The 102,993-nt window shown below is 34.6% G+C and overlaps 3 protein-coding genes across 4 annotated transcripts; 2 read left to right on the plus strand and 1 right to left on the minus strand.

Moving 5' to 3' along the window:
- Positions 1–2,492: 2,492 nt before the first annotated feature.
- On the minus strand, positions 2,493–4,693 carry LOC128557231 (NF-kappa-B inhibitor cactus-like). Its single transcript, XM_053544397.1, has one exon. The coding sequence runs from the start codon at positions 4,653–4,655 to the stop codon at positions 3,765–3,767; it is 891 nt and encodes a 296-aa protein (XP_053400372.1). The 5' UTR covers positions 4,656–4,693; the 3' UTR covers positions 2,493–3,764.
- Positions 4,694–19,223: 14,530 nt separating this feature from the next.
- Positions 19,224–39,990, plus strand: LOC128557232 (uncharacterized). 2 transcript variants are annotated; one of them, XM_053544399.1, is made up of 17 exons: positions 19,224–19,462; positions 21,797–21,949; positions 22,211–22,330; positions 23,137–23,340; positions 24,783–24,931; positions 26,505–26,694; positions 31,254–31,469; positions 32,048–32,203; positions 32,631–32,756; positions 33,969–34,139; positions 34,461–34,603; positions 35,026–35,221; positions 35,878–36,038; positions 36,300–36,444; positions 38,645–38,776; positions 39,163–39,345; positions 39,852–39,990. In XM_053544399.1, exons 2-17 carry the CDS (start codon positions 21,820–21,822, stop codon positions 39,854–39,856), a joined length of 2,427 nt encoding a protein of 808 aa, XP_053400374.1. In that variant the 5' UTR covers positions 19,224–19,462; positions 21,797–21,819; the 3' UTR covers positions 39,857–39,990. The 2 variants fall into 2 exon arrangements, with proteins under 2 accessions (XP_053400374.1, XP_053400375.1); XM_053544400.1 differs by lacking the exons at positions 38,645–38,776; positions 39,163–39,345; positions 39,852–39,990 and adding an exon at positions 36,956–38,145.
- Positions 39,905–98,600, plus strand: LOC123558015 (uncharacterized). Its single transcript, XM_053544797.1, has 27 exons — positions 39,905–40,039; positions 40,671–41,419; positions 48,386–48,442; positions 49,130–49,555; positions 49,919–49,959; positions 54,796–55,005; positions 55,378–55,599; positions 56,733–56,885; positions 58,348–58,467; positions 59,719–59,922; positions 61,763–61,911; positions 62,912–63,101; positions 68,318–68,533; positions 69,325–69,480; positions 69,954–70,079; positions 74,277–74,447; positions 76,410–76,552; positions 81,166–81,361; positions 81,685–81,846; positions 82,099–82,242; positions 84,660–84,791; positions 85,187–85,369; positions 85,887–86,074; positions 86,355–87,103; positions 90,061–90,117; positions 90,894–91,301; positions 95,024–98,600. The coding sequence occupies exons 2-27, from the start codon at positions 40,761–40,763 to the stop codon at positions 95,079–95,081; spliced, it is 5,520 nt and encodes a 1,839-aa protein (XP_053400772.1). The 5' UTR covers positions 39,905–40,039; positions 40,671–40,760; the 3' UTR covers positions 95,082–98,600.
- Positions 98,601–102,993: the final 4,393 nt, after the last annotated feature.

Below are 102,993 nucleotides of genomic sequence, written 5' to 3' on the forward strand. Positions count from 1 at the left end.
GCACAAAAGCTATCGTTCTTCGACATAGCTGTCCGTGGTTTACAGACGAACTTCATGATGCTAAAAGAATTAAAACGCACTTTTGAGCGGAAATGGCATAAATCTAAACTAACAATCGACCATCAACTTTAAAGGGACCAATGTGCTACCGTGAATAAACTCCTAATTTAAGTCTGAACCGACTACTTCTTCTGATAAGGTGAAGTCATGTGGCACTGACCACAAAAGTTTGGCCAAGATAACCAAACATCTACTAGGAGACAGCCATGATGCTTCCCGTCCCTCTAACTCATCATCAAAGGAACTTGCGCAGATGTTTAGTGACTTTTTCATCGAGACAATTGAAAAAATTAGGAATGACATTATTTCGCATAGCCAAACTGACTGTGATTCAGTAGACTTGCATTGTTCAGAACCCCAGGAAGTACCAAAATGTCTAACTGATTTGGCTCCTGCAACGATAGAAGAGGTAAAACAAATCATACAAAAATCTCCAAATAAATCCTGTGAACTTGACCCTTTACCAACATTGTTTTTTTGAAGAAATATCTTGATGAGCTCTTGTCGTTGATAACAAAAATCAAAAACACATCAATGGAATAAGGTTATGTACCAAAAAGAGTTTAAAAGTGCTAGGATAAGACCTATGCTTAGGTCTTGAACCAAACACACACAATACCTACAGGCCTGTATCTAACCTCCCTTTCATTTCAGAAATCTAATACAAGGTAGTAGATGCGCGTCTTGAGCGGCACCTGAGTCGGCTTTGATAAAGGTACAGAATGACATCTTCACATCTACCGACCAAAATTATGTAACAGTCCTCATGCTACTCGATCTGTCTGCAGCTTTCGACACACGATTGACCGCCCAACAACGTTACACCGACTCGAACATCATTTTGGTGTCACAGACAAAGCATTTGCATGGATGCCATCATATCTTAGTGACCGCTATCAAACTGTGTGCGTTGATGGTGGGTTGTCGACGCCTATGTTGATGAAATACAGTGTGCCCCAGGAATCAGTGCTTGGTCCAAAGAACTACATATCATGTATATCATGTACTCTTGACCCGTGGGTATCATATGCTGACGTCATGGACTTCTTCATCATTTCTACGCCGATGACTCTCAATTATACCTATCTTTTAAGCCGAAAGAGGCTGCGGCTAGAAGTGAGGCTTTGCGCCGCATTGAGAGCTGTCTGGTTGAAGTTGTCTCGTGGATGCATTGCAATGTGCTGAAGCTTAATGCTGATAAAACGGAGTTTCAAAGCGTAACTCCAAGTACATTGTGACGTCTCTTGTAAAGTCGGTACTACTTGATAAATCCACAAAGTGTGTTAAGAATTTGGTTGCAGTATTGACAGTTATGATATTGTAACAAACAAGTAACTCTGTGTGCCGGCGTATATCAAATCTTCCAGAATAGTTTATCTGACTGCGTATCTTTACATGATCCACAAAGACCCTTATCAACAGCCTGGTTACTTCACGGTTAGACAACTGTAATGTCTTGTAAAGTGTTATTCCAAGCAGCACACGTAACAAGTTGCAACATGTCCAGAACACGGCAGCTCGCGTCATCACTAAGACGCCCAGTCGCAATCATATAACACCTGTTCTGAAGGAGCTTCATTGGTTGCAAGTAAAATACAGGGTGCAGTACAAGATTCAGACCCACACCTTTAAGGCTTTACACAATTAGTCCCCTGCCTATATTAGGGATATGATACAAGTGTATAAACCGGTCAGGAACCCAAAGTCACAAGACACGCTGTCACTGGTTATGCCAACAACTAACACAATGATGTATGGCAATCGTAGCTTTTCGGTCACTGCTCCAAAGCTTTGGAACTCCCTTTCCGTCAAGATCAGGGAAGCTCCCACACTAGCTTCTAAAAACCCACTTCTTTGTACAATATTTTGTTAACTGACCGATACATTGATGCTTTTGTCTTCTTCATAAAACAACGTAGAACAGTATTTAATTCTAGGGTTACTTAAATACTTTTAAATATGTATGTATGTTTGTCTTGTTTTATCAATATCTTTTGCATTCATGATTTTTGCTAATGTAGAATGCATTATTTTTGCATGCGTATTTGTTTGTATTGTTTTGAAGTTTATTCTGCAAAGCACTTTTGAACGTGTACATGTGCATAAAAAGGATGCTGTATAATTGTGGTATAATAAATGAATAAATTATTCAGACATCATTTGTAATTAATCGTTTAATTTGAATGATAATTTTATCGGATTTGATGATCCTCGAAAGAATGAGTGCTTATTTCTCGATTTTTTTGTATTGAATCACATTTCGTTTGTTTGATAAAGTAAAGATGAAAATGTATCGAGAGTCAATATAACGTTAACGCTACAACAGTCAGTAATGCGGTGTCATAAGTAATAACATCACATATAAGACGGTGCATACCTTTCTTGACAGAAAGATGAGAGATCACGGTCTAATAACAAACAGCTAAAAGGTCTCAAGATTTCACTTATATTTACTCAAATTTTTATTAACATAAAACATTTTAATAAAACTATTCATACTACAGTACAAAGTAACTATTAGTATATTCTACGTATATATTTAAACATGTACTCAACTTTAAATGAAAATGGACAAAAATACTTCAGACACCTTTTTCTTCCGCCAAATCGTCATGAAGTTACAACGCACTGCTCAGTTCATAAACTCGTTACGTCTCGAATGATATGATTGTTTTCTAGTTACTGAGTTACCCGAATGTGCAGTAGTCATGAGTATGTGAATACAAATGAAAATATACAGACATAGAACTCGAAGAACGTGCAAACAGGAATTCGATCGGCTAAACAAATCTAATTTAAGTCCTTGTACCCTGCAACATAGACCTAATTATTTTACCGGCAAAAGTTTACTCCCTTAAAATTGTTACAAAATATGATTTTGATAACTTTAGAATTATAATATATGAAGAAGTTCTCTAAATTTTAGTTCCAAATGTTATGCTAGTTACATTTCAAGTTCAAACATTTCGTATACAGATAGATATATATCATACTTAATCTTAAATTAATCAGCGAAATAAGGCAAAAACATTCAGTGTTAATATAAATTACGGCAAATATTACCAGACAAAAATGAATGTCAAGTCCATCAACACGAATATTTTTTGAATCAATCTTTAATGGTTCAGGTAATCAATTTGGCAATAACCTACTAAAATTATTTACTTTGAACTTAAGGATGTGCAAATATGCCTTTCATGTTATCTACAATGTACCACCGCTTTTTTCATTCTTATTCTAATGCTTAGAGGTAAACTGTATACGTATATAAAACTTGCATATTTATCAAACGAATGATTTCTTATATATATCATTTCCAAAGAGAAAATGTATACATTATTCTAACATGGCTCGATTTGATTTCCAGTTAAACAAAGAAGAAAGTCAAGCTCTTTATATTCTGCGATAAACAACGGAAGACGCGCGGACCGGTAAGAGAGCATTGTGATGTCAATTGTGACGTCAAATTACCACATGACGCCCGATACATTACTCCTTGGGTAAATGAAGTCCAGCATAATATTTGTTAATGAGCATGTCAGAATGAAAACAATCAAGGCCTTCTTGTGATTAATCATCTAATTTACCAAGGTTCATCGTTCAGATGCTTCAGTATTTTACAATTTTCAATTACTACGCATCTGAACTTTGAGCCGTGGTAAATTAGACGATAAACAACTCGGCGGCCTTGATTATTTGTTAAATTAATCTGAAATATATTCCACATCTGATAGCATTTCCTCTGCACCAGCTAACCTTAGTAAGTACACTATCTGATCATTACATCTATAATTAGCAATCTGTAATGCTGTATGACCTGAATACGTTTTAGCATTGACATTTACTCTCGGCTTGGATAACAGATATTTCATCAAGACAGCATCACCATATTCTGCCAATATATGCAAACATATTTTCCCGGATTTCATATCAAAAGAATTTATGTCGGCATCTTTGTCAATAAGTAAGTCGATCATATCTCTATCCCTATTTATAGTTGCTAGAAGAAAACAAGTTAAACCATCAACATTTCTTATCTCTAGATTCTGAGGTATCGGTTGATATGGAATTTCATACGTGTTCAGTTTAGTCTCAGAATATGTTACTGGAGTAAGCAATGTTTCGGCAATATCTCGGAAACCTTTCAGACAAGCGATATGCAAAGCGGTATTTCCTCTCCAATCTTGTTTGTGCACGTCTATTCCTGCAACAACAAGTCTTCTTACTAGTTCACTGTTGTTTGCCAGGGTCGCTAGATGTAGTGATGTCTGAAACATTCTGTTTTGCCTCGATAACCATCTGTAATCCGGAATTAAATCTATCAACATCATGGCTATATTAACTTTTCCGAGAATAATGGCTACCATTAATATGTTATCGCCGTCCCTATCCGGTTTTATTATCTGGAAATACCAGGTGTTAGAAATTCTGTCTTTTGTCTCATGTCTATGTGGTTCATTTGCTGACAAATTACATTTCCCATTTCTGTCTCCTATATAATAAGCACTATCTAACTCGAAATCCAGATATAATTCATCTAACGTATCACATAAACTCTCCGATGAGTTATTCGTTTTAATTGTCATAACAGTCATTTAGTATATTCGCAAAATGTTGAAAAGAAATAATTACGTATGATCTATAAATAACAACACGTTGAATGGATTCAAAAATAGTAACATGTAGGGTTTCCAAGTATGCTAAATATACTTTATTGGTCTTTATCGATAAAATAGGTTAGTTATCTTTATCTGTTGTGATAAGTGAACAAACAAATAATATGGCCCCGATTTCACAAAAAATACTAAATTAAGTTTGTTAATTGATTTAAGTACGTTATTTTGCTTAAGGTTTTACTTTTTTATACAAATTGGCAGAGATTTTTGCTTTAACAATATATTTATATTCTGTACATTATACTGTTTATCAGTCATGTTTATCTAATTGAATACATATGGTATTGTTAGGCTATTTATAGAACAGAAAAATGATAACTACATACTATAGTCTCATCAAACAATTTGGTTTCGGTGAAGCCTATATATATTCTTATAATATTTTTTTTTCATTTTCTGGTATCGGACGCTATCTAATAGGAAGAATGTTAATTAATATCTCTCACTTTGTGTGTATGTAACGTGGTAATTTCTTACAATGAAAGCATAGCAGTGTGTGACCAGGAAAAGATTCAAACGTTGTGAAGCTTAGATTAATATCTTGGCATGTATACAGTTTAAAACTTTTCAAACTGATCATTTTATAAAATTATCAACCGGCACGAATTTCCTCAATGGCCATTTAATAGATCCCTTACTACTTAAGGTTCAATATGAAAATGCATGATTATGTTTATTAGTATTTCATTTTTGTTGTGTATTAAGAACAAAAACGTTTTTACATTGTAGTGGATAAATGTTTTAAGAAGAAATTGCGGTACATTGATTTGTTTTATAAACGCATCACGTAAATATTTATACACAGTCATGATATGTTACAAAGAAAGTCAGGTTGGTTCGGTGAAAGTGACAATATTGGTCTCGTAAATTGAGTAATTGAGTTTTCAATAAGTATATTTAAGAAATGATCGAGAATACCTTGCAGAAAAAACAAAACAAAACAATAAAAGAAACGGAAGAGTATGACCCCCATTTTAGCAAAAAGAATAATCTAATTTCCACGTAACTTTTAGTCCAGCGTTATTTGATCAAACTTTCAAGCAAAGTACAAATGTAATACAGGTTTTGTTTTAACTGTTGCTTAAGGTATATGTTCAACGTAACATAAACATACTTAAAATATTTAGGAAAGAATAAAGCACAAGATTTGTAATGTTTCCAAAATAGATTACTCAATCAAAATTTACAATTAGTAAAACAAAATTAAGCATGGGTAAATATTTTATAAAGAGTCATAGTAAAAGAAAAAAGTTAAGGGTAGATTTCCTGGACGCACAGAGAACCCAAAGCACAGCCATATAGAGCCATGCATGGCTAAGTAGGCCCACAACAAAAAGAGGCTGTAAGGGAATTTTTTTGTAGTCTTGTTGCTTCAAACATCCAGCCACAAGTACATTTAAATTATTTTGCAAAATACAGAAAAGGAGGTGGGGGTGGTAAGAGGTGGAGAACAGGGTCGTGTGGCGCAGGAAAATGGAGCAAGGATGAATATTCAACTAGAAAAGCCACGTTCATAAAATGAAGTCTAAAGCATTAAAACAATTATACCGGCATTGAAAGAGATTGCTAATCAGAAAATTGAAAATTTGTATAATTGAATAGTTCAGAACAAAATATATTTCTCAAATTACTCCCTTTGACAAGATCGTTGATTCATTTGAATGATGTCCATTTAAGCGCTCACTAATATCTTGCAGATAATATATATACATGCAATTTCAAAGGCTTATCCCCTTATATCATTTTTGATCAATGAATAGATTTTTAAGATTGAACAGATTTTCAAAGCCGATACACGCCTGGTAAACTAAAGAGCTACCTCTTTATGTGGTATAAGCAACTTCCGAGTTGTCGCGATAAAAGAACAACAATAAAGGCGTGTGTCATCATATATTTTGCATTTTTACAGTGTATCGAATATCAAAACTCGGGGAATGGTATGCGATGTAGATATGATACGATGGTAAAATTCAACAACAACACGTGAATATTCATCTTTTATCAACGTTTCGGCGTTTACGCCTTCATCAGGATAAATACATAATAAAACAACGGACGTGACGTCATGAAGTAAACGTTACGTTGAATGGCGGAAACAACATATACTGTTTTCTTTAAAATGTTACATAAATTAATGTGAATAACAGATAGCAAGTTTAGTACATTACGGATCTAAGAATACAGGATTTCCTATAGTAGTATATATAAAAAAAACATAAATAGGAAAAAACGCAATAGTAGTAAACAAACACATATACATGTAAAATTCATTATACATTAAACAATGTTTTTGAATTAAGTCTATCAGGATTGAGTGTTTTTAACTTATGAATCCAGAATGTTTCCTTGCATAACCGGTTAATTTGATTATTTACCACATCAATAGGCATAAATGTGAAGTCGTCAATACTATGGTCATCTTGATTAAAATGACCAACAACCAATGTGGAATATGCAGGATCTGTAAAATTAGATATGTCAAATTTATGGCTATTCATACGCCGTGAAACCGGTTGCATAGTCTGCCCAACATATTGCATATTGCATCTTTTACACGTTATTAAGTATACAACATCTTTAGATTGACAGTTTGTATCATATCGTAAAGAAAATGTTTCTCCTGTAACTGTACTGCTAAATGATTTTTTTATGTAGATAAGATCAAACTTTACAGACAACTTTAAGTTTGCTAATTCATTCTTAATTTGTGGTCGTGTTGATGTTTACCAACAAGCTGATTTTGTAGTAAATTTGGCCATTGCGTCATGAAAGCACTTTAATTGTCAAATATTTACAATTTAACTAATATTTAGAAGTAAACCGAGTAGGCGTGAGATAGCTGTAAAATAAACAATGCATTTGGAAATAAAATATGTACCAAAAATGGTTCGGGAGTACAATAATTCACTTTTTATTGTGAGAGATAGCTTTGTCGTGAAGGAGATAGTCATGTCACTAAGGAGACAGCTCTGTGTTGCATGAACAGAGCTCTGTATAAATAATCTAAAAGTTCCAATATTTACTTTGGGTTGTCCTCATTTGAAATAATATAAAGTTACTGGTCCATTTGATATATATGTACATATGTATGATTTTTCCAAATATTGTATTGATAAAGGTTTTTCATGAGGTTATAATTATAGGTTATTAGCTTTGTATGGGGAAATACTTCAGTGGAAATATTGCGCGACTTTAGGAGAGCAATATTCTTCCGCTGAAGAACGAGTGCATATTTCCAGATGCAAAGATGATAACCTTTTTATTACATACGCATCTACACGCATAAATATTATGTAAATATCATAAATATGTTCAACAGCCTGAATAGGATTGACAATACTGAACTAAATAGGAAAAATAGTGCAACAACACACACTGAATTACGTCACGCACCCGATATGAATTTCAGGTGTCAGTGTATAGGAAAATATTGACGTTTCCGGTACCAGTGTAACTTAACAGGGAATAGAATCGAGTATGTAATAATTTTTCATTGTGAATAGTTGTACATTCTGTTTATTTTTTGCTCAGGTGAGTTACTGTGATCAGTCCATGTCCGTCGTCGGTCGTCTGTCTGTCTCGCTGTCAACATTTAGCTTGTGTATGCCTTTTTGTTTCCATTATGTGCGTAATAGATTCACCTGGAGGGGATACTTTTATTTACACTGTCACGTGTCTGTGGAACATGGTAGGGGTAAGAGTGAGGTTGGGTGCGCACCATAAACCGGTTTAAGCTCCCCGTGGTGTTTTTGCCATTGACCGTTTCAAGGCGGTGCCCCACTGTGTTCCTTTGTTTGTCCTAATGTGTTGGCTTTGTGTGTGTGCGCGTGTATGCGTGTGTGTGTGTGTGTGTGTGTGTGTGTGTGTGTGTTGCGTGTTTGTGGTGCACGCATCTGCGTGCTGTGGGTATCGTTTTGGGAAGTACTGGCATTCCCTGTTTGATATTTGTCTTTGTTTTCTTTGGCCTGCATACAGTTACAATGAAACCATTCAATAAGAAATTTGCTTTCGTCTTGTGAAACTTTACTAGTTCGTCAAACTTAGTGGAGTGGAAAGGCAGTGTGTTATCGTCTGTATAGTTGTATAAAGTTCCTCTCTGAATAAAATAGAAAATGTCGTTTATGAATACATTAATCAAAAAGGCTCTGAAAGAGCCTCGAGGAACTCCCTTTTGTAAATCAGCCTAAGTACTTACAATTTAACCTATTTTAATTTGTTGCTTTCTGTTTGAAAATAAGATTTAAACAATTGCACAGATTGGTCAAAAACCCCATAACAGGACAACTTATGTAGCAAAATATCATGAGAAAGGCAGTCAAATTATTTAGATAAATCCATAAGAATGGCTGCTACAAATTCATTTCGGTCCAGAGCAAATTTCCAGTCTTCCAGCAAACTAATTACATGTAATGTAGTTTGACATCCATGAATATTTTTAAAAGCACATAAAAAATTATCAAAAATATTTTCAAAATAAGAAGACATTTGATCACTAAGTACTTTTTCAAAATTTGGATGGCATGGGAAGTATGCTTACTGGCCTGTAATTAGACTTTTCCAAGGGGTACTTTTCTTAAATATAGGATTGACTTGGGCCTTTTTCAGCTGATAGGGAAAGACACCTGTTTCTATAGATTTGTTAACTAACACAGTGATAGGCTGAACAACAGCATCTTTTCCAGTTTTTATCAGTTTCACATATTTTTCCAACGCCAGTGGCCTTTTAAAAAAAATCAAACCTATTTATAATTCTGCTAATCATGTTTTCATCTGTGGGTTGGAAATTAAATTCAGGGTTAGAAATTTTGTTCATTTTATCCTCAGTTTTAGACGGGCTAGGATGATCATTACAATCAAAAATATAATCCTTTCCAATATCCTTAGCAACAGTTGTGTTGTAAAAATCATTGAAAAACTCAGCAACTTCACTATTTTCAGTTACTATTTTATCTTTCTTATTTAAAGTAATTTTACTATGGTTATTATTTCTTTTTCAAGATAAATATGACTTAATAGTTTCCCCAAAATAACACATCTCTCTTGGAAATATTTAAGGATTTTCTTCTTAAGATTTGTAACAAGATTTCTTGAGATTCTTTATTTCTCCCAGGTTTTAGATGTTTTATTCTTCAAGTATTTGTGATACAGCATTTTTCTGATAAATAGTCTGTGCTTCCGAGAAATCTACCCTTACTCATTATTTTTTACAGGAACATGCTTGCCAATAACTGATACTACTTCATTCTCAAAAGCACTATACACAGTATATATATTTTCTGATTCTACAATTTTAATATTTGTCAGGTCTGATACAAATAGAATTACATTTTACTTTCTAAAACTTCTGTAATTAAACATGGGTTTTTCAGATTTGGGCACTTTGTTGTTTATAACAGTACTAATAAAGTTATGACAGTCACTAACACAGTTGAGAAATTTAGGGTTTTCTTGCACAAATGCTTTTTATTTGTTAATATCACTACTGACGGTTGCATATTCCGTCGTTATTCATGCTTCGGGGTCTGTAGATACACGATATTAATAAATATTACCTCAAAAGTCATAGATTCAAGATCTTCTGCTTCTAAATCCTTCCTTCTTCTAGCAGGGATGTCAGACCTGATGAAGCATGCAGTAACTCCTCCGTGACAGTTCCTGTCTCTGCGCTCAAGCTTGTACCCCGGAACAACAAACAAACTGTCCAAGAAAGATGCATCTAATTTAGTCTCTGAAAAATATAACATATCCACTACTTTGTCAGACAATATTTCATATATTTCTGAAAATTTGTAACGTAAGCTGTTTATGTTAAGATGCAAAACAATAAATTTCAAGGAATGTTTTTTCCGAAGTTCACGCAGTTCATCAAAAGGTGACCTGATTTTATTATCACTATCACAACTATAGTCTAAAATATCTGGCTCGTGATCTTCTTCATCTGGTTCGAAATAAGAGTATGAAAAATGGAAGTTGCTGCAGTCATTACATATCCATGGTGGGCTATTTGTACTTAGATGATCATAGTCAGCTGGGGTCAGGTTTGCACATTTCATATGCCATCACAGGTAACAAGTTTCACAGTAAATGCCACGGTGATTTTTAGCAACTGCACTGTTGCAGTGTCCGCACTGATACCTTACAGGACCAGGATTTAACGAAATGTTCCCACATAGAATGGAGGACGAATGATTTCAGACACAATGTCTTTTATCAAATCGACACGGAGAACATCCGGTCTGCCCGGGAATCGAACTCACGATCCCCAGATCCGTAAATCTGCGCTCTCCCTATTGAACTAAACTTGCGGGTCTCAGTAAAAATGAATATATATGTTGAGTCAACTTAGAAGTAAACTAGGAATGCCTTTTCATTGCAATTGTTTTCCAATGACATCAATGGTTTAGTGCACTTACGTTTAGTTGCTATATAAGAATAATATCATAGATAGGGAGAAAGAACTTTCATAGAACAGGTCATACCAAAACACCTCATCGTCAGTAATCAACGCAAAAATATTTGTTTCTTAAGACTTCTTTAATTGGGATATGATCTTGGAGTGAAGTATAATGAAATAATTATGTTACATCATAACACTAAGCAACTATAGAAAAAGATCAGTAGAATCTCTAAAGTAAAAACAACAAAAAAAAAAAAAAAATAAAAAAATAAAAAACAGATTTTGTATTTCAAAATGTGAAAAACGCTATCAATGTAAATTATTTCATTCACAATTTACATTTTACAACATTTGCTTAATATGGGAACACATTAATAAATTATGGAAGACCGACTTTCTGATTGATTGACACCTCACGTTAACTGGTCACGCTGACCTAGTAGTATCCCGTCAATGGATACAAACATAACACGTGTGGTTCTGTTAGAACGAGTTGAATTCGGTTAATTGCAAGGTCTAACAAAAGTTTGGTGTTGGATTTCTAAGTGTATAGATAAAAACAAAAAACATATTTCTCAAATTATGCCCTTTGACAGAATCGTTGATTCGTTTGAATGATTTCCATTTAAAGCTCAGTGATATATTGCAGATAAAGTATAAATAATTTCAAGGGCTAATTTTTTTTTTATAAATGAATTGATTTAAAATTTGAATTAAAAATCAAACAGATTTTGAGATATTTCTTAAATTAAACACCGTGACAGGATCGTTGATTCGTTTGAAAGATTTCCATTTATGTGCGCAATAGTATATTGCCGATAATATATATATAATTTCAAAGGTTATAAATGTCACTCCCCATATATCTTTCTTTTTTAAATTAACTGAATTAAAGATCGAACAGATCTTGAGAAATGATGAGGAAACCAGTAGTATTGCCAATCCTAGTGTTATGGATATTAATTCGACCAACAGATATCTTCAAAACCTATTTTGTCTGAAATGATACTGTGTGTGTGTGTGTGTGTGTGTGTGTGTGTGTGTGCGTGCGTGCGTGCGTGCGTGCGTGTGTGTGTGTGTGTGTGTGTTTTGCAGCCTCGTTTATATATATATAATACATAAATACAACTGGTGAAAATTTCACAGAAACACGATACACATAACCTGAACGTATTTGATAAATAATATTTCATTGTTTATCTTTACATAGACGATTTAATTGATAGTATCCATAAAAATTTGAAAAGATCTTATGACTTCCTTTATTTCCCACTGCATACAAACCCTTAACGCCGAGTAGCTGTAGTAACATCATTAAATTTAACTAGTAGTTGCTGTAACATTGTAGCTATCTAAACTTTGTCATGTGCAGTTTTTTTAGGCTGGTATTGATTTCACCTTTACTTACGATAAATATCTGGGGTAAAAGTCATTTAAGAGCTGATTAAAACTGAACACTTTGGTTGATGGATGAAAAATTCCATAGGTTTTCGAATGGAATAGAAAATATTTTCTTAAGAGGTGTGCAGGTACTGTGAGCAGTATTATGTTACAGCATAATCCGTTGCAAGACTCCTGTAGAAATAGCTTACGTCATAAACCTGAATTCCCTTGGTGGTGACACTGCAGCAGAGTTCAACTACAAACCCGACTTAGATTCAGTTTTTTTATATTTAATGGTCCTTTTGGATCATGGAGTCCATTCAACATAAGTATGATAGAGTACCGCTTAAGCCGGTGCTAGGGGGCGTGAGAGGTAAAACCGAGCCTGCAACATTTTCGTTTTTGTCGTGTTGAGCGACCTGTGAAGTTTCCGCTTTTCTCTATTTTATTACTTTGTGCTGATGATTGTTAATAAGGATATTAGTTTTTCGCTGCCAATCGATAGACCCTTTTATGGTAATTTCAGCGCGTGCATTATTTTACCGGCATGATCTTTAATGACCAGGCTTTACGAGAATCATCCAAATTTTACTTGTTCTGCATGGCATATTAAAGATTTTTCTCTTTTAACGGTGCCGCCGCACATGACAATAAGTGGAGACATGAATTCTAAAGCAGGTCTCGACTGGTTTAAGTATAGGGATATCTGAAATATTCAATAGTTGATTGAATAAAAAACGTATTGTTATCAATCAGGAAAAAATGTCAAAATCATGCAAAACAAAACTTCTGTGAATGCACATGCAGTAAGGCGGAGATATGTATTCTAAAGTAGCTTAAAGTATAGGGAAATCCGTAAGATTCAATCCTCGCAGATAATAGTTGATTGGATAAAACCTTATTGTTTAAAATCATGAAAAAGTGTCAAAATTATGCAAAATAAAACTTCTGTGAACAGAAATATTATATAAATGCTTGTTTTAAACTGACACATTAGCATAATGGGTGAGATGCAATATACCTATAAATTTCCTGATACAAAGCGGATGGGGTAAAGTTGTAGAAAATTGCAAACAATTTGATCGGTGAAATATATATACATACTTATAATTTTTGGTATCTGACAAACTGTTCAGTTGTAAGAATTTTAATGGTTATTTGTCACTTTGTGTGTATTTGACATAGTCATAGCCAGTGCTAGGGGGCGTTAGAAATTTTTCACATCTCATTACCACTCGTGTAGACTCAATCAAACCGAGTCTGCTATTATTCTGCTTGGTTGCAGTCTATATGCTACCAAAAGATCTTTTAACAAATTTTATTTACAATGGAATCGTACGAAAAAATCAATGTGTCTGACCAGGAAGAATGCAAATACTGTGCAGCTGAGCATGTAAAACTATTCAGTTCTAAATGTTTCAAATGATCATTTAAAAAATGCCAATCAGCACCAGTATTTTCTAAATGGCACTATAACAGACCTCCGACATTCGACAGATTAAACAGATTGTTGCGGCGAAAGTGAAAATTTTGGTCTTCTTAATTGAGTACTTGACTATTCAATAAGTGTATTTGTAAACGATCAAGAATACTTAATAAAAGAATGAACAGTAGAACAACTGTCCTTTTTGAAGACTAATAATCTAATTTTCACCAAACATCTTCACTTCAAAGTTATTTGATCAAATTTTCAAGGGAAGTTATACAGGTTTTGTTTTAACTATTGCATAATGTATAATTATGTTCAACGTAACATAAACATACTTATTAACAAGAAAAGATATGGCACAATCTTTGTTAAGTTTCAAAAAATAGATTACACATAAGCACGGGTAAAATATGTGTAATGAAAAAAGTTTTCAAAACATAGATTACACATAAGCACTTTTATAGTATCAAAGTAAAAAATAAAACAATTATCCCGCCATCGAAGAAGATTACTAATAAGATATCTAATGGAAATTTGCTCTCGGATTTCTAAGTGTATAATTAAAAACAGAAAAAGTTTCTCAAATTACGCCCCGTGACAGGATCGTTGATTCGTTTGAATGATTTCAATTTAAGTGTGCAATAGTATATTGCAGATAAAATATATAATGTGAAAGGTTATAAATGTCAAACCCCATATATCCTTTTTATGAATGAATTGATTTAAAGATCGAACAGATCTTGAGAAATGATGAGGAAAACAGAAATATTGCCAGTAATAATAATAATAATAATAATAATAATAATAATAAAGACTTTATTTATAGAGGCAACACAGTTAGGTCTAGCCCAATCTTCCCAGTCCTAGTGTTATGGATATCAATTCGACCAATAGGTTTCTTTATTACTTGTTTTGTCTCAATTGTTACTTTTCTATTATTTTGTGTTTATTTTTACTCAGCCTGTTATATATAATACATAAATAAAACCGGCGAAAAATGCACTGAAGAAATAAAATGATTTTTTTTGGTGTTCTTGCGTGCTCATAGTTGGACCGGTGGTCTAGTGGTAACACGCTTGATTGTCAATCCAGAAGCCAGAGGTCCGGGGTTCGAATCCCGGTCAAGGCACTGGAAATTTCTGAGATGCTCGCGAGTGTCTCCCACCTAACTAAGAGGCCTGTACTGGTTCTTCCCAGGAAAGACGGCTTCGCATGTATCGGTGCTATATATCGGGCCAGTTAAAAACCAGACTGTCTATTCGCAAAGAGCTAGGCTAAGATAGCCGGACAGGCCTGTATCTAAATCTGTTCTCTCTATCTGTTCTGGCGGCTTTATCTCACTCTGTCCCTCTGGTCAGATCGCTCTGAGTCTACTTGTGGAGGATGAATTTCGCGCCATGTTTGGCTGCGTTTCTATATGTAAAGCGCCTTTGAACGTGTTTATCATGAAAAGGGCGCTATATAGATCTGGTATAATAATAATAATAATAATAATAATAATAATGCGAAATGAATGACAGAATAGGATCGGCAAATCCATGAATCCTATTTTGTCGTTCATTTCGCATGAACACCGAAAACAATAGTTTCATTTCTTATATTTACATTATATTTCCTTTCCATTTGTAAGAAGATAATATTATTTATCCTACCCTCATACAAGATATAGCGCAATATCGGCCTGCCTAATAAACTTTGCTTTATCTAGTCAGTGTCAAGATATCTCTTTTGCGGGAACTTTTGAAATCACCTATTTTATCAAAATTTTGCATTTAAATCATCACCATTGTATTGGAACTTGTAAAATGAGTGGTCAAATCAAAGGTTTTTATCCTGAAACAAAAAAGTTATTGCTATTTTTCACTTTTACAGCGCTTCAGCCGGAAATTTTGAAAACAATTTTTTTCCGAATTTTTCATTGAAACTGTTATCATTGTAATTTAAATGTTCTAACTAAGAAAATAAGTGGTAAAATCAAAATGTTTTATCCAGAAACAAAAAAGTTATTGCATTTTTTCAATTTTCCACAAACTGAATTACACTAGCAAACGTCATATTATATGACGTCAAGTCTGCACGTTGTTGTTCTTTCCAACGACTTTTTCCTAATTTTCTGAACAGGTAGGATAAATAGAATGTTAGATTACTGTCTGAATAAATTTAAATTTATTAGGCTCGTCTACGAAAATATATAAGGCTCGGCAGAGCCTCGCCTAATATATTTTCTTCAACTCGCCTAATAAATTTAAATTTATCAGACAGTAACCTAATATTCTCCATATATTGCAAATATTTTGTGACATTTAACATTATAATCAGCTTCCCGACCATTCTGTTCACCGGACGGAACAAATGCGATGTCATCTGAGGGACGTTCTCCGTGACTATACGCGGACGTCGCCAAAACAGCGGTCGGTTATCACTAAGCAGCGGTGACATAACTTTCGCGCCTTTCCTTTTGCTGTTTATACGAAATGAACATCACACTTTTAAATGGAAAAGAATAGGGCGAATGTAAATATATAAGTATGACACATAACTTGAATGTATTTGATATAATCAAATTTGTTTGTTATTTACTATATAGAACACAATACAATAATATTAGTGGTGTACATCTTGGGTTTGGGTTTTGAGCATGGCTAACGGCGAGTATAGACAACTTTAAATATATATGAAATAATAGACATTTATTATGATTTTGACAGGCTTTTAATGTCCAGGCTTTACCAGAATTATCCAAATCGCACTAGTTTCACATGGTATATTACAGATTTTGCTCTTATTAAATATTATCGGGGCCGCCGCACATGTCAGTAAGTCGTAGACCTGTATTCTAAAGCAGCTTCCGATTGGTTTAAAAGATCCGTAAGATTCAATTTTCGCAGATATTAATTGATTGGATAAAAACGTATAGTTTAAAACCAGGAAAAACAAATGTCAAAATCGTGCAAAAGTAAACCTTTTTGAACAGGGATATTATTATTATTATTATTATTATTATACCAGATTTATATAGCGCCCTTTTCTTGATAAACACGTTCAAAGGCGCTTTACAGCAACTGCAGCCACACAGGGCGCGAAATCATCCTCCACTAGTACAGACACAGAGCGATCTGACCAGAGGGACAGAGTGAGACAAAGCCCCCACAGAGAGATCAGAAATCAGATACAGGCTTGTCCGGCTAACTTAGCCTAGCTCGTTGCGAATAGACAGCATGGTCTTTAACGTGCCCAGTATATAGCACTGATACACGCAAGGATTGCCTGGGTTCCTGACCAGTACACCTCTAGTTATACAAATGTTTGTTTTAAACTGACACATAGCATAGTAGGTAAGCCGCAATTTACCTCGAAATTTCCTAATACAAAGGGAGGGGGTGACTTTGGAAAAAAAACAACTTAAGAAATGAAATGATATTTTTTCCAAATGAACGACAAAATAGGATCGGCAAATCCATGAATCGCGCTAGCGATTCATTCTTAATTTGGCGACCCTATTCTGTCGTTCATTTCGCATGAACACCGAACAAATAGTTTTATTTCTTATATTTACATTTAATTTCCTTACTATTTTTAAACAAAATGATATAAATTGCACATATTTTGTGGCATTTAACATTAAAATCAGCTTCCCGGTCATTCTGTTCACCAGACGGAACAACTGCGACGTCATCTGAGGAACGTCCTTCCTCACTATACGCGGATGTCGTCAAAACAGTGGTCGGTTATCACTAAGCAGCGGTGACGTAACTTTCGCGCCTTTCCTTTTGCTGTTCGTACGAAATGAACGTCACACTTTTCAATGTAAAAGAATAGGGCGAATTTAAATATAAAGAATTAAATCGGTGAAACCTATATACTTTTTACATACATTTTGTAATAACATGTGAACAAATATACAAACATACATACATGCAAAGGTGGACTTGGATTAATGTGGATGCGGGGAAGGTGATCACACATTATAATTAGTAAAAATCAATATATATGCTCAGTCAACTTAGAAATAAACTAGGAATGACTTTTCATTGTCTTCTAGTGTTATCTATCAATGAGTCAGTGCACTTACTTTTGAGTTGTATATATAATTAATATCATAGACAGGCGAAAAGAGAACTTTCGTTGAAACAGTTCATACCAAAACGAATTAAAATGTGTTACACCTCATCGTCAGTAATCAACTCAAAAATATTTTTGTTTCTGAAGACATCTTTAAATGAGATATGATGTTGGAGTGAAATATAATTGAAATACAGATGGTACATCATAACACTAAGCAATTTATTAAAATTCAGTAGAATATCTAAAATAAAAAAAAAACAACAACCACAACAACAACAAAAAAAAAAAGGATTTCGTGTGACAAACACTGTCAATGTAAATTATTTTATTCATAATTTACAAATTACAACATTTGCTTAATATAGGGACACATCATTGAAAAGACCGCCTTTCTGATTGATTGACACCTCACGTTTCAGTTGACTGGTTACTTTGACCTAGTACTAATAAACTTTGATAATGTGGCAGTTGACCTCAATACAACTGACACTGCTTATTTCCCAATAAAGGTAAATCCAATAACTGCTTAGCAATAGATCTATGACAGAGTATCTTTGAACATCCCTGTACGTATTGGACTCAACTGCCACATTATCAAAGTTTATTAGTAACTAGTATCCCGTCAATGGATACAAACATAAAATGCATGGCCCTGTTAGAACGAGTTTAATTCGGTTAATTGTAAGGTCTATTAAAAGTTTGGTGTTGGATTTCAAAGTGTTTAGTTAAAAACTACAACAAAAATATTTTAAATTACTCCCTTTGACAGGATCGTTGATTCGTTTGAATGATTTCCATTTCAAGTATTATGCAATTAAATTTTTGAATTGAAGTACACTTCTGTTATTTAAGATCATGATAATCTACAAGATTTTGTATAGTACTGTAAAAGCACATATTTCGCTGTGTCAAAATTTGAATTTGAAATATTGAGTATGTTTGCGAGGTTGTGAAATGGTAACCCAGCTTGTTCCGACATTTTTGTAAGTCGGATGTACGTACAATGTACCGTTTCTATTTGATATGTTGACGAACGTTTGTGTTATGACGAGATTTTCTCGATTTCTCCATGAATTTCACCAAGCATCATATATTACACAGATTGCTTTTGAAAACTCTTTGTTTTACACACTGATGTACTTATCAAAATAACGAATATCTATTTTGTTTAATGGACTTGGTGATATTAATTTTGTAGTTTTATAACATGAAGCTGTTTATTTTGTCTTTAAGGGAACACGGTATACAAGTCGTCTTGTTCAGCAACAAGTTGTGGTGCCTGTCCTTCTTGCACGGCTTGTTCCACTTCTAACGGATGTCTTACAGGACCAGCAACATACAATATTGTTGTTCGTTGTTATACAACTTCCTATGACAATGATGACGATGGAACGTCTACCCTGACTGTCAGTGTGGCTGAAGAAACACCAGCATTGACCATTAGCCTTCCAGGTATTGACAACTGAAAAAGCAAAAATTTTCTTTCAATTAACAAAATTGAAGTATTTCTAATATTTCATTATCAAGAAATCGTGTTGAACTTTGCAGAAGATGAAAATAAAATATTTCTAATTTGTAGAACCGTCATTTTAATTCCTTACTTTGTTGGATGCCATACCAGTATGCAAGTGTAAAGTAACTTCCCAATCTATAAATTTCACGTTGAGTACCTTCTCTCAAGCGAAAAAGTAAAATTTATAGTACCTCTAGATGGAAAAACCGTGAGTTTTCTGACACTTTTTGTGTACTTACTATGGTTCATGATTTCTGCCAACGACGTTATAAATTTGTTTTGAGCGGCGGCATTTTTTGGCGCTAGTAGATGATAACCGTTGCTACGTGACGATAAGGCCGTCCACAATAATCGAGGATAGAACAAAAAGACGTTGGCAGACGCAACTGCAGAGATAAAATTTAAAAAAAAACATGAAATGAAACTAACTTATTAATTTCTTTATCCTTATCCTTTAGATAAACATAAAAGATATATAAAGATATTGCCTTCATTTTGAATTCTAATACGCTTTTCTCTGTTAAAACACTCTTACATTAGAATGACACCACGCTAATGTGCGGTGACGTCAATGTTTTTGTTGCGACCAAGAAAGAGCGCTACTGTATTTTATCTACTTTTTTAGACTAAGGGCATATTGGAATCGAAATAATTTATAGCAAAACCATATTTTAACACTATTTATACACTCGGGCGGTAATACAATACAAATAATTTCACACGGGCGCTTAATTTCACTCGGGCTGTGCCCTCGTGAAATTATTACGCCCGACGTATAACCGCCAATCGTGCGTAAATAGTGTTAAAGCACTCTTTTGCTGTGAATTATTTCTTAATCCTAATATGTTTATCGCTGTTAAAATACCCCTACGATAGAATGACGTCACGTTAACGTGTGGTGACGTCCATGTTTTTGTTGCGACCAAGAGAGAGCGCTTCTATATTTTATCTACTGTTTTACATTAAGGGCATATTATAATTGAAGTAATTTATATTGAAACCGAATTTTTACACTAATTATGCACTCGGGCGGTAATACGTCGTACAAATAATTTGTAAATTATTACGCCCGACGTATAACCACCCATCATGCATAAATAAGTGTTAAGACAGTCTTTTGCTATAAATAATTTCTTTAAAAAATCGTTTACACATGATTGTGAATAACTCCAATCTGACTGAAGTATATCTCCTATTACGCTACGCATAGGATCTGAGAACGACCTATTCATAGCCTCGTTCTGACGACCCTTTAGCAAGCCAATCAGAGCCTAACTTACAACATCTTGCAAATCTACCTGTAGCCTTGACTTTTGATAGTTACAATTCTTATGTCGTAAAGTATCAGATAGCCGGCTAGCTCAGTCGATAGGCCACTTGCTTTGTAAGCGAGGGGTCCCGGGTTCGAGCCCTAGAATGACTGCACATTTTTCTTACTCTTTGACATTCGAACAAGTCGTCCGATTGGATAAAATAAAAATAGCAATACTGGAAATCCAAAATATACAGAAGACGAATGTGAATGGGTCGTTCTCAGATCTTCGTTCAGAAGATCAAGTACTTTAGTCAGATTGGAATAACTCTGGCCTCTGGTAGATACATATCTGATACTTACAGACTTACCGGTATATAATAATTTATTTTCCTTATGTCTGTGTATGAGATACTTAAATTTGGTTCACTGCATCAAATGTTTTGAAAAGTACCTTTTAACAGTTAGGAAAAATAGTGACCTATCACGCGGTATTTCATTGGAGATACTAGTACTGGTTTGTGCTTATATGATTGGCTAGCTCTGAAATGCACGGCGTTCAAGCCTAAAATGCATCGCGTTAAGTCAGGAAATTTACGGCGTTCAAGCCTAAAATGCATCGCGTTAAGTCAGGAAATTTACGGCGTTCAAGCCTGAATTGTATCGCGTTAAGTCAGGAAATTTACAGCGTTCAAGCCTGAATTGTATCGCGTTAAGTCAGGACATTTACGGAGTTCAAGCCTGAAATGCATCGCGTTAAGTCAATAGTGTAATCAATAGAAAATAAAAAAAAATGTATGCCTTTGTCTAAAAATATTGTTACACTTCATTTCATTATTTAGAACAGATAATACGGTATTGTACAGCTGACGTTATCCCTAAAGCTGCTGTATTTCGATTTCAATAATTTAAACATATCAAAGGAAAAACTTCAAAGTTACAAGTTATTGATATGATTATTAATGATATCATACTTGAGATGTATAAGATTCCAACTAATGAATAATTCTATATTGTTTAGGTTCGGTGGATGCGGATAACTCAATGAACGTTGGCACTGTGTTAACGACAGCGAGTAAATCAAGTGGACCTGTCATTGTGCAGTATACGAAGTCATCTGCTGTTTCAAACACATACCTGCTCAATACAGCCAACATGTTTGAACTGAACACAGGTAAAACCCATTTTTTGATGAAACACTATTGTTTAACGAACGACAAAGATACAGTCAATAGATTAACTGCCATTAAGTTCAATGACCGCAAACCTTTGTTACACGTTTTCAGTTCCATAATTTGCATAACTTTGACCTGATAATTATACTTTTCAAGCTGGACAGGTCGGTATATGACCTACATTGTGTTGTGTGAGACTCAAAACCCAACAAAAACAAGAAAGGAAATAAATATTGATATCAAAATAATGTTGTTTTCAGCCAACGGACAAGTTTATGTGGCCACTGACCCTTCAGTAGAGTATGACTACACTTACAGTATGGGAATATGCATATACAGTCGCCGGCAGGAGTCCTGTGGAACTCTTCCTATAAACTTTGGTATGTTTGTGTATATAACGACTAAACATTTGATAGTTTACACAACAAAAACTATTAAATGGAAACATCTTCAAGAAAAGAGCTTTCTTATATTTAGGAGTATAGTTTTTATCACATACTGGTTTTATACTTCGTTGAATTACCGATGACCCGGAAACTATAAAATAGGTTTCCGTCTGGACGTCTGAATATTTCATATCGGTTAAGTGAAGTTCTTTTCATGTGTGTTGTTGTGTATCAGAAATGATGTCAAATTTATTCAGGCTGCGGAATACATGTATGTGTAGATAAGTTTGTTGCTCTGTATTTAAAAAAAAATGCGCTCGTTCTTCGGCGCAATATTTGTGCTGCAACACTAGTGTATATTTCGCGACACAAAGTTAATATCCTACACTAATGGGATGGTGTGTTATAGTCATAGAAACATTTTGTTTATATTATATGCATTCATAAAACAGCTGTCTTATTTAGATAAAAAACTTACCTGCAATTATCTGCATACACGCAGGAGTATGACATGTAAAATTATTGTTCTGAAATAATAGACTCGGTTGTCTAAACAGACAAGATAGCTGTGATAATAACACTTTCTGGGAACAATAATCAAAAACTTCACGTACGTGTGATGTTTAAAATGTGTACTTGTGACGATATACGTAATATTATCCAAAGGGAATTACTTCGATATCCTTACAGGTTGAGGATATCGTCCCGTAGACCGTCCAAGACCGTACTCAGGCACTACAGTAACAGGAAAACAATATCAAAACAACTATATTATAGTAATAACTAAGAATCTTTTACAGACGGGTGCTTCCAGACCCCAAACTGTAACGATCAGACAGACACCACCAGTTTCAGTGACCAGATTGCAGTCGGAGCAACATTGTTTACCATGACATATACTAACCCTTCGGCTCATTTCACCGCAATCAGTTCCACATGGCAGAATTTGAATTTTGTAAAAGTTTCTTCAACACTAGCAGAAGCTTCCATACACTTAACGACAGGTACACAGTTTTAACTTGTATTTTGTGTTAAAGTATCAGCACACTAATAGTCAATATTGAAAGTCTGCACAAACTCTATATTTCTAGTATCTATACCCAAAAGTAAGTTGAATTCAAACATTTAATAAACTTTACCGTCAATTATGAAAATTAATACAATATTCATTATTTCGGCTAATTATCGGATTTTGATCCATCAGTCGACAAGGATCGTCATTGTAAAAAGAGCTACATAACTTTTTTTAATCTATTCTCTGATTAAAACCAAAATTTATTCAGTTTCAAAGTAAACCGACTGAAAAATATTAACATATTTATCTGCACCCCTTATCCAGAATGGCCGCCTTTTCTAGAAGATTTTTTTACCAGACTTTTCTTAGACATTTTTAAAAGTATGTCATGTACATGGGTAATGAGCACATCAAAATTATCTTGATTCTTATAGAAAATAAATATTAAAGAAAAAGAACAAGTAAATCCTGCAAATAACTTTGTATATTCGTGTAAATGGGATTGTGTATTCGTTTTAAGAAGGCTGTACATCTGTTTGAGGAGTCTGTATATTCGTTTAAAGATATTCACATATTCGTGTAAAGAAGCTCGTACATTCGTGAAAAGAAGTTCGTGTGTTATGTAAAGTAGCTCTTATAAATATTCGTGAAAAGAAGTTCCTATATTACGTTAGGAAGTTTGTAAATTCGTGTTAAGAAGCTCGATTTTTCAGGTAAACAGGCTGAAATCGGTGCAAAATAGCACATATAATTATTCGTGTGAAGAAGCAGCTTGTATACATGTACTCGAGTAAAGAATTCTGTGTAAAAATTCGTGTTATGGAGTTCTTATATTCGTGTTAAGAAGTGTGTATATTCATGTAAAGCAGTTTGTATATACGTTTAAAGAAGTTTGTATATTCATTTAAAGATGCTCGTATATTCGTGTAAAGAAGCTGGTATATTCATGTTAAGAGGCATTAAAATTCGTGAAATTAAGCTGTATATTCATATAAGGGAGTTCGTATATTCGTGTAAAGAAGCTCGTACATTCATGTAAAGAAGTTTGTATATTCGTGTTTGGAAGTTCGTATTTAAGGATAAACAGTCTTTTGTTCGTGTATAGGAACTCACATATTCGAGTAAAACGTTTGTATATTCGTGTAAAGAAGCTCATATATTATTTGTGTAATTTAAAATTTTTTATGTATTCGTGTTAGGAAGCTTGTATATTCGAGTAAAAAAAGGTCGTATATACTTGTAAAGAAGCTTGTATATTCAAGTAAAGAAGCTAGCAAATTCGTGTAAAGATGCTTGAATATTCAAGTAAAGAAGTTTGTGTATTGTATATTTGCATTTGCATTTTGCGGTTACCGTAATGTAAGAAAGGCCTGCGCAATTGCAGAAGGTAACTGGGATTTATATTCCTGCATATTTATCCTTGTTATTAAGGTGTTCTGTCTACAACTGGGAACGTAACAGTATGGCCAGACTATCCCCATTCGACACACACCTTTGTTGTAAGAGTTAGCAACCCGGGACATTCGTGCTCATATTCCGCCACGTGCACTATGACCATGCAGTTCTCCTTTACAAACTGGGTAAGATATTGATTAACATATATATACCTTAAAGACATAGTATATATCATTCCGAAGTTGGGGATTCGATAATATTGCAATCTGACAAAAGTACATCTCCTATTACGCTACGCATAGGATCTGAGAACGACCTATTCATTGCCTTGTTCTGACGACCCTTTCGCTAGCCAATCAGAGCCTAACTTGCAACATCTTGCAAATCTACCTGTAGCCTTGACTTTTGATATTTACAATTCTTATGTAGTAATGTATCCGATAGCTGGTTAGCTCAGTCGGTAGGCCACTTGCTTTGTAAGCGTGGGGTCCCGGGTTCGAGCCCTGGATCGACTGTACATTTTTCTTACTCTTTGACATTCGAACAAGTCGTCTGATTGGATAAAATAAAATTAACATACTGGAAATCCAAAATATACAGACGACGAATGTGAATGGGTCGTTCTCAGATCTTCGTTTAGAAGATCAAGTACTTAAGTCCGAATGATAATATTGCTATTAATCAATTTAAAAGTGTAAATTTCTTGAAGTCTATTTCTTATTTCTTGAAAGTTTATATGAAATTGTTGAGTTTGGTGAAGATCGGATTGTCGAGTACAGCTGATGCTGCTTGATGCATTTTGATATAAAAAACTCTGACAAGTCCACTGCAAGTTTTAAATTCTAGCCCAATACTGAAAAATCAGCCTTATTTGGAAAACGTAATCTTAATGGATTTAAGGGTAGGCTTATCTCAGTGTTGTTATATTTTCTGGTCCTTCGGGATCATTGATTTCAACTCATTTAGATTTGAAGATTGAATACTGCTTAAGCCGGTGCTTGGGGGCGTGGGCAGTGGGTTAGGGTTAGGGTTAGGGTTAGTGTTGCATTTTCCATTACTGCTCATGAACAGACTCAATCAAACCGAGTTTGCATTTTTCACTGTTTGCATTGTTCTTGGTGTTTCCGAGGGATCTGTTTTTCAGATTATATTTACTTCACAACAGCGGGTGTTAAGTGCTGTGTGGCGGCCGTAAAGTCGCCCCGACTTCATCTCAGTGTTGTTATATTTTCTGGTCCTTCGGGATCATTGATTTCAAATCATTTAGATTTGAACATTGAATACTGCTTAAGCCGGTGCTAGGGGGCGTGGGCAGTGTTGCATTTCCCATTACTACTCATGAACAGACTCAATCAAACCGAGTCTGCAATTTTCACTGTTTGCATTGTTCTCGGTGCTTCCGAGGGACCTGCTTTTCAAATTATATTTACTTCACAACAGCGGGTGTTAAGTGCTGTGTGGCGGCCGTAAAAAGTCGCCCCGACTTCATCTCAGTGTTGTTATATTTTCTGGACCTTCAGAAATCCTCAACCTCAGGCTGCAGTGTCGTGACCACACCAAAGGCTGAAATCCTAAACATCAGGCTGCAGCGTCGTGACCACACCAAGGCTGAAATTCTCAACCTCAGGCGCCCGAAACATCAAACAATTAAACTCTAGACTACATCTTCTATATCAAGTTGATGTTAAAGGCTTTTATGTCTGTATCATAAATGCATTTTATTTGTGTATCACAAATACATTTTATTGTGCATTGTAGGCTATACGTTTCATCAGTTTGCCCACCACATACAATATTCACGAGGACACGGACTCACGAAGACTGGTACACAGTATTATTACGTACGATTACAACAACCCGGATCATGATAATGTCACGTGTGTAGTGACAGCCAATGAGGACACAGCTCTTCTTGAACTTACCCACAACGGAAACTATTCTTATGACTGTAAGTATTTATTTTGAGTTTTCAGCTGCAGTAATGCACTTTGCTAATTTCATTGAATGCATTTATAATAATTACAGGCTATCTAATTATTCGCACTAAGCTAATGGTAGTCATTCCAGTCATACGGTATACGTCATCATTCATGATAAAAATTACAATCTACAGATCAGCTTCGTTCGCTCGTCCTGGTAGTATTTTTGCGCCTTCTATAGCTTCGAGCCAGCGGAAGTCCCTGTACTATATACTTCTACATATATATCTAGGTCCGACCTGTCACATAAACATGGTCTTTATGATGTAATGCATATCGTTTTATATATAGCAGTACAAACTCGCTATACCAATTTCTGTTCCGTACTAATTCAAAACAATCATTCTGCGTTCCTAATAGCACGATATGAAACGTAATCCCCTGCAAAAAATTAATATCGACCAAACACGTATTAAGGGTCAAAATTGTTCTTTGAAAATCAACAGGATTGGTTAAATCAGTTTATTAATTTTTAAAAGGTAGAATATTAGCATAAACATTCTGCCAATAAAAGTAAGTCTCCTTGTCTGGTAATGACTAGAGATCATCTTTAAAAGTATGACGAGAAACAGACAAAAATAACATCACATACGCAGAAAATAAAATGTGTGCCTTTACGCATAAGATACCAGATTAATGAAAATTATCTCTCCCACCACACAGTGGTGTGGGAGACATATGGATTTACTCCAGTGTGTGTGTGTGTGTGTGTGTGTGTGTGTGTGTCTGTCTGTCTGTCACAAAGCTTGTCCGCACTCTAAGTCAAACATTTCTCATCCGATCTTCACCAAACTTCAACAAAATGTGTCTGTCAATAAGTGCTCGGCCAAGTCCGATAACTAGCCAAATCGGCCTAGGCACTTCGGAATTATGGCCCTTGATTTACAGAAAACACTCAAATTTCTTGCGTAGTTTTACCCCTAAACCGGCGCCTATACTACTAGTAGGCGTCCTTTTGGTATCAGGAAAGCGCTTGCACATGTGGATTAAGTAAACAGTATAGGTCAAAGGGAAGTAACAGTTTTCCCATAGACTTACATTGTAATGTTTTGGGTTATAGCCCTTTCCTAACATTTAAACTTTTGATGCCACCTACCCAGGGTGAAAGAACTATTCAAGGCCTAAAAGAAAACAGCCAGAAATATACATGTTGACCGTCATTTTTGTGCACTTTTTTCACCCGCATGTCTGTAAGCCCCAGTCCGGCAGTGAATTTTTGTTTACATTTCATGAATATACCAAATCACTAAAACAAGCAAAATTTTCAAACAAAATACACTTCAAATATTTTTTCCTCCATTAATCATGGCTTAGAACTTCAATTTAAGAAATAAAACAGTTTTCAAACATATTCAACAGATATTTCACCAATGAGAGACCACTTTACATCTTAAATATTTGTCTCCAAATAGTTATTTCCCTTTGACCTAAAGAGATACTTTTTTCTTTTTATATGAACAAAATATTGCTCAGAATGATAAAATAAACATTTACGAACTGAGATATGATTACCTTTTTACTCGGATACCCATATGCTGAAAATCGCTGACGAAATTTTGGTGGCGGGATCTGCCTGCATTTTGAGATAGAGATAATGTTTCACTTGAATCAAGAAATCCATGATATTTCAGTCACCGTACTCCTATTATTTTACCCATATGGTTCAAATGAGGAATGCGTACTAATAAATGTCCCGTCTAATTGCTTGCGTGTATATTTCATGAATACGCTGATATTTATGTCGACGTTGGGTCTATTTCTTACCCCACCCACCACCAAAATCGCGTGTTTTCATAGATTTTGCACCTTATGCGCCTATCAGACAACTTTAGGATGCAAGAGTGTAATCAAAACTGAACGAATATATAGCAATAAGTGGTACAGTCAAGAAAATTAATAAATTGAAATCTATATATACGTTAAACGGACCCCGGGGAGCAGTCAAAATAAGCACCTGACGTCCAGAAATTGTTGGAATTTGACTGCTGATGCTACATTCTACAGCTTGTATTAGAAAATATGACGTGCAGAACTTGTTAAAAGTGTAATGTCACTGTTAGATATTTACGTTTTACCAGACTGGCAAAAACAAAAATGACATAAATCTTCATGTAGTCCCGAAGATTAAGGATAAAAGTAGGAACATTCTCAAATGAACACTATTTTTAATGCCTTTTTCAGTTTCTGTAAAAGAAAAAATGCATTACAGGGGAAGCACCATGCATTTTTGCCAATGTGTTAACACAATCTAACGAAAAATGTCATTTAAGTTACTCAAAATAAACGGGACATCATAAAAATAGGCAAAAAATAAGTATTTTGCTATTAAAGGGAGGTAATTCAGATTAGTATTATCATATATTGTCAATCGCGATTGATAAATTGTTTCCCTTTATGGTGAAATACCGTTCATTCCGTATTTCTCACATAATTAGCTATCTGCTAACGCAATTACGTGACTATATTTCAATAAATCAGCAGTTATTTTAACTATAAAGCCCCCTATTTACCGTTCAAATAAACCTTTGAAAGAGATACTTTTTTCATTTTTCGAAAATAGTACAGAAAATAAAGTAAAATTGACACCAGCGACTGTTTCAAATACAGATTTGTCTAAATTTTATGCAAATTAACACAAAATGTATGAGAATGATCAAGATCAAGGTCCAGCTGTATCATTTCAGACATTCACTGGGCATATACTTTTTTTTATAAAAAAGAACGCTATCTTTATTCTTTTTGCCAAATAATATTCATTTCTCGGATTTCCGATTTACACAGAGCTATCTGGTTCCAGTTATTGCTTACTGTATTCACAATTGTGCATATATAAGCTTGAAATTCAGTCGAAATCATATAAATATGCATAGAACAGCATATACGCTGCAATATAGCTTTCTGAGGCAGAAAAGTACCTCTCCGTCACACCAAAACCAGTAGTAATCCCATTTTTATGATAAATTTTCATGAAAAATCTATGTGAAGACACGTTTTATGTTTTAAAAGTTTTAAACCAGACACTATCATGCAAATAAAACACATTCATCGTGTATTTCTCTGTTTACAGCCACCCACATGGCATGGCAATATAGCAATTCAGGGTGCTCTTTAGGTCAAAGGGAAGTAACAGTTTTCCCACAGACTTACATTGTAATGTTTTGGGTTATAGCCCTTTCCTAACATTTAAACTTTTGATGCCACCTACCCAGGGTGAAAGAACTATTCAAGGCCTAAAAGAAAACAGCCAGAAATATACATGTTGACCGTCATTTTTGTGCACTTTTTTCACCCGCAAGTCTGTAACCCCCAGTCCGGCAGTGAATTTTTGTTTACATTTCATGAAAATACCAAATCACTAAAACAAGCAAAATTTTCAAACAAAATACACTTCAAATATTTTTTCCTCCATTAATCATGGCTTAGAACTTCAATTTAAGAAATAAAACAGTTTTCAAACATATTCAACAGATATTTCACCAATGAGAGACCACTTTACATCTTAAATATTTGTCTCGAAATACCATATACTTTTTCAACCAATCAAAGGCCCTGTTAGTTATTTCCCTTTGACCATATAAAGACTGACTTACTATTTAGATGATTAGGCAGTTGCGGGAGACATGCGCTTTTCTCAAAAGCATCTCTAGTTTTACAAGCGCAGAAAACAAAGAAGTAACAGAAAAAACAGCTCTTCAGTGCATGAATATGACGAAATATTCACAATAGACAAATGGAAATCTATTAAAGGAATGATAATTTTATTAATTACCTAACTTCTTATATAAACCACTTGTCAACAATTTGTGATGTTGTAGTTTAACTTCAATTTACTTGCCTAAAATCATTGTTAAGAACGAAATGAGTTTTTTCCCTTACTGAATGACTTGCCGGTCATTAGATGAATATTATTACAAACTCATTGTTAAACACTGTTTAGCTACAATAGAACCTTACGTTTAAATTTCATATAAGGTGCGTGATGTCACTTTTTACGTTAGTTTCTTTCATTTAAATGTTCTTGAACGACGCTAATTTTAATTTTGCAAAGGCTAAAGAACAGATTTATACCATTTATGTAATAATTATGAGTGTAGAATGTGTATGTAATAAAAGAGTTATTAGATTTACATCGAGAAATATGTACCCGTTCTTTCACGGAATGGTATTGCGCTCCTAAAGTCGCGCAGTATTCCCGCCGCAGAACTCATGCATATATCTAACCTATAATTTTCATGAAACTCCTCCCCATATAACTCTACGTTGAATAGTTTATGCTATTGATGGGTCTATAGTTCAACACCTGATTGCTAGACTAACGTCAAAACGTGTAAAAAAACTTTTGAAATATATTACTGATGTGATGTGATAAAACACTTGTTGAAAGACTCGCAGATAACAAACTCTAGCAAGCCTAAAAATGGTTAAAAAGATTTATATGGCTAAATAGGAAATGATAATAAACGTTACAGAAACGTATGTTGCATAACATAATGAGACACTTAACATGAGCTTTATATAACTCTTTCAGCATGGTTTATTTATAAGAAAGTATGCCAGGATCCTGACTGTGGGTACATTGGTGCTGCCTTCCTCTGTACTGTGGGTATTGGATGTTTGAACTACGACTTAGATGACGAATATACGATCACCATACAATGCAGTGACGCTTATGGTTCAAGTGACACGGAAACCTTCACTCTGCAAGTTACAGAAAATCAACCGCCATCTTTCACAAATACACCAAGTACGTCGTTGCCTATTGGCACTAAAATACGTGAAGTGTTTGCAAGGCTATTCATGTTATGTTTAGAGTTGTAATGCACTAGACATTGCACGTCTAACAGGCTACGGCTTCCACATACTTGGAACGCCCATTTGCTCTGTTTAAAGTAAAATATGCATGTATGGCTTTGACGGCCACACACTTCAAGAACATATTTCACATTTCAGAAGTTTTATACAATTTATTTACATGGCCCACATCATATGCGTTCACAAATACCAAACATTATTACATTCCTTATTAAAATAGTAACAAAACTGCATTGCAGAAAGTCTTGTATACCAGACCAGATAACAGGAAGCGGGATATAAAATCGGAAGCGGGCACTATAACCGGTTACTGGTCCGCCATGGATGAGTCTCGTAATTTGTGGCGTCATTTTACCATCTGTCGTCGCGATAAAAACACTTTAACATCGATATTTTACATCATTTTCTGATTCAAGCAGTCCAGTAATCGTTATTGTGCTTAGTTATACAATAAACAATGTGGTTTTAGCACTCTTAAACCCATATCGGATATGTTTCTTTACTTTTCAGCTACAATCACAGTAAACACTGACAATATAGCACATTTAGATAAAGTGTTTTCCATCTACTACTCGGATTCAGAAGGTGAAACATTAGACTACAATTTCACCATTACACCGTCTACACCTTCTTTGTTTGCGTTTGATACTCGGGGCAACTATTACGGTGAGTACCGTAAAGAAAATTGTATAAAAGGAATATATTTCAGACGAGGCCGTAATCTGAATCGTCACTGACACACAACACAATGGCTGAAAAAATATAGAAATATTTTATTTATCACGATAGTAACAAACGTTTATTTTTCTTTTTAATGTAAACAGTATACGAATACATAGCACTTCATCACATGCTGTATGATGCAAAACAAATTCTACGTCAGTCATAGGTTAAAGGGCTGTATCGACTTGCACCTTGAAATAGCGTATTTTATTGCTGCATCGTTTCCACCAAAAGATATCTGCAGCTTACGTTCCAGTTTTAAAATTAAGATTACAATATATGACGTTCAAAACTTTTCATAAAAGAAACCGTATAAGGCTCATTACTTTTAAAGCAGTGTATGGTTAATTTTATTATTTGTATTGTTTAGATGATCCGGCTAATGTTACAGCCACTATATTCCAATGGGACCTAGTTAATAGTTCCTTTGCTGTTACCTTTTGTGGCCGAGAAAGAAGAAATATAGTCTGCTCTTCGTTTGATATTGACATCCGAGGTAAGGTGAATTATATATATATACTTGGAATTAAAGAGCCATCAATAACATCTCAAAAAGTATAGCAGACATGTGCTTCAAAGTCCAATGACAATTACATTTTACTAACTTTCAATATACAAAAATGGATATGGGGTAGAAAAAGGGGAATAGAGGTTTGAAGAAGGGGAAAACAAGGGTGAAAATTCTAAAGGAAAATCTTCTGTAACAAAATCTCCCAAGAACACAAACCACATCAGTGCAAGCATGGACGCGCCGAAAGCCAAAGACGCGCATGTACAGATAAACACAAGAAAATGAACCAGACACATTGGATAAAAGGGGGAAACACAGTGGGGCATCACTAAAAATGAAGTTGAGCGTAACGGTTCTGGCGGTTGGGACTTGCGAAAAGTAACACAACCGACAAACAATACAATATAAATAAGATAACATATAATATGAAACGAACAAAAACCAGTTAAATATAACAGCACCGCCTTTGAATGTTCAAGGAAACTAGTGACAAGGTAAACGCGTTTTGAGCATGCCAACTGCTAACTTTCCCGATTAAAAACAAATTTCAACGAGTTAGACAAATCAGTAGAAATAAAATAATTCTCCGCTGAGAAAGACTAAAATATAAGTGACAAAATACAAGATTATATTTGGTACAACATATAAGTACTGTCAGTCTAAGGTATAAGTACAACAATGTACTCCAGAACTTGTCTGAAGTCATAGCACAAAAAGCCTACCCTTTAAAGGCAGTACTAAGCACGACACAAACTTTTCTTTATTTCATGTAACATTATTTTTCAAGTGCTTAAATTCTGCTATTTCACGTAAGGGCGAAAAGTAAAATTTGCTTTTGGAAATGACATTGTGTTGATTTTACATATATAACAGTGCGATTTTTTATATGAGCCGTGCCATGTGAAAACCATCATAGTGGGTTTGCGACCAGCATGGATCCAGACCAGCTGCGTATCCGCGCAGTCTAGTCAGGATCCATTCTTTCTCTAACAGTTCTCTAATTGCAATAGGCTTTAAGCGAACAGCTGAATTCCTGACCAGACTGAGCTGTTAATTGCATGCTGTTTTATCATGCTGTCCAAATACTCTATGTATACGATTTTCACATCACGCTCACGTTTATAACCTTTATTCGCTAAATCAATTACTTCTTTCACTGTTTATACCTTTATATATTCGCTAAACAATTTATTTCAGAGTATTGTGGACCTACACCGGTATGTAGCGATGACTCAACGACAGTTACCGATCAGTTTGTCACAGGTGCCGAGCTGTTCCAAATAGATGTAACCGGAAGTGGATACACGTCACTCTCTTACGTCACAATATCCGAATATTCTAATCTGTTTTCTGTGAATTCGGTCACAGGTATATTTACAAAAATAGAAAGTTAAACGTTTGCATAAGGCGTCGCTTGACACTGAACGTAAACAGGTCGTAATAGCGGGTTGATCTTATCCAACACATAAGACGAAAAATTTACATGCTTTCAAAAATAAGGCAGCTATTAGAACAGTGTATTCTAAAAACTTCATATAATTAATACGTGTCTGTGTACAAGTCGAGGCCAAAAAGAAACTAAAACTAATATCAGTAATAGTTCATAATTATCAACATTTAATAAACTAAATGTCATATCCTTGAATTACCATTTAAAAATGATTATACCACAGTGTAGCTGTTTTGTAGGCAGTGTAACATCAGCAGCAGCCTTAGAAGCAAGGAGTCCTCCTGGCTCAACCACTTACTCTATAGTTGCGAATGTTTACGACACCGCTGCTTGTGCTGTCGCAGCTTGTGCTCTCAGTGTTGAAGTCACATTTACCAACTTTGTATGTATAATCGTACAACATTATTGCAAAACTAGCATTAATCTATCGTGATTAATTTTGAACTATGTATAAGTTAAAACAGTCTGACGTAAGGTGGTCCAAAACATGATTTCACCGACGGAACCAGTCAGTCATTGTAGGAAAAGCAATAAACAAAACAAGCAATCAACTGGTGCTTTTGAGCATATATATATCACGGTTAGCGTATTTTATTTAATATTATTGTATCCAGAAAGTGCACAGATAAATACTCAAATCCTAACACAGTCCTCCTTATTCTCTTTATTGGTATGGTGGATTAACAATATACCCGGATATATACGTTTATTGTAATGTAAAGTCAATGTCTATCGATTTATATCAAAACACACTAAATTTGATACGTTATGTAACAGACAAACCATTTTTGTATTATGTTTCAGGATATATCTATCGACAACATGGGAAGTGTTAATGTTGATATTCATGAGGACGAGCAAGCGTCTGTGACACTTGTCACCATAGCAACATCAGATGACAACACTATCGACGGGGTCACTTGTGAGGTAGACAACGCCGCATCAACACCAGCAAATAACAACATATTCTTCGCTGTGGAAACAGACACTGGTTCGAATGGTTAGTATATCTATTCCCTGATGACTGCTTTTATAAAACATACGCAATAAAGACTAATACATCCATCAGCGGTAGTGCCTTTCACGTAGAAAATGCAAACATAAACGACTTGAATGAAACACTGAATTTATATCTGAAAATTATATTTTCATTAAGCGTATACATTTTTTCCATTCTAGTCCAAACAAAAATCCGCCATTTAGTTTAATCAAACATTAATTTGAAAGCCAAGGACGGACCGATTTCTAATGTTGGCAAAACTTGTGGTTCAACCCTTTTATATTTTCGCACCTTTGCAAAGTTACCGAATATTTCTTAACGTACAATAGTATTATATATGTCTTGATGTATTGATAGTTTGCTGTTGTATATATATTTACATATGTATCAGTAAATTATTGTCTTGATGTGCATTTACCATAATGTCTTGTGTGATTATTACAATAAAATATGATTAAACTAAACTGTTCTATTATTTATTTCTTTGGTTTCGATGTCATATTTATCTATTTTACTTGATCTATTTTCATTATGTACAAATACATGCATACACTGCCATGGTAGTGCGTATGTCGAAAACGTATATTTTTTATTTTCCATCTATTTTGAACTAGTCAGATATGAATGAATTTTATAGATCTATAACACACTTACAGTTTATGAGTTAGTGAGCAAAGAGGGACCAGGATTTGATTATGACGTAGCAGACACGTATACAGTAGTGGTTGTTTGTGAAGATAATTATGGTTCCTCTGACACAGCTACTGCTACGGTGAGCATACTTGAGAACCAGGTACCAACAATGGATAATCTAAATGGAAAATATATAATCCAATAATCGATATTATCTCGATGTTTGTACTGTTAGAATAAAAACATTTACAAAGGTCTGTCTGTTTCTTAGACAGTCTTTGCACAAGGTCCAAAATAATTCTGGAGAAAATATAATGATCTGTTTGGAATATGATTCATATACAATTCTGAAAATCTTACAGAAATTTTAAACCATGCATTCTTTAGTACACCAAACAAAATGTAGAAAGTTCACAAACATTCTGATACATTTCATAAAACGCTAGCTGGAGACGTCATCAATGTAGATCCGATGACGGTAGGAGCTGGTGACGTCATATTTACTCTACAAATATCAGACGACGAAGGTGATCAACTGAAGTATTCGTGTAGTGTAACGAACAATTTCGTCCCTCTACAGTGTTTATCAGGTATCAATGTTTTACTATGTCTTAATCAACTTATTTACTTCACAACAGCGGGTGTTAAGTGTTGTGTGACGTCCGTAAACAGTCGCCCCGACTTCATCTCAGTGTTGTTATATTTTCTGGTCCATCGGGATCATTGATTTCATTTCATTCAGATCTGAAGATTGAATACTGCTGAAGTCGGTGCTAGGGGACATGGGCAGTGTTGCATTTACCATTACTGCTCATGAACAGAGTCAATCAAACCGAGTCTGCGATTTTCACTGTTTGCCTTGTTCTCGGTGCTTCCGAGGGAGCTACTTTTCAAATTTTATTTAAGTATTTATGTTTAGTTTGTAGTTTCTTGTTCTGTGCCGATACGTTTAGTTATTCATACCCCCTAAAACCTTAATATAAAATACATATCTCGGCCATTTTCAGCGGGTACTGAATTTAGCGAAATAATAAAAATTTAAATGATCATATGCTGTATATTAAAATAAAAAATCATTGGAATGCTTTTTTAAAATAACAGTAAAGTCTAATATCCTCTGGGGACGAATCAAGAAATGTGGTTTAAGGCAAAGCACGTAGATTTAGATGGTCCTGGGTATGACCTACTAGGAAGAGATTTGGCAAGTACAATTTACATCTCAACTGGTGTCATCTGATGTTTATTTGAGATAGTTTGAGCATGACATTTTGATACAATGTCATCTTTTAAAGTTGTAAAATACCTAAATTAAAATATGCATCCATATTTTAAAATACATTTACATTTTGCAATGAACACGTTGTCACTACATTGTTAATGATCACATGGCAATGAAAGATTTTCTGATACGTTTACCTTAAAGTTGTAATAGGGGCCTCTGTGGCCGAGTGGTTAAGGTCGTTGACTTGCGATCAATTGCCCCTTACAGATGCGGGTTTAAACGTCACTTTAGGTGTAGAATTTATCATGTGAGGAAGCAATTCAGCTGGCTACTGGAAGGTCGTTTTTTGCCCAGGTGCACGCCAAGGCCTCAGACAATGTCTTGAGGGTCACCTGGGATCTTCCGCAACTTGCCATATGATCTAAATTATGTCAGCATGACAGTCACTATAAACACAATAAAATAGCTATAAATGGGTTCCCCGGACTAAATATTCAGCCTGTAATACGACTCATGTTTTCTTGTTTTAAAAAATCAAATCACACAAAGATTTCATATACTTTTACTACCACACGCCATTTTGAAACATTTTAACATTGATAAGTATCATGTAAATATAATATAAAACTTTTACGATGAGGTAAGACAGTGACGTAACTTGTTGTTTTTTGTTCATGTTCGTCTCTCACAGCGTTTTCAGCTAGTTGTATATTTGAGAAATTTTAACGAATTTTTGTGACTCGTAAAATAAGTAAATGTTGATGTTGTCATTGTTTTGATGTTGTTGAACATTTGAAATGTTATCGATTACATATTATGCTAAGGGTGAGTTGAATTTACAGGAAGACTTTTCAGTAAGTTTTCCTCTTTCTCCTCACTACCCTTATCGCCTCCTCTCATCATTTGCTCTTGCATTTGCGCTTGCTTGCATTTGCACCCGCGCCCCTCCTTTTACTATGAGCAAGTCTTGCCCACCATAATTTTGGCAGCCGGTCGTCCGTAGGCGGTGCCCGACTGTTGGTTTTCCTGCTTGTTTGTGTGTGAGTGCGTGTGTGTGTGTCTTAGGCGGTACCCCACATTGTTATTACGACTTACGTGTGTATGTGTGTGTGTGTGTGTGTGTGTGTGTGTGTGTGTGTGTCTTTTGTACGTGGATGTGTGTGCTACTGTGGTTTACGTTGTAAGGTTACTTTCACTTTTGAATATTCATACTTGCTCCACTTTCCCCCAAACATCAGACCTTTTAATCTACCCGTTACCCCCTCCTTCACACTCCCCTTGCCCCCATATCGCCTTCGCTTTTTCTGTATTTTCATGTAATTAAAATGTACTTGTTGGATTTTAGAAGCAACCCGTCTATAATATTTAGTTATGACCTTGTTATGTTCCATGTTGTAAAACTATTTGCCATTTGCCGACCGTACAGCCAAACGTATAAATACAAGTGCACAATTTTCGTTTCGCCATTGTCTATGTATTTTGGAATATGCAAATACTATTTTAACATGTTTTAAACTTAGCACTCCCCACTACTACCCACTACTACCTTGTTAAACATATATCTGTAGATGGTGTTGTGTCACTAAGAAGGAATGTTAGGATTCCAGACGAAGAAGGGGAAATGTACAATGTGACATTATGTATAGAAGAAAGTGCTCACAATCATACAGTCTGTGAAACCCTCAATGTCAATATTTCATGTAAGTACTGGAGTTTGAATTGTAACATTACAATGAATTTCAGACATTTTATTTGCAGTGTATGAAACAGTGACTGTTGTCATATTGGTTATCAAAATTATGTTTCTCTTCACCTGTCCTGTCATTTAATGCATGTACCTTATATTATACTAGAACTATATTTTGAGCTCTTGTATTTATTCAGGTCATACTGATATTTTACCAGAAAGAATAACCAAGATTAATGAATGTAACCAAACGCATCAATAAAGATATCAAGTCGACATTTTATTATTAATGAAAACATTTTCTTTATTTCATCCAAGCTTTTGTAGACCGAAAAAAGAAAACATGTGTAATATATAACAAAAACAAGATTATTTTCTTTGCATTGCTTAATATTGTAGCGTCCAAAACAAACCCAATACTGAACAACCTACCTTATAGCGTAAGTTTTGATGAGGATTCTGCCGTTGATGTCACGCTGTTTACCGCGACTGTAGAAGATCCGGACGCACTGGATGTTCACACATTCTCCATGACTGTGTATCCCAAAACATCCAGTTCAGCATTCGCCCTTGATGCAAATAGTAATGTATTATTTCAGGGATATTTGAATGTATACAAGATAAGAAAGCTGTATTTCTATCACAATTATTCTAGTATTATAGTGTAGTCCTAATTAAATAACTCTAAACAATACTGTAAATAATTAAGACGGTAGCATCCAAGGTAATATTAACGGAAATTTATTCATTTTTCAAGTAATAATATTCAAGTAATATGCATCCTTTTTGCTATAAAGCATACATCATAAAATCAAGATAAAATCAATGATAAGGTATCCATTGTTTTAATCGAAAACTATACAGCAATATTTCAAGATAATATTGATGGTAAAAATATCAATCACATTCATTTGATAAAATTTCGTACACTATTATTTGAAAACATTATCGATGGCAGTCTTTTTGCTAGAATATAATATATCATTATTACAAGAAAATATCGATGGTAAAAGCTATGCTGTCCTTTTTGCTAGAGAATCGTGCATCATCATTATCTACCTGATATATTTCTTCTATGTAATTTTCAGCTTGAGTTTTAACTTTGCAAGAATCACTTGACTATGAGACGCTAAACCATTACGAGTTTTTATTCAGCGTTAGAGATGCCTATTTACCTGGTATAGAGGATAAATATCTCAACCTGTCCGTGCTGGATGTTAACGAAGCTCCTTCACTAACATTGGCTGAGACAACTTATGCTACCATAGAAGAAGATGTAAGTGAAACCATCTCTAGTATTTTTGTTTCTCCCCAATAGTTTTTAATATATTTGTGTGTGTTATAGCTGTTACTGCTGTCACAGCTGGCTCTATCTCACTTACGCAGGAACTTTAACGTCTTCCCCAATCAATATAAGTGTATGTTTTTCCGGTGACCATATTACCAACAAACGCTTTCGAACAATTTCAGTTGAAAATAAGAAACAAGCTATTCCAGACCTGGAAAGCTGTGCATTCACCATTGATAACTGGAGGAAACAAAACAAACTTAGAATGAACAGGTTTAAAATCTGAATTCATCTTATTCGATAGAATTTTACAGGGTTTTAAACCATGTTTAATGGTATGTGCATCCAGTAGTGATAGTCATATTTAATTTTTCAATCGGCCAAACTCCATCTAACTTGACTGAATTAGTATCGGACCAAGCACCAAGAAGTAGTTTAAGGTCTTCAAGCTCTGTTACAGGTGTAACGAGGTATCATTTAGGAAGCGTAAAATATTTGGTGATAGAGGTTTTCAAACTGTAGAGCCGAGAAAAAATGCAAGATGAAAATGCTAAAAAATGAAATGAAAAGGAAGCCATGTCTAAAGATTTATAAAACCATGTGACCTGTCGTTTTTCAGTCTGGATACACTGTAGCAACATTGAATTTCACTTGCACTGATGTTGACCTCAGGCAAACTACGAGTTTAACAATAACGTCTGGAACACACATGAGCTACTTTTCACTTGACTCATCTACAGGTGTCATGACGTTTGCTCAAAATTGGGATTTCGAAAATGGCATTATTCCTCCGCAGACGACTTCTTTAGGGATAACATGTGATGATGGGAACGGATTAAGTGATGCTGGAACTATTGTTATCAACATTGCAACAGTGAATGAATTTTCGCCTGTTCTAAGTACAACTGCAGAAGACATTACTATATACAGTAATCAAACACTTCTAGATCCGTTGTTCACAGTCACAGCCACTGATAACGATTATGGTGACGACGGTTTGTTCGACTTTTCAATAATTGGGGAAGGAAAGGGGTCAAAATATTTTACTATTAGCAGCACAGGACAACTTTTTATATCCGACTACATTGACTGGAATTATAATCATACATTTGAATTCACAATACAAGTGTCAGATGGGGAACCTAATCCACGTACATCGCATGTTAACGTGATTGTAACGTACATAACGTCGTACAAGCCAACGATCCCAAAAAAAGAAAGTGCGCGATGCATTTTATGTACTAACATTGGGAAAGCCGTGGTTTCTTCTCTGTGTGTTGAAGCAGCTCTAATCGTGTTCTTGTTTGTTCATATGTGCTGCCGTATGAAAGCCTATCAAATTTGTCAGCTTAAACCTAAACCAAGTCTGTAAGTATACCTTAAATAAACAGCAAGTACATGAATATAGAACACTAAAATTTGTCTGTTGGCCAGGTGGTCTGCCCGTCGTTCCAAAATCTACCAAACATACTAGTATCTTAAAACCCTTAAATGGATTTTCACATAACTAAATCTTAAGGTCCATAATATTTTAAATTTTTATCTTAAAAACAGATCAAACAGCTTTCTAAATATATATGTTATGCGTACTTACATGGTTAGAAAAGCACCACTTTTAATATTGCACATGGTTTGTTTACTTATAGTTAGAGCCATAAAGGATAACAATAAAAATACAATAGCTTCTATAAAACATTCTAGTATTTTCAATAATATTCAAACCTTTGACAAATCTTAAAAAAAAGTAATTATCAGATATAGGATTTAACAAGAAATTAATATATTATAATTATGTTCATAACGGAAAATGTGCCAGATACATCTTAAACAAAGGAATTATTAGCCTTTAAATATTCATAATAAATAGATTCACGCATATTCAATGTCGTACTTATAGGTAAAAGTAAAGAAGTTATGTTTCATGCACACATTATATAGTCTAAACCATATGTTTGATAAAAGTAGCAATATTTGCACTTCTATGGAGAGCCGGGTCAAAGTTTATTTTATGCCTACAATCTGTAAAATATTTTCATTAAACTATCGTCTTCTAAGGTCAATGTCACTGTTCGTGGCCAAATGTCAATAATGTTATTTCATGTCCATTCCTTATCTTCTTAATGTCTGAACGAATTTTCAAGTAACTATAACCAATTGTCAATCGCATCAAATCAACTAATATAACAAATATGAAGACATGAATAGAACACTGTAAAAGTCTTTAGGTAGTTGCTGCATCAGTATCTAAAACCTTAAAGGGATTGCCATAACGTATTTATCCGGAAATATTAAATTGGTATCCGTACGAAAATGGAAAATCAGTTTTATGATATTTATCGTAACATGGTTAGAAAAGCCTTTTAATGGCACTGTTGTTATATATAACCTAAAGGGTCAAAAAATAAAGTTTAAAACATTCTAGTATTTCAATAAATTCAAACTTAAATTCTTAAAATAATACGTAAATTCAGATTTCATTTAATTATGGTCTACAAATTGCCAGAAAATAAACAACGGAATATTAGCCTTTAATATTCAACAAATGATCAGGCCATGTGTTTATTGTCAAATGTAAGAAGTGTTCATCAACAATCTACATGTAAAAATAATTTGATGAAAAGTTAGAATATTTGATTTCATAGACTCCATTTGATATTTTTGCCGTAGATCTAAATATTTTCATACATCGCCTAGCAATGTCATGTCGTGGCCAAATCTATTTATTTCTGCATTTTTCTCTTAATTCTGAAGATTTATAAATCAATTGAGTGCAATCAAATCAACATTAGAAAAGTATGAGTCAAAGTGCAGATACTAAACTTTAATTCAAATTCCTTATATTAAAATTGTGTCAAGGGTTATTGCTCACCTTGTGTGATAGCGCTCGGTTTTCATATATGTATATTTAGAAGTAGTAAGTTCCTATATGATTGATGATATACTTTTTGTGCGCCTGCCTTGATTTCACTCATGTCTGCAAAGTCCTTATAACATCTCCATGCAAGACAATGCTTACGCTGCAAATGGCGTCTGTCGAACAAAATTAATAAAGCAGATTCGTGAATTGATTAGACTTTGTATGTAGACCAATTAATCAAACAGAATAATTATATCTGTAAAAAGGATCCTTTGGGAGCAAAGAATGCAACCAAGAAGAATAACAGCAAACGCTGTTTGATCGAATATGTTCATGAGAAGTAAGGAAAAGTCTGTTTTTGGTTGTCGAAACATCTTTCTCTGACGTCATTTTCGTTATTTTTTAAATGTGCGGTTACGTCTGATTCGGACATCTATACTACATTTGTTTGTAAATATCTTTTACGTCTTTGTTTGGTTTATTTTGGACGTTTGTTTTCACGTATTTTTAGAGAAATGACGTTTTTAAGATTAGTTTACGTGTACTTTAGTAATGTCCTAAAAAAATATTTATTTTTTTAAATATGGATTTGAACACATTTTCACGGTTAACCAACAAGTATTCCAGGCATATATTTGCTCTTGGTCAAATTTGTAATGATGTAATCAGCATGTTTTTTTTACCTTTATTCATTTTTCTGTGATTTTAAGCTTAGTTAGTGAGTCTGAATTTAAGACTTGCTTTTTCCGTTCATTCTCAAAAAAATCTTCAGCACAGTACAGGTAAAACATTGGTCCAAGTATCATTTGAAATGTCTGTGCGATTGTATATTGTTTTTATCATTTCCCGTAAATGAAATATAGGTAGAAATCAAACAGTGTTTGATAAATTACAAATAAAATAATTAATTGATGCACTTAACAAATATACTAGATTGTACTCTATTACCATTTCTGATTAAAATATCTGACATTGTTATATTAGATATTTTCAAGAAAAATGCAGAATGTTGTTGTAAAAAGACATTTTTTAAATGAATCACTTTCTGAAGTTTAATCTATGTGAATATTATTATTGAGGTGTGTCGGCTGTAAAGTGTCTCCCTGTACTTGGTCTTTGTGTTTTTATTTCTTCAGGTCCTTTGGGATTGTGGAGTACATTTATTTTTACTATAACACATAATAATAAAATTCCGCTTAATCCTGTGCAAGTGGGCGTGAGGGGTGTTGCACATTTCCTTACCTCTCATGATGAACTCAATCAAAGCGGATCTGCTATTATGTTGCATTATTGTGTTCTGTGCGTTCAAAAGATCTTTTTAGGTATTTTACGCACTGCTTTGCAGAACCTTTCTGTATATAATTTATATAAATGTTCTATCTTATATACTACTTGAATATTGCGCCTACAAATACCAGAAAAAGCCACCAGAATACAGACGTGACTAATAGCTATGGCAGTTTATAGAGGCAGATCATACAAAGAAAAGTTATAAAATGCTCCATTTTAATTGCAATATTACAATGACATTGCTTTCCTTGCCAAAGACGTCTTTATTTGGTAGGAAAAACGACACAAAACACTTCTGTATCTGGTCACAGAAATCGCGACCATAAACAACCCGATAAAAACGTCGTCAAGACATCATTTGTTTGCTAGGGAATACCTTGATGTTTTTCTTTGGTCTTCATAGTATATTTCTTGATTCAGAAGAAGTGTTTGTTACGACAAATAAATAACTTTACGTGACAAGTTGTTGTACGTGCGTCTTTGAGACGGCATGATGCAACTCGGAAATCACCATATCCTAAACAGATACCGTATCCTGGATATTCAAAACTGTACCTACAATCATGTTATATTATGTTATCTTGTAACTTTCCGGAAATGTTCAAGTTTAATGTACAACCAGTTACAGATGACTTTTATGTTATGTTATACATGTATTACCTTGTTACCTTCCAGAGATTCTGGTCCTTATAATTTAGTTTTCGATTCAGAAGACATATTCTGTTCGGAGTGTTTTATCGTCCTCCAAATTCTGATACTATTTACAACAATCTTGTTGAGGATTCTATCGGTCTTGCAATTGATACAAATATATCTGATGTCATAATAACCGGTGACTTCAACTACAATGTATTCAGTCCGATAACAAATCGCAAAATTACTTCAATCACACAACAATTTAATCTTGAGCAATTAATTGATCAGCCAACTCAGTTTACCGAACACTCCGAATCTTTGATTGATCTTATTTTTGCTTCCAACAAGAACAACGTTCTCTATTCTGGTGTTGGTGAACACTTTCTTGACCAAGAACAAAGATATCACACTCCTGTATTTGGACTTCTTAAATTTCAAAAACCAAAACGCCACTGCTTTGATAGACTTATTTGGGAATACGACCGCGGTGATTATGATAGTTTGAGAGATGCTGTCAAAAATCATCCATGGGATAACTACATTGATGTAGATATCAACACATATGCCAATAAAGTAATAACAACTGTATCTGACCTTGCAAAACAAAACATTCCTAACAAGACTATTAAAGTAAGACCCCTTGATGTACCTTGGATGACAAATGACATTCGAAGAAATATACGTAAACGCAAACGTTTATACAGAAAGGCCAGAATAACATCAACACAACATTACTGGCAAAAATTTAGAACAGTTCGAAACGAAACAATCCTAATGATACGCGAGGCCAAATCAAATTATTTTCTTAAACTTTCTGACAAACTCAAACGCGGTTCTCTATCGTCCAAGGATTGGTGGAAAACTCTTAAATCCTTTACTTCTAAACCAAATAAGATAAACATTCCCCCTCTTCAAGACCTTAACACCACCCAAACAACATACTCTGACCTTGATAAGGCTAATCTTCTTAACGACTACTTTGTTCAGCAAACAAATATTGACGACGACAATAGAGAAGCACCTGACCTTGGCCCTCCCAACTCCTTGTCCTTTCTATCTGATCTAATTCTACGCCCAGTCGAAGTTGAAGATGTCCTCAAATCATTACAAGTTGACAAAACAGCTGGACCAGATGGTATCAGTAACAGACTCCTACGAGAAATTTCACATGACCTCTCCTTCCCTCTTTGTAAATTATTCAATGCATCTTTACAATCTTGTACACTGCCGTCAGCTTGGAAAGAGGCCCATGTAACTGCTATTCACAAGAAAGGCGATGCATCACTTCCAAGCAATTATCGGCCAATTTCTCTTTTAAACACAACTGAAAAGGTGTTCGAACGTCTGGTTTTTAAGCACGTCTTTAATCATCTTCAAGATATCAACTTTCTAACTACAGCTCAGTCCGGTTTCATTCCTGGTGACTCTACTGTCAATCAATTGGTCCTCATTTACGAAACACTTTGCAAAGCTCTTGATGATGGGCTGGAAGTTTGTGTCGTTTTCTTTGACATAAGTAAAGCCTTTGACAAAGTATGGCACAAAGGTCTTTTATCCAAACTAGAATATGCAGGTATTACTGGACCCTTGCTCTCTTGGTTTCAAAGTTATCTATCAGATAGGCGTCAACGGGTTATACTTCCTGGCACTCAGTCATCATGGGCTCACATTAAAGCAGGAGTTCCCCAGGGGTCAATCTTGGGACTTCTGCTATTTCTTATCTTTATTAATGATATTGTACAAGAAATACGATCTTGTATAAATCTCTTCGCAGATGACACTAGCCTCTATGTAATAGTAGAACAGCCTGATTCAGCCGCAACTCTTCTCCAGTCAGATATCCAGACAATCTCATCGTGGGCCAACAAATGGTTAGTAACATTCAATCCATCTAAATCTGAATCTCTTCTTGTAACCAGAAAACGTAACCGTCCGCAACATCCGCCTCTACATATGTTCAATCAAGAAATACCCGGGGTCCTTGAGCATAAACACCTTGGTGTTTTTCTTTCTAGTGATTGTACATGGCATAAACATATCGACTACATCACAGACAAAGCATGGAAACGTGTTAACATCATGCGTAAATTAAAGTACTCACTAGACCGTAAATCCATAGAAGTTATTTATACATCTTTTATTCGGCCGATATTAGAGTATGCTGACGTTGTTTGGAGCAATTGTGCCCAGTACGAATTCGATCAACTTGACAAAATTCAAAACGAGTGTGCACGTATTGCTTCTGGGACAACAAAACTCATCTCTTTGGAAAATCTACACCAGGAAATCAATTGGGAACCCCTATCGGAAAGAAGATATAAGCACAAACTCGTTATATTCTATAAAATGCAGGCAAATCAAACACCCGATTATCTCTCATCTTTGATTCCCGACGCTGGTAACCCACGATACTCACTAAAAAACTCTGATGACATACATAATATACATGCCAAATCTGCTTTATATTACAACTCCTTTTTACCTTCAGTCATTCGTGATTGGAACCAACTACCAGCAGACGTTCGCAACTGCTCAACTTTGTCAGCCTTTAAAAGTCAAATTTACAAGAACAAAACGAAAACGCCACAGTATTATTACGTTGGTAGCAGAAAACTCCAAATTCTTCACACACGACTTCGCACTAAATGCAGTTCCCTCAACCATCACCTCTTTATGAAAAACATTTCTCCGTCTCCTTTATGCACGTGTGGAAAAATTGAATCAAACTTCCATTTCCAGTGCTTGCCGTAACGTCTTACTACTTAATCTACAAAACTATGAGATTGATCTCAACACATTGCTCTTTGGAAACCCATTCCTTTCAGACCAGGATAATACTATAATATTCACGCATGTTCAGAATTACATATCTGAGAGTAAGAGATTTTCGTGATGCCTTTCCTTTCATTCCGAGACAATACTCCCCCCTATCTTTCTCTGCCTTTCCTCTTTCTGATTACTTTAGTCTTTAGTACTTAACGTTGTTCTATTTTCTATTTTTAATTATCATTATCATTTTACACTATACAGATACTTGTATCACGACCTATTCCCACTACGAGTATAATATGATATAATGCTCTTTTGTGTTTACATACAAACTTTATTGTCCGCCTAAGGAGAAGAATTCTATAAGACATGTCTTTCATTCTTATCCTTTCCTTAGTATCATGTTAACTTGTTGTTGTAAATATACAAATCTATGTTATGTACTCTTGGGAATAAATATGTTTAAACTAGACGAAGCTTTTTAAAACAAAAAAACGGGTTGTTCGTCTTTGAGACGGCATAGCGTAATTTCTGTTTACGGGAAATAGCCAAAGCCTAAACAGGTACCATATCCTGGTTGTTCCAATCTCTACCTAAAAGCAGTTACAGATGAATTTTATGTTATGTTATGTTATCTTGTAATCTTCCAGAGATGATTCATATCTATACTGAAATCAGTTAAATAAGGTTTGCTGTCGCCCTTCATACTCACTTTCATTGTCTCAATTTGTGTATTTAAGAAAAAGTTTGAGTAAAAAAATAATGCTTGCCAAATTTTGCAGACGGACTGTGAGTGATATAAAGAAAGCAATACAGGACAGGTCGGATACGGATGATCCGTGAGTATACAATTTACATACGTAGGAAACTATCTTTTCAATTCATTCAGCTGTATTCAGCGAATAAACACCGAAAGTGGTATATCTGCGGATGTTTCTAAATTGCTTTTTGTACTTGTAGCATGTGTAAATGTTGAGTTCTGCTCAATGCGGGGCTAGAGGGCGTGGACGGCAGCATACATTTCCACTACCGTCCGTGAACAGGTTCAATCAAACATAGTCTGCAACATTTGTCGTGTTGAGCGACCTTTGAAGTTTCCACTTTTTCTATTCTTGATACGAGTAGTTTTTCATTGATTTAATAGATATTCAATAGAATGATAGCAAATTAGTTATTTCTGGGACTATAGCAACTAACAAATATAAAAAATTGTAACAAATCAAATACATTTCAAATAAAACAAAATTCTTCACAATGTCTTAAGTTCAAAAAGAAATGAATTGATGTCATAAACTTAATGTAGTTCGAATTGTTAATGAGCGTTAAATGCAAATGCTGTATTTGTTTAAATAAATATCCAAGGAAACATATTCAAAGTTATCTTTTTATTGATAATTTGTTAACATGAATTTCAAAATGATCTTTGTAAATGTTTCCGCATTATTCCCTATTTACTCCTAATGCTTCAAGCGTGAAAACCATAGGTCAATAAAACATTGAATGATGATATACTTTTTTTGGCTTAGGTACCGGCCAGGATCAGAAATGCTGAACAGAGCTTTGCCAGATGACAGACCTCCTTCTCCCTTCATGTACAATGTACCCCCTAGAGTGAGAGCTGAACCCCCAGCTGCTGCAGAATACATCGAGCCGGGACCTGCCATCAGCCTAGCAGATATTTCCGGTCCCCCAAAACGTTCAAGCTTTGATCGAGTAGCAAAGAGTACCACTGCACGAGTTACAAATATGAAGCCGAAAATGGATAACGTTCCTTCTCTTTTCCAAAATAAAGCGTATGCACCGACAAGCATGAATGAACCAGGGTCTGTTGTTGAGACAAAGATGTACAAATTTACTAAAAATGATCAGCTGCTAGCACCGTCCAAGGTTTCAAACAAACACACAAGAATCAGCCCTCTGTTTGACAGACCTGATAAGTCCGTTTTATACAGGTCAGTACCTTTCAGTCAAACATAGTTCGTTTGGAAACATTGAAATATTTCTGTTTGATTTTCTCTGACAGCTTTATTTGCTAGTATGCCTCATTATATCAGTTGCGGTATACCCGAGTTTCCGATGACAGTGCTATGGAATCGTAGTTAGTTACACATGTACTTATTTCATTGTACATGCTATCTCTAGATTGTATTAGCAACGTTAATGTGTTATTTACCATTTAATTAAAAATTATTGCGTTTTAAAAGAACCAATAAACCAGTTTCCTTTTACTTATACTGTAACAGTATGTTTCTGAAAATTTCAATATGTAAAATCTTTCGCATACGTCTTCCTACAGCTGTCATCTTTATTTTCAGTGATAATTCAAGGCATATACCAGAAATTGGAGAACCTGTTAGTGCGTTAGACTTCTAAGACGTTTCTCATTGACTCTCAAATTATGTAGAGTGTGGTTTCTTGCCAGTCTATTCGTCGCTTAGTTTTGTTATATTTAAATTTTGAAAAGCTGTCATGAATGTGATAACGCAAATCATTAGAGATAGTAGACCCGTAAAAGCAGTCTACATTTACAGTGCGATTTCGTATTCACGTTTGTTATTTCGGCATTCTACGTCCATAAATACTCAAATGGGCAACTAAATGGGTTACCATAACAATCGCTGATTGCCGAGGTCTAGATCTCAAGCGGGTAAAATGCAGTTGTGCAGAAATTCACTAATTTAAACTTTATACAACGTTGAATAAAGATAACCGTGTGTAATCCGAAGAACATTTGGTGTGAATTTAACATTTACAGTCATTATACCTCATGTAGATGCTCATTCATTGCTTAAACTTGATTATTTTATAATTTGATATCTAAATGCGCAGAAGAACTATTTTGGTTTTCTGTGTATGATCATTGATCTCATCTCAAAAACACTAATTTGTTTTTTTCTGCTTGTGTGGCTTTAAAGTCACATATCCAGTTGGGTATTATTATTCTTTTGAATTGAAACTACAAAGATCAAAGTTCACTAGGCGCTTATTGATATTTGATTGAAAAGCGTGCGTCTTATAACAATATTAACAAGTAAAGATAGGACTTACAACAAAGTCGCCACAATTAAGGATCGAGATTATCTTCAGTCTTTTTCGTAAAAATGAGACTCTATATACCTGTGACAATGTGTCTATATCTTATTGGTGTTAATATGAGCCTTCCAATTAACTTAATTGACCATTTATGTATATTTTACCAATAAATAGCTGGGTCATTCATATTTTTGGTATAATAAGATAAATATTGCATTCTGTCGAAGTAAATATCAACATCGGCTGACGCCTCGGTCAAAATTCACATTTCGTAATGTAAACATTTTTTTTCATATCGCCCTGTCATGAAAGCAATATTTAGATAGTATCGGTAATCGAGAAGGAATTACATTATTATTAGGATTATTTGTTTTTTAAGTATTTTAATTTTGCTTTTATTTCAACATCTCGTTCGTTATATTCTCTAAATATTTGTAACTCCGAAAATGATTACTCGCGGCAATACTATCATTGCATTTTATCACGCAACTACATGATATTAATATTATACCATACAAATGGCTGATATCACTTGCCTGATATCTTGTTAGTATCAGGTCATTGACCCGACATCAAAATTAAGCTCCTCACAAGTTGACAGGCTAGCTATTTTTCTAACCTGATTATTTAATCTCGATTAGTATTTTAACTATGTCTGTCTGAACTTTCATCACACAGACAGTAATACTTAGTGACGTCATTATCGAAAGTTAATCATGACTTCACAATGTTTACATTATCATACATTATAGATGATTCTTGGAAAGAATTATAATACACTTGACACTGTACTTATTTTTTGATTTATGCGTACTACAAGGCATACACTTTTCTAAAGTAGAAACAAAAGTCTTTGTTTTAATTATAATTCTGAATTTCTCGGAACAATGTAAATTTAGTGATTTTAAAATCTTTAAATTCTCCTGACTGAGTGGAGCTGGAATTGAAATTTTCAATGCTTGGTGCATGCGATGTAGTTGCCCGAGTCAAATGTTGAAAAGTATGGAAATCATGAAATAAAGCATTGTTCTGATTTATGTAAGAGGATGATGTTTTATTTTACGCAAGTAAGAGTCCACTTAATATTAGTTTTATTAGCTAGAATATCAAAACGTCAATAAACAATATCCAAATTGAATTCAAGATGGAAGCCGTATTGTTTCGTTCAGATGTTTCAGGAGTTGATGAAGTTTAAAATCCGTAAATTATGAATCTTTTTATTTTTTTGCTTCAGAAGTAAATTTTTCAAAAATAAGAGATGAAGACATGTGTTGTTTTAGGCAGGTTGTATAAGTTGCATGATAAATACAATAACAGACAATTGTCTTTTGATATAAATGTTATCAAGTTCGGCGGATATGGGCCTATCAACATTGACCTGATATAATTGATATCAAAAGACAGTAGCCTGTTATTCTCTATAAAAGTATTACATTTTGCACAAGTTGTTGATATATAGTGGGTAATCAAATCAAGTGGATTTACAGTCTCGCTAAAATGTCTTATTTTTGGAGATTCATCAATAACACAATAATCCTGCTCAATAGCTCAATGGTAGACTGCCCACTCTGAGTGCGGGAGGCCTTGGGTTTGATCCTTGCCTCGTCATACCAAAGGGATGTGAAAAATGGGATTAGTAGCTACCTTGCTTGGCACCCGGTATATAAAGGGTTGCACAGTAGGTAAAATAAACTTAGGTAAGTATCTGTTATTTAATACCTTGTTGGTCGTACATGAAATTTGTATCCCATGTATGAAACATTAAAGGTTGCATCTTCCTTTACACTTATACATTTTTGTTTAATCTATTTATTCAATTCGGCAACGACAATGTGTATGATCAAATCTTTATTTCTCTACATTAAACTTCCTTGGATGAGCAAATCATTTATCCGGATGTAAATATCACATTTTCCATATCAAAAGAGATCGAACGTTTTTAGTTCAGATGCGCAAGTTGGTGAACTCAACGCCTCAGCAAACATGCAGCCTTCATCCATGAGAGATGGAACAAATAATACATTATTTTCTACAACTTGAGATTTTCACCTTACTTTGACGCGGACTGTGGACAACGGACTGCAGACTTACAATAGGTGTTAGAATAGTTTCTCATCATATATTGAACAGCAAAAGAAACTATCGTGATGTTTAACTAGTGTATTTTTAATAATAAACTTAAATTTATAAAGTTGACTTGTTTTCTTCACACTGCGTTACACTGTATGGTTTCTTTTGCTGTTCAGTATACGAAAAGCTTTGCAAGCTAGGAAACTTACTTAATACGTCTCTTTTCTGTATGGTTACTTTTGCCTTCATCACAGTGTATTGCGAAATCATATGTTACCATGCATATCACTGCTAATGCAATACTCGTATTCCTTTAAAATATCTGGAATAAGTTTATTTATGAAACAATTGTTGAAATGCATGTAACGTAAAAAGTATCCAGAACCATTTAAAATCGTTCGACGTTATATTTTAGTAAAATTGAAAAAAGTGGAAACTTAAAACAAAGTCCATGGTTGTTCCATAAACTCCGGAAAAGGGTACTCTACATGAGTATGTTTATCACCTTCAAGCTCAAGAACAGGTTAAACGTCATCTCAAGTTTGGAGTTACCAGTACCAAGTAAAGGAGTAATTTGTATCTAGATGTCGTGTAATATAACTACACATTTTGCTTGTATTAGTATCAATTAAGCATACACAAATCCGGTAAAATAAGAAACGTCTAACTTTACATTCCGCTTAGGAATACACCAAAATCGATTTACGCACTTTAAAAAAAAAATATATCAAAATTCGAACGTTTATAATCATCTTATTGAGGGAAGCGTTAGATATCATGTACTGGGACAGGCTACACACTGTGATTTTACACCAAACATTCAATTTGTTTGACGGTCGTGGGTTCGATCCCCGGCCGCGTCATACCAAAGACGTAAAAAATGGTACTAGCAGCTTCCTCGCTTGGCTCTCAGCATTAAGGGGATAGTGCTAGGACTGGTCAGCCCGGTGTCAGTATAATGTGACTGGGTGGGGTATCATGCCACGTGTCTACGGCGTGATATTCCAGTGAGGCAGCACTATAAAGTTTGGCATTGTGCTCACTGCTACAAGTACACACCGTCGTTTATATGACTGAAAAAAATGTTGAAAAAGACGTTAAACCCGAACACACACACACACACACACACACACAATTTGTTTGACGCATTCTTAGTAATGGTAATGCTCGCTTGATGCACACCCTAAGTGTGAAAGTAAATTTCATAAAGGACTTATAAACCAATTAACAAAATTACATTATATGGCGGTGGTAATCAGATTTGTGTCGGATTTCAAATGTACAGCATTAACAATGTTTAAACAAAGACTATTTCTCAAATTACGCCCCTTGAAAGGATTGTTAATCAGCTGAAAGGATTTCAAAATAAATGCTCAATATTACTGTGCCGATAAAAAATGATTAATTTTAAAGGTTATAAAAGTATGTTACAAAAGTAAGTCGCTATATATTTTTCACAGTTGGTTCGAATAAAATTTTTAACAGATTTTTGCAATGAGGAAAACATCAGTTTTGCCAGTTATAGTGTTATGGATTTCAATTCGACCGACAGGTAAATTTCCTCTTATTATTCTCTGCCAGTTTCTTTTTTCTAGTTCATCGGCTCTTTCATGAACAATACATAAACTGATGAAATGTTCACATTCGTAAATAATTGCCCGAATTATCAAGCCATGTGTTCTATTGCTACAGCTAACGTCAAGCTTCAAATCTCACAGTGACAAATATTTTGTATACGACTGAAACTTTAATTACAGGAATAATATTTTCTGTCAATTGTACCCGACTGTATGACAAAGACCGAATGGTTTTCTTCAGGAGTTTGGATTTCATTATCAAACATCACAATTTTAGCGCGTTTGTTTGTGACTAGTTTGGAAACCCTGTGACTTTGTTACTTCTTTCTAAGTTCAATAATATTTCATACTAACTGAATTTAGCCTTTATTATTCTGCTAGGTTGTGTTATATATGACTCTATAACTGTATAAAACTCCTATTTATTTTTCTTGGTCTCACGTTTAAAAATGAATCAAGAGTCGTCAAATATTTCCAATTTGTCCACATGATAGATATTTTTTGCTTTGCAGTTTTGGCAGCATCAGTTAACCTCAGCCCAGGAACGGTAAATTTGAATGAAAATGATGATTCCGGAAGAACTTTATCGACCGTTTCAGCCACCTGTTACCCATCAACTAATAACTTAATCCTTGGTATTTTTGGTACTACTCAACATACTGTAAGTTGTGAGACCTGCACGATCTCTTCTAATCCAGACCCTGGTCTCTTCTACTGGTCAGGTATGAGTTTCTATTTTCGGAATCAGAATTACTAACGAAATGATTAATAGTCACAGAACATAAGTACAGACTCGTATGTTTGCATAATGCCCTACTGAAATGGCGTTAAAATGATATCTAATAAAAAATGTCTGATTTCGCATTATTTCATGTTCTTGCAATTTGAAGTACAAAATATAAAACACTTTGAATTCCATTATGCTCCTGCCAGTTTAGATCATAATAACATAAAGAGTTTTAAGTAATAATAAATTTATTTAAACTTACTATGTTGCAAAAATTGCATTCTAGAAAATTCCATATGTTACATACTGGTGTATGTATTACAAGTATAATTTCAAGTTATACAACATATAATGTTTCCTTTTTAAGGAGGGAACACGGTATCCAAGTACTCTTGTTCAGCAACAGATTGTGGTGACTGTCCTTCGTGCACGGCTTGTTCCACTTCTAACGGATGTCTTACTGGACCAGCAACATACAATATTGTTGTTCGTTGTTATACAACTTCCTATGACCATGATGATGACGGAACATCCACCCTGACTGTCAGTGTGGCTGAAGAAACACCAACATTGACCATTAGCCTTCCAGGTATTGGCAGCTAAAAATAGTAACAATCTTTCAGAATTCAGAACATATATATTTCTTATACTTTCTAATTAGGAAATGGTATAAACATCTGCAGTGGATGTTTATTATATTACATGTATATTCATGGAACATTAGTTAGTCTGCAAAATTTTCTTGTGTAAGGTCACGGCAACTTTCCTATATTTGAATCGAACGTGGGTGATTTCTCTACAATTGCCCTGGGATCATAACTTGTCTTGAAATAGATTGTAAGACACTACCAGTTTTGGCTACAGGGTATTGATACAAATTATATTAGTCCCCCCCCCCCCTTGTTCAATAAAATAAACTAAGTAACGCAGACCAATGGTTCGGGTCTTTACATTATTTAGATAGTACCATAAATTACCAGGTTAAAAGTGTAATCTGCAATCAAACATGTCAAACTACACTGAATGCTTTGACAGGTACAATTAACATTGTACTATTTCCGAGAGCGGTAATTGTCTTACCTAAATGCGCTTTGTTTTATCTCATTCATGAAACTAATCAAATGTGTATATTACAATTGTCAAACAACTACTAAATAGTAGAAATTACCACCAGATTCGCAGTTATAAAATATCAGTTCATTTGCAGCTGCATTTTCTCGCTGTCATTTTTTCATGGAGATCTCTGATAGATGCCTCTATAGAAACTTAGGTTATATGTTCTAATATCTTTTTTTCAGATTTTGCATGTGACCGATTACAATTTTTATAATATCGTGATTCTTATTGTTTGAGGAAAATAACAATAAAAAGTAATAAGAACAAATTGTCTATAAAACACAGCAGAATGTTTTACATGTTCTGTTCTGTTTAAGAAGATGTTCATATAAGCATGGAATACATGTAGCTATACTTCTGCTTTTTCTCTTCTGTTAAATGCTGAAATTATGCCAGATTTCGTAAACTGTGTATAAGTGTAGCTTCAAACGGATAAAAGGAACATCGCCTTTGCTTAAAGGTATGTATACCTGATGTACTCCTCAAAGCCGCCGCATTTTATTTCCAGAATTAGTAACTTGAATATCATACAGGATGTTACGATCATTTGTGATGAAAACATTTCAATTATTTAACATTTCACGTTATTGATTTTGTGTTGTTTAGGTTCGGTAGCTGCGGATAACTCAATGAGCGTTAACGACGTGTTAACGACAGCGACTAAATCAAGTGGACCTACCATTGTGGAGTACACGAAGTCGTCAGCAGTTTCAAATACATACCTGCTCAATACAGCCAACATGTTTGAACTGAATACAGGTAAACTCCCTTTTTCTTGAAACACTTTTGAACGACAAAGTTTCGATATAAATAGCCACGTTCTTTGTTACACGTTTTCAGTTCCGTAATGTTCGTGACTTAGACCTGATAATTAAACTTTTGACACATCTTTCATATTAATCATAAATATAAATAGATTATTTAGCGTAAATGAGATTCATCAAAGGTTTTAACAATTAAACTGTAAAATGATAAAGCAAGTTTCTCAGAGAATAAACGACGGAGTTACTATTATTTTAGTTGAACAGAGATAACAGAAAATAGTAAGTCTATTATCTCAAAGACTATCTATCTATTGTTTTAATCATCAAATATGAGCAGTGACAGATCCTAAAAAGTGGCTCTTAAAGTTTTAGCTAGCATATACGACTTTGTTATCTGACGCAGGACGAAACTTAAATCAATATTTAAAGAGTTTGCCACAAAAATATAGTTGAAAGGCTATGTTTAAATGATAAATGGAGCAAAGCAAAAATTAATTAAAATACAAATGAAACTACTTACGATATTTAAAAGTGTGCAAAATACTTGTTTGTCAATGCATGCTTTTAGACAGAAAATATCTTCACTGTGGCGGTACTGTCTGTACTGACCTGACACTCGTAAATCTTCCTAAGTTTCGGGCGTCTTCGTTCGTTTACGCAATATTTGTATCCTGAAGATATCTGTATTACTAAAATAACTTAAATAGTTTACTGAGGACACGGTAACATAGTGTTAATATGTCCGACTTCCACGCATGTTACCACGGGTTCGAAATCTCCTCTGACCATTTTTTATTCAATGAAGTGTAATGCAATCGATATTGATTTTATTCTAACTTTATTCTGTGTAAACATATTTTAAGAATTTTAATTGTTTTCTCTTGTAGTATTTGTTTTCTTGAATCTATTTCAATAAATTAACCATAAAAATCATGTTACGTTTGATCAGATATGTGACAATTTTCCTGGCTGTAAAGTTTGCAGATAAAATTTGAAAGAACTGATAAAGTCAGACGTAGGACTTAAACCCACGACCCTGAGATTGGCAGCTAAACGCTTTGTTCGCACAGCTATCTGCACATGCGACATTATGTCAATTAAGAAATATATATGCAATAGCTATATCGCTATTTAGGTTCGAACACCGAAATAAATTTACGGAAATGTATAGAATAATCATGAGTGCCAAGTAATATTTACGGACAAGACGATTTTTTAACACATTCCTAAAAAGACTCGTAAAAATCGTGCAAATCATGTGACTTGGTGCATTTCTCTGTTTTGACCACTGGAGGTTTTTAATATGCAGAGAAAATTTCCAACTGGCTAACCGTTGTTCTGTCCAGTCGCCTGTAGTCTTCCACCACCACGTGACCTAAATTGTTTCAAGTGACTTCAAACCTAACAAAAGCAAAAAAGAGAGACAAAGAGAAATAGCATAGTAATATTATTTTCAGCCAACGGACAAGTTTATGTGGCCACTGACCCTTCAGTAGAGTATGACAACACTTACAGTATGGGAATATGCTTACACAGTCGCCGGCAAACGTCCTGTGGAAATCTTCCAATAAACTTTGGTATGTTTGTGTAAAAAATGAATTAACACTGGTAATGTACATGACAAAGGGATGAAATATTAAGGAAATTTTTTCATATAATGAGTATAGTTTATAAAACATACCCGTTTTTAATTTTCCATATTGACTTCTGAACTGAATTTCATATCGGTAAAGTTACGTAATTTTTATGTTTGTCGTTGTGCAAACTTTTTCCTTTGCATCAGTAATGTCAATTTCATTCAGGCTACTAACAGGCTCATAATATTTATATAGTATTGATGTGTGTAGAAACGTATGTATTAAAGAGATTATTTGCTTTGCATCGGGAAATATGCACTCTTTATTGATTCTTAAAGTCGCGCAATATTTCCGCTGCAGAACTCGTGCATATTTATTGATACAAAGCTACAGAACCCATAATAATTGCATGATATGTAACTTTTTGTTTATATTCTATACATTCGTAAATACATGCACAGTATCTTGACCTATATTAGTCGGCATACCAGCGGCAGTATGTGCGTGTAAAACTATTGTTCTCCTCCGCCCCTTATAACTGTAATCAGTTATCTTTAGTCATTGAAAAGAATTTAGAATAAATGGTTATCATAGACCATGTTCATTGAAGTTGAAAACGTATTTATGGTGATTGTTGCAAGTATAAACCAGGTAAGTGTGAATAAAAGATAAATTTATTGATGTATATAAGTTATCACTTTCTCATATTAACCCCATTGCTAGTTGTCAGGACTTGTGTAATTTGTTGGAAAGATTGATGACCAAGGGCTAATAAAAAAGTTAATTCGTCTAGTGTTCCAAAGTGTCAATTTCATACGTTTCCTATATTGTAACATAAAGAGCATTGATTTAAAATATATATACATTTTTAAACCTTGTTAAAAATTTGACAAAATGCTACCAGTGCTCCCTATCACTATTAAGTTTGTTTTAAAGTGAGGACAGGTGTTTGCTTACAGTTTTCAGAGCAGAGACGAAAAGGAGGTGGGTGAGGGGTCCTAAACCTAAGTGTATTTTAAATAAAATTTAACAAACGACTCAAGTGACTCATTGCATAACAACAATAAAGTAGAAACTTATGATAATAGGTTAGGACGATGCCTAAACATAACCTGTTAAGATGAAAGTAGAACGTTCGAAGGGGTTTCATTCCGGCAAATTTCAATGTTTAGGCTATTATCCTGTAAACAGTGCACAGACACTACAGTAACAACAATAATTGTACAATAATAACATAGAACATTTTTACAGATGGGTGCTTCCAGACCCCAAACTGTAACGATCAGACAGACACCACCAGTTTCAGTGACCAGATTGCAGTCGGGGCAACATTGTTTACCATGACATATGCTAGCCCTTCAGCTCATTTCACCGCAATCAGTTCCACATGGCAGAATTTGAATTTTGTAAAAGTTTCGTCAACACTAGCAGAAGCTTCCATACATTTAACGACAGGTACGAAATGTTACCTTGCATGTTCCAGTAAATTAGCTTGAATATTCTAGAAAAGAAACTTGTATATTCGTGTAAAGAAGCTTGTATAAAAAGCTTGTATATTCGTGTAAAGAACCTTTTATATTCATGTAAAGAAGCTTGTATATTCGTGTGGGGAAGCTTGTATATTCGTGTAAAGTACCATATAATATTAATGTATATAAGAGTACAAAAGCTTATATCCTTATAAAGAAGCTTGTGTAGTGATGTTCTCGAGTAAAGAAGATTGTATATTCTAGTAAAGAACTTTGTATTTTTATGTGGAGAAACATATATAAGAATCTTGTATATCCGTATAAAGAAGCTTGTATATTCGTGTACAAAAGCTCGTATATTCGAGTAAAGAAGATTGTATATTTAGTAAAGAAGGTTGCATTTCGAGTTATATATTTGTGTAAAGACACAGGTTTACACGATTTTCTTACTTCGAAACAAGTTTTCTGGTATAACAGTACTAAATAAGTTATAAAGCAACACTTCAGATAATGGTGGACAGAAAAACAACCTCGGATTCTCGATTTTTTTCCAAGTTAAAGTGGCATTCAGATATTTTATGTAAGCCAGTTCCTGTTTGTATTTCATTGTGGACCTATATCTGATTTTTGGTAAATTTTTGAAAAGTTATTATTGCAATTAAAGAAATGTAAACAGTCTTTATCATACAAATTTTCTAGTTGCCAGTTTGAAAGATGTTCCACATTGTTGACCTGTCAGACAAAACAATCTCTTATGTGGTATATGACTCTTACCCTTCTTTATGTTTTAGTGGATTGTAGGTCATATAGGCTGAAAACTAAAATAACCATTACGTGCCGTAACAAATTTTAGCGGTTTATTTATTTCTTTTTTCAAAACTAGTTTCATATAAATTTAATAGTATTTTGAAGAAAGAAATATGAGAAATCATAAATATTACGATACGTATTGCAGATCTAATCTATTTTTAACTGAAATTAAAATGTGAATAATAAAACTGACACGAGGTGTCTCGCTCATTGTCAATAATTATCTGCCGATTCGTTTTAACAGATCAGAACAAAAGACAATTACGCCTTTTGTCACGGGTTTGAATTGAGAAGCTAAATAATGTCCTTTTGAAATAAGAGACACCACTTCCAGATATTGAAAAAAATATGTTCCATTTATTCACAAAATGTTAGATTTAAACAAAGCAGTTAACAATTTTATTGGTATTATTTACTCGATAACAGAACTCGACAGTTAGTTATGATTAATTACGCTCTCCGCCGCGAAGGTAAAATTTAACCCTCTTCCTTTCCATTAATGGCGTGTGGCTTGTCGTATTGCCGTGCATCGTGTATTTTTGTCGTGCGCTGTGTAGCTTGTTGAATTTTCGTGTGAAGTATTGGTTATTGTGCGTCGGCATGAAAATGCGACACAAAGCAACATGACTCACGATAATGAAATACGACGCGCGCTATTAATGTCCCGATGTTGTCTCATATCGTCGCCCGTCGTATCGTGTGTTAGACATCTTCTCGCATTGACATGCGCCATGGTGCGCATCTTATCATACTGCCGCGCGTCATATCGCATATCGTGTGTCAACCCAGAAGAGTAGACGGCCGGCGCATAACACGAAGCGCGTCTAGTGTCGTGTTAGTTTGTCGCGCGTCGTGCCGTGCGTCATGCCGAGAGCCGTGCGTCGCTCCAACAAACAGCATAAACTAAACAGGATTATTTAAAAATTGGATGTGCGTTACCGGTTATGAAAGTAAGGTCTGAGTAGTTTTAAAAGGAAACCGGAATTTAAATGCCTGAATTTTTGTTTCTTACAAAGGTGTTTTATCCACAACTGGGAATGTAACAGTATGGCCGGACTATCCTCACTCGACTCATACCTTTGTTGTAAGAGTTAGCAACCCGGGATATTCGTGCAATTATAACGCCACTTGCACTATGACAATGCAGTTTTCTTTTACAAACTGGGTAAGATTTTGAATAAAGCACTCACATATATATATTTATATATATATATATATAAATCTCCCCTGCCTACGGAGTTATAGATAATGTAACTTTAACCTTCTTGACTTTGTTATTAATCAGCAAGTAGGAATAATTACCTTAGAGCCTTACTCATTTCTTTATTAAAGTGAGATATTTGTTCATCTCAAATTGTATACACGTCAGCTGCGCACAAGTGATGCTGCTAGATACATTTTGATATATATCTTTAAAACGTTGAAATATGTACGCTCTGCAAAGTTAAACGTTAATTTAAACTATTTCATAAATCAAAGTAATTCTGAAGGCTAAGTATACTCAGCGTCACTGAAAAGTTACCACTCTAATGGCCCTTATATTTTAAAAATCGCATTGGACTGTGTTAAATGCGTAACAATGACTACATTTTTGACGCAGCTGAGACGTCACTGGTGTAAAGATTTGTCAAATTCGATTAACTCCACGTGCACGTGCAAAATGACTTTTTCCAGCAATGGCGACATGTACGAATCTTTTATCGCAAATTATTCATCGCACTTGAAAGTTAGTCGACAGACTAAAAGGAATACGTTAAAAAACACAGAATATCCTTGCTAAGAATGCCACGTTTAAACTACGATCGACGCCATCAGGCCATTAGCATGGTTGACGCCGAACTTTCATGTGGCGAAATTGCACGTCGTATGTGCTGTTCTCACCTGACAGTCATGAAATGGGTTAGGAGACATTATCAGACAGGGTCTATGAGTAATAGAGCGCGCACAGGCCATGAAAAAGTGACGTCGATGTTGTATAAAACAGTAAAGAGGTATATATTAGGTGGTAACTTTTCAGTGACGCTGAGTATAGATAAGATTACGTATATTGGTAGTCGCATGTGTCATAATTCATTTTATTTATGTATCATCAATTCATTTCATTTGTGTATCATAAGTACATTTTTTTCGTGTATTATAAATACATTTTCATATGTGTATTGAAGCCTATACGTTTCATCAGTTTGTCGACCACATACAATATTCACGAGGACACGGACTCTCGGACACTAGTGCACAGTATTACTACGTACGATTACAACAACCCAGATCATGATAATGTCACGTGTGTAGTGACAGCCAATGACGACACAGCTCTTCTTGAACTTACCCACAACGGAAACTATTCCTATGATTGTAATTATTTTCAATTCCGATGACAGTAACGCACTTTGCATTAACATTATTCCTAGTTTGATTGTAGTTACTTTTATATATTATAGTTGTAAAAATAACCAGCTGTATGATAAGTCACACTATATTTTGAGATTTTAATGTTTTAGACTAAACTTTATTGTTTTGTACGTCAAGGTCTATAATCTACAGTTCAGTTTTATTCGCTCGAACTCGAGGGAATCCTTAAAATATGTGCGAGCCATCAGTAGTAGGAGCCACCTGAAGTTCCTGCACTAGATACATTTAGTTAGGTCGGACGTAATATGAATTAAGGCACCGCCTAGCATGGGAATTTATCTTTTATATATCCACTTACAAAGAAATATCCAACCCTTCGTTTACATTTCGTGTCATCATACCTCTTACAGCGAATGTCATACTTTGCAAACTTTACAGGAAGTCGTCACGGTGACGTCATTCACCACGTTCTCGCACTGGCTTTAGGTTTTGTTTTGTTTGTTTGTTTGCACTCACGCAGAAACTTGGAGGCCTTTACACTAACTTACTGTTTTAAAAGTGTTTTTCAGTTGCATGTACAGTTTTCATTACGTAAAAGAAGTAAAAGAATCATGTTGGCGCGGTTTACGAATTTCTGTTACTGATTCGGGGTGTTCGGATGTCCATGCAGACAACCAGTCATGCAGACAACCATTCTGTGGTGTGTGCAAAAACCGGAACCGGAAAACATACAAAAATTGCCTCAGTATATGCAAAACCCAAAGACGAATAATTATATACGGACGTTACCGTTTGTTGGATTTTCAACCCCTGTTATAGAAATATAGTCTTTATGGTGTACTAAATATCGCATTATGTATATCGATACGTAAACGCTAATATGAAATAAGGCATTTTAGCCTCAAAGCGAACTCAAAGAAATCAGATTTAGCTAAAAATATATGCATCATTTATATGTAAAGAAACTATTCACTACTCAAAAGAAATCGCGAGAACCTATTCACTTGAAAATTAAGTGTACATTTAGTGTCATCATACCTGTAGCAGCAAATATTATACGCTGCAAAATTTATGGGAAGCCGGTGTCAGGGTGACGTCATTGCCGCGTTCCCGTGGCTTTATGCTTATTAATGACTTTTTCCCCATTTTCTGGCCGATACTTGATCTTTTAAATAAAAATAATATTTTTCAAACAACCAGAAATCTTTCTTGCATTTTTTTTTTGATTGAAGAATAATTTTCAGCAATCGAATGAAGTTCTGTATTCACTGCAGAAAGAGGTATTTCCTGTGAGCACCTGTCCGCTAGGGTGTGCTTTTTAACAACTTCCAACGAAACTTTTTAAATCCATCACCTAGTGTGAAAGTATACTTGCGTTACCCTAAAGCTCGATTCTCGAGCTCGCTAATATGAAATAAGGCAAAGCCTCAAAGCGAGCTCAAAGAAATCGGATTTAGCAAAAAATATTATGCACCATTTATTTGTCACAAAGAAACTACTCACAAGAATTCAGGAGAACCCATTCACTTGAAAAAGTCTACATTTAATGTCACCATACCTGTAACAGTGAATATCATACGTTGCAAAAATTATGGGAAGCCGGTGTCACGGTGACGTCTTTACCGCGTTCCCGTTTCTTTCTGCTTATTAATGACATTTTTTCCATTTTCTGGCCGATGCTTACGGTGGTATGTTTAGGACATGCAATTATTTTTTTAGGATTAAATTATTTTGAGCGATCAACATCTTATCTTGTGCGCACGACATCTTATCTTGAGCGATCAACATCTTATTTCGAGCGATCAACATATTATCTTGAGCGATCAACATCTTATCTTGAGCGATCAACATAATATCTTAAGCGATCAACATCTTATCTCGTGCGCACGACATCTTATCTTGAGCGATCAACATCTTATCTCGAGCGATCAATATATTATATTGAGCGATCAACATATTATCTCGAGCGATCAACATATTATCTTGAGCGAACAACATCTTATTTCGTGCGCACGACATCTTATCTTGAGCGATCAACATCTTATTTCGAGCGATCAACATATTATTTTGAGCGATCAACATCTTATCTTGAGCGATCAACATAATATCTTGAGCGATCAACATCTTATCTCGTGCGCACGACATCTTATCTTGAGCGATCAACATCTTATCTTGAGCGATCAACATAATATCTTGAGCGATCAACATCTTATATCGTGCGCACGACATCTTATCTTGAGCGATCAACATCTTATCTCGAGCGATCAATATATTATATTGAGCGATCAACAGATTATCTCGAGCGATCAACATATTATCTTGAGCGATCAACATCTTATCTCGAGCGATCAACATATTATCTTGAGCGATCAACATATTAACTCGAGCGATCAACATCTTATCTCGTGCGCACGACATATTATCTTGAGCGATCAACATCTTATTTCGTGCGCACGACATCTTATCTTGAGCGATCAACATCTTATCTCGAGCGATCAACATATTATCTTGAGCGATCAACATATTATCTCGAGCGGTCAACATCTTTTCTCGGTCATCTTATCAATATCTATTAAGGACCTTTGTGTGAATTCAGACCATTAGTAAAAACATACGGCTGCCACCGTTTTTGTTTTTGTTTAGATTATACTTATAACCGTTTCACATGTTTGCAGGGTTAGACATTTAAATACGAAAACTGATAAAAAAAGGCAGCAAAAAGTAAGTGATGATGCAAAGAAATAAATTTAAGTCCTTGACAAAAAAATAGTCTGTAGGCTTCGCATACTATGGAAATCCTGGAGGGACAATTGATTTCCGTACTTCCTACTTCTGACTTCTAACTTTTGCACTTCTCACTTCCAACTTCTTGACTTCCTACTTCCTACTTCTAACTTCCACACTTCTGACTTCTAACTTCCTGACTACATACTCCCGACTTCCAACTTCCACAATTCTGACTTCCAACTTCCAAAAAGGAAAGTTGGCAGTCAGAAGTGCGGAAGTTTGAAGTCGGAAGTCAGGAAGTTAGAAGTCAGAAGTGTGGAAGTTAGAAGTCAGAAGTGCGATAGTTAGAAGGTGAAAGTAAGAAGTCAAGAAGTCGGAAGTAAGAAGTGTGGAAGTTGGAAATCAGAAGTGGAAAGGCAGGAAGATAGAAGTCAGAAGTGCGGAAGTTAGAAGAGGGAAGTAAGAAGTCAAAAAGTCGGAAGTAAGAAGTGTGGAAGTTGGAAATCAGATGTCGAAAGTCTGGAAGTTAGAAGTGATGAAGTTAGAAGTCAGAAGTGCGGGAGTTAGAAGAAGGAAGTAAGAAGTCAAGAAGTCTTAAGTAAGAAGTGTGGAAGTTGGAAATCAGAAGTTGAAAGTCAGGAAGTTGGAAGTCAGAAGTGTGGAAGTTAGAAGTCAGAAGTGCGGAAGTTAGAAGCAGGAAGTAGGAAGTCAAGAAATTGGAAGTGAGAAGTGCAAAAGTTAGAAGTTAGAAGTGGGAAGTACGGAAATCAATTGTCCCTCCAGGGCTTCCATACTTCGCCCATATATTAAACGATTTCCTTTGTTTCCCTTAATTCATACATGCAACTTTTCTGCGCGAATTAATCAGTCGAACTGAAATTTGTTACTGTTCTAACATGCAGTATGCACATTGGTTATGTTCATTTGATTTTGAAGATAGGATGACCAATTATATGCATTGCTCTCCCAATTGATGTGATAAACTTGTACATGTACTTGTGGGAAGTTTTAGTAACAGCGGAATAGGCGGGACCCTATTTAACAACTTGTTCGTATGCTTTACTGATGAACTAAATGCACACACAAAGGGCCTTAATATATATTAATAAGATGTCGTGCGCACGAGATAAGATGTTGATCGCTCAAGATAATATGTTGATCGCTCGAGATAAGATGTTGGTCGCTCAAGATAATATGTTGATCGCTCGAGATGTTGATCGCTCGAGATAATATGTTGATCGCTCGAGATAAGATGTTGATCGCTCACGATAAGATGTTGATCGCTCAAGATTATATGTTGATCGCTCAATATAAGATGTTGATCGCTCAAGATAATATGTTGATCGCTCAAGATAAGATGTTGATCGCTCAAGATAATATGTTGATCGCTCGAGATAATATGTTGATCGCTCGAGATAAGATGTTGATCGCTCAAGATAAGATGTTGATCGCTCAAGATAAGATGTTGATCGCTCAAGAAAAGATGTCGTGCGCACGAAATAAGATGTTGATCGCTCAAGATAAGATGTTGATCGCTCAAGATAATATGTTGATCGCTCGAGATAAGATGTTGATCGCTCAAGATAAGATGTCGTGCGCACGAAATAAGATGTTGATCGCTCGAGATAAGATGTTGATCGCTCAAGATAATATGTTGATCGCTCGAGATAAGATGTTGATTGCTCAAGATAAGATGTTGTGCGCACGAGATAATATGTTGATCGCTCGAGATAAGATGTCGTGCACACGAAATAAGATGCTGATCGCTCAAGATAAGATGTCGTGCGCACGAGATAATTTAATCTTAAAAAAAAATAACATATGTCCTTAACATACCACCGTAGATGCTTGATCTTTTAAATGAATTTTTTTTTCAAACAACTGGAAAGCATTCTTTCATTATTTCATTATTGTTGAGTGATGAATATTTTTTAGCAATTGAATGAAGTTCTGCCTTCACTCCGGAAAGAAGTACTTCCTGTGAGTACCTATCCGTTTGGGTGCGCTTTTCAAGAACTTCCGACGAAACTTTTCAAATCCATCACTAAGTGTGGAAGTATACTTGCGTTACCTTAAAGCTCGATTCTCGAGCAGGCCCTTCGGGCCTGCTCTTCGAGCTCGCTATAAAAATTGTTTCGCACTAATTAACACTTATTACATAGACCATAAAGCAGTATAAATAATTGCGTTCCTTAGAGGGTGATATGAAAAAGTAAATCTCCAGGAATCTGAATGTCGGCCGAAAACAATTGAGCCGTGCCATGAGAAAACCAACATAGTCTGGTCAGGATCCATGCTGTTCGCTTTCAAAGTCTGTTTCAATTAGAGCAACTGTTAGCGAACAGCATGGATCCTGACCAGACTGCGCGGATGCGGATTTTACACGGATGCATAGGAAATGCTGCATACAAGATAAACAGAAACGTATGTTTGATAACTTGATAAAATCACTTAATTAAACATGGAAAACATGAACTATATTACACTTTCAGCATGGTTTATTTACAAGAAAGTATGCCAGGATCCTAACTGTGGATACATTGGTGCTGCTTTCCTCTGTACCGTTGGTATCGGATGTTTGAACTACGACTTAGATGACGAATATACGATCACCATACAATGCAGTGACGCTTATGGTTCAAGTGACACGGAAACCTTCACTCTGCAAGTAACGGAAAATCAACCGCCATCTTTCACAAATACACCAAGTACGTTGTTCTTTATTGACCCTAAAATACGTGAAGTGTTTGCAAGGACGTTCATGATTATTTATGTTATGTTCAGAGTTGCAATTCACAAAACATTGCACGTTTAACGCGTCTGTTCATGGCGCAAGGTCAAAACATTGGCCAAAGCCAACAACTGATGTCAGTGCAGTAGTTATTTAAGACCTGTTTTAGAGAATTCCTACTTCAAAACTGAGCCGAAATGACTACATTAAAATATTAGAAAACATAAAGGTTACAAATGTGTTCAAAATAACTGTGCATAAACAGTCTACGGCTTGCACATACTTGGAACGCCCATTTGCTCTGATTAAAGTAAAAAATGCAAGTATGGCTTTGACCGTCATACACTTCAAGGACATATTTCACATTTCAGAAGTTTAATACTATACATTTATATGGACCACATCCTATGCTTTCACAAGTATGAAACATTATAAGATACCTTACTTTAAAATGTAAAAAAAAAATCTTTATAGCGGAAAATCGTGTAACCCGGGCCAAATAACAGGAAGCGGGATTTATAAGCGGGAGCGGGCATTATAACGGTTATTGGCTAGCCATGGATGGGTCTCTTAATTTGTGGCGTCATTTTACCATGTGTCGTCGCGATAAAAACACTTTAACAACTATATAATTAGATTATTCCAACATTCGGGTAATCGTTACTGTGTTTAGTTATATAATAAACAACTTATTAAATGACAGCGACGTTCCGTACTTGGTTATTAACACTCCTAAACATATATTGGCTATGTTTCTTTGCTTTTCAGCTACAATCACAGTGAACACTGATAATGTAGCACATTTAGATACAGTGTTTTCTATCTACTACTCGGATGCAGAGGATGAAACATTAGACTACAATTTTACTATTACACCGTCTACACCGTCTTTGTTTGCGTTTGATACTCGGGGCAACTATTACGGTAAGTAATGAATAAAAAATAAAAAGTCACTGACATGATGACTGGGCCAATCCGCAAGAAATTCAATCACTCCACATATACTTGTATCATTACCTCGATGACCCAAGTAATACGCACGTACAGAGAACACAATGACTGAATAAATATAGAAACAATTTATGTACAACCATAGTAACAAACTGTTAGTCTTTTTATAGTAAAGAGTATACGCATGCGTAGCATTCATCACATGATGTATATTCAAAACAATTTTTTTCTACGTCAGTCATAAGTTTAAGGACTGTATCGATTTGCTATCTACCTTACAATGGCATATTTTATTGATTCATTTCCACCAAAAGATATTGTTGTAGCAGGTTGAGAATAGTGATTACTAAAGATGACGCTCAAATATTTTCATAATTGAAACTTCAAATAAATTTTTGTTATCTTTAAAGCAGTGTATTGTTAATTTTATTATTTGTATTGTTTAGATGATCCGGCTAATGTTACAGCCACTATATTCCAATGGGACCTAGTAAATAGCTCCTTTGCTGTTACCTTTTGTGGCCGAGAAAGAAGAAATATAGTCTGCTCTTCGTTTGATATTGACATCCGAGGTAAGGTGTTATATTATACATATAATATATATATTTTTATTATATACCTATATAAATTCTGTAATAAAATCAGCTTGTATTTCACAATAAAATATGAACAGACAGACAAAAATTCCGTATTGTACCTTTAAATTCCGTATTGTACCTTCCGTGTTGTATGCTGCCGGACTATTTTCATGACCCGACACATTTCTATAAATAGCGCACATAAAAAAAACTTCACTTAGTTCCATTTAATATCGATAAACATTGAAAATTTAGCTCAAGAACAAAATAAGAATCATAATGATAAAGGTATATAATAAAAGGGTTACTATAACAGTAGCTAGATCTAGGATTTAGTATTCGGCTCTCGTGGATTTTGCAAGGTCGGATCACACGAGGCGCGCCAGATCCGATCTGGCAAAATCCACTCGAGCCAAATGCTGCATCCCAGATCAATCTACTGTTATAATAACCCTATATATATATATATATTAGCAGTAAGCACAAATTGTGTTGGAATAAAAGAAATTGAAAGGTAAGTTAAAGTTTCATCGGAATCACAGAGCCATCAAATACATGTCAGAAAGTATAGCAGACGGTTGCGTTGAATGTCCAATGAGAATTACATTTTACTTATGTGCAATATACAAAAAATGGAGATGGGTAGAGAAAGGGGAAGAAAGGTTGGAAGAAGGGGAAAACAAGGATGAATTTTCTGTAAGACAATCTCCATTGACATCAAACAACAGCAGCGCAAGCATGGACGCATGCAAAGCCAAAGACACGCACGCACGACGAGCATGCCGACCGCGCACTTTAAAACAAATTTTATCAAGTTAGACAAGTCAGTAGAAATGAAATAACTCCCCGCTGAGAAAGGCTAAGATATATGTGACAACATACAAGATTATATTTGCTACAACATACAATGTATCAATAGTGTCCATTTAAGGTACTTAAGTACGACGAGCATGCCGACCGCGCACTTTAAAACAAATTTCATCAAGTTAGACAAGTCAGTAGAAATGAAATAACTCCCCGCTGAGAAAGGCTAAGATATATGTGACAACATACAAGATTATATTTGGTACAACAGACAATGTATAAATAGTGTCCATTTAAGGTACTTAAGTACACCAATGTACACAACAACTTGTCTGAAGTCAGAACACGAGGAGCCTAACTTTTAAAGACAGGACTAAGCAAGACATAAACTTCTCCTTATTTCAGGTTATAATATTTTTCAGGTAGGACAAATCCTTAACACCACATCAATGGTATTTTATAAGGTGAAACTTCAAGAAATTTCTTGTTAAGGAAATAAAACCTGTGAAAACATCAACATGTTTAGTTAAATATTCAACTTTTCAACCATACACGTATATACTACATAATGTCAAATAGAAACATGTATCTATTCACACAAGGGGCAATTAAATTCAAGTTTCTTGCCCTCGTATTCCGCAAGCATTTCATATACAGGCCTATTGGCGCATAAGAAATGACATTGCGTGCTGGAGGCCTGACATGTCACCCAGCGTGACGGGTGCTGGTCACCGTTGTTTCAAACTGGGCACATTTAAAATTGCTCCTCAAAACCATCACTGTCCTCCTCATCATAAACTAGTTTGCTCATATTCATGTCACTGTCTGAGTCATCGCTGACGCATGTTCTCTTTCGTTTCTCCCCTTTCGTTTCTTCTTTTCCGTTCCGCTTCCTGCATGACTTTCTGTTCCTCTCACACTATCTTCATGATCAATCTCGTTAACTCTCTTTTACGTTTTCCCTCCATTTTTTCTTCATTTTCTTCGCTTTTTCTACCTTTCTTAGTTTCTTTGCCTCTTCCTCTTCTTCTCTTTTATGTTTCTTCTCAAATAGTTTTGCTCTACATTTCTCTCCCGTGATAGCTTTTGGCAATATTTCTTTCTTTGCTGCTGTGCTGTTGTATGTGCTCCAACAGAACAGTCCATGTTCGATACCTGAAACGCGACTGAGGGACCTAAGATCAGTTACGAATATTGCATACAAGACTATGGAATTAACGCTATTGAATTCAACTCTTTATTTATCTATTTTTATTTATTTATTTATTTATCTATTTATTTATTTGTTTATTAAAATGAATTGATGTATGTATGTATGTATGTAGGTAGGTATAAAATGAACTGATGTATGTAAGTATGAATGTGCTTACGTACGTGTGCCCGTGCGCGTGTGTGTATGTATTTTTGTATGTGCAATAAATTGATAAATATATACAACATGTACGTACGTGAATACCGACATGAAAACTATGGAATTAACGCTATTGAATTCAACAATTTATTTATTTTTATTTATTTATTTATCTATGGAATTAACGCTATTGAATTCAACTATTCATTCATTTTTATTTATTTATTTATCTATCTATTCATTTATTTATCAAAATAAATTGATGTTTGTATGCATGTTTATTTGTTTGTTTGTGTAACAAATTAATTGATCAATGTATTCACCTGAGTACCTACGTATTTGTTTACGTATTTGTTTATTATGATACCTTGTCAAGGATGGTTGTTCTTTGAACGTTAAAGGTCCTTGACGCTTTGAGAAAACCTATCGCTTTTGTTTGGACCGCTGTTACAGCATTTTTCAATGACACTGTCATACTTCAATTGAGAACTTATTTTTAAAAAAAGAGATTAAATTTTTATAATGCATATCAAATGACAATAAAATATTTTAAACCTCCAATACTAAGAAAACATCGATATATATTCGGAAGACACGCGCCTACAAATTTTCTATTCCGAATACCCCGACTGCAGCGGTAAACAAAGCGTGACGTCATTTACATGCCCAATACACAAGGTCGTACCTTTCTGTGCAGCCGACACTTTCTACGGAAAACTAAAATGAAGCCAACAGTTTGTTGAAACATGTGAAAGACAATGTTAAATATGAGGAATCTTGAATGAAATAACATTTTTGATAAGTTTTATCAGTAATCAAATGTTGACACTGGTTTATATTGTATTGACAAGTATCATGCCTGACAGGTATCTTGCCATTTTTGTGGTTGTGTTTTCATAACGCATTTTAGTACAAAGACAGTGTTGTTCATATTATGTAAGACAATTGTCTTAGTAATGATAAGACAGTATCACCTTTCAGATTATTAAGTATTCAATCATAGAAAGAATTAAGCATGTTTAAAACTTTTTTTAACTTCTAGCAGATATACATGTAAGCAGTTAGGTCAAGTTCGCGCCATTTTTGTCCGAACAGGTGTTGTATTCAAGCGGTCATAACATAAAATTTAGCCTGGTGACCCATACATGTTTAGTCATTTTTATGCCCACAATACAATTATTTATACACAAGAAAAACAGGAAAAATATTCTATAGTTTTTTTCAAAATTTAAAAAAATATTCTTTACTATGGGTATTTTTCATTGAAAAAAGTTCACAAAAATGAATATGAAATAATAGTTTTTCATTTGTACCCATTATTGTAAGGATATATTATTACAAATATGACTATGATATCAAATAAGTATATAATAACATCTGTAAAAAGAATAAACCTTATTGCGCTGTCTTGATGTATATTTTAGTTGGTATTTATAAAAACTCAGACAATTATGAAAATGTTGAAAAATCGCTGGCAGTTTCAGCAACAGCGGGTGTGTTCAAAACAATCTTTTACAAAAACAAGCCTGGTGAACCATTGTTTTTATTTGTTCATTGTTTTCAGCACAAATTGTCCTATCATATATATGAATTAAAAAAAATCTGTATAAGGAAAAAAACTATAGGAATTCTCTTTAAACACGATTGATGGACATAAAAAGACTCGGCAACGACAAATTTGTATAATCGCATACCTTAACATACTATCTAAAAGACATGTAAAACATCCTTACTTTTCACAAACAGAACAATTAATCACAAAGTTTTCAAATTGTCGCGGGCTTATGACTTCCAGAAACCGGAAAGGAACAATCGCTCTATCTGCACATGCGTGTATGATGACGTTATAGCTTTGTGTTGTAAAAACGGTGTACGATGGGCTTTAGGTATTCGGATTCGGACGCACCAGCTCTACTTAATTTCTGCTAGTTTACGTAAGGACGAAAAGCAAATCTTGCCTTTCGAAATCACATTGTGTTAATTTACAAATATAACAAAGCGATTGATTTATATATTTGCAAAATAATTCATTTCAGAGTATTGCGGGCCTACACCAGTATGTAGCGATGACTCAACAACAGTTACCGATCAGTTTGCCACAGGCGACGAGCTGTTCCAAATAGATGTAACCGGAAGTGGATACACGTCACTCTCTTACGTCATAATATCCGAATATTCCAATCTGTTTTCTGTAAATCCGGCCACAGGTATATTTAATAAATAGTAAGTTTGCATCAAACCGCGCATGATAACTGAACGTAAACAGATCCTAATAGTGGACTGATCCAGTCCAACAAATTGGACGAAAAATGTACAGACTTTCAAAAATAAGACAGTTATTAGAACAGTTTATTCTTAAAAAGAGAAAATGTTTGGGTAGATTTCCCGGAAGCACAGATCACCTAATAACAGCCTTGGCAAAGTAGGCCCACAATAAAAGGAGCTGTAACGGAAAAATGTTGTAGACGGGCTGCTTCAAAAATGCAACAACAAGTACATTATAAATATTTGCAAAATACAGGCAATTGGGGCCGGTTGGTAAGGGGTAGATAAAAGGTTGGACCTTGTATAAAAAGAAACTAATCAGTACATGTATATCAGTAATAGTCCATATTAACATTTGATATATCACTTCATTGACATTTAGTAGGGATGGTACCTAAAAAAGTCAAATTTATCTTTACAGATTTTCCAGAGTGAACTGATAGTTAAGTGCATCAGTTTACTAAATATATTTATGGTTTTCCTGCTATCCTTGTAATGATAGAAATATTTGATATTTAAAAGATGACTGTCTCAAAGTATCTGAAGCAATGCTTTTAGAACTTTTCTAATTATAGTCTATATAAAAAGTCTCCACATTTAAACATCTGAGTATAATGTAGGTATAGTCTACTTTTGACATATTGAAAGAGCTTATAACTTCCTTTTGTCTTTTAATAAAGTCAAAATCCAAGACTACCTAAGAGTCTAAAACTCATGAAAAAAAGTCTGAGTCAAAGAGAATGACATGCTCTTTATCATAAGCTTGCCAAAACCATACCAAAAATTGACTTGAAAGAAGTTATTAAAGATTTTATAATGTAAAGAAACTCCTACACCATCTTACCATCAATATTTTCAACTCATGCATGCACTCAATCCAGGTGATAATTATTGATATAATTGTTAACGAGAGGTCCCAACAAAATGTTATTTTTTCAAGTTGTTTAAATAGTTAAAGTTGTAAATTAATGTTGATATCTTAAGTTACCCGCTTACTTTGTTAAAAAAAATAAAATAAAATACCTTACAGTTTGTTTAAGGTAGTTGTAATGAAAATCATAAAATAAAGTAATCTCAATATGCTTTTTCAGCATTCATTCGTTTTTCATGGAAACTATTTCCATCCATAGAATGTTGAATTGCTTAAAGTATATTGCAGAGAGTCATTACCTATCAGCTACCTTAAAATGTTGTAATTTCATTTGATGACTTTTATTTTTTGTGTAACATTATTTGCAGCAAAGTACTATTGAACAGTCAGAGAAATGGTTCAAACTGACTGAAGCATAAGAAACACTTTCAAAATGATTAGTTGAAATGATGAATATAACCAGTCTAGCTACGTTGTTACATAAACGTGATACCAATTTAACTTTTTTTTAAATTTCTTATTGTTGGATATATACATGTACATTTTAAATTTTAATATATAAATTTTGTGTAAACCAATGCATCATCATTGAGTACAACACATAACTTTGGCTAAAAGATCGAAACTTAATAATGTTTCTTAATGTCGTAAAATTTCTTTTGATGGATTTATGCATTATTTTACTTTATTTTCATGCACTGCTAAACTTTCTATCAGAGCCTCACTACAGCTTATAAAATTACTGTCGGTGTAAGCCATGAGAAAAATGTGCATGTTGTATATTGAATTATACAAAGAGATTTAAACAAATGTAGGCCATATTTTGTCTGCCTGACCAGTTGTTGGTAAAAGGACCTATATGATAATTCTTTCACTTTTGACTAATGTTTTATGTTGGCTTCAGTTTACTGGTTATTTCAGAGTTGTTCCCCTTAATTTTTTTGGGTAGAAACCATATCTACATTTAGTAACATATCCAACAGACAAAAGTTTTGATAATTAATGATATCACAGTGTAACTGTTTTTTTTTAGGCAGTGTAACATCAGCAGCAGCCTTAGAAGCAAGGAGTCCTCCTGGCTCTACCACTTACTCTATAGTTGCGAATGTTTACGACACCGCTGCTTGTGATGTCGCAGCTTGTGCGCTAAGTGTTGAAGTCACATTTACCAACTTTGTATGTATAATTGTACAAAATTATTGCAACACTAGCACTTATCTATTATGATTCATTTTGAACTATGTATAATATAAAACAATCAGACGTAAGGCGGTCCAAATATAATTTCATTGATGAAACCAGTCAAACATTGTAGAAAGCGCAATAAATAAAACAAGCAATCAATGAGTGCTTTTGATCATATATATTGTTAACGTATTTTGTTTAATATTATTGTTATCTAGAAAGTTTACACATAAATACTCAAACTCCAACACAGTCCTTATTCTCCTTATAATTATCATTATACCAGATTTGATGAGCGCCCGTTTCATATGGAATATACGTTCAAAGGCAATTTACAATTAAACATGTGGCATATCGCAGATATGTAGGAAAATAACCAAACATGACATATGCAATCACAAAACTGAAACTGAACAATTTGATTAAACGTCTTTTTATAAATGATATATTCAATGGCGTTGTACATAATAATGAAAAATAATAGTTATTACAATAATATCATCAATGAACAATAATAATATTTACAGCCTTATTGTAACAAACAGCCATGACCGCACCCCTCCCCTTGAGGTCGATTTACCCATACTGCCAATACCAGTGCTTTAAGCACCAGACGGGCTACATACAGAGGTTCAATCCCCCGTTTAATGGTACCATCATATACTTTATTAGATAGAAATACCACGCACTTAAAGTGCAACTCAAGTCTTGCAAAAAACATACACATAGAACGTCACAACCCTTAAAATGTGACCTGATGTAATAAAATATGAATTGTCAACTTAGTTAATTACATGATGAATTGTACAGTTAAGATATCTTCGTCAGCGATGAATGACTTGCCGTAGTTCTGTATCACAAAACTAACAATGGCATATTTATTATGGGTAGAACAGTCATAGTAAGTATCTATGTGTTGTAGAAAATTTTGAAAAGGTGTGTTTTGAGAGCTCTTTTGAATGAATTAAGGGATGAATCTTTTCTGAGATTGTAAGGGAGAGAGTTCCATAGTTTTGCTGCGGCAACTCTGAAACTTCTTTCCCCGTAGGTAACCAGTCAAATTTTTTGTGGCACAATGGTTGTTGCTGCACTTGCTGACCTCAGATTTCTAGTTGGCACGTATACCTCCAGTAAGTCTCTCATATACACCGGCGACTGTCAATGCAAGGCCTTGAATGTTTGAATGAGAATTTTGTATTTTACACAATTTTGTATTTGAAGCCAATGAAGATCTTTTAAGTATTGGTATTATATGTTCAAAACATTTTTTTAAATAAAATAGAAAAGGTGGAAACTCCACAGGTCGCTCAACACAACAAAAACGAATAAGACTTGCAGCTGTGTTTTGGACATTTTGCAGTTTGCTCTTTGTTGATTTTGGCACGCCGTACAAAAGAGCATTGCACTAATCTAATCGTGAGGTCACAAGCGAGTTTACAAGGGTTTTGGTGGCTTCAGTTGTCAAATATGGTCAAATATGATGGTCCATGTGCATGTTCGAATCAAGCGTAGCACCAAGGTTTCGAACAGTTTTTGATGGTCATATGCTCGATTCGCCAACTTTCAGTTCTAGATTTTCAACATATTTGGAATGTTTTTGACTCGAAGAAAGAATTACTCAAGTTTTGTCTGCATTCAATTTTATCATGTTTGAATTCATCCTTTTGATGATTTCTTTTAGGCATTGTTCAATTCGTGTGATTGTGGCTGCCTTTGATGCTTGGTCATCTGAATAAAAGTGGTGGTTTAGACCGTGATTTCTACAAATGGACCCGACTGGCTTTGTGTACATCGTGTAGAACTTTGGGCCTAAAACAGATCCTTGAGGAACACTGAATTTCATAAGGACTGGTTCAGAGAGTTTGCCATCGATGCATACTGTTTGGTAGCGGTCTGTTAGATATGATGCCATCCATTGAAGGGGTTTATCGGCGAATCCAAAGTTAAATTCGAGTCTATGAAGAAGAGTGTTATAGTCAATGGTGTCGAATGCAGTCGACAGGTCCAACATCACAAGTACTGTGACGTCACCTTTGTCTAGAGATTCGAGAATGTCGTTCTGAACCTTTACCAATGCGGTTTCAGTTAAATGAAACCTTCTGTATGCTGTCTGGTTTATTTCATGTAATTGAGTGTTTGTCAACTGTTCCTAAATTCTTCTGTTTACCACTTGTTCAAGGATTTTTGAGAGGAACGACAGATTGGAAACAGGTCTGTAATTCTTGAGTGTGTTTTGGTCAAGACTTGGCTTTTTTAACAATGGTCTTATTCGTGATGTTTTAAATGATTCTGGCATGATTGCACTTTCTAGAGAGATGTTATCATTTTTTGTCAATATTGGGAGAATTTCGTTTATACCAGATTTCAAGAGCCATGTAAGAAGAGGGTCTAATTCAAATGACTTATAAGCTGACTGTTGAACAAGCTTTTTCACCTCCTCCTCTGTTGCTGGACTGAAACTAGCCAAACGCGCGGTATCACATAGTGCTTTACGTCTGTCTTCTTGAGTTACTGATTCACTCTGATCCTGGAATGCAATATTAGTTCTGATTTTTTCTATTTTATCTATGAAGAAATCACTGAACTCCTGTGCTAGTACTTCTGAGTTCTTGCCTAACGGAAGAGCAACTTCACTTGAACCGTTCAACAAATGTTTCGTTATTTTGAACAAACCTTTTTGGTCTCGTTCAGTTGATTCTACTTTCTCTGAGTAGTAATCAATTCTTGCCTTTTTAACATTTTGATAACGATTGTGCAATGGTTCCTATACATTAAGTGGTCAACGGCGAGTCCTGACCTGTCTACCCTTACCTATTATCTTCTGAAGTCTGCCATTTACGTTCTAGTTTACGTTTCAAATGTTTGGCGTCGTGGAGCTCCTCCGAGAACCAGGGACAAGATGGTCTTAATGTGATGGTTTTTGAAACAAAGGTACATGATTGTCAATTAAAGCTGAAAGTTTACTGTTGTATAATGAGACAAGAGTTTCTGCATCTGATGTACTCTGTGACAAATTCAAAAGATCGAATGATAGAATATCAGCTTTAAAAGTGTCAACGTCAATCGAACGGAGTTGCCTGTGTATAACAGTTATCTTTACTGGAGGGGGTTTCGAAGCCAGTGCATATAACATTGCCGCGAAATGGTCCTTGGCTATTTTTCCAGAGCTATCTGATAACCCAAGATCAGTCACTACTACTGCCGATACTGTTTAATCTATGTCTCTGGTGATGACCACGTCTAGGGTATGGCCGTGGACGTGGGTGGGCCCTTTCACATGTTGATACATGCCACAAGATTGTAACACACTGTTAAATCTGATGGTGTCACGATCAGAAGGAATGTCTAAATGAAAATCAAGATCGCCAGTAATGATGATATTCATGTCAACTGCGGCGTATTTTGACAAGAAATCTGGCTACTCGGTATCCAGAAAATCATTTGTATTCAAACCATTTTTCTTCGATGGAGGAGATCTGTAAATAACGGCCATGAGCAATGTGTAGTCGTTGATACTTACATTACACTCAGTATGTTCAAATGTTGAAAATGTATTGTCACTAGTTGAAGAGACTACTTTTACATCTATCACCGATCTATAAATGAGGGTTAACCCACCTCCACGCCAGATACCAGAGCGTGGCACATGCTTGATTTTGTACCCATCAGGTAACAGTTCACCTAGACATGCTTTATAGATGGAGGTGACTGACCATGTCTAAGTCACAGCAATAAGATCTAGATCATTCGAGATAATAAACTGAAAGAAGGCTGTCGTTTTGTTTTTCAAAGACCTTGGGATAATGCAACAATTTTTTTTTTATATATTTTTCCGGCCTTTAACTATTGTTTGAGTTTCATATTTTATGTGGGATAAATTCATTGTATTTTTTTTTCAAATCCTGCACTTCTTTGTTGATTTTTTTCTTATGCTTTGGTCTATCTGTTGACAGTTGGAATTGCCTCAGGTAATGTTCTAATATTGTCCAGTTTGATCCCTTGATTGATATCCCAATTACGTGTAAAAAACAAAGACAAATATCAAACAGGGAATGCCACGTACCAAACACTGTAAGTTGATTATCACCACCTCTGGCAGATCTGTAAATCAAAATATCATAATCCTTTAGAATGTTCGATGTTTCTTTGTCTGGTCGTGAAAACCTCCTTGGTTTGTTTTCCAATTTCAATAATTGGTCTCTATTATACTTTATAAAGAACATTATGTTGTGAGATTGTTACTAAACAATATACATTATTTTACAGGTAAAAAAGTCTATTTTATTGTACACTTAATTGTTTTATTGAATAAAATCTGCTATCGAATGAATAAATCCAATTAAAATCACAGAAATGATATCTACATATATTCATGACACACTATGCAAAAAAGCTTGGTTCGAAAGTCACTGGTTTTCACAGAACAATCAAAATATCAAGAGCACAAATTTCTGCTGCCTACACTTGGCGCAACAACAGTAAAATATACACGGATATATACTTTTATTGTAATGTAAAGTCAATGTATATAGATTTATATCAACACATTTTACTAAATTGGATACTTTATATAACGGACAAACAATTCTTGTATTGTTTTTCAGGATATATCTATCGACAACATGGGAAGTGTTAATGTTGATATTCATGAGGACGAGCAAGCGTCTGTGACAATTGTCACCATAGCAACATCAGATGACAATACTGTTGACGGGGTCACTTGTGAGGTAGACAATGCCGCATCAACACCAGCAAATAACAGCATGTTCTTCGCTGTGGAAACAGACACTGGTTCGAATGGTTAGTGTAGTGTAGTTCCTTGGTGACTGCTTTTATAGGACATACGCAAAAAGAGCTAATACATCAATCAGCGGTGGTGCCTGTCACGTAGATAATGCAAAACTAAACGACTTGAATGAAGCACTGTGTTCCATACAATGTATTTTTTTTCTTTGGTCTCGATGTCTTATTTATCTGTTTTACTTGATCTACTTTATTCATGTACAAAAAAGGCAAACACTGCAATGGTAGGGAGTAGGTCGAAAACGTATTTATTTTATTCATCATCTATTTTAAACTAGTCAGAAATGAATGACTTTAATAGTTCTAAAACAAACTTTCAGTTTATGAGTTAATGAGCAAAGAGGGACCAGGATTTGATTATGACGTAGCAGACACGTATACAGTAGTCGTTGTTTGTGAAGATAATTATGGTTCCTCTGATACAGCTACTGCTACGGTGAGCATACTTGAGAACCAGGTACCAACAATGGATAACCTAAATGGTAAACGTATAATCCAGATATGATGCTTTCGATATTATCTCGATGTTTGTATTGTTAGAATAGAAACATTTACAAAAGAATGTGTGTTTCTCTGTCTGACTTTGCAAAATGGCCAATATAATTCTGAAGAAAATATAATAATCTGTTTGCAATATGATTCATATTTCAAACCGTGTATTCCTTAGAAAACCAAACAAAATATAAAAAATGTTCAAAAACATTCTAACACATTTCATATTTATGAAACGCTAGCTGGAGACGTTATCAATGTAGATCCGATGACCATAGGAGCTGGTGACGTCATATTTACTCTAAAAACATCAGACGTCGAGAATGATCGACTGAAGTATTCCTGTAGTGTAACGAACAATTTCGTCCCTCTACAGTGTTTATCAGGTATCAATGTTTTACTATATCGTAATCAACTTTCAGTATTTATAGTGCAACTTCAGGTCTTTTTTGTAGTTTCTTGTTCATTACCATATCATTTAATTATCCATATTCCCCTAAAACCTTGATTTAAAATACACATCTTGGCCATTTTCCAACAGCGGGTACTGAATTTAGTGAAATAATTTAAATGATCATAAGTTGTATGATAACATAAAAGATTAATGGTGTGCATACTATTTGTAAAATAACAAAACCTGCCACAGAGACAAGTCTAATATCACCAGGGGCGGTTCAAGAATTGTGGTTTCAGGGGAGACAACTAATTTTAGATGGTCCGGGGTATGTCCTACTAATAAGAGTTTTGGCAAGTACAATTTACATCTCAAATGGTACCATCTGATAATTATTTGGGAGTGTTTGAGCATGACGTTTTTGATTCAATGACATTTTTTAAAGTCATAAATTTTAACGAAGCAAGGTGGTAGGTTCTTTCTTTCACTGTAAATCACTGTAAAATAACTTGAGCACTTATAGATCTTGTTTGCACTGTGCTTCTGGGAAATCTACCCTTACCTGTTATCTTTTGTAATGTCCCATGTTGTAAAACTCTGCCGATATATAAAAACACAGGAAATATTGAGGCACAGGAAAATTAAAGGCCAATCACTCTTCTAAGTTGCTTTGGAAAATTATTTACCACAATTATAAATAACCGACTTAATACTTTTGCGATTTAATAAGAAACTGTCAATCTGGTTTTAGAAAGGATCACTCTAAATTGATAATTTATTTATAATACATTGTCTTCTGGAAAAAATATTAGGAGCACAAAAAAAGAAACTTTTCTGTGTTTTTATTGATTTTAAGCAAACATTTGATACTGTATGGCGCCAGGGACTTTGGTCAAAATTACTTAAATATAACATAAATGGAAAATGTTTTAACATCATTAAAAATATGTACCGAAACATAAAATCAAAGATAAAACAAATATGGGTTGTTCATTTTTTCCCTTGCTTATCCGTTGTAAGGCAAGGAGAAAATCTTTCCCCTTAATTATTTGCAGTTTTTCTAAATGATCTTGAAAATTATTTAAGTGCTGAAAATAATAATGGTATTAAATGTAATGTAAGTGTCAATGATATTGGAATGTACTTCAAATTATTTATTATATTGTATGCAGATGACACAGTGCTACTAAGCGAGACTAGAGAAGATCTGCAACAAAGTCTTAATATATTTCACGAATATTGCCAATAATGGAAATTGGAAGTAAACATAGAAAAAACAAAAGTACTAATTTTTGGATCAAGGGCCAAAGTCTATGACCATTTTTTTAAGTATGATGGTAAAACAATAGAAACAACAACTGAATATAAATATCTTGATCTAATGCTATCAAGAACAAAAAGTTTTGTCAAAACTAAGAAACAGTTTTTTATTAAACAACGTAGTTCTAGTAAAATTACTTTAATCATTTATCTCCTTATTTCCCCACATGCAATCCCGTTGTGAACAAAATGGTTATCCTGTTACGAATAAATTTAGTCAAGCAAGCACATGCGTCTATCATCAGTTACACTTTACCGACACGCTTTTCTGAATGACATAATCTGACCTTTTTTAATCTGTAACCCGTCTTAATTTGCTATAAATAGAACTTATAGATTCCTTAATTCGATAAAATTAATGTAGATTCTAATTGCGAGTGTGTGTTGCCCTCATTAATTTGCGTGACTATATGTAATGTTTTCTTTAAATTCTTGTATTTGTCTAATTATTATTATTATTATTATTATACCAGATTTATATAGCGCCCTTTTCATGATCAATTTCACGTTCAAAGGCGCTTTACATAGTTCAAATGCAGCCACAAAGGGCGCATAATTCATCCTCTACTAGTACAGACACAGAGCGATCTGCCCAGAGGGACAGAGTGAGACAAAGCCCCCACGACAGAGAGATCAGAAATCAGATACAGGCTTGTCCGGCTAACTTAGCCTAGCTCGTTTCGAATAGACAGCCTGGTTCTTTAACGTGCCCAGTGTATAGCACTGATACACGCAAGGATTGCCTGGGTTCCTGACCAGTACACCTCTAGTTGGGTGGGAAACACTGAAAAGCGTTTCTGAAAATTCCCGAGTAGCGCCCGGGGATCGAACCCCCGACCTCAGGATTGGAAGGCCAGTGTGCAAACCACTGAGCTATCCATCCGTCTAATGTTTATGTATGTATACAAACTGAGAATTTGTTGAATAAATTGAAACTTGAAACATTTGCCGACCGTACAACAAAACGTGTTAAAACACAAGTTTCGTGTCGCCATTGTTTATCTGTTTTGGAATATGCAAATGCTATTTTTGTAACATATTTACAACTTTGCACTCCCCTCTCCTACCTTGTTTAACATATCTCTGTAGATGGCGTTGTGTCACTAAGAAGGGATGTTAGAATTCCGGACGAAGAAGGGGAAATGTACAATGTAACATTGTGTATAGAAGATAGTGCTCACAATCATACAGTCTGTGAAACCCTAAATGTCAATATTTCATGTAAGTAGTGGATTTGAATTCTTACTTTACAAAGAATTTCAGGCCTTTTAATTGCAGTCTATGACACTGTTATCATATTGGTTATCAAAATGCTGTTTCTCTTCACCGGCCGTATCATTTAATGTATGTACATCTAAAAGTGAATGCTTATATTATACTAGAAATATATTTTTGGACTCTTGTATTCATTCGAGTCATATTGATTTATGTTTCCAGAATGTACAACCAAGATAATAAGTATACCCAAACGAATCAATTAAAATAGGCTAGTTTGATATTTTGCTATTAATGAAAAGTTTGTCTTTATTTTCACCAAAGCGTTTTCAGATCGTAGAAAGAAAATAAGTGTAATATATGACAAAATTAGATCATCTGTGCATAGCTTGATATTGTAGCATCAAAAACAAACCCAATACTGAACAACCTACCAAATAGCGTAAGTTTTGATGAGGATTCTGCCGTTGAAGTCACGCTGTTTACCGCGACTGTAGAAGATCCGGACGCACTTGATGTTCACACATTCTCCATGACTGTGTATCCTAAAACATCCAGTTCAGCATTCGCACTTGATGCAAATAGTAATGTATTATTTCAGGGATAATTCAATGAATACAAGAAAAGAAAGCTGTATTTCAACCACAATCACATGTATTCTAGCTTTAGAGTGTAGTCCTAATTGAATATTTCTAAACAAGACGGTAAAAATTTAAGACGATAGCATCCAAGACACTGTTGATGGAAATTTCTCCATTTTTGCTAGAAAACCAAATAGTAATATCCAAGTTATTTATGTATCTTCTTTGTTATAAATTATACATCATAAAGCTAAGATAAAATCCGTTATTGTAATTGAAAATTGAACATAAATATTTCAAGATAATATCAATGGTAAAAATATGAAATCACATTAATTTCATCGAATTTCGAACACCATTATTTTCAAGATATTACTGATGGTAATATATCCAGTTGTTTCGGGTAGAACCTCAAACATCAACAGGAAAATATCGATGGTAAAAATTATGCTGTCTTTTTTGCTAGAGAATGGTGCACCATTATTATCTACCTGATATATTTCTTTTATGTAATTTTCAGCTGGAGTTCTAACTTTGCAAGAATCACTTGACTATGAGACGCTAAACCATTACGAGTTTTTATTCAGTGTTAGAGATGCCTATTTACCTGGTTTAGAAGATAAATATCTCAACCTGTCCGTGCTGGATGTTAACGAAGCTCCTACACTAATATTGGCTAAGACAACTTATGCTACCATAGAAGAAGATGTAAGTGAAACCATCTCTAGTATTTTTGTTACTCTCCGTCAGTTTTCTTAATATATTTTCTGAGTTATGACTGTCACTACTTCATTTTCTATTGAACAGAGATTTGCAAAACGTCTGTCTGCGTTTAACATTGACAGCTGCTTTATCAAAACCCAAATCAAATGTAGCACCAATAACAGATGAAACTGGTAATAAGAAATATTGCTAAACAAAAATGTAAAAAAAAGAAATGAAGCAGTGTGTAACGAGTTGTTAAATTATGTGACCTGTCGTTTTTCAGTCTGGATACACTGTGGCAACATTGAATTTCACTTGTACTGATGTTGACCTCGGACAAACTACGAGTTTAGCAATAACGTCTGGAACACACATGAGCTACTTTTCACTTGACTCATCTACAGGTGTCATGACGTTCGCTCAAAACTGGGATTTCGAAAATGGCGTTGTTCCTCCGCAGACGACGTCTTTGGAGATAACGTGTGATGATGGAAACGGACTTAGTGATGCAGGGACTATTGTTGTCAACATTGCAGCAGTGAATGAATTTTCGCCAGTATTAAGTACAACTGCAGAAGACATTACTATATACAGTAATCAAACACTTATAGATCCGTTGTTCACAGTCGCAGCCTCTGATAACGATTATGGTGACGACGGTTTGTTCGACTTTTCAATAATTGGGGAAGGAAAGGGGTCAAGATATTTTACTATTAGCAGCACAGGACAACTTTTTATATCCGACTACATTGACTGGAATTATAATTATACATTTGAATTCACAATACAAGTATCAGATGGTGAAACAAATCCACATACGTCGCATGTTAACGTCATTGTGCGGTACATAACGTTGTTCGAACCAACGATCCCAACAAAAGAAAGTGCACGATGTATTTTATGTACTAACACCGGAAAAGCGGTTGTATCCATTCTGTGTGTTGAAGGAGTTCTAATCCTATTTCTGTTCGTTCATATGTGCTGCCGTATGAAAGCTTATCAAATCTGTCAGCTTAAACCTAAACCAAGTCTGTAAGTATGACTTTTTTTTTCATTTGAGACCCCTTGCGGGTAACCCCGTTTATTTTTTTATACATGATACTTAAACATACAGTTCATATATATACACAATCTTGACAATAATATGGTTAACATAGTCTTAACAATATTTGGTTAGCATAGTCTTATTTTCAATTTAGGTTTAAATATCATGTATCTAATAATATGAAAAGTAAAGAAAAATAATAATATTTTTGTTGATATCCCACTTAATAGAAGAGTTTAGAAATAAAATAACATGAAAAATGATTATGTCAAAACGGATTAACAAAAAAAAAATGGTGGTGGGAGTGGAGTAATGATTGTATCATCTTTTACACTGTTGTAGATGTTTAAAATTTTGAACAATTGAGAGACAGAAAGGAATCTTTGCCATTTTTGTTTGAAGAGGTCTAGTTTTTCCTTTCTAAATGCTATTTCTTTTTCCAGTAAGATTCTGTTTTCTAAGATCTTAATAAAAAGCTTTCTATATTTGGGATTGTTTTACAATTTTTCATTTGCAGAAAATAAAACTTACTTTTGTAATTATAAAAGATTATAATTGAATATTTCATTTTCTTAACCCGTTCCATTAGAGTTTCATCTATATTTTGTGTTATTATTTCTTCTCTTAACTTTAATGCCTTAAAAGCAGATATGGCACGAATAATCTTGTGATAATTCAAGAAACTATGCAAAAAAATATTGTACATTTGCCGTGCCTTTTCAAAAGAAAAGAAGTGTTTGACCTAAAGTCATATAATTGTTCAACATATTTGATCCCTTCATCATACCATTCTTTAAAAAATATTGTTTCATTACTACTTCTTATATTTGAATTGTTCCATATAATATGATGGTTTATGGGAATGTTGTTTTCATAGTTCATATTCCGGATATTGAACCAAGATAAAAGAATGTCTTTTAGGAACAGAGTTTTGGCACATATCGTTTTTATATCTTTCGTTGCTAAATTGCAATCAAAATAAATTGTCCACCATATTTTTCCAAATACTGATTGTAGACGAGTTTCCATAAACCTTGATTGTTTTCTTCAATGATTGTTCTAACCCAGCAAGCTTTAAATGAATTTAAAAATGCATAAATGTCTGTCAATTTAATTCCTCTATTTTCATAAGATTTTGGAAGTAATTTTTGTTTAATTTTGTCTGGTTTTCAATCCTAAAGAGAGTTAAAATGCTTTTATTTATATCATTTAAAATTATTTCTGACGGGTTGGGCAAGACTGTTATGGGGTATATGAGTTTTGGTAAAGCGAAGGCTTTTAAAACAGTAACTTTGCCTAATAGCGTCAATTTTCTATGCTGCCACTGCTTGAGACAATTTTTGAATTGATCAATTTTTGGCATTAAACTCAATTCTAAATGTTTTAGGTGATCCCAAACATTTTGCACTTTCTGAGGTCCATAAAAATGTTTATCTACACAACATTTTAGGTTACTTTCTTTGAAAGTTCCTAGTCTGTAATAACTTAAATATACACAAAGTATAAATTAAAAAAAAAGAAACATTAAAATTGATCAAAGTCAGTTTTACAAGACCCTAATTCAAGTGCGTAATTATATATGATAGCCTGTATATTATTTTTACATAACATAGACTGAACGAATTATTTTATCACGGGATAAGAAGTATATAGGGGCTATATAAGAGTCACATACGTCTGTCTACCCGGTGGTCTGTCCGTCGTTTAGAAAACATACTAGTATCTCAAAATCCTTATCTGGATTTTTAAATAATTAAATCTAAAAAATTATAATAAATAAATTCACGCAAGTTCAAGGTCAAATTCATAGGTCAGACTAAAGAAGTTTTGTTTCATGCAAACACTATATAGTCTAAACCTTTGACATGTGTTTGATAGAAAGACCGATATTTGCAATTCTATGGTAAAGGACAAACATGGAAAGCAAATGTCAAAACTTATTTTATGTATGCATCATATCTCCAGTTATCTGTGAAAGATTTTCGTTAAACTATCTTTTATTTCTTTCATGTCCATACCATATCTTCCTAATGTCTGAATGAATTTTCACAAAACGATAATCAATTGTTACTCGCATCGAATCAAAACATGACCTAGATCATTATATCAAGGTTACACTATGCGCTATGCAGAAGGTAAGTAGGATTTCAATAAAACTAGCATCGTTTTCCTGTTAACCTTATCACAAAATGCAGTGCGGATGACATGCATGATAAAGTCACTAATTCAACTTCCTTGTATTAAAACGGTGCCATGGGGTATTGTTCACCTTTAGTGATAGCACTCGGTTTTCATAAACGTATAGTAAGAAGTCGTTAATTACTATATGATTGATGATATGCTTTCTGTGCGTCTACGTTGATTTCACCAATGTCTGTAAAATCTGAAATCTCCATGCAAGACAACGATTACGCTGCAAATAGTTTGTCTATCGAAGCAGTTTCGTGCATTGACTATATTTTGTATGAAGACCAATTATTTCAACAGAATTTAAGTCTTGTTTGGTTGTCTAAACGTCTTTCTTTGATGTATTTTCCGTTATCTTTTCAATGTGCTTTTACGTCTGTTTACAGGTGTTTTACCATGGCTTTTTGTAGCCGTCATTCGCGTCTTTCTTTGGTTGATTTTTAAAGCTGCATTCACGTCTTATTAGATAAATTTTAGTGACGTCATTAAAAAGATATTTTTTATTAAATAATGTCCACAAGAATGTACATTTTTTCATCATTTTCCCGTTAATAACTATACTGTGTTGGTGCGCCGTAAAACCCAAATAAATAAATAAATAAATAAATAATTAAATAAATAAATAAATTAATTAATAAATAAAAGACTGCACGGATCTACACTCGTCGCAACTAGGCTGAATCAATCGTGTCCAGCATGGTAAGAGTTAGAAATCACTTTTATCAAAAATATCTTAAGGCATGCCAATATTTTTCAGACGAACTGTGAGTGATATAAAGAAGGCAATTCAGGACAGGTCGGTTACCGAAGACCCGTAAGTATACAGTTAACGGAAAATATTCCTTTAATTAATTTGAGAGTAACACGTTAATTAATCTAAGCACTCACACGATATTGTTGTCCGACTTCATCTCAGTGTTGTTATATTTTCTGGTCCTTTGGGATCATTGATTTCAACTCATTTAGATTTGAAGATTGAAAACTGCTCAAGCCTGTGCTAGTGGGCGTGGGCAGTGTTGCATTTTCCATTACTGCTCATGTGGCTATTAGAACTAACAAAAATAAAAATCATATCAAATCAAATACATTTAAAATAAAAAAAAGTCTTCACATATCAATGGTTTGCGTTGAAAACCACTTCATAAGTTTAAGCACAAACATAAGATTATGTCATCAATAAAATGTTATTCATATTGTTGATGAACTTTAAAAAAGATAATTACGTTTACATGAATATCTATGAAAAGAACGTATTTAAAGTCACATTTTTATTGATGATTTATCAAACATGAATAACAAAATGAAGTTAAAATCATTTTCCAAATCCTGTTACTATTTACCGTTACTGCTGAAGCTTTTGCTTCGAGCGTGAAAATTATACTTCAGCATTAAAATTCACAATCAGTTAACACCAGTGTCAGAGCAACAGTTAACACCAGTGTCAGTGCAAATGTGTATGTCTCGGTTTACCACCAATGTATCTTAATTGCATTTGGTTATATTGGCAAAGAAACGTACATTTCTACTTTCTTATATTAAGACCTATCTGAAGATAAAACATTTAATAATGATATTCTGTTGTTGGCTTAGGTACAGGCCAGGATCAGAAATGCTGAACAGAGCTTTGCCAGATGACAGACCTCCTTCTCCCTTCATGTACAATGTACCCCCTAGAGTGAGAGCTGAACCTCCAGCTGCTGCCGAATATATCGAGCCGGGACCTGCCATCAGCCTAGCAGATATTTCCAGTCCCCCAAAACGCTCAAGCCTTATTACCACGGCACAAGTTACTAATATGAAGCCGAAAATAAAAAACGTTCCTTCACTTTTCCAAAATAAAGCGCATGCACCGAGAAGCATCAATGAACCCGGGTCTGTTGTTGAGACAAATATGTACAAGTTTACTAAACATGATCAGCTGGCACCGTCCAAGTTATCGAACACACACGAAAGAATCAGTCCTCTGTTTGACAGACCCGATAATTCCGTTCTGTACAGGTCAGTATTTTCAACCAAACGAATGACATTTATAGCTATTGATACTTTTGTTTGGTTTTTTCTGACAGCTTTATTCACTAGTATGCTTCATTATATCAGTTGTGGTATACCCGAGTTTCCGATGACCATGCTTCCTCGGAATCTTACACTTAGTACCATATGTACATGTACGTATTTCACTGTGACTGCATCACTACATGTACGTATTTCTCTGTGACTGTATCACTACATGTACGTATTTCTCTGTGACTGCATCACTACATGTACGTATTTCACTGTGACTGCATCACTACATGTACGTATTTCTCTGTGACTGCATCACTACATGTACGTATTTCTCTGTGACTGCATCACTACATGTACGTATTTCACTGTGACTGCATCACTACATGTACGTATTTCACTGTGACTGCATCACTACATGTACGTATTTCACTGTGACTGCATCACTACATGTACGTATTTCTCTGTGACTGCTATAATTAAATGCACTTATTTCACTGTGACTGCATCACTACATGTACGTATTTCACTGTGACTGCATCACTACATGTACGTATTTCACTGTGACTGCATCACTACATGTACGTATTTCACTGTGACTGCATCACTACATGTACGTATTTCACTGTGACTGCATCACTACATGTACGTATTTCTCTGTGACTGCTATAATTAAATGCACTTATTTCACTGTCACTGCTATCACTACATGTACGTATTTCACTGTGACTGCTATCACTACATGTACTTATTTCACTGTGACTGCATCATCACATGTACGTATTTCACTGTGACTGCATCACTACATGTACGTATTTCTCTGTGACTGCTATCATTACATGTACTTATTTCACTGTGACTGCATCACCAAATGTACGTATTTCACTGTGACTGCTATCACTACATGTACCTATTTCACTGTGACTGCTATCACTACATGTACGTATTTCACTGTGACTGCTATCACTACATGTACGTATTTCACTGTGCCTGCATCACTACATGTACGTATTTCACTGTGCCTGCATCACTACATGTACGTATTTCACTGTGACTGCATCACTACATGTACGTATTTCTCTGTGACTGCTATAATTAAATGCACTTATTTCACTGTCACTGCTATCACTACATGTACGTATTTCACTGTGACTGCTATCACTACATGTACTTATTTCACTGTGACTGCATCACCACATGTACGTATTTCACTGTGACTGCATCACTACATGTATGTATTTCTCTGTGACTGCTATAATTAAATGCACTTATTTCACTGTGACTGCTATCACTACATGTACGTATTTCACTGTGACTGCTATCACCACATGTACGTATTTCACTGTGACTGCTATCATTACATGTACGTATTTCTCTGTGACTGCTATAATTACATGCACTTATTTCACTGTCACTGCTATCACTACATGTACGTATTTCACTGTCACTGCTATCACCACATGTACGTATTTCACAGTGACTGCTATCACTACATGTACGTATTTCTCTGTGACTGCTATAAGTACATGCACTTATTTCACTGTGACTGCTATCACTACATGTACGTATCTCACTGTGACTGCTATCACTACATGTACGTATTTCACTGTGACGTGACTGCTATCACTACATGTACTTATTTCACTGTGACTGCTATCACTACATGTACTTATTTCACTGTGACTGCTATCACTACATGTTATTATTTCACTGTGACTGCTATCACTACATGTACGTATTTCACTGTGGCTGTTATCATTACATGTACTTATTTTCACTGTGACTGCTATCACTACATGTGACTGTCATCACTAAATGTACGTATTTCACTATAACTGCTATCGCTACATGTACGTATTTCACTGTGACTGCTATCACTACATGTACGTATTTCACTGTGACTTGCTATAATTACATGCATTTATTTCACTGTGACTGCTATCACTACATGTACTTATTTCATTGTGACTGTCATCACTACATGTACGTATTTCACTGTGACTGCTATCGCTACATGTACGTATATCACTGTGACTGCTATCACTACATGTACTTATTTCACTGTGGCTGCTATAATTACATGCACTTATTTCACTGTGACTGCTATCACTACATGTACGTATTTCACTGTGATTGCTATCGCTACATGTACGTATATCACTGTGACTGCTATCACTACATGTACTTATTTCACTGTGACTGCTATCGCTACATGTACGTATATCACTGTGACTGCTATCACTACATGTACTTATTTCACTGTGGCTGCTATAATTACATGCACTTATTTCACTGTGACTGCTATCACTACATGTACGTATTTCACTGTGATTGCTATCGCTACATGTACGTATATCACTGTGACTGCTATCACTACATGTACTTATTTCACTGTGACTGCTATAATTACATGCATTTATTTCACTGTGACTGCTATCACTACATGTACGGATTTCACTGTGATAACTATCACTACATGTACGTATTTCAGTGTAACTGCTATCACTACATGTACTTATTTCAGTGTGACTGTTATCACTATATGCACTTATTTCACTGTGACTGCTATCACTACATGTACTTATTTCACTGTGACTGCTATCACTACATGCACTTATTTCACTGTGACTGTTATCACTACATGCACTTATTTCATTGTGACTGTCATCACTAAATGTACGTATTTCACTGTGACAGCTGTCGCTACATGTACGTATTTCACTGTGACTGCTATCACTACATGTACGTATTTCACTGTGACTGCTATAATTATATGCTTTTATTTCACTGTGACTGCTATCACTACATGTACTTATTTCATTGTGACTGTCATCACTAAATGTACGTATTTCACGGTGACTGCTATCGCTACATGTACGTATTTCACTGTGACTGCTATCACTACATGTACTTATTTCACTGTGACTGCTATCACTACATGTACTACATTTACTTATTTCACTGTGGCTGGTATCACTACTTGTACGTATTTAACTGTGACTGCTATCACTGCATGTACTTATTTCACTGTGACTGCTATCACTACATGTACTACATGTACTTATTTTACTGTGGCTGGTATCACTACTTGTACGTATTTAATTGTGACTGCTATCACTACATGTACTTATTTCACTGTGACTGCTATCACTACATGTACTTATTTCACTGTGACTTCTGTCACTACATGTACTACATGTACTTATTTCACTGTGGCTGGTATCACTACTTGTACGTATTTAATTGTGACTGCTATCACTGCATGTACTTATTTCACTGTGACTGCTATATTTTACTGCTATAAGTACATGCACTTATTTCACTGTGACTGCTATCACTACATGTACGTATCTCACTGTGACTGCTATCACTAAATGTACGTATTTCATTGTGACTGCTATCACTACATGTACTTATTTCACTGTGACTGCTATCACTACATATACTTATTTCACTGTGATTGGTATCAGTAGATTTTTATAGTTGGCAACGTTTATGTCTTACTAATCATTTTATTCAAAATGTTTGTGTTTTAAAGGAACCAGTAGTCCAGTTTCCTTTTACTTATACACTAACAGTGTGTTGCAGTCAATTATGAGTATATTAGAGCCAGTGAAATGTGTTCCGATAGCTTGTTAATTCTGGTAAATCAGATGATTTTTTTCAGTATGTAAAATCTTTCGCATACGTCTTCCTACAGCTGTCATCTTTATTTTCAGTGATAATGCAAGGCATCCACCAGAAATTGGAGAACCTGTTAGTGTGTTAGACTTCTAAGACGTTCCTCGTTTCGTCTCAGATTATGTAGAGTGTGGTTTCTTGCCAGTCAATTCGTCGCTTAGTTTTGTTATACTCGATAGTTAAAAAGCTGTAATGAATGTGAAAACGCAAATCATTAAAGGTAGTAGACCCGTTATAGTAGTCGGCATTTACCGTGTTATGTCGTAGCCGCGCCTGTTATGTCGTCATTCTACGGCCAATACTAAAATGGGCAACTAAATGGGTTACCATAACAATCGTGGAATGCCGAAGTCTCATGCGGGTAAAATGCAGTTTGCACGGTAATTACCTATTATCATTACAGTGTCACTACTTTAAACTTTGTACTACGTCCACTAAGACTAACCGTGTGTTATGTGAACAACCTTTGGTGTAATTTTAATATTTTCTGTCATTTTACACCTCATGTAGATGCTATGTGCAACTTCCTCATTGCTTAAACTTGAATTTTATATAACTTTATATCTCATGCGCAGATGAACTATTGTGTTTTTCTGTCCGTATGATATGATCATTGATTTGATATCTCATGCTCATAAGCACTAATTTGTTGGGTTTTTTTCTGCATGTGTGATTTTATTGTCATATATCCAGTTTGGTAATATTATTCTTTTGAGTTGAAACTACAAAAATCAAAGTTGACTAGGCGCTTATTGATATATATTGGATTGAAAAGCGTACACCTTATGACACACAAGAACAAATAAAGATAGAACGTACACCAAATTCGCCACAGTTTCGGATCGAGATGATCTTCAGTCTTTTCCGTACAAATGAGACTCTACCTGTGACGATATGTCTATATTTTATTGGTGTTAGTATGAGTCTTTCAATAAACTCAATTGGCCATTTATATTTATTTTACCATTAAATAGCTGGATCATTCATGTGTTTGGTATTATATGATAAATATTGCATTCTCTCGTAGTAAAATATCTACTCGGCTGACGCATAATAGACATTTGCGAATTAATCCGATGCCGAATCCGAGATTGTAATCCGATATTCATATTGTTTTTTGAGGGATAATCTCAAAACATTTATGTGCTATAATTTAAATCAATCAGAAATATCGGCAAAGTGTTGGTCGATTTAGTTTAAACATATTTTATTGCTCATTCAATATTTACAAGCATATACAACAATTTTTACAAACACAAACAAATAAGCAAATGGGTCGGGCCACAAGTTCTTACAACATCAGATGACGGCCCTCCCCAACAGATATAACACGAAACAAATTGGCGGGAAAATTAAAGGCTTTGTAAATTCGATTTAGTATGACGTTTTTAACTTGAATATATTGTTTTTTTGTAGTTAGAGCTAACAAAAACTTGTGTTTTTTCCGGTAATATGCTCACAAAATTGGGCAGGTAGGCCGTTAATTTTGGTGTTTTGATAATTTGCAATTGTGTTGGACCTTTCGGAAATTATTTTTGTGTTATAAAATGAATAAAAATAAGAGGGTGCGCCTTTAGAGCATCAGTAAATTGAATTCTAACATCACTGACCATGTTCAAAGCATGTTAAATATTCTCAAGGAACATAAAACATTTACGTTAGATTAATTTGTATAGGTCGGGAAACCAGAAGCACACAATTTTTCTAGGCCTCATAATGTTTTGTCATTATGAAATTTGGTTAACACTATTCTGTTAAGTGTTAAGAAAAAGCCACATGTCTCAGACGCTATGACCTATTATCCGTGGAAACAAAAAGGGCGGACAGTAGACATATTGCTTCCTATTTCTGTCATCATTATGTTCGTTATTAAGTGAGCTCATTGTTAAGTTTTAAATAAGGGATGCATATTGTCCGGATACCTTTGTAGTTCTGTGGGGCAAATAAAAGTTGTTTCTTTTTTTAACTCTTACGGATCTTTACGTCATTATATATAAAAATAATTTTCTAAATAGGTTCAATGAAGAATTTTGCAAAACACGAAAACGTGTTATAGTTACTTTCTTATTTTTTTCACAGATAATCCTGGACATATTAAGTTCACCTATCAAGCCGCACTGGTTGTGTATCTATGATCATGAGATGTCCATCGTACATCCGTCATCTTCCCCCCCCCCCCCCCGTCCGTACGTAGTGTTATGAACATAATTTCCTTAATCAAAGAGTCAGATTTGTTCAGACGTAACAGAAGAAATTCTTGTACATGTTGTAGGTGCTTTTTCGATACATGAAATATTGGACCATCCATGCAGAGTTGAGATGGCAAACGAAATAAAAAATTATTCTCCTTATTTACTCCCTTTTCAATCCTTAGTCTACTTAAAAGCAATGTTACCTTCAACCAAGTTTCATTAAGTCCTGACCGCAAGTTACTTGTATAGACTATTCGAATCTTTCAGATTTTCTTATTATATATGGCTGTTGTGCATACATTTTTATTAGGTGGACATCAGATCATTGGCTATGTTAAACATGGCATTGAGGGGAAAAAATGGTTCCCATAATTATAATTTATAACCATAACGGATTTTTTTAGAATCGCCTTTTACAGGACTGCTAAATTGATATAAATATATTTCCATGGAAACGTTCCTTTTGTGAATCTAAAGAATGTGACTGCCAGGGCGTGGAGCTGGGTTTCCCCAAACAGCAACAGAGTAAACTTCTGAGATCTTCTTTGACCCCCAACCCTAAAATCGCCGGAGCACAAGTAATTTGACTTTTGTTCTGGGTGAAAAATATAAAATATGCATTTTTTTTCTCTCTCTACGCGCACATGCTTAATTTATCTTTTGTTCTGTGTGAAAAATATAAATGTGCATTTTAACTCGCTCGCTACGGTCGCATAAGTAATTATTGTTTGTTCTGGGTGAAATATATAAAATATGCATTTTTTCTTGCTTGCTACGCTCGCACCTAATAAATCTGACAAAGTTTCCGTGAGCTCCTGTAACGCTCTTTACCATTTCTACGTTAATAGCCCTTGGTAACCCTTCCACAAAAATGATTACGTGAAGTTTCAATCAAACGCCATTAATACTTTCCAAGTTATACTCCGGACAAAACTGTGACGGACTGACGGAAGGACGGACAAAGCGACAACTATATGCTCGCCCTTTGTGGAGCATAAAAAATATATAGTAAAAAAAGAAGAAAACAAAAAAAAAAAGAACAGCTCAACGTTAAAATGTTAGTCAACAACCATTTTTATCATTTGAACCACTAAATGTTTCGAGAAAGTCCCTACAGTATACCCGAAGTCAGATTCGGATTCGGCATTGGATTAATTCGCAAATGTCTAATATTATTCATATTTCGCAATTTGAACATTTGTTTCATATCACCCTGTCATCAAAACAATATTTAGGTAATATCAGGAATCAAGAGGGAATTATATTATTGTTAGGATGATTTGTTTTTAATTGTGTTGCTATTTGAACATGTTAAGCTTTTTTTGTTTTAGTTGTCTAATGTTTAAATTGTCGCTCTTTTTAAATGTCACAAACAGTAGAAAAAAAATGTAGACAAATATCTTTAAATCAGATATATCATGGATATATTATGTTCGTTTTATTCTATACCTATTTTATCTATCCAGTCGCGAACGTTCATTTGCAACACGTGACCGTACAATATAATACGGTATTTGGATGCACGTGCGTACAAAAATCCTGTATTTTCTGTATTTGGACGTACGCGCGTACAGAAAATCCTGTATTTTCTGTATTTGGACGGTTCAACAGTCCCATGATAAACATACGATAAAGCCCGAAACGCGTGAAAATGTTCCAAATGTAAATCGGATGAAGTAGGCGCTCTATATACAGAGTTTGATTATGCGTCTTGAAATCTGGATTTAATTTGAGATTTTATTTGGTTACAACACACAAAAACGATTCAAGGGATAACAATGCTATCTGATTTAGATATTAAAACGTTCGTTAATAATCAAAAACTTAAAAATACAGTAAAAAGGATCATCAGATGTTGGAATATTTGAAAAGTCGCTAAAAGAAGCCGTTCCGAACGAAACCTAGAAATTGGTATCAGCCCTGACTGTCTGAATAGCTAACTCAGCAGTTTTTATTTAACAGTTAAGAAACAAAATGGAGAAGATTATGAATGGCAGCGGACGGGCGGTCAGCATCCAAAACATGTCTGCTCTATAATTCAGTTTTCGTCGGATTTTCACCAAACTTGCTGACAATGTTTGCGGGCATTACATCTCGGCCACTTTCGAAAACCAGCCAAATTGTACCAGGCACTCTTTGATTATAGTCCTTGAATTACTCGAAAAACGGGGAATTTAGCCTTGTCCGCTCTTTTAAGTCGAACAGTTTTCATCCGATCTTCACCAAACTTGCTGACAATGTTTGTGGGCATTACATCTCGGCCAATTTCGATAACCAGCCAAATTGTACCAGGCACTCTTTGATTATAGTCCTTGAATTACTCGAAAAACGGGGAATTTAGCCTTGTCCGCTCTTTTAAGTCGAACAGTTTTCATCCGATCTTCACCAAACTTGCTGACAATGTTTGTGGGCATATATCTCAGCCAAGTATTATTACCACCCAAATCGCCAAATGGCTGTTGTAGGGAGGTTGCACCATATACTTTTTTTAATGACGATACGCAGAAAAAAACAGCATTCAATGAATTACGTATATTATGTATGAAGTGAAATAAATATAGAATAAAAAGATTATTTAAGGTCTAACATTGTTCTGTATAATATATATTTGCACTCATACTAAGCTGGGAAAAACTAGAAAAAGGCAGGAATACAATAATCAGTGAAATATTCTTTATTTAAACTATTATTATAGTAAGATAAAATAGATATAGAATAAAAAGATTATTTAACATTGTACTGTACAATACGAGATATATTTGGACTCGTACCCAGTTGAGAAAACCATATTGAACTCGCCTAGCGGCTCGTCCAATATGGTTTTCTCAGCTGGGTACGAGTCCAAATATATCACCGTATTGTACAGAACAAAGTTAAATAACCTAATAATATTCTTTTAATGTCCGTAATTCTGAAAATATTTACTCACGACAATACTATAATTGTATTAAATAGTATTACATATTGCACAAGTTGTTGTTATATCGTTGGTATTCGAATAAAGTGGACTTACAGACTCGCTAAAATGTCTCATTTTCTGAGATGCATGAATAGCTTAATAAACCTGCTCAACAGTTCAATGGTAGACTGTCCACTCTTAGTGCGGGAGGCCTTGGATTCGATTTCTGCTGGACATAGTAAAAGTCGTAAAAAATGTGACTGGTAGCTATATATCTTGGCACACGGAATATAAAAAGGTGTACCAATAGGTCAAATAAACTTAGGTTACTATCAGTTAGCAGTAAATGTTTACTACTTGACTTTACTACATGTATATCATATATTCGCAAAAATGTCTTATCTATCTCTCTGTAACTCGGGTACTGTTTCTGTCATCTCAAGAGTGTAAAAAATGGTCGATTTGATTTTGATCTTGCAATGAATTTATATGTACAAAACTTTATTCTAAGATTAATTAAGTGCTATTTCAAGATGAGTGTTTGGTGTATTTGGTATTGATCAGAAGTAGTTCAAAGCTTCTTACCTAACCTGCTTGGTCAAATAGATTAGAAACTTTTAACATAATATAAAAGATCATACCAAGCTCCTTATAAAGTGTTTTGAAGCCTCCACTCGGCGTTTGGAAAACCGTCTAACACAGTTAGACTAATAAAATCCTTATACTGTTTTACATCTCATGTACTTCAACTGTCCACTTTCTATTTTGCAGAATAATGTATCAAACGTCCTTTTCAATTGTATTTTGTCATTATGTCTACCATAATTGTGTACCTAAATATTTTTTTCCAGGGACTCTGAAAGTTATAAATTTGCATGCACATTAAAAATGCAACAAGTACAAAATAAAAATAGAATCCCAAAAATGACAAAATACTAAAGATTAACATTTTTCTTTATTAGGAGTACCAAGATATATATATGGAGAAATCATACGAGAAAATACTTTAGAAAATTCTAGAAAATAAACTGTGGGTACTTTAAGTACATGTGATGTAAAGCAAAATATATTCTCAAACAAGATTATCTTTGTACAAAGTATTTCCTTCTTTTGAGTAATTCAATATATATATATATATATATATATATATATATATATATATATATATATATATATATATATATATATATATATATTACTATTTTATATATATATATATTATAAATAGTAATGATCTATGAGGTGTAAATTTCCAAAATTTAATTGGTTTAAACATATTTATTCCCAACAATATATGTATACTCAGCGTCACTGAAAAGTTACCACCTAATATATAAGTCTTTACTATTTTATACAATATCGACGTCACTTGTTCATGGCCTGTGTGCGCTCTATTACTCATAGACCCTGTCTGATCATGTCTCCTAACCCATTTCATGACTGTGAGGTGAGAACAGCACATACGACGTGCAATTCGGTGTCAACCATGCCAATGGCCTGATGGCGTTGATCGTGCCTTAAACGTGGCATTCTTAGCAAGGATATTCTGGGGTTTTAACGTATTCCATTTAGTCTGTCGACTAACTTTCAAGTGCGATGAATGATTTGCGATAGAAAATTCGTACATGTCGACATTGCTGGAAAAAGTCATTTTGCACGTGCAACACGTGCCTCAAATGGAGTTAATCGAATTTGACAAATCTTTACACCAGTGACGTCTCAGCTGCGTCAAAAATGCAGTCGTGTTATGCATTTAACACAGTCCGATGCGATTTTTAAAATATAAGGGCTATTAGGGTGGTAACTTTTCAGTGACGCTGAGTATAATTATATTTATATACTAACATTACAAGTACAGTTGATGGATAGGATTAGAACGAAAGACAAGTCTTATAGAGATTTTCTCCTAAAACGGATATAGGTAAATAATTAATTCGCAAAAGTACAGCGAAGCTTTAAATATGATAAATATGGGAATGTAGTATATGGTATCAAAAATGTTTCTGGAACAACAATATGAGTGCTAATGAGAGTAGAGAAGTTAAAAGTAATTCATTGAATTTTCAAAAAACCAGAATTAGAGAACATGACATATAATAAAGGGTGGGGTATAGTGTTTCGTTGAGGTTCAGGCATATTTACAAGGCTCTCTTACTTTCAGTTATTTAACAGTGTACTCTTTATGACAATAATGACATTTCCCGCGTCCGGCAAAGAAGTGTTTCAATAAGGAAGGTTTACGTCGATATCATAGTTCTGAAGGTTATAGAAAAGCTTTTGGTGACAGTCTTTATATAAGGTGCGTTCTAATAGAAAAATGGACATTCGTCTCCGTTTAGCCGCATTGACAAAGAGGCGTCGGTGATATGTTTCTCAAGAAATAGATGGTGATTGAGTGCACTACATTTAGTCCGTATTCTTGTGTGAAGAACTTGGTGCTTCCTTATTTCGACATAATAATGTGTAAGTATGAGGCAAATATCTTTATTCAGGTAATCTTTGAAAGATGATAATGTTGTTATTATACGAACACTATTTGGTAAGATGTTCCAGTCACGTATCACTGAAGGCAGAAACGAATTAAAGTATAAAGTGGTCATGGCCGGAATACCACATACAATGTTCGGATTTCTTATGTGATAGTGATGTTCAGCTCGATATTGTATTAGAGATGAGAGATGTATTATTTGTGCACATTTTAAAGAAAAGAATGAATCTATGCTTGTATCTGCGCTCTGACAGATATTCCCATGGAGATTCTTTATTGAGTTTTTCAAGGGAAACTATTTTTTTTCATCAGTTGCTATACGAGCACATTCGGATTGGATTTTGTCGTGTTGATCTATTTCACACTTTATACAATTACTCCAAACAACATCGGCGTATTCGAGAATAGGCCGGACAGAGGAAGTGTAGA

Source organism: Mercenaria mercenaria, chromosome 5 (assembly GCF_021730395.1).
Source record: "Mercenaria mercenaria strain notata chromosome 5, MADL_Memer_1, whole genome shotgun sequence".
NCBI classification, from domain to species: Eukaryota; Metazoa; Mollusca; class Bivalvia; order Venerida; family Veneridae; genus Mercenaria; species Mercenaria mercenaria.

What these genes read in the sequence shown, in the direction of transcription:
- LOC128557231 (XM_053544397.1), bottom strand. Translation starts at nt 4,655, where the DNA reads ATGACTGTTATGACAATTAAAACGAATAACTCATCGGAGAGTTTATGT.
- LOC128557232 (XM_053544399.1), top strand. Translation starts at nt 21,820, where the DNA reads ATGAACGTTGGCACTGTGTTAACGACAGCGAGTAAATCAAGTGGACCT. An exon ending in CATGTTTGAACTGAACACAG is followed by an intron (nt 21,950 to 22,210) that starts GTAAAACCCATT and finishes TGTTGTTTTCAG; the next exon opens with CCAACGGACAAGTTTATGTG. An exon ending in AGTTCTCCTTTACAAACTGG is followed by an intron (nt 24,932 to 26,504) that starts GTAAGATATTGA and finishes TGTGCATTGTAG; the next exon opens with GCTATACGTTTCATCAGTTT.
- LOC123558015 (XM_053544797.1), top strand. Translation starts at nt 40,761, where the DNA reads ATGAGCTACTTTTCACTTGACTCATCTACAGGTGTCATGACGTTTGCT. An exon ending in CCCTCTACAGTGTTTATCAG is followed by an intron (nt 82,243 to 84,659) that starts GTATCAATGTTT and finishes ATATCTCTGTAG; the next exon opens with ATGGCGTTGTGTCACTAAGA. An exon ending in CCTAAATGTCAATATTTCAT is followed by an intron (nt 84,792 to 85,186) that starts GTAAGTAGTGGA and finishes TTGATATTGTAG; the next exon opens with CATCAAAAACAAACCCAATA.